Raw genomic sequence first — 144,179 nt, 5'->3', positions numbered from 1 at the left:
TTAGACATACAGAGAGGAGCCTGACTCAAACCGTGACACTTCATCCCGTGGTCAACCAGGACACACGTGCCAACTAGCCATTCACCATGTGCCACATACCATGATACAGCTTACTTCAACCTGACATCCAATGTGCCACACACCATGACCCAGCAAACTCCAACCCAACACCCAAGATGTCACATGCCATAACCCAGCAAACTCCAACCCAACAACCAAGATGTCACACACCATGACCCAGCAAACTCCAAAACAACACAGTTATATGCTACACACCATGACCCAGCAAACTCCAACCCAACAACCAAGATGTCACACACCATGACCCAGCAAACTCCAACCCAACACCCAAGATGCCACATGCCATGACCCAGCAAACTCGAAACCAACAACCAAGATGCCACACACCATGACCCAGCAAACTCCAACCCAACACACTTATATGCTACACACAATGACCCAGCAAACTCCAACCCAACACCCAAGATGCCACATGCCATGACCCAGCAAACTCGAAACCAACAACCAAGATGCCACACACCATGACACAGCAAACTCCAACCCAACACCCAAGATGCTACACGCCATGATTCAGTTCAATGTACCACACACCACGACATGATAAATTCCAACCTAACACCCTTACATGCCGCACATCGTTACACAGCAAACCCTAACCTGACATCACCAATAGGATGTAACATGTTAAGTGTCAAGTTATAGTTCACTGCATTCAAGTCTGACAGATCTTTATACCCTTCAAGTACATTAAAACCTCTACCAAACAAGGGTCCTCCATATGGCTCCTCATGCGTGGGCGCTACATCTATCATGCTTTACATCCTTCCCCATAGCAGAGTCTAGACGTCAAGTGATGACACAACTGCTCCGAGCAATATGACGGAAGCCGGGTTAAAAACAGTCAAATAAACCAGTCAGACATGTCTTTGGGTCTTTGGGAATAGGATTCGGCCACCAAAGAGCCAGCCAAACATGACTTGTGTCATGCCCAGGAGCAGGGACTAGATACGTGTGACACCTCAGAAGACCGGCTGATGTTGACTCACCGAACACACAGGTAATGTTTGGCCGGGGTTACTCATTACCTATTGTCAGCCAGGGGTTGATTCACTCCAATTTATGTAAACAGCCACGAAACGTGATTGACGGCTCAATTGCTATGAAACACCAATGACAGAACAGCGAGGTGATCGTACAGGTAAGTCACAACATCAACAACCAATCACTCCATTAATCATCGGTACAAAAGCTGTCCAGTAAGGGGTTAAATACTTTATAGGATCACCCCCTATAGTAGCATAGAAGATGGAGACCAATGGACACCAATGGAAGCCACTGTACACACAATCTCCATTGCCATGACATCAATGCCCCCCAGGCCTCAGCAGTGGCCCATGGCTGCTGATATCATTGAGGAAGATGGCCGGGCCCCCTGGAGAAGATGTGGTCTTGTAGCCCCATAGAGATACCAGTGTGACCACTACCTTATTACAATGGACTAACTCGAAACATTTAGTGTATTGGTGCACGTTAAGATTCATGATGGACATGGACACAAGTCCCAGGTGTTACAGTCTTCAACATTGGGGTGATGCACCCGCTCTGGCTACAGAGGTCACACAACTAAGCCCAACCTGAAAAACAAGATCAACGTACTACTTAGCTGGCCAATGGAACCTCGGTCGTAACATCAATATGGAAGACCAATGGAGTCAACTGGTAGACAGGGACACCCATCTGGTTCTACTGTAAGATACTAACCCGACTTGGGCCACCCCGAGGACAGCTTGCTGGTTCTGGAGAACATCAACATATGTTGGATGGTTCTGAAGGGAACAAAAACTCCTCGATGCACAGCTGAGTCTTGACCAACACAGAACCTATGTAAAAACCTGGCACTGGAGTAGGGATCTGGATTTGTGGTCAGAGATCAATACAGCTCAAGAGCACCAAGAGGTGCACCTAGTTAGGGTATGTTCAGATAGAAGAACTTAGAGAGGAACTTGAGGCCTCAAAACACTTTCCAAAAACCATCTCTAGTCTGCCACTCACCATTTTCAATGCCGGATGCCTCTGTTTTTGGAGAAGATTTTGAGGCTGAAGGCCACCACAAATTCCTTTCCAAATTCATCTGTCTGAACATACCCTAAGGAAGAACCTTGAGGTGCATAAGAGTAAGAACTTACTTAGGGAACACAGGATACAGAAAAAAAACAAAAAGACTGTGAGACACAAGGCCCGACACGGGCAGAACGTTCTCTAGTGAAGCTATGCTGGAAGTGGACAAGTTCCTGTAGGTTCCTCCTGAAAAGCTGTGCACAGTCCAGGAAAACACAAGATGATTCACTTCCCGGCAAATCCCAAGAGAACCTATTGTTAGCCCTGAACATTATATCACGTGAGTGAGGAAAGGATCTCTGGCCTTGGGTAGGATGTGCCAGGGTCATGGCTTTACAAGGGAGGGGTCAACATCTTCAATGTGCAGAACCGCTATGCTGCAAATTCCCTGTCCGAATTCTCTGTATGGACCAACAAAGAGAACTTCTTTTGTCGTATTCTCAGAAGACTTGTCCCCATTGTAGGACTACGACCTGGGCTGCAAAACTAATGGACAAAAGAGTGAATAAGTCCTAAGGCTGGTGGCAGACAACGGTCATCTGTGAAGATTTATGAAGAACAGCGACCAAGACCAGACCACCATAAGCAGCATGAGAGAAACCAACAACTGTGACCACAGAGCGAGTGAAAGAGGATCGTCCAGGCAATACCAGAGAGATGACATCTTGGTGCCTGGTGAAGACCTCAGCTCTGAGACCTTGATGTTCTTCTATATTTATCCATCCTTCTTCAAAAAGTCTACACCTAGAACATTGCAATGTCCCCAAGTAATAGATGGACAAGGAAACTGCAGACACAGCAAATGTTAGGTGAAGGGAGAAGGGCAGAAGAAGAAGAAGAAGAAGAAGAAGAGAAACAGCTCAGTAGTCTAATAGGAAGTAGGAGAGAAGAAAGAGAACAGCTGCAGCCGCATTCCTGGCAAGTAATACATGTACAAGGCCGCGGTCATACCAAGTAACCATGGAGGCCAATAACAAATATTTAGCAGCGCACTGATGCATAAAACTTAACATTTATTCATTATTATTATAAAAAGTGCTCACAAACAATGGCTTTTAAAAATTCCCCTATTGGAGACAATACATAGAAAAAATACTCATATGTGCTAATGAGTCCACAAAAATAGAGATTTTTTGGCAATGTCACTTTAAGTGATAACCATAAAGCATACTGACCACCAACTGTTCGTTATAGTCTGCCAATTAAGATGACAAAAATGAACGGTCTTACCAGATGTCAGGAGTGGGAGTCTCATTCAGGACCAGGCCCATCACAGGAGGACGTTCAATCCCTGTTGTTTACCTGCCGATGCGTGCTAGCCCCCATTGACTCCCGCCCTGACAAGGGCAGTCCCAAACTAGCCCTCAAGCAAGACCCTAATTGTCCCTACGCGTTTCACAGTGCAGTAACGCACCGCTCATCAGGGGACCTTACTTTAAGCTGCTAACCGCAGACTCCTCTCATCTCAAGCTCATGCCCACAGTGGTAGGACATCTAGATAGTTCAATCTCCTAGCGCTCGCTAAGTGTAGTGACACTGGCAGCACCCCTTACTCCAATCAAGAACTTTAAATACCTTTGTGACGCTCCTCCCCTTACCCGTATTTCCAGGGAGCAAACGGATACCATTCCGATTTTGGCGCCATCTCGCGCATACTCATGACGTCACTCGTATCGACGTACTCCCAGTATTCATGTCCCGCGGGATCGCACTCCCGATCCCGTGCATGCGCAGTAGTTTGCCGCACGGAGCTTGACAACATACTCCGTGCATGCGCAGTAGCGCTTCTCTGTCTATACAGACGTCTGAATGAGGAGAAAAGGGTTTGCACAAATCCAATCAGTGCACTCCAGCAATTATAAACAAACATATAACCCCTAGTTTCAACAATTTTTCTATCCCCATCCCCCATACTTTCCTAGGAACGGTGAGTATATTGTGAAACTAACCTCATCCACCTCATTGCTCATTGAGCATTTACTAAACCAGGTACTGTCCCTCTTTATTGGTTGATAGGCATACCCTAAGAATTATACTTTAAGTATTTTACATAGAAACTAGAACTCAGATGCCAAAAGTTTTTTGCTAGAGAAATTACCCAATAATTTCCTAAATGAAGCAACAATAATTTAGTTGTTCATTCAAGCCTCGTGGAGACTCCGTTTTTAATCTAAATATCCATTTGGCTTCTCGCTGCAACGTCATTTTTGACCAGTCTCCTCCCCTTTGATGTGGCTTAACCAGATCAATACCCATAAATCGTATACAGTTTAAATCACCCCCATGACAGGAATTAACATGTCTCGCCACTGGTGTATCCCTCTGATTCCGTATGTCCCCCAGGTGCTCACCAATCCTTCTTCTAAGCTCCCTATTTGTTTTGCCTACATATTCTAACTTGCATTGACAAGTGATCTTATAGATCACCCCTTTTGATCTACATGATATGAAGTGTCTGATTTCAAAGACCTTCTTCAGAACCTCAGAAAAAAAAAAAAAAAAAAAAAATTGTCTGCCTGTCTCCAGATTTTTGCAGGTAGAGCATCCACTACATTTAAAGCAACCCTTTGGTGGGGACAACCATGTTGGATTCTTTTGTATATTCAGGTGACTATGCACCAGATGATCCTGCAGGGATCTACCCCGGCGAAACGTTATCTGTGGTCTATCTCCAACTGCCGCTTTTATATCTGGGTCAAGGGTTAGAATATCCCAGTGGCGCTGCAATATTTTTCTCACCTCCGATGCTCCATTGTCATATGTTCCAATTACACGGACCACATCGTCCGAGCTCTTGTTTCTCTCTTTAGCTCTTAACAGTTGGGTGCGATCGCTAGCCAAAGAGGATTTGTAAGCCTCTCTTAATATCTCATCTGGATATCCCCGTTTTCGGAAACGGGACCTTAGTTCTGCTGCCTGATCCACAAAGACCTGCCCCCCAGAACAATTTCTCCTCAGTCTCAGGTATTGGCCACGAGGAATCCCCCTCTTTAGTGGGTACGGGTGACTGCTGTCCCATCTCAAGAAGGAATTCGTGGCTGTACTTTTTCTGTACACCTTTGTTTCAAGTGTGCCATTTAGTCCCCTTGAGATTAATACATCCAGAAATGGGAGCGAAGAACCACCTATTTCATATGTGAATGATAGGCCTATTATATTTTCATTCAGATGTTCAACGAATTTCTGGAAAGATTCAGGCGTACCTCTCCACAAAACCAGCACGTCATCAATGTACCGCGCCCACAGCTCAATTCGATTGGTGAATTCCTCGTATTCCTCCCCAAAAACCACTGTCTCCTCCCACCAGCCCAGGAGCAAGTTCGCATAAGTGGGCGCGCATGGATTCCCCATGGCGGTGCCCCTGAGCTGGTGGAAGTGCTGCCCTTTAAAAACAAAGTAGTTATGGGTGAGGGAAAATTCGAGAAGATCGAGGATGAATTGGCTGTGGGCGCGGTACTGATTCCTTCGCGAACGCAAGTAATGGCCAACTGCTCTCATGCCCCATTGATGCGGTATAGATGAATATAAGGCCTCCACATCAATAGAGCACAAGATAACCTCCTCATCCAAGCATACTCCCTCTAGCTTACGTAGTAGGTCAGAGGTATCCTGTATGAATGAGGGAAGAGAAGTCACATACGGTCTAAGCATTTTGTCCAGATATATACCCACATTCTGGCATAAGCTGTTAACACCCGACACTATTGGACGTCCCTTTAGGGGGGACAGGCCTTTGTGGACTTTCGGCAGACAGTAAAAAGTCGCCTCCATTGGATGTAATGGCATCAAAAATTCAAATTCCTTATCAGAAATCAAATTAGACATTTTTGCTTCCACTAGTAAACTACGTAAAGCGCCACTAAATTCCACAGTTGGATTGCTTCGCAGAATCGCATAGTTCTCTTTATTCAGGAGTAAGGACTCACACATCCCAATATATTGGGAGACATTCATAAGCACCACATTGCCCCCCTTATCCGCCGGTTTAATAACCAGCTCCTTGTTGGATTCCAATTTTTTAAGAGCTTCCATTTCTGCTCTATTTAGATTTAGGGGGCAATGCGTGTGCTTAATCTTCTCTAAGTCCGATGTCACCTTACTAAGAAATACATCAATACAGGATATTTCACCTATAGGGGGAAGTTTAGAATTTTTAACCTGAAGATTCGTGAAAGGACCACATCCAGTTGTTTCCCCAACTTCCTCTCCTAAACCAGCTAGCAGTCTTACATCAGGTAACAGATCTACTGAGATACCCAGCTCTGAGCTTAACCTCTCATCCTGTTTGCAGAAAAACTTTTTCCACCTAAGTTTTCGGGTGAAGAGATGTAAATCCTTCACCCAATTAAAGACGTCAAGATCAGAGCTGGGAACAAAGGAAAGGCCTCTACTCAAAACACACATCTCGGTTTCAGTAATAGGGATAGAGGACAAATTAATCACTTGGAGCTCTGTTGAGCTTGAGTTGGATTCCGATTCCTCAGGAGGTATGATTGTTCTAAAAAAAACCCTGTCTGTGTCCTACTGCCTCTATCTCGTCCCCTTCCTCTTCCCCTTGTTCTACCTCTGCTTGTTTTAATACGAGTCTCAGAATCAGATCTTTCTGTATCAGTTGAGGAGATATCTGTTTCTCCTCCTTTGAACGTGGATCTATCCCCTATCGTGCTATAAACTTTATTCTCCCTGAAATCTTGTAAGTCTCGTGCGAATTGTTTGTGTTTCCGTTCTTTCAAATGATATTGAAATTTATCAAGCGTATTCTGTAACTGAATTTCCTTTGACCCAAACTCAGATTCACCCTGAAACTTCTTAATTATTTCTAAGTGTTCTTTTAGTTGATTTTCCAACACCTCCAGATGACTTTTCTCCTCCTCCAAAAGCAGCTGAAGCAATCTCAATGAAAAGCCTGTGGCTTCTTTTTCCCACTTGACTAATAAATTAGCACTCCTAATGCGGTTCGCGGGAAGTAGTCCCACCCTTAGGCCTCTAGGAACTATACCGTTTTTTATATAGTTTTCCAAACTCTGGATCTCCCACCACGAAACTATTTGTTCCTTAAAGGCTGCTGTAAGATCCTTAAATGCCGTATTGAAGGATGGAGTATATCTTTTTTGTACAAAGTTTTTTTCGGAAAATACCTCTTTAGCTTCACTTAGCCATGCCTCTTTGTTCAAACCAACAGACAGCAATCCAGCCATGCTCAGTTATATTGACAAATAAATATTTATTTGCCAATAACAAATACACAGCATAATACACACAGTGATGTCACAGTACAGGATAATACACACAGTGATGTCACAGTACAGAGATAATACACACAGTGATGTCACAGTACAGAGATAATACACACAGTGATGTCACAGTACAGAGATAATACACACAGTGATGTCACAGTACAGGGATAATACACACAGTGATGTCACAGTACAGGGATAATACACACAGTGATGTCACAGTACAGGATAATACACACAGTGATGTCAAAGTACAGGGATAATACACACAGTGATGTCACAGTACAGGATAATACACACAGTGATGTCACAGTACAGGATAATACACACAGTGATGTCACAGTACAGGGATAATACACACAGTGATGTCACAGTACAGGATAATACACACAGTGATGTCACAGTACAGGGATAATACACACAGTGATGTCAAAGTACAGGGATAATACACACAGTGATGTCAAAGTACAGGGATAATACACACAGTGATGTCAAAGTACAGGGATAATACACACAGTGATGTCAAAGTACAGGGATAATACACACAGTGATGTCACAGTACAGAGATAATACACACAGTGATGTCACAGTACAGAGATAATACACACAGTGATGTCACAGTACAGGATAATACACACAGTGATGTCACAGTACAGGATAATACACACAGTGATGTCACAGTACAGGATAATACACACAGTGATGTCACAGTACAGAGATAATACACAGTGATGTCACAGTACAGAGATAATACACACAGTGATGTCACAGTACAGGATAATACACACAGTGATGTCACAGTACAGGATAATACACACAGTGATGTCACAGTACAGAGATAATACACACAGTGATGTCACAGTACAGGATAATACACACAGTGATGTCACAGTACAGGATAATACACACAGTGATGTCACAGTACAGAGATAATACACACAGTGATGTCACAGTACAGAGATAATACACACAGTGATGTCACAGTACAGGGTAATACACACAGTGATGTCACAGTACAGGATAATACACACAGTGATGTCACAGTACAGAGATAATACACACAGTGATGTCACAGTACAGAGATAATACACACAGCGATGTCACAGTACAGGATAATACACACAGCGATGTCACAGTACAGAGATAATACACACAGCGATGTCACAGTACAGGATAATACACACAGCGATGTCACAGTACAGGATAATACACACAGTGATGTCACAGTACAGGGATAATACACACAGTGATGTCACAGTACAGGATAATACACACAGTGATGTCACAGTACAGGATAATACACACAGTGATGTCAAAGTACAGGGATAATACACACAGTGATGTCACAGTACAGGGATAATACACACAGTGATGTCACAGTACAGGGATAATACACACAGTGATGTCACAGTACAGGGATAATACACACAGTGATGTCACAGTACAGGGATAATACACACAGTGATGTCACAGTACAGATATAATACACACAGTGATGTCACAGTACAGGATAATACACACAGTGATGTCACAGTACAGAGATAATACACACAGTGATGTCACAGTACAGAGATAATACACACAGTGATGTCACAGTACAGATAATACACACAGTCATGTCACAGTACAGGATAATACACACAGTGATGTCACAGTACAGAGATAATACACACAGTGATGTCACAGTACAGGATAATACACACAGTGATGTCACAGTACAGAGATAATACACACAGTGATGTCACAGTACAGAGATAATACACACAGTGATGTCACAGTACAGGATAATACACACAGTGATGTCACAGTACAGAGATAATACACACAGTGATGTCACAGTACAGGATAATACACACAGTGATGTCACAGTACAGAGATAATACACACAGTGATGTCACAGTACAGGATAATACACACAGTGATGTCACAGTACAGAGATAATACACACAGTGATGTCATAGCACTTACAAAAATAGTCATTATATACACTGTGACATCACTTTACATACGGCATACTTAATGATGTCACAACATGGAAATAGTATAAATATTACATCCTCGTTACATTGTTCACATTTTTCGCACCTGGTTCCTTATGTCTGAGTTACGAGGGGCCCCTTAGCTGTCGGGCCCTGTGGCAGTTATTATGTCACTATGTTGCTCGTTCTTAGTAGCTTTTGGATAATCAACAAAAGGGTTTTCCAGGGATTTGTAATCAATATCAGGTTGGTGCCCAGTTTCTGGCCCCCCTACTGATCAGCTTTTCTCATCAGTCTCTGGATGGAGCCGGGTGCACTGTAGGGTTCCTGCACTCTGTATCTGCTGATCAGCCTGGGGGCCCCTTATATCTGATACTGATATGTACAATGAGGACCTAGCGGTTGCTGGGACTGAGCAGCTTGGGCCCATTGGGTAAGAGCTAGAATACCTGAGTTGTGAAACTTCTGTGCGGTTATAACTCTGCACTTTATACTTTGTTCATATGGAAATTTCCATCGACTTTTGTTGTTCGTAAATGTTGCAAAAGTTTCAAAAAAACAGAAGGAAATAAGGAGACAAAAGACAGACACAAAAAAGGGGAAGGCTCAAGTTCTTCTCTATCTCAGACTAAGGCCCCACATAGCGAAGCGCAACAACAAAACGCTGCGGAAAAAAACCTGGCGGAAACGCATGGCGTGTTATTCCACATCAATTCTCATTGTAATTTTGCAGAATTTTCATGACATTTCCTCTGCTGTGGCCCTTTTATATGGGCCGATCATCCTGCTAATTTGACTCTATAAAGGTCCCGGCCATCGGCCGACGTTCATCTGTTTGTCAGACTATTGCATCTTTTACGTGGCAGAGCGTCGCTCCGTGTGACGATGACATAATGGAACTTATAGGGAAGTCGATAAAACAAAGAGCAGAGAGATTTACTGTCCTGGAAGACGAAGAACAAGACAGAGATCTGGAGACTGGGGGTAAGGGGAGTCACAGGAGGCCTCGGGAAGACCTTAGTGTTAGAGTGCCACCTACAGGACATGGCAGGCTATTACAGTGCAACAGGGAAGATCTGGTCGTGGTGACACTTGTTGCAATAGGACTCACAGAAGAGCAGATAAGACTCCGCCCCTTTGTCACTAAAGAACCAGAGGCATGATGGGAAATGTAGGCTATTCTAGGAAAACCACGACAGAGAAATAAGAAGGAGTGAAGCTGTGGGGCGCTCACACGGTATATGGCAAATACTGGGACATGTATGATAACCGGTATAAACCCACAGGTATTAATAAGGAGTCGGCGGAATATTACACAGGACCCCGATGCTCTCACTAGTAATGCACGAGGCTCCTTCATCCCAAACAAACATGTTTACAGACCCCAGAGCAGAACCCAAGTACATAGAGACCCCGAAATAAATACAGACCGAAGATCAGACCTGAGAATAATTGCAGGGGACAGATTGCAGAATATAGATAGACCCCAGACCAAATCCCAGAATGCACCCCAAGGTAAGTACAGACCTCAGACCGGACCCCAGACCAGATCCTGGAGTAACTACAGACCTCAGACCGGACCCCAGACCAGATCCTGGAGTAACTACAGACCTCAGACCGGACCCCAGACCAGATCCTGGAGTAACTACAGACCTCAGACCGGACCCCAGACCAGATCCTGGAGTAACTACAGACCTCAGACCGGACCCTAGACCAGATCCTGGAGTAACTACAGACCTCAGACCGGACCCTAGACCAGATCCTGGAGTAACTACAGACCTCAGACCGGACCCTAGACCAGATCCTGGAGTAACTACAGACCTCAGACCGGACCCCAGACCAGATCCTGGAGTAACTACAGACCTCAGACCAGATCCTGGAGTAACTACAGACCTCAGACCGGACCCCAGACCAGATCCTGGAGTAACTACAGACCTCAGACCAGATCCTGGAGTAACTACAGACCTCAGACCGGACCCCAGACCAGATCCTGGAGTAACTACAGACCTCAGACCGGACCCCAGACCAGATCCTGGAGTAACTACAGACCTCAGACCGGACCCTAGACCAGATCCTGGAGTAACTACAGACCTCAGACCGGACCCCAGACCAGATCCTGGAGTAACTACAGACCTCAGACCGGACCCCAGACCAGATCCTGGAGTAACTACAGACCTCAGACCGGACCCTAGACCAGATCCTGGAGTAACTACAGACCTCAGACCGGACCCCAGACCAGATCCTGGAGTAACTACAGACCTCAGACCAGATCCTGGAGTAACTACAGACCTCAGACCGGACCCCAGACCAGATCCTGGAGTAACTACAGACCTCAGACCAGATCCTGGAGTAACTACAGACCTCAGACCGGACCCCAGACCAGATCCTGGAGTAACTACAGACCTCAGACCGGACCCTAGACCAGATCCTGGAGTAACTACAGACCTCAGACCGGACCCCAGACCAGATCCTGGAGTAACTACAGACCTCAGACCGGACCCCAGACCAGATCCTGGAGTAACTACAGACCTCAGACCGGACCCCAGACCAGATCCTGGAGTAACTACAGACCTCAGACCGGACCCCAGACCAGATCCTGGAGTAACTACAGACCTCAGACCGGACCCTAGACCAGATCCTGGAGTAACTACAGACCTCAGACCGGACCCTAGACCAGATCCTGGAGTAACTACAGACCTCAGACCGGACCCCAGACCAGATCCTGGAGTAACTACAGACCTCAGACCGGACCCTAGACCAGATCCTGGAGTAACTACAGACCTCAGACCGGACCCTAGACCAGATCCTGGAGTAACTACAGACCTCAGACCGGACCCCAGACCAGATCCTGGAGTAACTACAGACCTCAGACCGGACCCCAGACCAGATCCTGGAGTAACTACAGACCTCAGACCGGACCCCAGACCAGATCCTGGAGTAACTACAGACCTCAGACCGGACCCTAGACCAGATCCTGGAGTAACTACAGACCTCAGACCGGACCCCAGACCAGATCCTGGAGTAACTACAGACCTCAGACCAGATCCTGGAGTAACTACAGACCTCAGACCGGACCCCAGACCAGATCCTGGAGTAACTACAGACCTCAGACCAGATCCTGGAGTAACTACAGACCTCAGACCGGACCCCAGACCAGATCCTGGAGTAACTACAGACCTCAGACCGGACCCCAGACCAGATCCTGGAGTAACTACAGACCTCAGACCGGACCCCAGACCAGATCCTGGAGTAACTACAGACCTCAGACCGGACCCTAGACCAGATCCTGGAGTAACTACAGACCTCAGACCGGACCCCAGACCAGATCCTGGAGTAACTACAGACCTCAGACCGGACCCCAGACCAGATCCTGGAGTAACTACAGACCTCAGACCGGACCCCAGACCAGATCCTGGAGTAACTACAGACCTCAGACCGGACCCCAGACCAGATCCTGGAGTAACTACAGACCTCAGACCGGACCCCAGACCAGATCCTGGAGTAACTACAGACCTCAGACCGGACCCTAGACCAGATCCTGGAGTAACTACAGACCTCAGACCGGACCCCAGACCAGATCCTGGAGTAACTACAGACCTCAGACCGGACCCCAGACCAGATCCTGGAGTAACTACAGACCTCAGACCAGATCCTGGAGTAACTACAGACCTCAGACCGGACCCCAGACCAGATCCTGGAGTAACTACAGACCTCAGACCGGACCCCAGACCAGATCCTGGAGTAACTACAGACCTCAGACCGGACCCCAGACCAGATCCTGGAGTAACTACAGACCTCAGACCGGACCCCAGACCAGATCCTGGAGTAACTACAGACCTCAGACCGGACCCCAGACCAGATCCTGGAGTAACTACAGACCTCAGACCGGACCCCAGACCAGATCCTGGAGTAACTACAGACCTCAGACCGGACCCCAGACCAGATCCTGGAGTAACTACAGACCTCAGACACAGGGCCAACTCCAGGTTTTTATTGACCCTTGGGTGACAGAGCTTCAGTGGGCCCCCTTGTGGAGGAGGCGGGACACTGCGCGCATGCTGCGGGTGGACAAAGTGAGTGACGTCACACAGGAGCGCAGCGTCACCTACACCATACCTCCCAACTTTTTAAGAGTAGAAAGAGGGACAAAATGTGCGGCGTGCTCTGTGCACAATGGCAAATTTAGCTGTATATTTAGCAGTATAATCCTCCTACAGTCACCTGTAAATTATATGCCCCCCCCCTCCATCTCTCCCCCAGTTTCATATATACCCTTCCTTCCTATACCCATAGGTTGGCTGCACAGTAGTGGAATGGAGAGGTTAAGACCCCCGTGACCTCCCCGACCCACTGAACAAATTCCTCTCCTAATGACAGCCAGCTGCCCCTTTAACTAGTCTGACTGCATCACTGCACTGCTGCCCCTCACATCCCCCGCAGAGCATTCCTCTGTAGCTCATTGCCTCTGCAGAGCATCACTCCATGGTCAGAGCAGGCTGCCGCTTATCAGTGCTCTCATTGCCCATAGACTGATGCTAAGGACCAAGTGCCTTGCAGGATGGCGATATCAAGGGAAGAAGATGGAGACCTCCCCCTACACCACAGATTACCGCTGACCACCGAGTGTTCAATGTTCCATCTTCTTATTGTCAAAGAACCCCTCTGTCAAAAGTAGAGCGCCCCTTTAATAAATTTGCAATGCGACAGGAGTCTCATCAATGTCAACCACATGATCCCCATAGCAATACCAGTCACGGGATCCCCATAATGGTGCCGGTCACAGAATCTGCAGACAAACTACATCTCCCAGGATTCATCTGCCTGCTCTCACTTTCTGTGTTTGCCGCTCACTGGGGGGAGGAGCTTGCAAACGAAACACCACAGCATCATGTGACCTTGGATGTGGGAGGGATTTATTACCTGTGATTCCATTACAGGGGAGAGTGTAGAAGGGAGGGTATACAGAGAGTGACAGCAGGCAGATGAATCCTGGGAAATGTAGTTTGTCCACTGATTCACTGTAAGTAAATAATGGTGATACAAGGCGCAGCAAGTGAAATAAAGGGTGCACAAGGGTACAGTGAGGATTGAGCACCGCTGGAGAACCCCTTTAAGGCTAGAGCTACATGGCAGCATTAGTTGCACAATTAAAAATCAAAATAAAATGTCATGCAATGCAATTCTGCTTTTGTATTGACCTCTCTGCACCTGCACAAATACTTGGAAATATACCAAAAAAATGGATAATAAACAAAGTTTCAGAAAAAAATCTAAAGACAGCACAAGTCATCACTGCCGCATACTCAACTGCAGTCACCAGTATAGGAATACCCTCCATATCCAGAGTAATGCAGCGCACTCCAGACCCGGCCTCTATAGTGAATGCAGGGCAGTGTCTTATATAAAAGCATGGGGGGGGGAAGGGGTAAAGGTTGGTCCTGCGGAGGGGGCAGGGGTGTCGAACATTCATCTTATCAGGATCTATGGCGCAGTACAACATGGCGATCTTCATGTGGCCGTGTAGTCCACAAAAAATGACTGATAACCCAGGTAGGACGTGTAATGTGGCCATATTGGCCAACTTCAGATATCCTGCTTCATACTGACCCAGTTTAGGCTAGGACCACACAACAACTTGTGTCATAAAGCACAAAGTCGCACAGAAACGTGCAATAAAAATGTCAATGTATCTCTATGGTGTTGCATCGTAACATGAGACATCATGAAACTGCAATGCAGCAATCCCTGTTGGAATTTGGTTGCTAATTTTCCTGTTTCTCTGACAGTGTCAGTCTTCACTGCTGCTTTGGAATTGTATTCATACACCAGGAATAGAGCCACAGGTAAATATTTGAAACTATGTTGCAGTGAATGACATATAGAAGAAAGGTCTCAACTGCAAGTGTCAAACATCCTGAGCTGCTGAGGAGGGGGGGAGGAAGTTTTGGGATTTTGTGCAGTGATTATGGATAATGTGGGACCAGTGTGGGTGGGTGGGACTGGCAGAGGAGGACCTATGGGGGGCCCAGCATCTGCCCTGCTTACAAATATATGAGACTTGCTGAAGACAAGGTGGAAGTAGTTTTAGGCACCTCCAGAAGTCCCTTGCAGTCAGGGCTCATCCTCACCATGTCCTTGAACACAACGCCCTTGTCTGAAGTCAGCCCTAACCGGTCCCAGGTAAAACAAGAGCACTTACCTGGGGTTACCTGTATGCTTGCTGGGATAGGTTTGGGGGATCAGCCTTGTTGCACCCTCCTCAGTTCTGGTAATGATCCTCTGTGTTTCCCATGGTACATACAGCTAGACATGATTGGTGCAATGTCATTGGGCCAATCCTATTGAAGACAATGCGTCCAGGAACTTTGCAAATGGTTTTTGTGTGATCTTCTATGAGAGTCTCTTGACTGCTAAAATCTCTGCAATTGGTTGTCCGTGGGCTGTATTAAGTCTTGATGTCCTTGTTTGTCTTTACTAAGGCTATGTTCACACTATGGCTTCTTACAGAAAATGCATGCAGTTTATTGTTGCAGTAATGTCTAGCGCCTGTTGCTCTGCACTTCACCTGTAGGCAATGTGGATACAAAAGATGGCAACCAAGTAGAACTCTACTACTCAAACCTGCAATGAAAAACTGCATGTGGTTCTTAAAGGGACGTTCTGGCCCCGAATTGAATTGACCTATCCACAGCATAGATCAGTATGTGACCTGGGGGGGCCCTGATTCCTGCACAGATCAGCTGCTGTAGCAATCACCAGGTTCTGGAAGCTTCTGACACCTAGAGGATGCTAAAACGGCTGATCTGTGTGGGGTCTGGGTGTCGGACATAATGGTGACCTATTCTCTGGATAGGTTACTGGTAGGAAAACTAGATTTGGGGTCAAAAAAAGCTTTTATGTAAATATCTTGCAATGGATACTGAAACTGTAGTGTGAACACGGCCTAGCATAACCACCCAGGGTAAGTGATGTAGCTACAGAACTGCAATGTCTGGGCTACGGCTTCCTGAATCTGCAAATTCTTATGTAGTGCCCAAGGTGCAGCCCAAAAAAAACAAGGCGTTCAAATTGACCGTTTTAACATCTGAAAATGGAGCCAGTTATGTGAGAACTTATTAGGGTTCGTTCGCTGTGTGAATATACCCTTAGAAACGTTGCTGTCATTTCCCTCTTTGATGGTTGTCCCAGGGTACACTGTGCAATTTAGGTAGGACTGGAGCAAAATTGGATGCTTTCGGTTGCCATATTGGACTAGGTTCACACTCCACACTGGCAGGGTCGTGTTACTTGCAGTTCTTAAGCAACTATCAGAAATCCAAATCTGCGTTCACTTAGTTCCAATCTTGTAGCGGGATGTTGTGACCTTGCGTTGCAGAGCTGCAGCTCGCTTTGTGGCCCTAACCATTTTCTGTGTTTTTCCTCACTTGTAGGAACTTGTGTCCCAGTTGGCCGGCATAATCTTGACTTCCCCTTCCCAGGACTCCGCAAGTGTGCGCAACCCCCGTCCTGTCAACCTCAATAATAACATATGGAACACAGACAGGGAAAAGGAAAACTTACCAGGTTCTGCTGCAGGGTCTGCACGAAGCCCATACAAACGGCATTCCCAGTTTCCCACTTCGCTTGCACCAAGGCATGCTCGTGCGGCTGAGGAAAGCAACAAGTCTAAACCTGTGTCGAAACCTATCTCTCCTGACGCCCGATACAAGACTGAGCTGTGTCGCCCCTTCCTGGAGTCTGGCAATTGCAACTATAGTACAAGATGTCAGTTTGCTCATGGGCAAAGAGAGCTTCGAGGACTGTCCCGTCATCCCAAGTATAAGACAGAGCTGTGCAGGAGTTATCACACAAGTGGCATCTGTCCATACGGATACCGTTGTCACTTTGTCCACCATTTTTCGGAACTGAGAGACGATGGTGAACGTCCTGGCTTGAGACACAGTGTCAGCTGTTCTGAATTACCATCCAACCCAGTCTCATCTGAACGATCATCACGGTCATCGTCTTCTCTATCACTTTATTCTCCTTCACGCACTTCCTCATCCACCTTCTCTCCTGTTAGCCCGATGCGCTCCACTTCCAATCCATTTGACAGTTTTGTTGCTGCTCCAACAACCTCCAATTCTCCCAAACCAAACCTGAGTCGTTTTGTATCAGTGTCTCCTCCGCCTTCCACATCTGTGCTGAGCCCTTTGCGTTATCTTGGTCCTTGGAGACCAGAAAGACAAACCAGTATGGCAGGATCAGTATCTTTATCTTCCCCAGTTGTCATGAGTCCATCGGGTGCCTTTAATCCCTGGGTACCACAGGGAGGAGCAATGATGGCGGAATCTGTGTCTACACCTTCCTCAAATGTGCTGATCCCTCCAAGGACTAATCCTAATCCCTGGGTACCACAGGAAAGAACAATAATGATGGAATCTGTGTCTACACCTTCCTCAAATGTGCTGATCCCTCCAAGGACTAATCCTAATCCCTGGGCACCACAGGAAAGAACAATAATGGTGGAATCTGTGTCTACACCTTCCTCAAATGTGCTGATCCCTCCAAGGACTAATCCTAATCCCTGGGCACCACAGGAAAGAACAATGATGGTGGAATCTGTGTCTACACCTTCCTCAAATGCGCTGATCCCTCCAAGGACTAATCCTAATCCCTGGGCACCACAGGAAAGAACAATGATGGTGGAATCTGTGTCTACACCTTCCTCAAATGTGCTGAACCCACCAAGGACTAATCCTAATCCCTGGGTACCACAGGAAGGAACAATAATGGTGGAATCGTTGTCCACTGCTTCCCCAGTTGTGCTGATCCCTTTGACTAATCTTAATCCCTGGGTACCACAGGAAGGAACAGTGATGGTGGAATCGGTGTCCACAGCTTCCCCAGATGTGCTGAGCCCTCCAAGGACTAATCCTAATCCCTGGGCATCACAGCCTTTCCCGGCTGTGCTGAGCCCTTCAGGGGCTAATGTTATTCCCTGGGCGCCAAAGGGAGAAGCTACAGCAGAAGATAATCGGGATTCCACAGATTCGGGATCTAACTTTAGTGACTCTCTAGAAGTCAAGACTCGTCAAACTCTCAGCTTTCTTTCAGACTAAACGGCTTTCTTGTTGCTCGTGTGGATCCTGACTCCTTTATGGACTGCCTATTGATATTGAGCGCTAAGATGGTGGAGCAGTTCAGAGGTGCTCAAGAATGTCTTGCATGGACTGTTCTTCTAGGACAAGTCTTGGACTGAATGTACTTACTAGAATCTTGATTGGTGTAACTTCTAAGGAGAGCAAGGACTTTGAGCAACAGGTTCTAGGACTGAGGTGCCTACTACTGGATTTTCTTTTATAAAAGGGGTTGGGGAAATTTTGGAGAATGACCAGAGAAGGTTTTTTTTTTTTAAAGTTCTGTAGACCAAAAATATTGGAACTCAACTCTGACCAATGGTCACAGCTTGACCTGTCAGGTTTTACATGTACGTGTTTTTATGGGGATCTTTCTTTTAGCTGTATCTCTGACGTTATGATTATAATTTAACCAACTTGTGTGTCCAATACGAACTTGATCGTTTCAGTAACTTTAATGAATCAATGACCTGGAGATCATGGCTTCTGATCACTGGCTAATGTTTCATTGGATGACCAAAGGAAAGCTTCTGACGTTCTCCTTTGGTCTACTTGGGTGGAGAAATGTATCTGGATGTTTATAGGACTCCATAGCTCCTAAATGTTAATCTTCATGGACCTTTTATGGTGTCCACTTTGGAAATCTAGTTCTGGTTTGAGCAGAACATGGTCAACTAGGATCTCCATGTGTAGGCCTCAATGACTTGAGTAGACTAGGCACAATGTTACTCCTTCATAGACCTAGTCTACTCAAGTCATTGAGGCCTACACTTGGAGGTCCTAGTTGACCATGTTCTACTACAACCAGAGCTAGATTTCCAAAGTGGACACCATAAAAGGTCCTAGTGGTAAACTGTGAAATGCACCCCCTACCACCATAACCACCTCCTGTCTACCCATTGTGATCAGATCCTCGGTATTGAGATGGATTACACACTTGGCTTAGGTTTTATTTACACATTGGCATCAATTTTAATGGGGATATTCACATAACTTAAGTAGAAAAAATTGTATCAGCTCACTCACGTGTCCTTTTATTCCAATGAGGTAATAGGTAAGTAACCTTCGTAGGATGCCTTTAAATGTAAGTCTGGAAGATGCACGGATATCCAGCCTCTCAGCCCGAGGCACAAAGCACAACGTCCAAAATAGAATAATCCAGCATCAACATTCCTTTTAAATAAAACTTGGCTTTTATTTGTGAAAAAACATATCACCTTCCATAAAATTCAATGTAACTCGAATGATGGCAGAGAGAAAAAATATAAAGAACGTCTGGCGACGCGTTTCGGGGCGTTAACGCTGCCCCTTCATCATAGCCTGGCTATGATGAAGGGGCAGCGTTAACGCCCCGAAACGCGTCGCCAGACATTCTTTATATTTTTTCTCTCTGCCATCATTCGAGTTACATTGAATTTTATGGAAGGTGATATGTTTTTTCACAAATAAAAGCTAAGTTTTATTTAAAAGGAATGTTGATGCTGGATTATTCTATTTTGGACGTTGTATTCACATAACTTTCCTGTTTCCACCAATTTCCCTCAATACTAAGGACTGAGGGATCCATGGAAACCATTGCGCCCCCTGATGGAAAATGGCCGTGAAGGAAATATCACTTTCACTGACCAAATCTGAAATGTGATCTCATGGTCTGAACCTTCGCTATTAGAATTTTTGTTTGGACAGATTGTTTTCTATGAGGACACCTTGTGTAGGTTACTTATCCTCTGTAGCATAGTCTCTCTAGGGATCCAGTGGATCCTCTGGGGCAGTCATTGTCCTCTCATGAGATGTACAGCTGAAATTCAGTCGCAAGTTTTTGTGCAATGAACCGAAAGAGAAATTTTTAACCAGTGACTTTAGGTTTCCTGGTGTCCGAGCCTTTTTATTAACTTTCCTTTTAGTATTACGTTAAGTTTTTATCTTGTTTTTAGGCTTTGATCTGTCAAATCCCTCGTGTCTATATTGGGGACCTTCACCGTAGAGCACAGTTGCATGGGAAGGGTTTATTGCTCCCGATAAGTAATCTTTAAGACCTGGCCTGCTCCACCCCATTCCATTGGCCACCACCTCGTAGGTCCCTGATCGTAGATCTCCACCGGTGTCTCCTAAACTTCTGTTCTCAGCGTCAGTCCTCGCGTACCTCAACAGGTCATGGTTTCTGGACTTTGAACATTGGTCCTATTGTGTGGGTCCCTGTGGCCTGCCATTGAGAAGCATTGGTTTCTGTGACCTACGTGGATGATCCTTAGGATTTCCGTACGTCATGGCTTCCATATCAATCTTAGAATATTTGGGAGCGGAGACCGTCCCTGTCGCTAAAACCTTAATTTATTTAGTCTAACTTAAGCTGATCTCCCAGGTTTTCCGTCTGGTGTCGATGTGGGGCATGGCGGCTGGCCTGGGGCTTCTGGGAAGTCTTATGTTCTCCACGTTGTCGCCACAAAAGAAATCGCAAATGAGACCAAACGTTAATCTTATTCTAATTTATTTGTAAAGTTATCTTATTTTTTTTTGGCCTGAAGATGTAACAAAAGAAATGTAACCTAACATCGGGGTAATGTAACATCCGTGTCGTCCTGGCAGCGATGCGACTTGTATTGTCTTTATTCCTCTTTGACTTGGAACATCTCATCCGCCACATAATTTATTTGTTTTAATTGGCATTGTTAATAATTTTGCTCTGACTAAATAAATCAAGTGTTATTACATACGTGGTGTGCTGTATTACATACGTGGTATATTCCATACGTGGTGTGCTATATTACAACATGGACTGGGATAAGATCAATGGGAATTGATGACTTGGACAAGTCTATGGTGTCTGGTGCTAAATGAAGTCAGTGGATGGATGGCCGTGTAGATGATGGGTGTCCATAATCTGCAGACAACATGGACAAGGGGTCTCCATTCTGGCGCAGGACAGGGTCTTGTCACTAGAAGTCCTGCACCTCCTGTGACACTACAAGAAGTCTGGTCTCTGGTAGTGCAGCACTTCTAGCAACAAGATCCTGCCATGAGCCAGAATGGATGATGCATTGTGACGGAACGTGTGTCCACTACATAGAGTAATGTAATGCCACGACTTGCTTGTATAGGAACAGTACTGCCCATACGTTACAGCTGATCTGTGCAGGTCCACCCAACAATCTCTTACCAATGACCTGTCCTGTGGTCATCCATACTGAAAACCTACTTTGGGACTGGACAACCCCTTTTAATGAGTGAGTGAAAGTAGATGGGTTGTGTGGACCTAATACATCCCAATTATCAAAGGACTTCTGTAGGGTCTCCTCTCTGTATACAGGACAGTCATATGGAAATGATGAGGGGTATTGTGGAGGGAGGTAAATGGGGAACTTCCCTAGGACCCCCCCATTTACTAGAGGGACCAGAGACTTAGCTAGGGGCATATCGGAGGGCACCTCAATTCTACCCATATTATCCCTATACAGTCATACCTCCTCGCCAGCTGCAGATAAGGTGACTACAGTAGTGAAGTAGGAGCGGACGGCCCCGATCTCACCGCTGTGCTCCAGTTCTGGGAGCTGTAAGGACAGTGTGATGACATCACTAGCATCGCGCCTGCAGATCCCGGGACCAGAGATTGCAGGGGAGCGAGGAGAGCATCAGTGACTTGTAACAATTGGCAGATGAAGAGGGGCATTAAACTGGTGGCAGATCTGGTTAATGTCCCCTCATATAGACTTGGCCAAGTCCAATCTGAAAAATAAGAACCCGTACACCAGCCCATGTTCCCATATGGCCACAACAGTGAATGATGGTCGCGTGATACGGCTCCCGGAAAAAAGAAGCGAGATGCTCATTCTTCAGGCCCATTCATTGGGCCTAATCCGGAGCGGAGTGCGCGACGATGCAGGTGCAGTGCAACGGCATTCAGTTGCGGCTACCAGTTTTTTTTTTTTTTGGTCTGGAACCTGAGGTGGAGGCCGCCTCAAGTTCCGGACCAAAAAACCCAGTGTGAACTTTCCCTTAGGTGTAAGATGGCTGTGAAGATTGGCTGTTGTGTGACTGTAGGCCGTGTATTCCACCACTAGATGGCAGTACAATATTTAGTGCTGAGAATGTCCACCGTTCCTCGGTAAGTCCTTGTTCACACCACTTTCTCACACTTACATGTCCTACAGACAGAATATGGACACCATTGGGGCACGTCAACAAGCAAAAGCTCCCAAAACTCTATCTATCTATAATCTCTTGTACAGTCTAAGCCGATGTCAGGCCTCAACTTCTACTATGGAGTTCCCCTTTAATCTTCATGGTCCACTCACAAACCAGTACGGGCAGGTGTCAGGTTGCTGAGGTAGGAGGCCCCTTTTATCTCAGATATAATACTAGTCCGTTCTCACCACCATGTGGCGCCGGCGAGGTCGTCCTCATCGCTGGAGCTGAGATGTTCATCAGGGCAGAACAACCATTGTACGGGATAATGGCTAAAATCACTGCCGCGACTCTACTCGGCTTCTTAAAGTAATGGTAGAAGTGAAGACCCAGGGTCCTTTACCTGGGGTAGCCATTGCACCCGGGCCCTGGTGTCTGAGGGGGCCCGAGGCCTACATAACAAAGCATCAGTATTATACATGGCATACAGCCTGAGCTGCAATACCACACACAGCCAGGGGACAGGAGTGGCGCTGTGTTTGCAGCCAGGTCTCTCCAATCCTGTACATACTTTCTCACATCTGAATCGGAGACTCCGGCAAAGTATCTGGTGGAAATAGCGGGCCAAAACGAGGACTGATCATGGCCAGCTGTCAATTCTTCATACATTTCCAGGAGTCACTACAGAGGGTCACACAATGAATGTTTAAAAAAAACCAAAAAATAGTATTTTTTTTTTTCTCTTTCTTTTGAGAGATGATTGGCCCTGGCTCTAAACTGCAGCAACTACATACCCACACAACCTGCACATGTGAATACGTTCTTAAAGGGGTTGTCCAGGGTCTACAATTTTTGCAAAAGGAGGCCAGGGAAGGTGAAAAAACCCCACCAAACATACTCACCTGTCCAAGTTGCTCTGGAGTCCAGACTTCTGGTGGAGGTTCTCACGTCACGTGACCACTGAGGCCAATCAAAAAAATAACGGGCCCCATTACAGTCAGAGGGGCCCCTCGGGGTCCTTTTCTCTCTGTCTCCAGATGGTCTGTTTTTCTTCAGTGCAGATGTGAACATCGCTGTACCGGTCCCGTCTCTTCGCTATCCATATAAACCCCAGTTTATGGGTGACCGCATTCTCCACCGAGCGTCATCCCTCCGTTACTCATCATGGCAGGAGTATATATTATATTGGCATGTTAATTACATACACATTATAATGGGATGTCCAGGTATTTATAGGCGGCAATAATCATGTACAGTTAGCACTCAGCTTGGGCCGTACGTTGCGACAGGTGAGTCAGCTGTCAGATCTAGGCCAGGTTACGCCCCGGGGCTGTTGATCACATCTGAGCAGGGTTTGGTTCTATCTCATGGCTGTGTCAGGTGTTCCCAACAATATATTTACCTCTGGAGAAGAATCTGTGACTCATCGCGAGGAGATTCGGATTCTCCTGACGCCTTCGTTGTACAGACTGGTGGGGGAGGGGGCACCGACACTCACCGACAAAATAATACCGCACACGGGTAGAAGTGCCAGGTAGCTGCAAAGCGAGGCATGTAGTGAAGACAGATAGGTCAATGAGTACAGATGTGGTCGGGTCTAGCCACAAGATGGCGTAGAAGTGCCTTATTAAGGCTCTCAGAAGCTACTTTTGGGTAGTGTACCTCTTGGTGAGACATCATTGACCACTAGACACGCCTCTACAATGCACTCAAAGACATTTTGCCCAGTTGAAAACGGGACATATCTTCCACCAACTAGGACGGTGGAATTCGGGACTGTCCCGCCGAATCCAGGATTGTTGGGAGGTATGCTAAACTAGCTATTAGGGGGTGTTGTAAATTTATCACCGGATACCATACAGAACCTTATACCTCCCCATCCTGCCGTGGGCTAGCCAAACAATGGGATATACCAAGGGGATAATACAAAAAAGGAAGGTGCAAACATACAATAATACACAAACATTACACTATATACAACCAGGGGCACAGAAAACACTAAAATAAAGACATATAAGCAGCGTCCTACTGTTTGTCCCAGAAACAGCGCCACTCAGGTCCATAGGCTGTGTGCGGTATTGCAGATCACTGAAATGGACTGACTGGTAATACCACCACACAACCGGTGCTGTTTATGGAAGAAACCTATCACGTTCTTCTAATCCGAATGGAGTCAGCCTATGACAGCGGAGAGCGGGGAGATTCCTTCAGGCAGGTTAGACAAATACCAATGTTTACTCAGCAGCTGCCAGGACCAGTCATGTGAAATCTAGACAAGGTGCTCGTATTCTCTTCTATCACTGCTTGACGGGTTTGGTTGGAGCCTTGTTTTACTGATACAGAGCTCCAAATCCCCTGCGTAGGCCTGGAGATGAATGAAATATTCTTCTTACCACCACTAGGGGGAGCTTACTGCGTATTGTCTATACCTGGAATGCACTAATACAGCTGTATGCAGTAGCCTCTTGAGCTCCCCCTAATGGTGGCTACAAGTAGTTGTAATTGTATCATTTGCAAGTGTCTTCTAGGTTTTGGGTGAGTCTCAGACAGCCCCAGACTGTGTTGTTCTTGGAGTCTTGAAGAAGCCTTCTCCTCCTTGTGCACTAGGTTATTGACATGGCTACGTCTCGCCCCTCTACAGCCGTGTGGGATGGATAAAAAAGCGCAATGACATTGGCAAAAAAAATACATAATTTATTGAGGTTTTGGTTGAATAAATACAGAAAAAATGTAGAAAATGTCAGGATCTAAGGAAGTCCAGGACGGTCCTTGTGAGCAGTGATGACATCATCACCTGCAGGGTAACATAGACATTGAGGGGAGTTTCTTAAAGGGGTGTTCCCATCTGGAGAAGTTGTCCCTTACCTATCCACAGGGGTAACCTGCAGACCAGTAGGGGTCCAACTGCTCTGGCCCCCAGGAGAATGGGTCCCCTGCTCTGAATGGAGCTGTGGTGGTCACGCGGTGGTCGGGCAGTGCACGCAACGCTCCATTCATTTTAATGGGACTGAAGAGCTGAGATATCTCCAGGGCTCCCATTGAAAGTTGTCCAAACACAACAAGGGACAAAAGTCTCCCACTGTCCTGACTGGTGGGGTCTGAATGGTCCCCAGATGGACACCCCTGTTAACTTTTAGGCTGCGCTGTGTATGGGGCGCTCTCTGATTGGGACACTGGATTAGGAAAACATGGCTAATCCTTTCCAAAAAGAGTGCCACCCTCTCTGACAGGTTGTGTGTGGTATTGCAGCTGAGCTCTTCCACTTCAATGGTGCTGAGCTGTAATACCAGACAAAACCATAGGATAGTTGTGGTGCCCTTTCTGGAAGACAGCAGCCATGTTTTTATAATTCAGTCCAATTTTTTTCAAGATGGGGCCTTAGAGTACACTCCATGCCCGTGGCAGTGCGGGTCCGGGTTATGATAAATCATATATGTAATGGTCTCATGTATAACACATGAGTACACTATATGTGCAGATTCCTATATATATCAGATGATTACATAAACTAGAACAGCGCCACTCTTGTCCATAGGTTGTGCCTGGTATTGCAGCTCCACCTAACTTAATTAAAGAAGCTCTCTCCCCAAAATTTTTATTCTGTGGCCGGTGACAGAGATGTATGGTGTAACATGTAATGAAGGTAATCTTCTTACCAGTTCCTTCTGGTCCTCCGCTGTGTCATGTGACCATCACCACTGTCTTATGTGTGGACAGGGTGCCAGTTCTTGGTTCACTCCAATGACAACCACACCGAGACCTTTACAGGAACAAACAGAGGAACTGACTTCCGGTTCACACATAAGACATTGTGGCCGTCGGAGAGTCTTATTCCTGGTCACATGACACATCTAAGGACCAGAACCAAAATACAACCACTACAATTAAAATCACGCACCCTTGTAACAGGCCAGGGAATTACAATTGTTACTTTAAATAACACTGTAGTTCATCTAAATGAGAATTAGCTGCAATACCGCCTACAGCCTGATGGAAAGAGTGGCGCTGTTTCTCGAAAATATGAAAAAAGCGAAAAAAAAATTTAGTATTCCAAATATTTATAAATTATACTAAATAAAAAGTGCAATTACATAGAGATCACACGCAAATTTCACAGTGTTGGGCTGTTCACCCCTCCACCACCACCACTGCTATGGATAGTGATGGATTGCATTTACTGTATTTGTGCAAGGTCACCATGAATTCTCAAGTCTCACTGAGGTCTTCTGCCTTCTCGTTCCTCTGCCGTGTCCTCAGTTCTTCACATTTGAGGTGCAAAGTCCTCTCCCTTTGACCAAGATGGAGATACAGGTCATCTTCAGGAGATCTACTTCCCAACTTTCTTAAAGTCGCAGCTGTAACGTGTGCCAGATCAGGAATTTCTCAAGAAGAATACAGCTGATAAACCACAAGGGGGCGTACTCCAGGGTCACCAGGCCCTTGTAGTTGTACTTATAGTGACTATAGTCCCACGGACAAGCACCAAAACACCTGAGGATCCATCCGGAGCTGAACTCGCACAGGTAGCACCAGAGGGTGTACACAATGGAACGAACAAGGAGGCCACATTGGAGCCTCAACAACACGTACATATACTCAACCCCCAACATGGCTACTCCATAGATGAAGGGGGCCCAAACACTGGACACCCCCCGAAGCCTCCAGTCTCTGTCACTCGCAAAGAAGTCAAAAACAGCAGTGAAGGGGATTTCACACATATAACCATGGATGGCATAGATGTAGAAGCGATACAGAAGGCACAGAGGCTCTCCGGAGTCCATGATGAGGGGGGTACCTGCGGAAGGAGACAGATGAGTGCCGAAGAAGAACTAGGCCACCAATTAAAAATATAGGTCATCCCACAAAAAATGAGACCTGACATAGCTCTCAGGTCTTCAAAGAGCCCCTGTATTACAAGAGACGGCACTGGTATTACGAATGGTGCATGATAGCACCTACGTTGTAATGTACAGACGCCTATTAGGTCCTGCCAGAAACAGAACTTAATAGGTATCTACTAAAATGTACAATATACCGCAGTGCCCGAACCCCAACAACCTCCAGGACATAGACCCCAGTACCCTTCACATCCAGGTGTCCTTTGCTTGACCACTATTGTGTTAGAGTCTGGGCCTGACTGGAGGATCCTCGTGTACCCTGATGGGCCAGTCCGACACTGGGTTAAAGGGATTGTTGTCCATGAAGACAACCATAGTCCTGATATCCCCTTAGAGAACTTTTTGGCTTCTCCGGGTAATTCACCATGTTGTCAGTGATGCCCGGAGACATCGACCAATCACCTGACTGTCCCGTGGTCGTATATTGAATGGGATTTTTTACATTTTGACACAACAATCCCTTTGACGCTTAGGTGGGCAAGGTCTGCCCTAATAGGGCACATGGTTGGGGTTCCGACAACTCCTATACACCAACGTAGACAGATATCAGCCCGACCATATTCCACTGTTAGGACATCCTATACTACAGTAGAGGGGAGGGTTGTCCTACAGAAATCTATGGAGCCTACAGAGATCTCCCACCTGACTGACAGTCCTCTATGGCATTCATAGACCCCCCTCCGAATACTGAAGACCCCTTAACCCTTGAGTAGCGATATAAAGTCAAGACAAGATCTTCTAAACCTCAGGCATAGTCATGTTCAACCATCTCATCCACCTACTTGACCCTGTCAACTTTTTTATCCAGTTATCCTCTTCTCGAGAGTCTCCTTGATCATAGATACCTCCAGAAACATCCCGTATCTGCTACTATGAGGATACGCTGTATACGCTCCATCCTCCAACAGCTGGAGGAGGAGGAGGAGGATTGTTGTGTTACCTGAGATGTCCCGGAGTCTGGAGGTGACTGTCCTCCTCAGGTATGCCAGATTCACAGTCTGTACTTTCACAGTCAGTGTCTTCTGCTTGCCCGGTCTCAGGTTTTTGTCTTATGTACCCACACCCCTTACCCCTCCCTCCTGTATGTACCCACACCCCTCCCTAAATCTTTTCTATCAGCTGCCAAAATAGGTGGCAGGGCCAGGATGTACAGTATGTACACACAAAACATACAAAGTCAACACGGCTCTGAAAGAATGGGAATAGTCTGCTGGCGCTCAGGTTCTGCATTGTCGCCGAGGCTTCGTTGCCTCTTCATTACCCAAAATTTACATAACAGCATCCTATTCTGCAGTACGCCCCTCATTTACATGAGTCCCGATCCCCGTGGAGCTCCCAACGTCTTTTCCATAGTAAGACCAAATTCTGGGGTTCTCCGGGACTAAAATATTGATGACCGGTCATCTCGATGTGATCGATGGGGTCAGACGTCCGTCATTTCCACCATGTGCTGCAGCCTCTATGTTGTTTACCAAGCACAGCGCCGTACATTGTATAGTGGCTGTCCTTGGTATTGCAGCTCAACCTCATGCACTGGAATAGGATGGAGCTGCCAACAGGCCACGTGAGCACTGGCCTGTGAAATAGGGGCAGCATTTGCTGTCACTTTGAATAGCTGATATGTGGGGGACACAGATATTGGACCCCCATCATGAAATTCGCTGGTATTTGCCCCCATTCCAGAGCTATTGGTGCGGTTAGTTTGGAGGGGACAGCCTTCCATTGTGGAGGCATCTCTGGATACGGGACAACCCCCTGATAGTATACTTTCCTTACGTTCCTTACTGCTACCGACTACTTAGGTTCATGTCCATATCACTTTTATGGTTTCACCATAAAGATTAAAAAGCGGCAGCAATGGATGGGGCACACGATGGGGCCGGGATCCCTTTAAGCTACACTGTGTCAGAAACTGGGATTCTATGGAAACATTGTAGTTCAGTTGTGCTACTCTGTTCCATAGCTCCCATTCACCTCTATGGGGGATACAGAAACAGCGTGGAATAGCTCTCGAATACTCAGGTAAGTTCCAGCCGTAGGGGTCGGGACGGGGAGCAGTTGGGAATAACCCTCTAAGAAATAAATCAGAACAGGATGAACTTATCAATGAGGATAAGGGTTCCCCTTTAAGTAAACCTTACCCACCAGCCCTGGAGACGTTTTCCATCAAAGTAAAAGGTTTGGGGGGTAACTTGTACCCAATGCAGGTGTGGATACCCCCTTTCAATCACTGGGGCAATATTTAGACCCACTCACCCAGTACGTGATCAGTAGGGGGCGTTACTGATCGCACCACAGGGATCGGACATGCCAGTGGGTAGGTGATACCGGGTATTTGTCCCTTTAAGCAGAAACCTGAATACTTTCCTATTCCCACCCATGACTGGTGCCGGGTGTGATTTGTGATGAATATATAATATATGTATGGCCGCTGCCAAGACCGAGGATTAAGAAACGATTACACAATATCATTAATAAGAAAGGTGATGAAAATAAAATCTGATTTACAGGTCTTCTATGTGATTGCTACATTGTGACCACAGACCTCAGGGTGATGTAGGTGGGATGATGTTACACCCTATAGATGGGATTAATTAAAGGGGTCGCTTGTATGACATTACAATAATAGGGCTAGTTTTGTCCAGAAACAGCGCCACTATTGTCTTCAGGCTGTGTCTGGTATTGCAACGATCCAAACATAACCTAATGTGGCCATAGACACAACATAAGGACCCAATATCTCTCCATTTTTTATATTTTCTTCTGCTTTGCACAAAACCATGTGACTTTTTTGCTCTCAATAAATTCTCTATCAGTTATTGATCATCAGCAGGTGCCTAGAAGTTAGGCTTTCTCATATTACCTAAGCTAAGTGACTTTCCACACAGCTACGCTGTTTCTGTAACTCCCATAGAAGTGAATGGAAGTTATGGAAACAGAGTACAACAGTGAGCTAAGCAGAATGCCATAAATGTCTTTTGTGGGACATTAAAGGGTTGACCCATTAAAGTCACTTATCCCCTACCCAATAAGTGTCACACTGCTGGGGGTCTGACCGCTGGGTCCCCCAGTGATGAGAACGGGGGCCATGCCGCCTCCATGTGAATGAAGTGCCAGCTTGTGTGACCAGCGCTCCATTGACTGCTATAGGGCTCCCAGAGATTCCAGGACCACCAACCCCAGAGCAGTGAATGGAGCGCTGGTCACACAAGCACACTGAGCTTCGTTCACTTAGAGGAGGCGCTAGAGGAACTTTTCGTCCTCTGTTCTCCTGATCACTTTAATACGTTGAAGGGTCGCTGTTAGAGATGAGCGAGTACTGTTCGGATCAGCCGATCCGAACAGCACGCTCCATAGAAATGAATGGATGCACCTGGTACTTTCGCTTTGACGTCGGCCGGCCGCTTAACCCCCCCACGTGCCGGCTACGTCCATTCATTCCTATGCGAGCGTGCTGTTCGGATCGGTTGATCCCAACAGTACTCGCTCATCTCTAGTCGCTGTCTCTCCTGCAGTCCTGCCACTTCTCTTCTGGATTTGCAGCAAATTTTATCTCTCCTACAGATTAGTATTTGTGAGACTTGTTCTAGAATATTTCCTTACAGCAATTCAAAGCCAAACAAGTTGCCTGCTGGGTACTCACCTGTATGCCCAGCTGTGAGCCCGTCCTTCTTGTTTCATGTAGGATACAGATCATATTATAAGGCTACAGCACCCCGGGCATACCTACTATAGAGGCAGATGAGACCCGGGAGCCCTGGTTGGTCCAATTCCTTTTCTTTAAAGGGTGGCAAAAATATGTTAACGACTCCGCTCACTTGCAAAACTACATTGACAGTCTTATACCAGAAGGTCCCGTCTACTGTTCGGACCATATTGGATTCCCAATAAGAGGGTTATGGTTTTATTGCTGCTCTGCACTAATTACCTAAGATTACATTTTATGCCTAGAATATGACAAAGCCTTAAATCAATCTGTGAGGTCCCATATAGAAAGCCTGTGAGTCTTGCTCCCCCCCCCACTCATATAGAAAGCCTGTGAGTCTTGCTCCCCCCCCACTCATATAGAAAGCCTGTGAGTCCTGCTCCCCCCACCACTCATATAGAGCCTATGAGTCCTGCTCCCCCCACCACTCATATAGAGCCTGTGAGTCCTGCTCCCCCACCACTCATATAGAGCCTGTGAGTCCTGCTCCCCCCACCACTCATATAGAGCCTGTGAGTCCTGCTCCCCCCACCACTCATATAGAAAGCCTGTGAGTCCTGCTCCCCCCACCACTCATATAGAGCCTGTGAGTCCTGCTCCCCCCACCACTCATATAGAAAGCCTGTGAGTCCTGCTCCCCCACCACTCATATAGAAAGCCTGTGAGTCCTGCTCCCCCCACCACTCATATAGAGCCTGTGAGTCCTGCTCCCCCCACCACTCATATAGAAAGCCTGTGAGTCCTGCTCCCCTCACTCATATAGAAAGCCTGTGAGTCCTTCTCCCCCCACCACTCATATAGAAAGCCTGTGAGTCCTGCTCCCCTCACTCATATAGAAAACCTGTGAGTCCTTCTCCCCCCACCACTCATATAGAAAGCCTGTGAGTCCTGCTCCCCCCACCACTCATATAGAGCTTGTGAGTCCTGCTCCCCCCACCACTCATATAGAGCCTGTGAGTCCTGCTCCCCCCACCACTCATATAGAGCCTGTGAGTCCTGCTCCTCCCACCACTCATATAGAGCCTGTGAGTCCTGCTCCCCCCACCACTCATATAGAGCCTGTGAGTCCTGCTCCCCCCACCACTCATATAGAGCCTGTGAGTCCTGCTCCCCCCACCACTCATATAGAAAGCCTGTGAGTCCTGCTCCCCCCACCACTCATATAGAAAGCCTGTGAGTCCTGCTCCCCCCACCACTCATATAGAGCCTGTGAGTCCTGCTCCCCCCACTCATATAGAAAGCCTGTGAGTCCTGCTCCCCCCACCACTCATATAGAAAGCCTGTGAGTCCTGCTCCCCCACCACTCATATAGAAAGCCTGTGAGTCCTGCTCCCCCCACCACTCATATAGAGCCTGTGAGTCCTGCTCCCCCCACCACTCATATATAGAGCCTGTGAGTCCTGCTCCCCCCACCACTCATATAGAGCCTGAGTCCTGCTCCCCCCACCACTCATATAGAAAGCCTGTGAGTCCTGCTCCCCCCACCACTCATATATAGAGCCTGTGAGTCCTGCTCCCCCCACCACTCATATAGAAAGCCTGTGAGTCCTGCTCCCCCCACTCATATAGAAAGCCTGTGAGTCCTTCTCCCCCCACCACTCATATAGAGCCTGTGAGTCCTGCTCCCCCACCACTCATATAGAGCCTGTGAGTCCTGCTCCCCCCACCACTCATATAGAGCCTGTGAGTCCTGCTCCCCCCCCCCCACTCATATAGAAAGCCTGTGAGTCCTGCTCCCCCCACCACTCATATAGAGCCTGTGAGTCCTGCTCCCCCCACCACTCATATAGAAAGCCTGTGAGTCCTGCTCCCCCCACCACTCATATAGAAAGCCTGTGAGTCCTGCTCCCCCCACCACTCATATAGAAAGCCTGTGAGTCCTGCTCCCCCCACCACTCATATAGAGCCTGTGAGTCCTGCTCCCCCCCCCCCACTCATATAGAAAGCCTGTGAGTCCTGCTCCCCCACCACTCATATAGAAAGCCTGTGAGTCCTGCTCCCCCCACCACTCATATAGAAAGCCTGTGAGTCCTGCTCCCCCCACCACTCATATAGAGCCTGTGAGTCCTGCTCCCCCCACCACTCATATATAGAGCCTGTGAGTCCTGCTCCCCCCACCACTCATATAGAGCCTGTGAGTCCTGCTCCCCCACCACTCATATAGAGCCTGTGAGTCCTGCTCCCCCCACCACTCATATAGAGCCTGTGAGTCCTGCTCCCCCCACCACTCATATAGAGCCTGTGAGTCCTGCTCCCCCCACCACTCATATAGAAAGCCTGTGAGTCCTGCTCCCCCCACTCATATAGAAAGCCTGTGAGTCCTTCTCCCCCCACCACTCATATAGAGCCTGTGAGTCCTGCTCCCCCACCACTCATATAGAGCCTGTGAGTCCTGCTCCCCCCACCACTCATATAGAAAGCCTGTGAGTCCTGCTCCCCCCACCACTCATATAGAGCCTGTGAGTCCTGCTCCCCCCACCACTCATATAGAGCCTGTGAGTCCTGCTCCCCCCACCACTCATATAGAACCTGTGAGTCCTGCTCCCCCCACCACTCATATAGAGCCTGTGAGTCCTGCTCCCCCACCACTCATATAGAAAGCCTGTGAGTCCTGCTCCCCCACCACTCATATAGAGCCTGTGAGTCCTGCTCCCCCACCACTCATATAGAGCCTGTGAGTCCTGCTCCCCCCACCACTCATATAGAAAGCCTGTGAGTCCTGCTCCCCCCACCACTCATATAGAAAGCCTGTGAGTCCTGCTCCCCCCCCCACTCATATAGAGCCTGTGAGTCCTGCTCCCCCCACTCATATAGAAAGCCTGTGAGTCCTGCTCCCCCCACCACTCATATAGAGCCTGTGAGTCCTGCTCCCCCCACCACTCATATAGAGCCTGTGAGTCCTGCTCCCCCACCACTCATATAGAGCCTGTGAGTCCTGCTCCCCCACCACTCATATAGAAAGCCTGTGAGTCCTGCTCCCCCCACCACTCATATAGAAAGCCTGTGAGTCCTGCTCCCCCCACCACTCATATAGAGCCTGTGAGTCCTGCTCCCCCCACCACTCATATAGAAAGCCTGTGAGTCCTGCTCCCCCCACCACTCATATAGAGCCTGTGAGTCCTGCTCCCCCACCACTCATATAGAGCCTGTGAGTCCTGCTCCCCCCACCACTCATATAGAGCCTGTGAGTCCTGCTCCCCCCACCACTTATATAGAGCCTGTGAGTCCTGCTCCCACCACTCATATAGAGCCTGTGAGTCCTGCTCCCCCACCACTCATATAGAAAGCCTGTGAGTCCTGCTCCCCCACCACTCATATAGAGCCTGTGAGTCCTGCTCCCCCCACCACTTATATAGAGCCTGTGAGTCCTGCTCCCACCACTCATATAGAGCCTGTGAGTCCTGCTCCCCCACCACTCATATAGAAAGCCTGTGAGTCCTGCTCCCCCCACCACTCATATAGAACCTGTGAGTCCTGCTCCCCCACCACTCATATATAGAGCCTGTGAGTCCTGCTCCCCCCCACCACTCATATATAGAGCCTGTGAGTCCTGCTCCCTCCACCACTCATATAGAAATCCCTATTGTTGTCCTATAGTTGTCAGTACGTACAGCCATGAAGCCTTTGATGATATTTATGTACGTTTTATCTTCCTTCTCCTGAAATGACCTTTTGTCACTTTTACCTTCTTAAAGGAACCAAAATCAGGTGAATTAAGAAATGTTTCTGCCATATAATGATTATTTACAGCTACAAGGAGCGTCTCACAGAGAAGGAATGCCGTCCGCTCAGGGTGAAGATAGTTCTAAGGAATGAAATAACTATTATATGTAATGACTTGTCTGTCAGCAAATCTCAGTTATACAGGTCACCAGTCAGCGACTACCGCTATGTATAGTGTGATATTGTGCAAGAAAAACACCTCCACGTGAATACAGTTTTACAAGATGAAGCTGTAAATTCCCTGATGTCATATTAATGGAGGGCAGCCAAGATCAGTAGACTACAGCTGTTAAAGATGCTCAAACCAAAAACAGTGCCGCACCTGTCCACTGGTTGTATGTGGTATTGCAATGAAGATAATAAATAATACCGTACCCAACCTGTGGGCGGGGGGACACTTTATTTCTAGCCTTGTACAGCCCCTTTAAGTGTTCACAGACATTTGCTTATGTGCAAATAAGGTCCAGAAAATCTGGACTGTATATTGATCACATTTCCCAGAATTTGGCCCCTGGACCACGACTCCTTGCATCATAGTGATCTACATCTGCTCTCCCATGCTATGGACTCCTAGTATCGTAGCTCACCCTAACAGGCGATCCCATCTACAATCCCCTCCAAACATGAAGCTGTGACCAATTTTTTGCAGAACTTCCTGCTGTTTAAAATCAGCACACGGCTTCCTGCAAACCCGCTGTAAAGAGGACCTCTCACCACCTCCACCAACTCCCACTTTTTGCATCCTTCCATAGACGCCCGTCCACCTGATTCCAGCACAGTTGGAATTTTTTCTGTAGCTCAGACCAATCCAGAGCAATCAATGCTGTTACTTTCTGTACAATTAGTCTCTCTGCTGTCAGGTGGGCGGTCCCTGACTATCTGCTCCTTGCCCTGGACCACCCACCTGACAGTAGAGAACCTAATTATGCTGAAACTGCCAGCACTGACTGCTCGGGAACGTTGGGGGCTAGAGAAAAAGTTCCAACTGTGCTGGAATCAGTGGAGCAGCAGCTATTGAGGGGTGCAAAGAGTGGGAGTTGGTGGAGGTGGTGAAAGGTCCTCTTTAACCCCTTCCATAACAAACTTTTCGTGATAGGGGACAAAGGACTGGGTAAGGGAATTTCACCATGGCTGCTCTCAGGAGACAATTCTGCATCTAAGCCCACAGTATTTGGTGCATTATTTGCCATTGAGGAGCCTTGTTGCTTGTATCAGTCCCATGTGGACAGGCCCTAACACTGTGTGCACCTCTCCTCTCCGATAGCTACATTAGGTCTCCTGATGATGTTGTTTTTGGCTTATTGTGCGCTGTGCGACTGACAAATCCTTCCGCGCTACGTGATGATCTAATATTTGCATAGCTTCAGCTTAGAAAAGGCAACTAGAACAAAGGGATGTTTTCTATGTATTGTAAGTTTGTCAAGTTTGTGTCGACCGTGGTCAGGGTGTTGGTCAAGGGATAGGTCATCAGTATATGATCTGTAGGGGAATTGCATTCAAGTACTAGGACCGGAGCTGCAATTCCCGGGACCACCACTATACAGTGGATGAGGCCACTGGGCCGGACAAAGGAACTGATGTGCAGCTAGTGTACCATAGGCTCTTGTGTATACCTTGTACTGTATATACTTGTTTTAGTTGATTTGCTATCAGTGTGTTGTCTTCCATTATTGTTCCCAGATATTTTTCATAACTTTGGCTCTTCATAGACAGAAGGGAGGAGTCTCATCCTCCTGTACTTGCCCTGAGTCCTGTTTAAGGGCAGGACATGATAGATCAGTGACAGAGCGTCTCCTATGTATTCTATGTGATATAGCGTCAGCCTGTCTCCCCTGCCTCCTGTTTGTCATAGGTTTCTCTCTGTCAGCTTTTACAAGCAGGAGGCAGAAGGAGCAGTGTGAAGCTGCATTTCATAGGAATACACTGGAGATTCTGCACACAGCACACACAGATAGTATGCACAATTAGTATGAGCCAGGGGAAATTAGCTCTATCTAAAAATTACAACTGAATTCAACAAAGCTCTCCAGGTAGAAAGTGGATCCATTATAGCAAGGACTATAGCTCTAAATGAAAAGCAACTAAACCAATGGTGAAAAAAGTGAAATTATCAGGTTTTCAATTAGTAAAGTCCTCCAATAATAAGGTAATGACAGGGGGTCATGTAACTGGAAACCCCAGCGATCAGCAGGATTCAGTGAGAGAACCTGCAGCAAGTGTTTACTTTCCCTGCAGCGCCACCACAGGAGAAATGAGGTATGACACTGTGGACATTCCAATGCATGAGCCGTCCATGTACTATATAGACATGTTCAGTTAGACTCTTTGTGGCCCCCTGTGCCCTGGCTAGATACATAGTTTTCCAAAAGGAAGCCCACCTCCGAAAATTCCCTACTAATTGGTATTGAATGACCCAACCCCCTTAGATATATTCCGTATTACCTGGGATATTTGGACGCCTTCCGGTGCAGTATCTTCCGCAGTCATGAAAATTGCTCTGTACCGACACAGGCTGCTGAGGAAAGTGCCCGTGTGCTCCAAGGACCCCACCCAGAGGACACCGCTTTTATCTAAGACGTTCAGCTTTACTTTTGAGACGTGACCAGAAAGATTACGCTAATGAAGGTTATGAGAAACGACAAGAGCGTCTTCTGTCCGACACCCAAACATAAGGCAGAGTCTGCGAGAACTGCAGAAATAGCCAAGTAATAGCTGGATAAGTCCTGGATGGCGATGGCAGTGTAGGGCGGAATTGCAGTTTCTATAAACCTGCAGAATACAGACTGTCCAGAGAGTCCAGACCGGCAGAGGTATCACGTACAGGGTTATACACCGGATCCTTGGTTTTATACAGTAAGTGGGATTGAGTAAGAGATTAGATACAAGAAGAGTGTAGACATAATGGCGCCACCTACGGTACACATATGCACATTACAATAAATACCTTTATATATATATATATACCTGGGGCTTCTTAGCGACCATGTTGGATATTTTTACAGTGGTGCAAAAAACAGTCTAAAAAAAAGCTAAGAAAATTTTTTAGGCTAAGATCTCGTGTAGCAGGCCGCAGTGAAAAAGGCGGCAGAAATACATTGAATTTTTTCCTGCATATTTTTCATAGATTTATGTTTTGCCTGTAGAGGGCAGTACAGTCCATAGCATTATTGCAGATGACGGTATATACTGTATATACTATTAGCATTTAGATGTACAGTATATAGGAAGGCCGAGAGGTATAAGTTCTGTTTTGCATCTGCAACAGACTAATGCACCGCGACCACCGTCTGGGGCTCCAATGCCTGGTGACCTGACCCCTGGGTCCACTTAACCCTTCTTTATCCTTATTAAAGTCCAAGTAATTGGTGTAGAGTCACCTAAACTGGACTTGCCCATGGTGGCGACCTCTAGTACATGTCCCCTGTGATGCCGGGATCCAAATACTCAATATCTCAATATTGTTCATGCAGGGTAGACAGTGTGGGAGATTATATGGCCGCCATGCAGAAGTTGCCCTGATCCGATTGCAGCCCATGTACCCATCCTCTTGTGGTGGCGGCACTCACCACTGAGCTCCGGCCTGACCCCGCTCTTCCCTCACGCCTTAACCCGTCTGCTCTCTCATTTCCTTTGTCCATTGTCTATTGTATATTATTGTTTTTCTTCCCTTTTTACTGAAAATAATTCCAAAAACCTAAACTAAAAATTTTGAGAAAAAGAAAAATCAGCCCCATATCGTGTCCCGAAGACAAGACCTGTAAGTAAGAAACGCGGCTGTTGTGACCATAAATGTGACGCTACAAACGTGACTCCGGCATTATTCCACTGAAAACGTGGCCAGCAGACAAACTTTGCTTCAATTAGTCTGCTTCTTCTTTCCAGTAACAGCGCCACTTTTGACCATTGGCTATGTCTGGTATTGCAGCTCATCTGCAATGTTGCAGTATCTGACAACGTTTTTGGATAAAATGCTGTTTCCACTTAAAAAAATGTCTTACCTTTTTGGAATCTCACATTCACCCAGTGATGTCTGGTCCTGGGAAAGCTGGGTGAAAACCAAATTTGACGGCCATACCTGCCATTACCTAGAAAAGTTCTGAATGGAGACCTACTGACGAATTCGGCCTCCGTTACAGCGTTTATTACTATTAGCACTAACTGAATGACATATCTTACGACGTCCGCTAGCTACAAGCCACTAGACAAACTCGACACTAATCTGCGTTGGAAAATCTGTTGCATTGTTTGCTTCCATAAAATCCTGCAGGTCCGGGTTTTTTGGCGGTTATAGGTTAAAACAATGGACCCCCAATAGGAGTCCGTCAGGCTCCATTTGTGACCGCTGCTGTATCAATCCGCCTATCTGTTGATCTTGTCCTTCGAAGGATCAGGACAATGGACAGGCCGACACCGGTGTGAACCTCGCGTCAGGAACCTGGGAGTATGGCATGATCAGGCGAACGCAGCCGGCCATTTGCGACTCTGTGCGAGCCACACAAAGTCAACTTTTGCTAAACTGACTCTGTGATTGGCCCGTAAAGTCTGGAGGATGGCTAGAGGGAATGTGGCAGCGATCCCCCAAACAAATGATCGGCCACATTAGGGGTGATCATAATCTAATTGATATGAGCAGCTTAAAGGGGTTGTCCAAGAATTTTAGGAATAGTCATAGCTATCCCGGGTGCTCCATTGTACCGTTCCGGTACCGCTCTGTTCCGGAGAGGAGAGGCTCGATATGACCGCTGAGACCAATCACGATCGCCTCAGCGTTAGCTGGAGATGGACCAATGACGTCATTCAGATATGTCACTGGTGGGGTTGAGCGATAGGGATCGGGAAAGATCGAATCCCGATCGACGATCAAGCAAATTTGCCGATCGCGATCGGCTGGAAAATGATCGAAAATCAGATTTTAAAAACGATCCTGAAATCTCAAGATCGGCTTAAGCCTAGTGACTGGTTTCTTATCGGAGACCATGGAGGCCACCGATTGGTGGGACCAGTCATGTGAGACTTTCCACCACTGGAGAAAAAGAGGACCAAGATATTAGGATGCCAAGGATTGGTAAGAATAACTTCTTTTTTTTTTTTATCTTTTTTCAACCACTGCAACCGCCCCTGAGTTTCCCATAATTCCTGGACAACCCCTTTGTTATTTTAGTGTCAGGCGGCTGCAATACAGCAGCATTTTAATGTCATGTTATAACCCTAAAAGTTGGACCGTACCACCAACTTAGATCAGTAGGTACGTGTAATAATGATGTTAATGCTTTACATTATAGCCCTCGGAAACCAGACACATTGATTGTAGGGGAAACTGGTTGACAACCAACATGGCCTCCAGGGTAGTCCCCATAGGACGTGCTACCTCTGACTGAAATCTACTACATCAATTGTAAACCAAAATCAGGGGTGTAACTATAGGAGTGTCAGACTGGCCCACCAGAGGATCCCCAGTGGGCTCAAGTCCAGTAATGGTCCACTAGAAGACACCCAAATTTGAAGGACACTATGGTCTAATGTCTCGAGGTTGTTGAAGGGAGGCCCGAGAAACATTTTATCTGACACTGGAGGTGTGGAGGTGGACATCTGTATTATAAATAACATAGCAGCTGAGGGCCCCTATTACTGGTTCCATAATGGGGCCCAAATGGTGGTGGTATGAGATGAATAACATAATATGATGCTCCATGTCTTCCCGCAGTACGTAACGCTCACAATTGAGTCATCCTCAGAGCGTTATCTCCAGATGGATGGAGTGAGGAGCCGCTCTGGGACATTTTGCACACACGGGCAGCGGCATGCTGTGCGTCTGATCTGTAGGGTTCCCTTTGCTTTGCTTAGGAAATCTCTGATCTATAGGGGTTTGCGCTAACCGCGGAGATAAACTCTGCTCCGTAGGCTGAGACGTTGTAGCAGGACTGGGATTAACGTAATTAGAAGCAGTTGTACTTCTGGCCGGCGTGGAGGAGGGGATGGAGGTCTTGTCTGACTGAGGATTCCCATGACATTAAGGTCTAGAGTGAGTAATCCAGATCTGTAACAGGCCGAGAGCCTGACTATAAAAGGAAGGGAGAGGGCTGTGTGGTCTTGGGGAGGAACACAGGCCCGTGGCCATAGAGACCAAAAATGGACCATGAGGAGGAAGTAAATTTTTTTGGGGAGGGGAGGGATGTGTGGTCCTAAGAAAAAGAGTGACGTGAAGTTGTGAGGACGACATAAGGCCTGGAAGAAAGAAAGGATCGTATGATCCGAGGTGGAAAATGTAAATCCGAGAGGATGAACATGGCCCAGAGTGAGATAAGGAATGTGCTCCAGGAAAGATGTCATTTGCAAAAGGTCAAGATTCGAGAGAAATCACAAAAGGACATTTGTGTGGTCCTTAGGGACTGTTGGGGGGAGAGTTAGCTCTTGTGGGTCAGGCTAAGACAGAAGTGAGGATAGGACGTGTGTATGTGTGTGGTCCTTGGGGACTATTGGGGGAGGGTTAGTTCTTGTGGGTCAAGCTATGGCAGAAATGAGGATAGGACATGTGTGGTCCTTGGGGACTCCTGGAAAGGTTAGTCTTTGAGGGTTAAGATATTATAGAAATCATAGAAAGATGTGCGGTTGGAGGGAGGGTTACTTCTTATGGGTAAATATATGACAGAAATGAGTATGTGATATGTATGGTCCATGAGGACTGCTGGGAGTTTACTTCTTGTGGGATGAGATATGGCAGAAACCACAAAAAGACATGTGTGGTCCTTGGCGACTGTTGGAGGGTAGGTCTTGTAGGCTAAGATATGACAGAAATGAGAAAAGGACAAATATATGGTCCAAAGGGTCCATTGTGGGTGATAAGTTCTTGCGGGTCAAGATACCTACGACAGGAATGAGGATAGGGCATGCATGTCGTTTTGGGGGACTTGGGGTAGTTCTTATGGAAATGGACAATGATAAGGAATAAAGGATTGATATCTGGTTCTCAAAGAGTAAAGGTGGTCGTATACACTAGATGGACGTCATCCAGATCAGCCAAGGTTGGCTGGAGTCTTCAGGCATCTTGTGAGTTTGGTGGGGTCTGTTGACTCTATGCCGATGGCAGATGTGAGAGAAAGGATTGGGCATGTTGGATTTCATTATGTCTGGTCCTTTGTTCTGACAAGAGATAGACTACCATCTAGTATCTAGCATCAACATACTCTCATCTCACCAATGAACCAAGCACGCATGAAGGTTATCTAAGAAGGTGGATTGGGTATATTGGATTTCAACATGCCTGATCCTTATGTTCTCAGGGCAATGAGTCACCACCGGAGATGGCCCACCTAACCCTGAAAATCCAGCAACTCCACGGTCTCCAGGTTTTCGCCTGTGCTTGGGTTTCCATTCCTAGGACCCACTTAGGGACCCTAAATATGGAAACCCAATCCGCTTACAAAGCAGTTACCCACAAAAACCTGTGGATCCCATAGACTATAATAGGGTCTGCCTAGTTTCCGCCCGAAAACGGGCAGACCCCATTCAAGTGAAGTTGGAGATGGATTGCCCAAATGGAATCCAAGGGTTGGTGTAAGCCCAGTCTTATTTTGTTAAGATCTTTGAAGTGGAGCCCCAAGAATGAGATCAATGAGGGTACCGGAAGCTAAGAAGTCTCTTCCTTTAGGACCTAATCTCTTCTAGGTTGGTCCAAAAAGTTGCTAATATACTTCAGAAGTCCTCAGGAGCTATGAGGATTTTAGTCACACAGTCACCCAGAACTTCTGAAATGCATAGACCCTTCCATCGAATTCAATGCCCTGCTGGATCTATGGTATCGTGATATGGAGATCTGCTCTAAATATTCTACATCGTCCAGATAGAATTCAATGACCTTCATCCCTGCAACGTCTCGGAGATACAAGTGCACTAAGCCGGCTTTGCTTATTGCTGTGTACCGATCGCCGTAGTTTCCTCGGACTGTGGGAACTTTCCTATGGTCGGAATATTTTCATCATGATTTGTTTTTATTTAAGATCTGAGAATAGAAAAAGTGGATAAAAATACACGAGACAGGTTTATTATTGGATGTCGTCTACACAAGCCAACGGCATCCATGTCCCCGAGTATCAAAAGCAAATTTCCCACAATCCACGGCCTCAAAAATGTAGTAACCCTCCAGATAACGGGCATGTTGAGAACGTTTCCCATAATGCAATGCTCTGCCCACGACTCTGCGAGCTTCCCAAAAATGATAACTTCAGTTTCCCACAATTTGCCCCCCTTTGCCTTGGTAGCAATTCCCAAAATCATCTTGTCCCTGGATATTGAGTCAGAGCCCGGCCGTGGCTTTGGGTAACTTTCTCACAGTAAATCTATTGTGTTTGTCCAATAGGGTTGCATCACTATAGACAATGTTACCCATAATTCACAGTACGTTGTGTTTTTACATGCCTTCCCCTTAGTGCACCAGATACTGACGTAGGCCGGGGTCTCACGTTGCGAAATCCCATATGCTGCGGTCTCTACAACCAGTTGATTGATGGGTGGTGATTTGGTGAACCCTCAGTGATCACATGTTGATGACCTATCCTTAAACAGGCTCCGAGGCTTGACGTCATCTTTTTAAGGAAGGAACGTCCACCTTTGGCCACTTCTTACTCCGCTTACAGTATAGCAATTCGCTGTGCGCTCTGTCCATAACAGGACATCATGGACCAGCCATCGTGAATTGGCCTCAGAACTGGTCTTAACATCAATATTCTTGGAGAAACTAGATGGATGGACGGTTCCACCAAATTGTGGCCACTTTAATGTTCACCAGCTTGACCCTATGTGGACCAGTCACCGATCCTCTGACTTACTATATGCATATTCTATAGTCCATGTGGTCTTAGTGAATCCTATGGGCCAAGAGGACCTCTTGGATTGATGTGTAGATGCCACCATCATCCTTAGCACATTGCATTGGATTTGAAGATGTCGTATAGACGTCTTACCATTAAACGTCTATCTCCAGAAAGGTCCTGTGAAATATTAAGTTCTTGCACCGAGTGTACCCACCAAGCTCTGATGTCTATCAGTCTGTAGACATCTGCTGGACCTGCCGTGGTGGCTGAGATCTTTGTGACACCTAGCGCTATCTGTCAGGAAGTTGACATGACCGTAGAATTTCACCACTTCCTAAAACTTAAATAAACTAATTTCTAGCTGTAGATGCCAGCCAGAATTTTTATAGCTTCCCAGTGGAAAATATCTGAGCAGAGACTGTTCCCAGGATTTTTAGTTGACTTGTATGTGGTTTATTATGTCTTCAATTCTTGAAAAATTGATGAAATTTCAGGCACTGGACTGGAAACACTAACAAAAACATGAGGATGTTTGATCAAATAGGCTGCTGGTCTTAAAGGGGTTAACCGTATTTTAAGATAGATAGGTTAGTGTCATCAGATCCAGCATATCACCCCAGCCCTGCAGATAGATAGGTTACTGTCACCAGAACCAGCATATCACCCCAGCCCTGCAGATAGATAGGTTACTGTCACCAGACCCAGCATATCACCCCAGCCCTGCAGATAGATAGGTTACTGTCACCAGAACCAGCATATCACCCAAGCCCTGCAGATAGATAGGTTACTGTCACCAGAACCAGTATATCACCCCAGCCCTGCAGATAGATAGGTTACCGTCACCAGAACCAGCATATAATCACAGCCCTGCAGATAGATAGGTTACTGTCACCAGAACCAGCATATCACCCCAGTACTGCAGATAGATAGGTTACTGTCACCAGAACCAGCATATCACCCCAGCCCTGCAGATAGATAGGTTACTGTCACCAGAACCAGCATATCACCCCAGTCCTGCAGATAGATAGGTTATAGTCACCAGAACCAGCATATCACCCCAGTCCTGCAGATAGATAGGTTACTGTCACCAGAACCAGCATATCACCCCAGTCCTGCAGATAGATAGGTTACTGTCACCAGACCCAGCATATCACCCCAACCCTGCAGATAGATAGGTTACTGTCACCAGACCCAGCATATCACCCCAACCCTGCAGATAGATAGGTTACTGTCACCAGAACCAGCATATCACCCCAGCCCTGCAGATAGATAGGTTACTGTCACCAGAACCAGCATATCACCCCAGCCCTGCAGATAGATAGGTTACTGTCACCAGACCCAGCATATCACCCCAACCCTGCAGATAGATAGGTTACTGTCACCAGAACCAGCATATCACCCCAGCCCTGCAGATAGATAGGTTACTGTCACCAGAACCAGTATATCACCCCAGCCCTGCAGATAGATAGATTACTGTCACCAGAACCAGCATATCACCCCAGCCCTGCAGATAGATAGGTTACTGTCACCAGAACCAGCATATCACCCCAGTCCTGCAGATAGATAGGTTACTGTCACCAGAACCAGCATATCACCCCAGTCCTGCAGATAGATAGGTTACTGTCACCAGAACCAGCATATCACCCCAGCCCTGCAGATAGATAGGTTACTGCCACCAGACCCAGTATATCACCCAAGCCCTGCAAATAGATAGGTTACTGTCACCAGACCCAGCATATCACCCCAGCCCTGCAGATAGATAGGTTACTGTCACCAGAACCAGCATATCACCCCAGTACTGCAGATAGATAGGTTACTGTCACCAGAACCAGCATATCACCCCAGCCCTGCAGATAGATAGGTTACTGTCACCAGAACCAGCATATCACCCCAGTCCTGCAGATAGATAGGTTATAGTCACCAGAACCAGCATATCACCCCAGTCCTGCAGATAGATAGGTTACTGTCACCAGAACCAGCATATCACCCCAGTCCTGCAGATAGATAGGTTACTGTCACCAGACCCAGCATATCACCCCAACCCTGCAGATAGATAGGTTACTGTCACCAGACCCAGCATATCACCCCAACCCTGCAGATAGATAGGTTACTGTCACCAGAACCAGCATATCACCCCAGCCCTGCAGATAGATAGGTTACTGTCACCAGAACCAGCATATCACCCCAGCCCTGCAGATAGATAGGTTACTGTCACCAGACCCAGCATATCACCCCAACCCTGCAGATAGATAGGTTACTGTCACCAGAACCAGCATATCACCCCAGCCCTGCAGATAGATAGGTTACTGTCACCAGAACCAGTATATCACCCCAGCCCTGCAGATAGATAGATTACTGTCACCAGAACCAGCATATCACCCCAGCCCTGCAGATAGATAGGTTACTGTCACCAGAACCAGCATATCACCCCAGTCCTGCAGATAGATAGGTTACTGTCACCAGAACCAGCATATCACCCCAGTCCTGCAGATAGATAGGTTACTGTCACCAGAACCAGCATATCACCCCAGCCCTGCAGATAGATAGGTTACTGCCACCAGACCCAGTATATCACCCAAGCCCTGCAAATAGATAGGTTACTGTCACCAGACCCAGCATATCACCCCAGCCCTGCAGATAGATAGGTTACTGTCACCAGAACCAGCATATCACCCCAGTACTGCAGATAGATAGGTTACTGTCACCAGAACCAGCATATCACCCCAGCCCTGCAGATAGATAGGTTACTGTCACCAGAACCAGCATATCACCCCAGTCCTGCAGATAGATAGGTTATAGTCACCAGAACCAGCATATCACCCCAGTCCTGCAGATAGATAGGTTACTGTCACCAGAACCAGCATATCACCCCAGTCCTGCAGATAGATAGGTTACTGTCACCAGACCCAGCATATCACCCCAACCCTGCAGATAGATAGGTTACTGTCACCAGACCCAGCATATCACCCCAACCCTGCAGATAGATAGGTTACTGTCACCAGAACCAGCATATCACCCCAGCCCTGCAGATAGATAGGTTACTGTCACCAGACCCAGCATATCACCCCAACCCTGCAGATAGATAGGTTACTGTCACCAGAACCAGCATATCACCCCAGCCCTGCAGATAGATAGGTTACTGTCACCAGAACCAGTATATCACCCCAGCCCTGCAGATAGATAGGTTACTGTCACCAGAACCAGCATATCACCCCAGTCCTGCAGATAGATAGGTTACTGTCACCAGAACCAGCATATCACCCCAGCCCTGCAGATAGATAGGTTACTGTCACCAGACCCAGCATATCACCCCAACCCTGCAGATAGATAGGTTACTGTCACCAGAACCAGCATATCACCCCAGCCCTGCAGATAGATAGGTTACTGTCACCAGAACCAGTATATCACCCCAGCCCTGCAGATAGATAGATTACTGTCACCAGAACCAGCATATCACCCCAGCCCTGCAGATAGATAGGTTACTGTCACCAGAACCAGCATATCACCCCAGTCCTGCAGATAGATAGGTTACTGTCACCAGAACCAGCATATCACCCCAGTCCTGCAGATAGATAGGTTACTGTCACCAGAACCAGCATATCACCCCAGCCCTGCAGATAGATAGGTTACTGCCACCAGACCCAGTATATCACCCAAGCCCTGCAGATAGATAGGTTACTGTCACCAGACCCAGCATATCACCCCAGCCCTGCAGATAGATAGGTTACTGTCACCAGAACCAGCATATCACCCAAGCCCTGCAGATAGATAAGTTACTGTCACCAGAACCAGCATATAATCACAGCCCTGCAGATAGATAGGTTACTGTCACCAGAACCAGCATATCACCCCAGTCCTGCAGATAGATAGGTTACTGTCACCAGAACCAGCATATCACCCCAGCCCTGCAGATAGATAGGTTACTGTCACCAGAACCAGCATATCACCCCAGCCCTGCAGATAGATCGGTTACTGTCACCAGACCCAGCATATCACCCCAACCCTGCAGATAGATAGGTTACTGTCACCAGAACCAGCATATCACCCCAGCCCTGCAGATAGATAGGTTACTGTCACCAGAACCAGTATATCACCCCAGCCCTGCAGATAGATAGGTTACTGTCACCAGAACCAGCATATCACCCCAGTCCTGCAGATAGATAGGTTACTGTCACCAGAGCCAGCATATCACCCCAGCCCTGCAGATAGATAGGTTACTGTCACCAGAACCAGCATATCACCCCAGCCCTGCAGATAGATAGGTTACTGTCACCAGATCCAGCATATCACCCCAGCCCTGCAGATAGATAGGTTACTGTCAGCAGAACCAGCATATCACCCCAGCCCTGCAGATAGATAGGTTACTGTCACCAGAACCAGCATATCACCCCAGCCCTGCAGATAGATAGGTTACTGTCACCAGATCCAGCATATCACCCCAGCCCTGCAGATAGATAGGTTACTGTCACCAGAACCAGCATATCACCCCAGCCCTGCAGATAGATAGGTTACTGTCACCAGAACCAGCATATCACCCCAGCCCTGCAGATAGATAGGTTACTGTCACCACCAGAACCAGCATATCACCCCAGTCCTGCAGATAGATAGGTTACTGTCACCAGAACCAGCATATCACCCCAGCCCTGCAGATAGATAGGTTACTGTCACCAGAACCAGCATATCACCCCAGCCCTGCAGATAGATAGGTTACTGTCACCAGATCCAGCATATCACCCCAGCCCTGCAGATAGATAGGTTACTGTCACCAGAACCAGCATATCACCCCAGCCCTGCAGATAGATAGGTTACTGTCACCAGAACCAGCATATCACCCCAGTCCTGCAGATAGATAGGTTACTGTCACCAGAACCAGCATATCACCCCAGTCCTGCAGATAGATAGGTTACTGTCACCAGAACCAGCATATCACCCCAGCCCTGCAGATAGATAGGTTACTGTCACCAGAACCAGCATATCATCCAATTCTGCAGATTACCATGTAGTAATGCCAAGACTGTGATAATACATACACCTCTGCACCCTTCATGTATAGTGTTACAGATATATAGTACATGGGCCTTTGTCCCCCTACAGCACCAGGACTGGGTTCACCTCCAACCTCTGTGGTCCCTACATCTTCACTATGTCAGGCTCGGGGACCGTTGTTCACTATGTGAGTTGCTCGCTCTCCTCTGCCAAGGCTGGAGCCTTCAGATCTTTGAACATCTCCTCATTTGGCTCTAATATTTGATTTATGTGTGACTTTCCTCCGTCATGGACTCTTTCTTTACTACAGTCACTACTATCGCGCCAACTTTTCTTTTCCCATGGTTTTGAGTCTTCGGAGCCATAAAGTCCATTAGGAGACGTCTATAAACAAGACATCGTCATTTCTAATGGGTTAATGTGTCATTCATTATCCAACAACGATACAGAATTATTATTATATCGAGGTCCATATCGTAAACATCACATATACCGCATAGGCAGCTGCAGACAGGCAACCCCTGATCATATGCCCTATTATTATATAGGAGCCACTGGATGGGGCCCCCTTGTGTGAGTCCAAGAGGAGGACTCTGCGGGACGTGAGAGATATTACATCGATGTCTAATCCTCTGAATGGCCGCCATGTCTTACTTCACAGATGAGTAAAGATTATCGTCCGCTATTGATTGCTTTGATACAATAAATAGTGGCCAAATAAAAATGAAACATGCCCCCCCGTTTATTCCATGTATTGCCGCCTAAGGCCATCGCCCTTGCCCCTTACCCACAGCCATAAATCCAGCTTGGTTACACTAAAAGTCACCTGCAGATGCCACAAGGTAACCAACTATTAAAGGGACAACAACCCAAAGGAGCCCAAACATCCATCCAAAGAAAATGAGACCCCAAAGGACTCCCTCTAGTGGCTGCTATGACAAAATAACAGGGACAACATTTTAGAACCACCCAAGTTCAGAAGACCCTATAACAGGCAAAAACTGAATGGACGGGGTAGGCAAATAAACAGGGGAATGAAACTTGAGCACTACCCCTACTGAAGGCTCTTTACCTTCCATATATATATATGTATATCCCAGGGTGTGGCCTTTGGGCTTCCCATCTGTTTGTGTAACTACAACACCCAATATGCCCTGAGTGCCAGGGTCTGTCACTTTTCCCTCTGTAACCTCCCTGACCCAGGACCGGAGCACTTTTTCACATCTTCTCTTTCTCTCCTTGCTTCCCCTCCTCCAGACAAGTTCTTCTGACCCTGGGAACGTAGAGAAGGAGGACAGTCAGCCAAGCATGATGTCACGGTGTCATGTGGTGCGCAACGCATGCAGTCCGTGGCCGCAGACAAGAGAGCAGATGCTTTTATGTTGCTCTCAAGTAGCAGTAAAATAAATATCTTATGTATAAAATACCGTTTATAGGGTCACGTAAAAGGGGTTCAAATAAACTGAAAGGGAAATTTTATCCTATTCTGGACACTAAGTTGGGGCAGAGAGTGTTACTAAGAGTGTCTCATGCTCTGGAGGACCTTACACATCTGTGCGTTACATAGACAGCTCCCTTATTTCAGTAGGAACCATGTAATACTTCATTTCCCCTGCGGGGGTGCTGTAGGGAAATCAAACAGCATTCTTACAACAAAAAGAGAAGGGGGCAAAGTCGACAACCCCGTGCTGGTTTCTGTTCAGTTGTCGGATTCTTCACGCTACACTGCTCTGGGTATGGAGGAGATTTGCTACGGCAGAGGATGTGCCCACGTTGCTACTAGAAATGGGCAAACCGATATTTTTCAGCGCCGAGATCGACTGGGATATTCCAAATTGTCAATTTGTCTCTGATAAACTAAAATGGCAATGCAATGCTGTTAGTATAATCTCCCAGAACGGTAAGGTTGCTCCTCCTGGCAGGGCCTGTAGTCGTCCTGGATGAGATACTTTGTATATAAATCTGACTAACTGTTCTAACTGTAAAATAAATACGGTTTTGGCTGGCGACTCTCACGGCCTCCGTGCACCCTCGCTGTATACTCGTGGCATAGTTACAAGACTGGATCAGAGGCGCTGGCACAGGCTTGAAAGCCGGCGAGATTAATAGAGACCCGAGGAGAGTTTTGTCTATTAGTCTAGTGTAACCGCTCAGGGTAATGGTCGCCCCCCTCCTCAAATACCCTCCAACCCAAATTAGTGTAGCAGGGTGTGTGAATTCAGAAGCTGCCATAACATGGGGCTGGGGATGGTCTGTCTCTGTTGTAGGTGGGAGGGGGGCTGTTGGGACCCCCACAGATCAGCTGTTTTGCAGTGCCAGGGTGAGCGTCAGTGCTCTGTACTATGGGACAACACTGCAGTACCCAACATGGATGCTATTTATAATGTGGTGAGGGCTATATTGCCCAGCTGTGATGTTACGCCCCCTAATGGTAACAACTGTTAATATATTTATGTTTCCTGGAGGAATAACAGAGGAACGACACAGAATTATCAGAAAAGATGCTTTGCGGGGAATAGAAACGTTTACTAAAAAATACATATCAGGGGTACTGAGAGGCCTCCCTCGTTGACATGTGACAGATATAGTCCAGACTTGTTGTATCTGGCCAGTGTGCACACAGCCTTAGTGTCTCTCTGCCCCGGCTGCTGCGTCAGGTTTATAACACATCAGGTCACTGAGAGGAGACAGAAAGTTTTGTCATTTTTGTCCAAAAAAGGGATAATAAACCCCATAAAAGTCCCAGAGATGTATCCGGGCGCCCGTGGAGGGTCGGGGCGTCTGTGCATGTGTTTCTGCTCCACAATCTGCAGGCTGTCTCTGTCAGGGCGCCTGATATCACCCGAGCCCATCTCTGTAGTCGCACCGCGCTCCGCACAGCTGCTTTATACATCATCCATGTCCTTGTATTATTGGGAGCCACGGCCGACCAGTATAAGCCACTTAAAGGTGATGTCCTGATTCAGCATATACACAGTACAATGAAGACTTTAAAGGGATTCTACCACTAAATCGCTATTTTTTCTGCTTTAGACGTAGGAATTGCCTTTAGAAAGCCTATTCGTCTCTTACCTTTAGACGTGGTCTCCGCGCCACCATTCCTTAGAAATACCGGTTTTTACCGGTATGCTAATGAGTTCTCTCGCAGCAATGGGGGCGGGCCCCAGCGCTCAAACGGTGATGGGGCGTCCCCCCTGCTGCCAGAGAACTCTCTCTAGCGACGCCTCCTTCTTCAGCTGGATCCTCCCCTTCTCTGTCGTCTTCCTTCTGTGCCAGCTCTGGCACTTGTACAGTACAGACCTTACTGAGCATGCGCAGTATGCTCTGTTCAGCGAAGACTTCGAGAAGCGTACTGCACGTGCGCACAATTGCGGCCTCGAAAATATGGCTGCCGGGCGGCATGCACAGTCGGCTCTACTAGTGTCTTGCTGGCAGAGCCAACTGCGCAGGCGTTGGAGCTGACACAGAAGGAAGACGACAGAGAAGGGGAGGATGCAGCTGAAAAAGGAGGCGTCGCTGGAGAGAGTTCTCGGGCAGCAAGGGGGACGCCCCATCGCCATTTGAGCGCTGGGGCCCGCCCCCATTGCTGCGAGAGAACTCATTAGCATACCGGTAAAAAACGGGATTTCTAAGGAACGGCGGCGCGGAGACCACGTCTAAAGGTAAGAGACGAATAGACTTTCTAAAGGCTATTCTGACGTCTAAAGCAGAAAAAATAGCTATTTAGTGGTAGAATCCCTTTAACAATTTACCAATAAACCTTGATCATGTGATAGACACATCATCGTCTTTGTTGTCGTCATCATCATCGTCATCATCGTCGTCGTCGTCACCGTCACATGACCAAAATAGATTTTATCCCCTATAGATTCCTATGAAATAAACCATAAGGAACTAGTATAGAAAATATAGAGGAGACTTGTAGAACTTCTCACTACACAACCCCTTAAAGGCATCTTATTACTCGGCACATGGATGGCATAGGTAAATGCGTCTGTTTCCCTTTAATGGTATTTTCTCAGATCCCTTTCATCTGCTAAGAACATGTTCTTAAAGGATATACATAGAGATACATACTGTATACACCAGACTGACCGCACATTCACAACCATGGAAAAAAAAACAAAACAATAAAGACTAATGAATGGTCTTCAGTGCTAAGTACTATAGAATATAAGTCTATGGGAAAACCTTGACCTTGCTGCGACCTTTAGTGGTGACACTTATCTCAGATCTACGGCTTTTTGGAAAATGTAAACATGAAGACGAATACAACAATGTCAAAAAGTTGTAGGTTTAGGTATGTTAATGTACTGATCCTGAATTACATCTTGTATTATACTCCAGAGCTGTGCTCACTATTCTGCTGGTACAGTCACTGTGTACATACATTACATTACATTACTTATCCTGTATTATACTCCAGAGCTGCGCTCACTATTCTGCTGGTGCAGTCACTGTGTACATACATTACATTACTTATCCTGTATTATACTCCAGAGCTGCGCTCACTATTCTGCTGGTACAGTCACTGTGTACATACATTACATTACTTATCCTGTATTATACTCCAGAGCTGCACTCACTATTCTGCTGGTACAGTCACTGTGTACATACATTACATTACTTATCCTGTATTATACTCCAGAGCTGCGCTCACTATTCTGCTGGTACAGTCACTGTGTACATACATTACATTACTTATCCTGTATTATACCCCAGAGCTGCGCTCACTATTCTGCTGGTGCAGTCACTGTGTACATACATTACATTACTTATCCTGTATTATACTCCAGAGCTGCGCTCACTATTCTGCTGGTACAGTCACTGTGTGCATACATTACATTACTTATCCTGTATTATACCCCAGAGCTGCACTCACTATTCTGCTGGTGCAGTCACTGTGTACATACATTACATTACTTATCCTGTATTATACCCCAGAGCTGCGCTCACTATTCTGCTGGTGCAGTCACTGTAGATATTATTACTTATCTGTTACTAATCCTGTGTTACAGTCTGTATTATACTCTAGAGCTGCGCTCACAATTCTGCATGTTGGTTTCTGTTCCTCTGTGTGATCTCTGCCGCCCCTCTATGTACATATGTCCTTACTCTTTGTGCCCCTACCCCCGCCGGTGCAGATTGCACAGAGTTAAGGACAGATCCCGGGTGGAGCTCTTCGCTATAGACTAGGATGAGGCTGGATTTAGTCTGCCGTGTATTTAGTGGTCTCGTATATTTAGCGCGTTGTTACGGGAAACAGAAATAATATTTTCGCTTCTATTCTGCAATCTTATATTTTCAGGATGTTCTGAGATTAACTGTGTACAATCCAGCAGTGCGCTCCTGCCGGAGGTCTGGAGGACGTATAGACCACCAGGAACCCCTACGGCTACATAGGGGCCCCTGGAGATAAGGGACACGGCCACAGTCGGTCTCATGCCCTAGTGATGTGGCTACTTAGGGGAGGACACATTATGTGTAGCCGAAAAAGGGGTGACACACGTTGGCTTACCCATGTCACAAAAAGGGGCACCACCAACACAATGGGCAGATTTATGATGCTTTGTATGCCAGTTTTCTAGCTTACAAGGCATAAAAAGTTGGCAATTTTTGCAAAAAAATTTGCGCTTTCCTGAAAAAGGGGTGTGGAAAAGGTGCGCAGGGGGTGTGGCCATCAGCCCAGGAAGATTTATTATAATTTATGCCACCAACTTGCCGAAAATGGTTCAGGAAATCTCTCTCTTTATATATATCCTTCCAAGTGCTTGGGCCAGTGGAGGACTGGTGGGCTAGTGGAGAATTGGTGGGCTAGTGGAGGACTGGTGGGCTAGTGGAGAACTGGTGGGCTAGTGGAGAACTGGTGGGCTACTGGAGAATTGGTTGGCTAGGGGAGGACTGGTGGGCTAGTGGAGAATTGGTTGGCTAGTGGAGAACTGGTGGGCTAGTGGAGGACTGGTGGGCTAGTGGAGAACTGGTGGGCTAGTGGAGGACTGGTGGGCTAGTGGAGGACTGGTGGGCTAGTGCAGAACTGGTGGGCTAGTGGAGAACTGGTGGGCTAGTGGAGGACTGGTGGGCTAGTGGAGGACCGGTGGGCTAGTGTAATCTGCTACTGACAAACTGCAAACCTTTTAGAGACAGAACTGGCACATACCGTACTCATGTCACATAGGGAATAACAGCCATCTAGGCAGACTAGCCAGGTCTTCTGGGAGTTCAGTAGGCCGCCCCTTATTTCAGGATCCCTCCAGGTTGTCACCCAGCTTTCCCATGAACAGATATAAGTAAGCAGTATATGGTGACTCCTGCTATTTATGGGGCAGGCTCTCTGGTGGAGCGGAGAGTGCAGCTAAGGTAAGGTATAAATAGAATCCATAAACATGAAGTTGTAGTAATTTTGGTGTACGCGCAGATAAATCGAGGTTTGTGGGGCCCCGGCGCGGTGTTATATATAGGTTGGGTTTGATCTGGCTTCTGCTGACAATCGGGGATAACACGTGTTTTATTTCAGGAGAATCTCATCTGTAGCCTCTGACATTCCAAGGCGCTGAGCTCACGGCCAATGGGACCCCTGTCTCTCTCCCCACAGAATGGAGATCCCAGCCAGGAGACGACGCAGGACTTGTATCCTGTTACCATTGTCATAAATAACCAGGAACCTCTCCCCGCAGCCTATATGTTTTATGTATACAATGTCTGCGCCTACGGAACATGCCCGGGCTCTCATCTCATACATTACTATTGTTTGTGTAGTCTGGATGCGCGCTAGACGTAACAGCGTTCTTTCGTGTTGCACCATTAACCCCTCTTCCTATAGGGTATATCGTATTCACCGACTCACTGGATATAAAGGAGGAATGTTCCATTATAGACCACCAAAGAGTTGACCACATATATATAACCACACATGAGACTCCCATCAATCCCTATAACGGGGAGCCAAGGTCAGTGATACAACAATGGAGATACCTTTGACAAGAGCTGAGTGTGTACCGCCCATATCAGAGAACTTGTATCACACACACTGACGGTATTATATCATTGCACCATTATTTGTATTATTCCCACTCCCTGTATCGGCAGTCTCTAGTGTCGGCCCACTCACTGGTGACTTCATGTTTATTATTCCTCCTGTGATTGTCCATTTATAAGTCCAGGTCATTTGTAGGCCTAACATGTTGTGCTGAGTAATCTCTTATATATCTTTATAGTAGGAGAAGCTTCATGTTACTGATACAGAGCTCCAAACCCTCTACAATGACCCAGTCTTAAATGGTAAAGCTTGTTATGTCTAAAACCACCACTAGAGGGAGCTGTGAAGCTTCAGGCATACTGGTGTAGTATTGTGTTCAATGTATGCAGTGTATACAGAAAGTTCCCCCTAGTGGTGGCGGAATGTATTTACAATGTTATCAGAGCAAAAAGGTAACAATGTTGTGACCTTGTGACTAGGCTCCAGATCTCAACATCTACTACAGCTTGGAACATGAGACTCCCATCATTATATAGACAGTCCTCTTGGTGATCTCATACCTAAATGTGACTAGTAACTATTTAGCATATCATCAGTTCTGAAGACTCTTGCCATTGTTACTGTTTTGTTCCTAAAAATCTAAATTTTGATTATTTTGTAAATCCACCTTTGCATTCACCACTGCCTGAACCCTTCAGATCTGATGCATAATCTGACCCCAGGTCTCTTCTACACGTTCCCAATGTTGGTGCATACTGGTTGTCTCACTAGAGTACAGGTTTTCCTTCAACTCTACCGACAAGTGTTGGATTGGGTTGGGCCTGGGGACTGTGGGGGCCAATCCAGCCCGATCTATGTTTCGGGTTGTTGTCCTGCTGGAACACTACGTCGTCCTTTCCATACCCATAGTACTCAAGTGTACAAAGTAACTCATCTTGTAGGATACTCACCTATAGCTCAGCACCAAGACCACCATCCATCCTGGTCAAGTATCCAATGCCGGGGGCTATGAACCAACCCGATATCCTCAGGCTTCTTCCACCAAACTTTAAGAGTTCCATCAGTTTCTCGATCCGTTAGCCACCTTTGCCTTGATTTCTTCTAGACCCATTTCCACCCATCGACTTTCGTCTCATCGCTCCTAATCACCTGTTTCCAATCTTCTATTGTCCTTTTTTTGGATGTTTTTGCAAACTAGAGCCGACACTTCTTATGACGATATTGAAGTCGAGGCGTCTTCACTTTTCGGGCCACCATTCCAGACTTGTGTAACACGCGTCACACGGTGTTGGCATGGACGTTTGTGATCTCACATAGAAGCCTCCTCCACTGGCGTGTTTGTCTTGCCAGAACTGATAGACCTTATGATGGGCCAACTTGTTGACTTCGATATTTTGCCTGGACGTCCAACTCTTGGCTTGTGAATGGATGGACGGACTTCATTTTGTATTCTCCCTACTGTCCTGGCACTCATATGATTGAGTTTGGCAATTTTCTTGGCCCAGAGACCGCTATCGATGAGCCGGATGATGCTGTTTCTCCTTTCTTGGGAATCCTTCTTCATGGCCGATCCTTGATATGAACCAGTCAGTAACCTGTCGCTTGGGAATCTCCTAAAAACACCCTGAGCTATACGGAATGTGAGGATAGGTTGTGGTTTGTAGGATACACAACAAGGAGCAAAACAGTAACAATGACAAGAATCTGCATGTCCACCTGTAGATTAGTTTGGGTCCACCTTGTCCTCAGACCGGGTGGGTTGCTTTGGAAGTCCCATTGAAGTGAATAGAGCATCGGTCATACAAACGTTTCATTCACATGTAGCAGGCATAGCGGATTTGAGGCCTCCTGTGCTCCAGATCCCAGTAGCCTTAACCTCAGTGTCCTGACAAGTGACAAAAAACCCCTTTAGTTACTTTTGGGATCATCCACCGATACTAACCAATCAGATTGCTTGTTGATTGTGCTATACTTATCTGTTGATGGAGTTTCCATATACGCCCCCCTATACGTTGTCTCCGTAACCTATGACAAATACTGTATATGGAAAGAATAAGTCATGTCCCAGCTTCCACTTCAGGAGGTATGTTGTAGACGTAATGAGTACAGTATGAGGAAATGTCCGCCGAGACGAGTCGGAGGAGTCAATACCAGCGGTGTCCTCCACGCTGCATGTGATGGGATCCAGCTGGAGAACAGATCCCTACAAGATAAATATGAGAAAAACCAAGAAATCCCGAAAAGGTCATCTACCTATGGGTAAGATATCTATCTCGGCCCGCTCCCTGGGAGGGACCCCCGCTGCTGCCCTTTGTATATGCGCATCATATTTTACTTGTAAATGGAACACCCCACATAGCGAGCCAAAAAACAATGTGCAAAAGATTACAATGGAAACGTACCACGGATTTTCCCTGGGCGCTTCTCACAGAAAGTCCGCAGAGTTCTCCTCAGTGGGCTTTATGTCCCTATTGTATCTATGGGGAAACAGTCAGAATTTCCGTAGGTATAATTGACATGCTGCGACTTACAAAATCGCAACGGTTTTTGAAATTGCAGAATTTCTGCTACGGATATTTTTAGCCAGAATTCCGTCGACTTCGCACAAATTCTGCAGCATCCTCCTCTCCAAGTCCCTGCTGCAGAAACCACTTAAAATCAGGTGGTTTTTTATTTTAATTTTGCAGTTCCCCTGCAGGTTTCTCCACTGACCCTGTGCAACGTTTAACCCCTAAATTGCAAAGGTTGCAACATGCCAGCAAAACCAGGTTCCTTGGGCTCAGCAGATGATTCTGAGGGTCCATCCTCCAACAAACCCTTGGGAATAGACCACAGTGCCCTTCAAACCAGACCAAAATCCTTGCATATTTTATGTGTTTGGTGCTGGGTGCGGATCTGCCATGGTGTCCAAACACATATATACGGGTAGTAACCTAAATGACCCCTATAGGGGGCACGGTCTGTAGAAATGGGGGCATGGCTGTAAAAAAAGAAAGCACACCCTAGAAGTATGTTTTGGCCCCCGCACGCACCAGAGCCCCAATGCAACTAGTACTCCTGCAGACCTATAGCGCCACCCCTGCATTGTCCATAACAGGGAACTGGTTCTGCTACTACACGACAGTGAATGACCCCCACAGTACAGGGATCACAGCCGCCCTCCAGTCCCCGTCTCAAGGCGTATAGCTGCTACGACTCTGCTATTTACAGGCCTAGAGTCTGGCATTGCAGACAGGAAATTTTATTGGCTACAAGCTTTTTACTGACTTTGTGGGATTTTTGCAGATGACATGTTCGCCTCAGATCACTTCCCTGCCTGGATGTCAGGATTAAATTAGGGCAGAATCTGGATATGTTCTCGCAGATCGTTCACAGGACGCAAAAGTGACGACATCTGGGAGAACATGGAGCTTATTCTGCTGACAAGACAAACAGCTGCGCCCGGAGCGAGACGACTTCAAACAGAACTTGTGTCACCGGCAGACTCTGCGGTCAGCGGCCTCTGCAGCCCAAGCGCCACAAACTGGGTTGCAAAATGCAAAAAGACAGAAAATTCTGCAAAGTTTTCTCTTCTCTTTCTGAAATCTGGAAGGCGCTTCATCCACGGTGGCCGATCCAGGGGCCGCACACGTGATCTGGACCAGATGAGGTGTTTACAAGGCGACATGGCATAAGGTGCAGGATCAAATCCCAATGACAAAATCCTTCATAGAACTCGAGTGCTTGAGGAGATCCAGGGAAGGATTAAAGAAAGTTTCCGGTTTGATGTCAATAAAGCTTAAAGGGGTTGTCAGGTGTAGAAACAGCGCCCGACATAGGTGCTGCTTAGCTTTAATTCAATGCATGGGATTAGCTGCAATACCGCATACAACCTGTAGGCAGGTGTGGCACTGTTTCGAGAAAAAAACAGCTATTGATTTACAAGTAATAAGTGATGCACAAGTGGCAGGATTTTGAATGCAGCTTTGAGTGTGACTAGAGAAGTGGCCGTCACTATCAGATAAGTATTTGCAGATTTACTGCCATGATATATTGATTTCTACGACTACTCCTCCCATCGTGCACTCATGGTTTCTGTGTACAGATGTGGCAGGGACGGTCTGCAGACGCTGGGGTAACAGATCCTGCTGGTCTCAAGATGTACAAAGACTGGAAACTGTCTACTAATAACACATGTCCTCCAGACAGACAACAAAGGAGAGAAAAGAAAGGAACATTACATAACACGCACATTGCATGTAATAGTGAACACGCTAATAATGTGCTAATGATCCGCTTACGGGGGCGGGCTACCATGGTGTGCGAGTGCCCCTTGCTCCAATATATTAGTGCTGACGTGTATTTTAGAAATTTGTATCTTATCAATAAATATGTATCAGTGTGCAAAAATTCCATTTCTACCAGGAAACCACCAACAAGTTGCCGTTGACAGATCTGACTGTGGCTTGATATTGTGAAGCATCAATGAGACTGACTCCAGACCTGAACCCCTCGTGGTTCTTCTGATCTACAGGACATCAGGTATTGATAATTTTATATAAATCAAAACCAGAATAACAATAAGATCCATCAAAAGCAGCAGATTCCCTCCTTGTTGATGGTTTCCAAAAAAGTGAAAATGGGAAAGTTCTCTCCTCTGGAATCACTTATCTGTAGACAGGAACCTCTGGTCCCATGGGGAGATGACAATACGGTGGAAGAGTCGGCTGTGTGAGTCACGGCGATGGGAGGGCATCAGTAGGATGGGCCACGATGACCGGGCTACATAGTCTCAGGAATATATGACCAGATGCCGGCTGTATTGAATGCAGACTTGACAGGATAATGGGAGTATTACTTCTACAACAAATTTTCCGCCTATGTTTTTTATGACACTTTTTATAGGGCCGTCTGGTGGGCATATGCTTCAGAGCCAGGACCAGGCATCACCTGGAAAACCATTCTCATATCACATAAGTTATTATATGTCCTAGCAAGGTCCCTCGTGACTCAAAAATTCAAATGGGGGAAGTCGGGCTGAGGTTCCTTGAGCTCAAGAGATCTGTCTGGGGGTCCATCCTCCAACAAGCTCTTGGGAATATACCACGGTGCCCTTCAAATTTGGTTGTCTTCTACTACACCAGTCTTGTGTTAGAGCCTGGGCCCACCAAAGGATTCACTGGTACTCTGGTGGGTCAGTCCAACACTGAATGGGGGTCCCTTCAATTTTATAACCCCGTTCCCTTGCCTCCGCATTCAGAATTTAGGGCCAAGAGCATTGTGACCTCCAGGGGGAGGTTGGGCTGCAGTTCATTGAGCCCAATAGATTTGTCTGGGCGTCCATCCTCCAATAAGTTCTTGGGAATAAACCACGGTGCCATTCAAATTTGGTTTTCTTCTGCTGGACCAGTCTTGTGTTAGAGCCTGGGCCCACCAAAGGATCCACTGGTACTCTAGTGGGCCAGTCCAACACTGAATGAAGGTCCCTTCAATTTTAAAACCCCATTCCTTGCCTCTCCATTCAGAATTTACGGGCCAAGAGCATTGTGACCTTCCAACCATGTGGAAGTAGTAAGGTGGCCAAACTGAGCTGGGCTTCTCCCTGACCTCTGAGGAACGTCTCCCCTACAATAGACTATCTAGCTCCTTCACGTTTGAGGAGCTACATTAAAGGCACACAGGACACCATGGTTTCCACCACCTTGAGATTTAGGAAATCTCCACCAATCACATTCTTCCATTCTAGATGATCACATCCACTATTTGTGGTTGGCATTGGGACTCAAGTCGGCTCCATGTCCCATTGGTTGGATGGGGACTCTAACAAATTTTTTGCTCGGGCCTGTGTCAACCATCCTGCCTAAGCAAAATAATCGAGTCAGCAAAACAGACCACATCCGTGTAATATGTATACATCCATACCTTAACCAGCTCATGAGTCATCGGTAAATCTACATCCTTGAGTCATCTTCTGCTCTCAACAAGTTGTTTCCAGGAAAACTGGTGCCGACTGTTATAACAGCCTATACAATTCCCAAAGGGGACGGCATCAAACTTTCCCACATTCTCCATAGAGTATGATAGGAACATACATCAATCTGCCATAACATTAGATCTCCTTCGTGCCACCAAAACATCTCTAGCCCATCAAGACATGGACTCCACAAGACCTCTGAAGGTGTCCTGTGGTATCTGGCACCAAGACGTGAGCAGAAGATCTTCTGAATCCTGTAATTTGTGAGGTGCGGCCTTCGTGGCTTGGCCTTGTTTTTTCAGCAGATGTTGGATTGGATTGAGATCTGGAGAATATGGTGGCCAAGTCTCCCACCTTGATGACTTTTTTGTCATGTTCCTCACTCCAGTCTTGACCAATTTTTGCGGTGCGGCAGGAGCATTGTCCTGATGAAATAGGCCACTGCCATTAGGGGGCACCTTTGACATGCCAAGGATATGAGGTATACAACATTTAAGTAGGTTGTACGTGCCACAGTAATATCCACACGAGGACAGGACCCAACCAGGACCCAAGGTTCTCTGAGGAACATTGACTAGAAGATCACTCTAACTCCACCAGCTTGTCTTCTTCCCATAATGCATCTTGGTGACATCTCCGCTCCTGGTAGGTGACGTACATGCAGCCGCCATCCACATGATGTAGGTGTACACGATTCCTCAGACCAGGCCATCGTCTTCCATTGCTCCATGGTCTGATTCTGATACTCATGTACCCATTGAAGGTGCTTTAAGTGGTGGACAGGGTCCAACATTGACTCTCTGGCCGGTCTTTGGCTGCAAACTGTAATGCCCTAGTCTAAGTCTCTCAGATCCTTGTGCTTGCCAATTTTCCTGCTTCCAATATATCTATGTCAAGACGTGTTCAGTTGCCACCTAGTATATCTTCCATTCCTTGACAGGCGCCGTTGTCACAAGGTTATAGAGTTATCCACTTCTGTTGATGTTACATCTGAACAATGTAAATGTGCAGAGTGGTTTCAGTCTTCACTGTGGTCCTGGCATTCTATTCATGAACCAGAAATTTCAGAATGAACAGTGTTATGGGTCCTTTCCAGATAAAACAGCGCTGGACACTGCTGAGATGTATGGACTCGTGGGAGGACAGATAAAAAAAAAAAAGGAAAACTAAATAATCTCTGGGGCCCCTGGGACAGATCCTGACAAGAGGAGGATCCCAGAGAAATGAATGGAAGCAAACTCTCCACTATGTTACTTGTCTGATTATTTTACAAACAATGGACGGTTTACATAGTGTTCATCAAAGAGACAGGAAGAAGGCGGAAGACAAGATGGCAGAGGATGAAGTCGGGCCCGCGGCGGGCCTGAGGAGGGACGTGGGGAGCGCACACTTAGCGGCGGCCGTCCTGCTGTGACCATTGTCATATACAACATGTAGGGAGGAGAAGCTGTCACTGTGTCAGCAAAACCAGCCCGAGGGCAAATGTCATGGCCAGCAGGGTATGATGCTAAAATCAGTTATAGGTAATGGGATATTGATATTGAGTTTTTATATATGACATATCCAAAGTATCAGACCTCATTATATGATCTGAGGGGTCCGACATGCAGACCCTGGACCTATGGACGCTGCCAGTAGATAGGGAGTGAATGCAGCACCATTCCTACTGAGATAATAGGAGTGGTTCAGCTGCCAGGTCCTCTGAATAGTGGTGCAGCAGCCAGGTCCTCTGAATAGTGGTGCAGCAGCCAGGTCCTCTGAATAGTGGTGCAGCAGACAGGTCCTCTGAATAGTGGTGCAGCAGACAGGTCCTCTGAATAGTGGTGCAGCAGACAGGTCCTCTGAATAGTGGTGCAGCAGACAGGTCCTCTGAATGGTGGTGCAGCAGACAGGTCCTCTGAATAGTGGTGCAGCAGCTAGGTCCTCTGAATAGTGGTGCAGCAGACAGGTCCTCTGAATAGTGGTGCAGCAGCCAGGTCCTCTGAATAGTGGTGCAGCAGCCAGGTCCACTGAATAGTTGCGCAGCAGACAGGTCCTCTGAATAGTGGTGCAGCAGACAGGTCCTCTGAATAGTGGCGCAGGAGACAGGTCCTCTGAATAGTGGTGCAGCAGCCAGGTCCTCTGAATAGTGGTGCAGCAGACAGGTCCTCTGAATAGTGGTGCAGCAGACAGGTCCTCTGAATAGTGGTGCAGCAGACAGGTCCTCTGAATAGTGGTGCAGCAGACAGGTCCTCTGAATAGTGGTGCAGCAGACAGGTCCTCTGAATAGTGGTGCAGCAGACAGGTCCTCTGAATGGTGGTGCAGCAGACAGGTCCTCTGAATAGTGGTGCAGCAGCTAGGTCCTCTGAATAGTGGTGCAGCAGACAGGTCCTCTGAATAGTGGTGCAGCAGCCAGGTCCTCTGAATAGTGGTGCAGCAGCCAGGTCCACTGAATAGTTGCGCAGCAGACAGGTCCTCTGAATAGTGGTGCAGCAGACAGGTCCTCTGAATAGTGGCGCAGGAGACAGGTCCTCTGAATAGTGGTGCAGCAGCCAGGTCCTCTGAATAGTGGTGCAGCAGACAGGTCCTCTGAATAGTGGTGCAGCAGCCAGGTCCTCTGAATAGTGGTGAAGCATCCAGGTCCTCTGAATAGTGGTGCAGCAGACAGGTCCTCTAAATAGTGGTGCAGCTGTCAGGTCCTCTGAATAGTGGTGCAGCAGCAAGGTCCTCTGAATAGTGGTGCAGCAGCCAGGTCCTCTGAATAGTGGCGCAGCAGACAGGTCCTCTGAATAGTGGTGCAACAACCAGGTCCTCTGAATAGTGGTGCAGCAGACAGGTCCTCTGAATAGTGGTGCAGCAGACAGGTCCTCTGAATAGTGGTACAGCTGTCAGGTCCTCTGAATAGTGGTGCAGCAGACAGGTCCTCTGAATATTGGTGCAGCTGTCAGGTCCTCTGAATAGTGGTGCAGCAGCCAGATTCTCTGAATAGTGGTGCAGTAGCCAGGTCCTCTGAATAGTGGTGCAGCAGCCAAGTCCTCTGAATAGTGGTGCAGCAGCCAAGTCCTCTGAATAGTGGTGCAGCAGCCAAGTCCTCTGAATAGTGGTGCAGCAGCCAAGTCCTCTGAATAGTGGTGCAGCAGCCAGATCCTCTGAATAGTGGTGCAGCAGACAGGTCCTCTGAATAGTGGTGCAGCTACCAGGTCCTCTGAATAGTGGTGCAGCAGCCAGGTCCTCTGAATTGTGGTGCAGCAGACAGGTCCTCCGAATAGTGGTGCAGCAGCCAAGTCCTCTGAATAGTGGTGCAGCAGCCAGATCCTCTGAATGGTGGTGCAGCAGACAGGTCCTCTGAATTGTGGTGCAGCAGACAGGTCCTCTGAATAGTGGTACAGCTGTCAGGTCCTCTGAATAGTGGTGCAGCAGCCAAGTCCTCTGAATAGTGGTGCAGCAGACAGGTCCTCTGAATAGTGGTGCAGCAGACAGGTCCTCTGAATAGTGGTGGAGCAGCCAGGTCCTCTGAATAGTGGTGCACCAGCCAGGTCCTCTGAATAGTGGTGCAGCATCCAGGTCCTCTGAATAGTGGTGCAGCAGCCAGGTCCTCTGAATAGTGGTGCAGCAGCCAGGTCCTCTGAATAGTGGTGCAGCAGCCAGGTCCTCTGAATAGTGGTGCAGCAGCCAAGTCCTCTGAATAGTGGTGCAGCAGACAGGTCCTCTGAATAGTGGTGCAGCAGACAGGTCCTCTGAATAGTGTTGCACCAGCCAGGTCCTCTGAATAGCGGTGCAACGCAGCTCCTATTACTCCTATCCATCCACTAGCAGCTTCCAGGACCCAGAGGCTGTTGCAACAGATGATCCGTGCAGGGTCCAGGTGTCAAACCCCACAGATTTCATGATCTATCCTGTGGCCCCGACGATCAACTGCTTGAAGAGTCCATAGCCTTTGCATATGGCAGTCTCTTCACAGAAAGCCAAGTAAAGCGTCATACACTGTGTAGTGGTTGTGCTTGGTATTACAGCTCAGCCCCATTCACTTGAATGGGGCTGAACTGCAAACATGGCCATCATTGGCTGCATCATTGTTGTCCCAAATCGCTGTATTGCTCCAGCCTTAACCTGGCAGTAACTGTTCCATTTTCCTACAGCACCTCCAGAGGTAAAACATGGGATTACACAGAAATCAATGGTGTGTCCGTTTTTGGTGTTTTTCTGAATTATTTCTTGAAAACATCTTTTATGGAGACAAAAGTCATGGCAGAGACGATAGAGAGAAAGTCCAAATGTATGAAAAAATAGTTTTATGTGGATTTTTTATGCATGTTCCAACCTGTGGTTCTCCTACTACAACATCCAACATCTCTGATAGCTGTGGATACTGGGAGTTGTAGTTTTGCAACAAGCAAAAAGCGAAGGGGCCCCAATGTAAAAAAAAAATTAGACACGGCTAGAAAAGAGACTGCTGGGACGTCCATGATCTGGAGCATAAGGAGACTTGTCCGTATTCACACACACACGAGAACCCTCTACAAAGAACAGACCTCCATCTCCACGTGACATCTCCAGTGTAAATGATCCTGAAAATTTGGCAAGAAGACTGGAGATCGGAAAAAGTACCTGAAAGTCCTGAGCCCCAACGTTAAAGAAGTTCTCCGGGATGGAAACACAAAGCCTGTTACAAGACAAACAGTAAGTGTCCTCATCCCCCAGTGGATCCTATAGAGATATAGCACCATTAAAGGGGAGTTATGATCCCTTAAAGGGGTATTCTCACCTCTGGGACTCATCTATCTGTCTTGAAGACGGTCAGAACTTACAGTTCTTCAATGGGTGGGTTTCCAGGCTCAAATCAAGTGTTCATACTGATGACCTGACCCATCAGTTTTGGCTGTAGTGGTAATCATTGGATATGGGGACCCCCAATGGTAAAGAAGGATCGGACATGATGAATTTCATTTCCTGATCCTTAATTCTCAGGAACATAATGGTGTCTGGTGGTGGATTACTCCCCTCTCCATTGACAACACATGAACGCTTAGCCGAAACAAGCCATCTTAGATTTGGAGAATTAGGAGGAACAGTTGTTGGTAGAATGAGCCGCCATGTGTATGGGCTACAGACTATGGAAGAGCCATTAACCTGGTTACGAAACAGCGGCTCAAGAAAGTCGCCCATGCACATTACATGAACACAGGCCAAATGGGGTGTCCTGACTCTCCCCCGATATCTGCAGAATTTCAACCTGCTCAATCCTTTATTCACAAGATGGTCCAATTTGAAGGTCTTGGGCCTCAAGGTAAAATAAATAACAGGCCCCCTTACCATGTACTATCTATAATACCAGTGTCTTCTTATGTTGTAGAGAAGCCCCCAGGCCCCCTGAGGCTCCAAGGTCCTCTAGGAATTGCTACCTCTGCACCACCTATTGCTACACGCTTCTTCTCAAGGGACACAAGCCACCATCGGGAGATGTCTGACAGAGGTTTACTCCCCTTTCCCCATTCATCACTCATGTGCATGCTGAACCGAGTGTGCATGTGCACGAGGGAGTCATTTGGAATAACCATTGAGGGTATACGGCCACTTTTTGTTCCCTGCTCTCTATAACAACAGCTAATGAAATACTTCTAAATATTCCCTACATGGGTCAGTGCAAATATTCCAATGTGGTGATTGCTGTGACTTATAGAAGAACCTTTCCCATTATAGCACAACATCTGTGCATGTAAATAATGGTCTGATAGTGATTAAAGGGAGACCCCGGCAAATACCTCTGTAATGGGGAAGGGTTTGTTATAGACCCTCTAATGAATAGACCCTGCTTTAGAATTAATCCCAGAGGTTCTGTGCACTAGTCAGTAGGGGGCAGAGTTGTAGCCAGGTTATACTTCACCAGGGGTAAATATTACATTTGCTGCCCTAAGGTTGGGGCTACACGGCCACCTTGGCTGTGACTCCCATCATGCAATGTGTCGGGAATGTAATGTAAGGGAATAGAGTCTCATTGAGACCCGGAGGTCGCTGCGACTGCGATTTCTAGCTGCAAAAAGATCAAGCGCTGATTTTTTTTGGAAATAGAAGTCATTGTTGCAGCACCCTCGAGACTCCATTCACTCACATTAGTGCACAGCAACACAGCGGGCTTGGTTGCAGGACTAGAATTGTGGTCAAGGTCGCCATGTAGCCCTACCTAGCCTTACCTTCTGTCTAAACACCCTGATCGATTCCAATTGGTTTATTGGCACCGCCTTGGCATGGCATGGCACCCAGGGTATATGCTGTACAAGCAGCAGCCTAGCTAAGTCCATAGAGCGTGCCCCTAATTTTTTGCAAAATTTACAAAATCTATTTGCATTATGGTGTATAGAATAAGCCACCGAATTAGTTATATGGTGCCAGTACCTATACCGGAAAGGTAGCCAGTGCAAAAGGGTTTATAGAGGGGCAGGTAGGTACCTGCGGAGAGGTAGGCAGATACCGGTACCAGCACACAGTGACTTCTCATATGGCAACGGAGGGGTTAAGAGAAGCAGGAAACTTTTGAGAGTTTTGTTACGGCTCCAGCCCAGTCTCCCCCCTCTCAGCTGTGCCTCCCTCCCCCTGCTCTCATTCTCTCTCTCCCTCCCCTCCCTGGCCCATTACACAGCCCCGGCCCCTTATTTCCTCTGGATTGTCCAGCTTCTTTCTCTCTCCATAGACCGCACCAGTCCCCTGTGGTTTGGGGGAGACGGGGCACCCTTGTCAATGAATCTGACTTTGTCTTTACACTTGGATGCAGGAGCCGTTCTCAGGATTTAGTGCCAGATCTCCAACTTGGAAAAGGGACATCTCTTCTTCATCCTCACTCCATGTGGATAAGGATATGATTTTTGGGGGGTACCAGATGGCATCTGTCTGACTGGCGAACCTCAAACTGGGGCACAGAGTGTGGCACAGATAAGGTAAGACCACTCTTACATAGAACAATAGGAATATGGGGGCTGAGCTAGTAAAGAGGGGGGCACGAGACCCTTAATTTGTCTGAGACACAGATCTGCTTCGATCTCCTCTTACAACTGGGGGTGACTACATCACAAAGGATATAGCGTTACATGTCCTTAAGAAAGACACTGTATCCATCCCTGCTGCAATGTTAACATTTGTATCACTTTACGCTACATTGCATACTGCCCTCATTGTGTTCTTCGTGTTCTGAGAACCTATAAAGATACACATTGGGGAATTGTTCTCACTGAGCCAGCTATGTTCAAGTTGGCTTGTCCATCAGTTGTATCTGTTGTGTCTCCTGAGGGTCTTGTCATTCATTTTACTTCTCCAAATATAGTGAGTCGAGACCCCTTGACCATGTTCTCTGAGTCGTAAAACACACCATTGTCCTTCCGACCTATAACTTATGTAAACGATAAGAAAAGAAGGTTCCTCAAGTCTCCAAATAAGTGAATCAGAACCCCTCGAACATGTCCTCTAAGTCATAAGGTCCCCCATTGTCCTTCTAGTCTATAACCCTTGTAAACGACACAACAAAACGGTTCCTCAAGTCTTCAAATATCGTGAGTCAGAACCCCTCGAATATGTCCTCTAAGTCATAAGGTCCCCCATTGTCCTTCCAGTCTATAACCCTTGTAAACGATACAACAAAACGGTTCCACAAGTCTTCAAATATCGTGAGTCAGAACCCCTCGAACATGTTCTCCAAGTCATAAGATGCCGAATTGTCCTTCTGACCCATAACCCTTGGAAACCACACAACAAAGAGGTTCCTTTATAAGGATGTGTGACTCTAGGAAGAAGCAGGTGTAGAGAATGGATAGACAATGGGACAATCGTAGGAGGGGGGACAAGATGCTAGGTATGTCATAGAAGAATGAAGATAAAGTCTAGTTACTGTTCCAGATCTGGATGTTGAGATCCTTTATGACGTGATGCCGTCACTTTCTGTCATCCTTCACGTCTGGACGACTTCCCAGTATGACATTTGTCCATAGAGTCCATTCAATTGCTTTGATGCCATCCCATTGACCAAAAGGGCCCTTTCTTCATTGTTGGGATTGGTCTATCTTGGTCTTCAACTTGAGTCATCAATTGTCCTCTTTTGCTCTTCTGTATATGATGTCTTTGCAAATACAGCTGCTCCTCAGATAGACTCGCGTCTCCCCAAGGCCTAAACTCCTTTGTTAGAACCTGTGTGTAAATATTGTAGTCTCAGCGAACGTGGATGTGATGATTTACGTCTCGTTGTATAAAGGGGGCCTAAATGTGATCCGGCTGATGAGACTTATAGTTGGACATCACCATAACTGTTTTGGCTATGGTCAGCTTTACAGAAGACTCTGACAACCTGTGTCCTGCTAATCCTACCCATACAGGCTTGACTCATCGTCCAAACATCAGTACTCTCATCACTTCTCCTAAAGGTTGACTTATCCCAAGGGCAAATGGTCTCTCCTGACATCTTTCTCCTTCCCTACTGCAATCCCCAGGGTTTATGGCTGTACAGAGCTTCTAGGAACCAGGGCTTGTAGTTCATTCCCATCTAGAAGATGGAAGCATTAAAGATGGCTACTTAAATGGGTGTTTAGTGAGTAAATGTCTGACCCGTGAGTCAGACTGACCCTAACACTATGATAAAAGTGACTGCTTTAGTATGAGTAAGACCAACAGAGCTGCATTATGTGTGATCGAGCTCGAGTGGTGTGGTAGACTTGTATGATGCATCAGGTAAAGAGGACGGCTGCCAATGTCGTGTGTCATGTGGTGCCCAGTATAACCTTACTCATATACATTATAGGTATGGTAATCGTCCTTAGGACACGTAGAGTCTGTCCTGTAGATGGAGGTTGCCCAGTTGACTCAGACCTGGGACAGGAGTCATTGGGGTATCTGTTATCTCACTATGGCCCCACGGCATCAACTTGGGGCAGACCAGGGGCTCCATAATGGCAACATATATATGGGTGTAAGTTGGCACATTCTTGGCGGATCATATGCATCGGCATCGTTGACCCATGTTATCACCTCATAGGGAATATAAGAGTCTGCTGACTGTTACAAGGACCGGGTGCCCACCTAGGCCTGGACCATCTGGTGCAAATATGTACATCCCCATACAGTGCTTGCTGTCTCCAAGACATGCCAAGAATTCACACTGAAAAGTCATGTGTCCCTTTGGTGAGCACAGCTGACATGTATCACATGCCCACAGCAGCCGTCCATTATACATTTCAGTATACATTGTGTATTGTACTGTTGTTGATTTATGGGGCTTGTATTTACATTGTCGGAGCCCATGGGCACGTAACCTTTCGCACACTAGACTCCACCCAAGGAATAGAATACAGTCATGTAACAACATACAATTCCTGTGACATCGATGAGATAAGAAAGGGCTGACAACCAACCTGCGAGTTTTACAGGAGCAACTCCAATCTATATGAACAATCGTAACCCCATCTACCGCTGAAGTCAGGGCTAAAATTTAGACTTCGCCTTTAAATAATGAACCAGCTGACCACTCCTGCTTCCACTAGTTGACTTTGCCGGGGAAAGACGTGGCCAACCTACAAATGTATGGTGGCCTTGAATGGATTGGCACCCGTAAGGTGGGATCATCTTCATGAGACAACCTATAAGTCCACAAGCTGGAGTCCACCAGTTGGACCACCAAAGTGAATAGTTGTGAGGGTCCTCTTTCCAATTATGCAGTCTATTTTAACAACTCTGTTTTCGATGAACCTTCATGGCCCCCAATGGTCCTCCAAGGCCAACAGAGGACAGTCCCAGTTGGAGTTGACCGTAGAACCAACCATTTGCCAGTAGGGCCTTCTTCTTATGTTACCCTTGTTGTAAGTGAGACAAGGTGTCATCTTAGAACCAGGGTCTTCTTGAGGACTTTCTTGTAGGAAGGCCCAGACTTGGACCCCCATTAGATAACATGACCTAATAGGGGATTTTTACATTATTCTGTCTTGGTATTCTTCCAATGTCTTGCCGATACACTTGTGGTTTGTCTCCTGTTTCCCATTGACCGTGTGCGTTTGGTTACAGTGAATGCCGCCACTCTATTACAATGCCCGGCATTCTTCTTTAATTTATGATAATTTTGCCCGGTCACCAGCTCTCTGTTTTTGTGGGTAAAATTGGTTTCACATGTATGAGGAGGGCGCTCTAGTGAATGATGCCGGTGAACGCGATTACTTTATTGTGTATGACAGCGGATTCCAAACAGAGAAATTGCAATGAAGTGAACGATTCACCTTCTGACATCGGGTAAATCTGCTTTCCATTACATGGCGGTGCTGTCCGTTGCGTGACTACACAGTCCAATGCATTCTGATATGTGTTTGGGATGAGGTGAATTCTCAGGCCTTAGGGTAGGACCAGTGATGTCATCAAACCCAACACCCAGAGGTCAAGAGACATCAAGTCATTCAATCATAAGGCAAATGTTCTGCCCGGCCCCTGGTAACTGCTCACTTACCCAACTGCTCAGTCTGCTCCTAGTGGCAGGTAGCGGGTATTACAATTTAGATCATGGGTAGTTATCAATGGTTCTTGCTGTCTTGGTGTTAATATTTGATGAACACTGGCATTGACCAAGTCTGTTAGATCTTGTTAAGACAGCCCCATAGAGTAGATCCCATAGAGTAAATCCCATATAGCAGATTGATCTATAAAATAGATCCAATGGAGTAAACCCATAAAGTAGATGCCATAAATTAAATCCCGTAGTGTAGATCCAGTAGCATAGATCCAATAGTGTAAACCATAGAGTAGATGCCTTAAATTAAATGCCGTAGAGTAGATCCTGTGGAGTAGATCCATAGGGTTCCTATAGATTTAAGCCCATAAAGTAGATCCTGTAGAGTAGATCCCATAGAGTAAACTGTGTAGAGTAGATCCCATAGAGTTAATCCCATAGAATAGGTCCCATAGAGCAGTTCCTATAGATTTGATCCCATAAAGTAGATCCTGTAGAGTAGATCCCATAGAGTAAACAGTGTAGAGGAGATCCCATAGAGTTAATCCCATAGAATAGGTCCCATAGAGCAGTTCCTATAGATTTGATCCCATAAAGTAGATCTTGTAGAGTAGATCCCAAGGGGTGAACCCCGTAGAGTATTTCCCATAGAGTAGTTCCTATAGATTTGATCCCATAAAGTAGATACTTTAGAATGGATCCCATAGAGTAAACCCAGTAGAGTAGATCCCATAGAGTTAATCCCATAGAATAGGTCCCATAGAGTAGTTCCTACAGATTTGATCCCATAAAGTAGACCCCTGTTCTCGTTTATGTTCCGGTTTCGTTGTCTTATAAGGGACATTATCTTCCATGTTTGTGCACCAGTGAGGTCTTACTTTGTGACTCTTGTATCTGAACCTTAGGCTGTCATGTAGCAGAGCTTAAGAACTGAATTCATATCTGTTTTCAGACGCAACACGTATAACATAAATCTTGTCTCGGGGTTTGATATATATTGACGGGTCACGCTTTTTTAAGTAATTTAGTGTAACAGGGCAACGTTCTGGAGATTACTGGGAAGGTCAGTCACCTCCTGAGGGATTAAAGGGGTTGTATATAATTATGTCAGGAGGGGTCATATAACCAAGCACATGTGGTGTAGTCACTTTGTTATACGGTCTCTTTTACAATTCGGTCCCCAAGTGATGGTCTGGATGACCGGAGATGCGGTGGTGGGGGATGGGAGACTTCCCCTATGCATATGGTGTACCTATATTAAAGGGGGCCTTATACTAACTCTTCCAACTCTGTGTATCCTCCTGTAGGCGCCATTCCACAGATTTCGGCACAGTTGGAATTTTTTCTCTGGCCTGCACCATTTCTGAGCTATCATTTCTGTTAGTTTCAACACGCAATATCCTAATTAGGCTCTATATTGTCAAGTAGGCGGTCCTAGGCTTGAGCAGATAGTCTGGGACCTGCCCACCTGAACGTATAGAGAATAATTGGCATAGTGGGTGCTGAAAGTAACTACACCAATTGCTCAGGAACGGTGGGGGCTAGAGAAAAAATCCTATTTGTTTCAGAATCAAAAGAATGGAAAGAGTTGGAGGTGGAGGTCCCCTTTAAGTTTGCAGCTTTGCCTCACAGTTCTGGGTTTGAACAGGGCCAACATGTGTAAGGATTTGGTGTTTATCTGGGGTCCTCCTTGGTTTACTCCGACACTCCAAAAACATCTGGACAGATTGAGATTGTAAGGTATCAATGTAAGAGATCTCATAATAAATGGGTCTTCTGCCAATAATGGTCGCTCCTACGGCCACCAGAATAAATCAAAAACTTAACCCCAAATTTTCCAAAATCCAGACCTCTGTATAAGGATGGATAGACACAGACGGCCAAACTACTGGTCTGTATGGCAGATAAGTTTTTATAATATCTTTAAGCAATCTGTTCATTATAATATTGGAAAAACATGATTGCTTTCTTCCGGTGATAGCGCCACACCTCCCCACAGGCTGTGTCTGGTACTGCAGCTCAGCCCCTTTAAATTGAGTGGATCTGAGCTACAATCCCCTGCACGTCCGCGATAAAAGCAGTCCTATTTTTGTAATCCTCTACAACCCCATTAACATCTGCAGCTCCTAATATGGCTGGGAATGACTTCTCCTAGAGACGGTCAAGGGTCACTTCAACGCAGACTCTGATCTTCTGCTCCAGTCATAGCGATTTAGGTCATCTGAAAAGGGACGACGGCGAAATGATCAAGCAGAAAATGGACAGGCAGCAATTATGGGAAGGCTTTGTGAGAGAGGCCGCCATCATTATGTCCGCCTTGTGATGTGTTTTATCATGTTACTTATTCCGCTAATGATTAAAATGAGCCCAGTAATTAGAGGATTGTAGGAAACAATTACAGCGCCCCCTTCCCGTCCCCATCCCATAAGTAGATGTAGATAAATAGTTCCAGCGCTGAACTTTCACAGACCACATAGTTAATGGACCATTTAACTACAAACTTCTCCGACCCAGAGATGAGGGACCTTCTGGGGAGAAACTTACAACGCAAATATTACCCGTTCACTCGAAAGTTTCATGGCAACATGTGGTCGGAGCCGAACCTTCAAGACTACGGAGGATCATAAGGTCCTGTAAAGGGCAAATACACTTAAGATATGTAATTGCCATAGCCAATGGTGGGGGTAGGAAGGGTCCCAAATTGGACCTCAAAGGCCACATCTGCCCAAACTTCAACGTAGATGACCAGTGGTATGGAAGGAAGAACGTACAAAAGCAGTATGGTTCCGAACAAGGACCGAGAAGGCAAAGTCTGTACCTCAGGGGCGGGGCGGTAAAGGGGGCGCCAACAAATCACTCTGAGTATTTAGATACAAGCCTAGGGTATTAAAAGGAACCTTTGCCCAATAAAGAAAAGCTTAGATATGATGTTGGTATTATATCTTATCTTTTGGAACTTACATCTGGAGGAAGCCAAGGCTTGTACTTGTTGAGGAACCAAAGGATTTAGGATCCTGGATTGCTCCTCAATGTTAGAGGTTGCACACAAGATTCCTCTTCGAGGTTCTCACTAATTTAGTCCTTGGAGGTTCTTGAAGATTCTCCACTCAAGTCCTTCCTTAACTAACCAGGAGTTCCTTTAACACCTACCTTTGTGTTGGAGTTGTGTTGCCTATTCATTTCAGTAGGTATAACGTAGACGTATGGTTGGTTACAGCAAGCCCCGGTGATTCCAGCTCTTCACCATGTTGCCAACAAATATCTAACTGATACAAAACTTTCCAAGCAACAATTTGTTCTTAGACTTATTACGTTGTGTCTTTTAATGAAGGGGAATTTCCACCATATGGCGAATAATTATCTATCCTCTAAGAGAGCAAAATAAGTCAGAGCTCCTCTCATGGACCTACATTTGTGGGTTCTCTCATACATAGGTATCGTTCTTCTTTTGGGACCTCTGCACTTTGGGACCTTTGCACCTCCTATAGTTTTGCCCGTAACTAAATGAGTCAATGATATAATTGTCTCTAGTGCCCTCCTACTAGGAGTCAAATTGTTGGCCAAAACCCAATTGTTACCGGGATCCGTGACAAGATGGTTTGCACAATGTAATGGTAGTGACACTCAAGTGAACGCAATGCAATGTACACACTATTTAGGTCATGCATCTTTATTCATACCGTCCTATATGATTCCCATTATAGTCGAGGTCCAAAAATTGCGCAGGAAACAGCAGTCTTTCATGGAAGTGTATTATAGTCGTATTAAAGGGATCCTATCATTGGATACCTTTTTTTCTGGGTACCACGTAGGAATAGCCTTAAGAAAGGCTATTCTTCTACTACCTTTAGATATCTTCTCCGCGCCGCCGTTCGGTTGAAATCCCACTTTTCTTCGGTATGCAGATGAGTTCTCTTGCAGCACTGGGGGCGATCCCCAGCACTCAAACAGAACTGGGGGTGTCCTCAATGCTGCGTGAGAAATCTCCAGCATTGGGAAATCTCCAGCGCCGCCTCCATCTTCTTCTGGAAAGGCCTCTTCACGTGTCTTCTTCCATCCTAGGTTTCAATCTTCTAGGCCTCAGGCAGAGCCAACTGTGCATGCCTGGGCCACAAGAAAATGGCCGCTTACACCAGCTTACTGTGCACATTTACACATTACCACACAATGGTTCTAGCCATAATTGTCCGTAAAACTCTGACGCCTCTTATGTGTGATCCCCATTCCATAGAATTGGGCAGGAGGAAGGAGATAACCTTCCATTAGATACAACCACAGAATTCTTAGACAAAGGCCCGGCATCCCCTATAGCATTGGGTTATCTTTGGGTCCCATCAATAATGGCAGGGTCCGGAGGTCCCCAATAGTAGAGTGATGTATAATGTGCTCGGTCTGGAAACAATAGACTGTATATCCCGTCTATTGGCCGTGCATGAATAAATTGGAACATTTTGCCTGTGAGAAAACATGTTTTTTTGTGGGAGCTCTGAGGCCTCTCGCACCAGCTCATATTATGCAGAAAGCGCTTTACGATATCTGATCCCAAAAGTATTTTTGGAAACATGTCAGATATTTTGGAAACTGATTGTTTCCATATTTGGAAGGGTCAGAGAGCAAGATTTTAGAGTGAGTGTGTAATGCACACACCGCAGCATGGACCCAGTGTACGGCATCACGTGTGGCGAGGACGCACCGCCCTCTTTGTGTGTTGGCGTAAACATATTTTGTATCGTCATGGGTTTTCTTTTCTCTTTTTCGCCTGGTTGCACAATCTAATGTTACGATACGTGTTATACAATCTGTAACACGGAATGATAACTTATGCGATGTAGAGGATGGAACATCAGACGGACGTAAAACTAGTAACTTACGATCTCTATAGCATGGCCCAAATCCCCCCAAAGGTCTCCAATCCCCCCTCCGACCCTTATGTCAGACCTCCAACTTTACACTTAACCTGTCCACAGCCTTGATGGGGATGGAGAAAAGGAAAGGACTCCATGGGACACGGGATGCTAGGAAGAGGGCCGTGCCACCAGCCCGAGACCTGTTCTAATTTTGACTCTGTTTTTGGGCTCTCCTTCCTCGCTGTATACCCCAGAGCGTTGCTCTGAAACCTGAGCTCAACAGTCTGGAAATTAAAAGGATAAGCACTTTGTACACCAGCGAAAGCCTTTGATTGGGAATTCAGCCCTCGGTGACCTAAACAGACCTTTTAACACTTTCCTTTCTGGGTGACCCAAACACAAAGCCTGATGGTGACTCTGTTATATATCTGGATGTCTCTGTATATCTGAATGCATCCAATGATGGGGTCTGGATTGTAGAATTTATTGGGTGCCAGGCACCCCATTCTGTTAGTGACATGGCAAAAGGGACTACAGATGTGATCCCTATCCCTGATGTGGTGCGGAGTATTGATGATTGATCTATACAGGGGTGATACTGAAGGCTTATGGGCCTTGGTACAATAGCTCGGCTTGAACGCCTCATGCCACTTCTCCTTATCTCCGATCCGTACATTATGTCAAAATTTAGCTTCCCACCCCCTGTCAGTGCCACCCATATAGTAGCCCCCTTGTGTGCCACAGTGTCTCCCCACAGAATCCCTCCTTCCCAACTGTTACTTCTGGCATTAAATGGTTAATACTCTCCTTTCTGACAGTGGAAGGCTGTGTATCCTAAATCCTCTCCCTCCAGTGCACCAGAGGCAGGTGTGACCTCTAAAGTTACACCAGTGCTTGTGGGTCCCCTAAGGCTCCTGGGTTGTAATTGCAACCTCTGCACCCCCTATAGTTACACCCCCGGCTGTATAGTGAGGCGATCACTGTACGCTAATACTAATGGTGTCTATACGGTAGACTCTTTGCAGAAGTCATCCCTTGGATCTATAGTGGTTGGACATTGAGCCCAGCTATAGCCGAAAACTGAACCAAGTCCATCCTAAGGATACGTTTTCTATCCAAATATACCTGCATTGGAGAAGGCCATGACCTTATCTTGGTACTTTTGTTCAGCAGGGTAGTGATGCGATGGCGGGAACCAGCGGGCTTACGAAAACTTTCTTCGGCGGGCACATGTGCCAGGTCTTATTGTGGGCGCAGTGGGTTTTCTCTTCCTAATTTCCTTTGTTAATGAGAGGATGCCGGTGACAGACGTGCGGCTCACAATGGTTCCTTACTCTAAGTGTCGAGTAATCTTCTGGCGATGGGTGTGAGCGTGTTATAAACTTACACTTCCATTACCTATATGAGGAAATGAAATGTAATTGTGTTAATGAATCCCGGGAAGCCGAAGGTTTATTGGCACCAGGCTGCTGCTTTATGTGAGATTCCTGTGCTTGGCGTGGAGGGGGTAGGAGGGCGAGGAGGAGCCCCGCTGATAAGCATATTGAGGGCTGACTACCTCTGGATGTGCCGTGCATGGGTGACCGGCTGGCTGCTTGTATAGAGCCACAATAATGGCGAGGTGCCAGCAGGATGCCAACCATGGGAGCAGAGAGGCCGCAATATGGAAGGCCGGACCCAGCCCCGCTGCATATTACATGTCAACATCTGCTAACAATACTCAGCTTTCCAAGACTACAGACAGTATCGCCCTGTTCATGGTCATAATAGACAGTTTTAGGCAAGCAGAGTGTGAATGCTTCCAGAAATAGAAGGGTTAATAGTTTATTTTTGTAAATATAAATCCCATCAATATTTGGTGTGACTTTTGCCCTTCGGAGGAGGAGTCCTGGAAGTGATGATCCGGCCCCCGCAGATATAGCCCTGATTTCCCCATCATCCAGTCTGTCTGGGAGATATGAAGAGACAGACGGATTGGAACGAACAACAACCACAGACAATTTGGGCTTAGTTCTCCAAAATGGCAGTAGGAACAGCCTCCCTGCCCAGTGCTGCCAAAAACTGTCTGCAAGTAGCGAGAAGAACCAATGGAAGGGGAAGGGCAAAGGTCACACCGAATATTGATGGGATTTACATTTACAAAAATAAACTATTAACCCTTCTATTCCTGAAAGCATTCTTCGTTTGCAGCATTTTTTTCACGCAAGCCTAAAACTTTTGCACAGTACCGTATATGGATATCAAGGGCTATCTTACTGAGTAGATATATACAGTTCCTAGGCAGTCACCAATAACTTTATCATTTAGCTTCACTTCTCATGAACATCTCAGCTTGGAACTGCGAGTACCAAATAACACAAAGAACCCCAAATCCTACCCCCTATCACCCCCCCCTTCCTCCCAAAGTGTGTCCCTGATGGGTATCGTAGGGCAATTCCCCTAATATGTCAGCTATTCTCAGCAGCTGATCTCAGATAATGGAGCAGGAAGCAGACAGCGCTGTTCCTGAGTGGTGGCCAGACCAGGTATTGCAGATCACCTTCTATTCATTTGAATGGGAGTTAAGCTGCAGTGACTTGGTTCAGCCACTACACAGAGAACAGCGCTGTCCGCTTCCTGCTCCGTTCTCTGTGTATTGGATATTGGGACAGCAGGATCGCGGGGTCCCATATGTCAGACTGATATTGATCAATCATATCTTTAGCCCAGAAAACCCCTTTAATATTTTATACATACTACAAGAGGACTGGCGGTAACCCTGCATGACTACTATTCCTAATAAATGACTACTATATATGTCTTCTACATGTTTGTGATATTCTCCTCTAAACCATCTCCTCTTCTTCACCTTTCTTTCAGATTTAGATATTGCTATATAAATAAAATGTATTATTATTATTATTATTGCATATTTGGCTTTTTACTACCAAGCAAATCTGATAATAATAATGATAATAATAATAATGTCTCTGCTACTTATTTTATGCCATGTTTGTCCACAACATATCACTACAATAGTAGAGCACATATAGGCAGGGGTGGGCCTAGGAAGGGCGTGGCCTTGACCTCATGGGTGGAGCTAGTAACATCATTACAACCCAACTTGGCGTAAATTAAATGGGAATCAGCTACTTAGAACTTCAGGAAAGGGTCCGCCAATAAGAACCACGACTTTCAACCTCAAACTCTAGTCTTGTAGTGCTCACACTGTACTCCAATACCACGGAAAGGCCCCCCATAGACATGAGATATAGGGTAAGGAATCCTTGCATACATCCCATCTATAGAGACAAGAAGAGGTAAACCAACAATAGTCTACAACAGTCAGGGTCTCAAAGATCTATGTCTTTGTCATTTTTACTAAATATCACAATAGTAGAGCACATATAGGCAGGGGTGGAGTTAGGAAGGGTGTAGCCTGGACCTCAGGGGTGGAGCTAGTTACATCATCACAACCCAATCTGACCTCACTTAAGTGGGAATCAGCTAATGAGAACCTCAGCTAAGTGTCTGACAACAACCATGCCTATTTAAGGCAGAAGTGAAGCTTGTAGGCCCTTTTTTGCACCCCATGACTTCCCAACCCCAAAATCTGCTCTTGTAGTGCTAACAGTGTATACTAATACCATGGAACGACCACCCATAGACATGAGTTGTAGCCTTAGGAATCCAAGTATATATCCCATTTATAGAGATAAGAAGATGTAAACCAACAACAAGCTACAACAGTTGGGGGTCCCAATATCAGAACTAGGGTTGGGCCGATCTTGAGATTTCAGGATCGATTTTAAAATCCGATTTCCAATCATTTTGCAGCCAATCCCGATCGTGCTATCTGCTCGATCGCCGATTGGGATCCGATCATTCCTGATCCTGATCACTCAACCCTAGCCAATGCTTCTGTACGGGAAAAGTCACTCTTGGGGGTGAGCCGATCTTGAGAATTCAAAGTCCGATTTCCGATCATTTTCCAGCCGATCCCAATCGTGAAATTTGCTCGATCGCCAATCGGGATCCGATCTTTTCCCATCCCGATTGCTCAACCCTATTATGGACCTGTTGCTATTACTACATGTGATCTATTAGTTTATTGTAACACGATGTATCCATGTCCATGTCTTATAAGTTCATCCCTCTTCTCTGACTATGTAATATTTTCCTATCTTTCCAGCCTCTGAGCTACTAGGGTCTTCCTCCTCATCAGAATTTACATCCTCTCACAATGGGATGAAGATATCTGGCAGTGGCTATTTTTGGTGAGTCTCCGATTATTCTTTCCCTTACGTCAAGTGCCAATTTCCTCTCCCATCCTCTATAACGTATATACTATTGGCCATACTAACAATATAGTAATGCGTAAGCCTCGAGTATGAATGGACTGTCGTACAATAAGGTCTCTTATCAGAGAAGTCCTTCTTCTCTGTTGATTTGGCACCGACTAGACTGGGATGTGAAGTTTAAGGAATTGCCCATTCTCGACCCTTAAGTCCCACAAGGAGGTATAGATTATTCCGGTCAGATTCCCAGGTCGTAGTCCCAAAAATAGTACTGGTTGGTAGCAGGAATGCTGTTTGTACTGGAGTGTAGTCAGGAGAGTCTTCCGGAGTGGTCACCGGGCTTCTCAAGGATGTGACAACCCAAAGGATGAAATGTAGACACAGAGGACAGGCCATGGGTAAAAATCAGGGCTAAAACAATGGGTACTAGTGCATAAATTTGAGGGGTGGGCAAGAAGCAAAATTCAGAAACAAGGCCCAGGTCAGGATCAGGGACACAGCCACAGTCAGGAGCAAGAGCCACGCAAAGGGTGGACCTTATCGAAGAAGGGGGAGGCGACACAACAACCCAACAAGACAACTGGTACTGGATCCATGGCTATCAGTTTTGACCCACCACTAACACCCACGTAGCTGATGATCAGTGATGGGCTGAGGTTCCTTGGTCCCTCCAGATAAAATGATTCTGGAAGGGGGGTCACCTTCAACTAGGAAATAGATTATAGCACCTGTCACATTTTGGTGTCTTCTGCTGGAACATTATTGTGTAAGAGTCTAGGTCCACCAGATAAAATGGCGCTGGGGACCCACCCCCCAGGAACCCACAGAAAATAGATTGTAGCACCCTACACATTTGGGTTCCTTTTGGTGGACCATTATTATTCTTGAGCCTGGGCCCACCATGAGATCCCTGATACTCTGGTGAACCAGTCCAACATTGCCGATGATATAAGAAACTTACTTGTGAAGGTTCCTAATGTTTAGGACCCCATAATTATCAGGTCTGATATAGTATATGCACACAGCTGTATTGCTTTAGGAGAGAATACATTGGCCCACGGAGGTGTTATATGGCAGCACACAGATTGTCTACATAACCAGGCAGATTTGCTTCTTAGGATCCGTTCTTGTGGCTTTCCAATGTGCACGGATGGACCCTAACAGGTTAACTCATCTCTTCTGACCCAAATTCTTCTAATCAGACCTGGTCAGGGGTGACTCGGCCCATCCTTGTTTAGATCACTCCCATAACAATTAGTGACTCTTTTTTAATATCTCCTCTCCACAAAGAGCTCATTGTCCTATAAATGTCAGGGATGCCTCTGTGTGCCGGCCGCTCGGTGCGGTGCTCTCTTGTACCACAGATGTACACGTTACTCCTACATTTCTACTATTGTTTATTTACGCTGTTTATGGCGACCACAATCGTATTATTCATTTTCCTACGTGACCTTTGTGCGGAGCGGCCCCCTCGTTTCTATGTTCCATTGCTCAAAATTCTCAAAGGTGAAAAAACAAACAAAATAACTAAATTGTACTAAAGTGTAATATAGAAAAAAACATACGTAAATCACAGCTTAATGGGGAATACGGTACAGGGCTGACTGCAAGGGAATAACTGCAGAGAGGGGCCCCATAGCAAGGATCAGAGCCCCCGCCCCATAGCAAGAATCAGAGCCCCCTCCATAGCAAGAATCAGAGCCCACTCCATAGCAAGGAGCAGAGCACCCCGCCCCATAGCAAGGATCAGAGCCCCCCCCCCCATAGCAAGAATCAGAGCCCCCACTCCATAGCAAGGATCAGAGCCTCCCCCATAGCAAGGATCAGAGCCCCCACCCCATAGCAAGGATCAGAGCCCCCCATAGCAAGGATCAGAGCCCCCACCCCATAGCAAGGATCAGAGCCCCGCCCCATAGCAAGGATCAGAGCCTCCGCCCCATAGCAAGAATCAGAGCACCCCCCATAGCAAGGATCAGAGCCCCCCCATAGCAAAAATCAGAGCACCCCCCATAGCAAGGATCAGAGCCCCCCCATAGCAAGGATCAGAGCCCCGCCCCATAGCAAGGATCAGAGCCTCTGCCCCATAACAAGGATCAGAGCCTCCGCCCCATAGCAAGAATCAGAGCACCCCCCATAGCAAGGATCAGAGCCCCCCCATAGCAAGAATCAGAGCACCCCCCATAGCAAGGATCAGAGCCCCCCCATAGCAAGAATCAGAGCACCCCCCATAGCAAGGATCAGAGCCCCCCTATAGCAAGAATCAGAGCCCCCCATAGCAAGGATCAGAGCCCCCCCATAGCAAGTATCAGAGCCCCCCCCCATATCAAGGATCAGAGCCTCTGCCTCATAACAAGAATCAGAGCCCCCCCATAGCAAGGATCAGAGCCTCCCCCCATAGCAAGGATCAGAGCCCCCCCATAGCAAGGATCATAGCCTCCACCCCATATCAAGGATCAGAGCCTCTGCCCCATAACAAGGATCAGAGCCTCCGCCCCATAGCAAGGATCAGAGCCTCCACCCCATATCAAGGATCAGAGCCTCTGCCCCATAACAAGGATCAGAGCCTCCGCCCCATAGCAAGGATCAGAGCCTCCGCCCCATAGCAAGGATCAGAGCCCCCACCCCATTGCAAGGATCAGAGCCCCCCCATAGCAAGGATCAGAGCCTCTGTCCCATAGCAAGGATCAGAGCCCCGCCCCAGAGCAAGGATCAGAGCCCCCCCATAACAAGGATCAGAGCCACCCCATATCAAGGATCATAGCCTCCACCCCATAACAAGGATCAGAGCCAAGGCAAGTAAAGGCAAGTCATACAGGGGTGATGTCATCACAGAGGAATAGTGATGTCACATAACGAAATTCCTCAACTTAGGAAAGCCATTTTCCAAAAATATACAAAAACATTCTGAGTTAATAGACTGAAATAGCAGATATCAGTCTCAGATAACAGATAGAGAATGGATACAAATCCTCTCCCACCTTGGAGGACCCAACAAGTCCATGCATTGAACTCACAACATACTGATTTCAATGAGTATGGTGTAATACTTTATTTCTCCAGTGGAGGCACTGCAAATAATTGAAATACTTGTTGCATGTTTCCCCTGCAGATGACAGCTGATCACTGTGAGTCTTGGCAGTGGGATAATCTTATTTTAGGGTAATCTTCTAAAAAACAAAGAAGATTCTAAAAGGCAGGCAACCCTTTCAATGTGAGATTCCAAAAACAAGGGTCAATATGGAGCAGAGAGTGACACGGTGACACGGGTGACACGGGTGACACGAGAGCTGTCAGCCAAAATAACGTTGGTTTGGCAGTGGCTTATCATCTCCTGGACAAAAAGATCGGGAAGTTACCATCAGGGTAGAGTCAAGAAGAGCGAATACACATTGCATGGTCAACCGATCCCGCCAAAATCGGTGGGTTTGGCCAACCTATATCTAATGTGTATGGGCTGCACAGGGTAGGGCACCTTCATAGCCCCTTTTTCATGGTCATGGTCATGATCTAAATTCTCCACCATCTACTGGTGCAAATTTTGGTAAGGCAGTGAAAACATCTCCAACCTTGTTATCGACGTTGTTCAGTTGTGCGCTGGTTGTGTCACCTAGAAACCTCGACATTATATAAATCTGATGTAATAAAATGATGAAGACGAGGGTGTGAGGAGGAGATGGGAGATCACGAGAGAGGACTTGACTACAGAAGCAGGAAGTGAGGAAGAAGGAGATTAGGAGAATGTTTACAGAAAACACATGAGAAGAGCTCGGAAAAGATCTGCCTTGTAGGCTCCTCTAATGACCAGATGTTGGGGAGAGAAGGAGCACAAATTACTTCTCTTACTGAACCATGGCTGAGCGATTCCAACCGTGCTACTTTCCCAGGAAAGATTAAGCTTTCCCTTACTATACCCCCCAGTCAGTAGTGGTGAGGTCAAGAGGTATCTGCAAAGCCTTCAGGATGACCACCGTGCACCAAGGTGCCTTCTTGAGTCAATGTTTGACTTGGTTTCATTAGTATCGTTCTAAAGATAATTGTCCCTGGTGGGCCTCCGTCCATCCTACATTCCTCTTCATGCCTGGCCGCCCTCCTGTTCTTTGATATCCATGTCCAATCATTTATTATTATACTAAATATAGCCATTACTTATCCTACTTGTTGGCGTCCTCCACTAGAAGGAAGCTGACGTCTAGGGAATCCGTCTTGGGATGGTATGGGTAGATGGAGTGAGAATAATAAAGAGTCGGGACTCATCGGGATAATGGAGATCTGGGTAACATGTAGGAAGGAGACATGTCAGGCCTCTCCTCTATCCTTCCCTGCCATCCAGTGTCTCGGGCCTTTACTTACTGCCCGGAGGTTGCCGGGTTCACTGGGACACATTTACTGACACGGCTCAGTATGTAATTACAGGGAAGTGTACGGTATGTTTCCCAAGACGTGGCCTCATATAGCTCAAGGAAATGTGATATTGTGATACAAAAATGATATATTATAGGATGATATCAGTGTGAGATATTGTGGGTGATATCAAAATAATATATTGTATGATGCTATTAGTATTATATATATGATATCAGTATACTATATTGCATGGCGGTATTAATACTACCTATATAGTACAGTATATTGTATGGAGGTATCAGTATAACATATGGTGGTATCAGTATAGTATATTGTATGGTGGTATCAGTATAATATATGGTGGTATCAGTATAGTATATTGTATGGTGGTATTAATACTACCTATATAGTATATTGTATGGTGGTATCAGTATAATATATTGCATGACGGTATTAATACTACCTATATAGTACAGTATATTGTATGGTGGTATCAGTATAATATATGGTGGTATCGGTATAGTATATTGTATGGCGGTATCAGTATAGTATATTGTATGGTGGTATCAGTATAATATATGGTGGTATCAGTATAGTATATTGTATGGTGGTATTAATACTACCTATATAGTATATTGTATGGTGGTATCAGTATAGTATATTGTATGGAGGTATTAATACTACCTATATAGTATAATATATGGTGGTATCAGTATAGTATATTGTATGGCAGTATCAGTATAGTATATTGTATGGTGGTATCAGTATAATATATGGTGGTATCAGTATAGTATATTGTATGGTGGTATTAATACTACCTATATAGTATATTGTATGGCAGTATCAGTATAGTATATTGTATGGTGGTATCAGTATAATATATGGTGGTATCAGTATAGTATATTGTATGGTGGTATTAATACTACCTATATAGTATATTGTATGGTGGTATCAGTATAGTATATTGTATGGCGGTATTAATACTACCTATATAGTATAATATATGGTGGTATCAGTATAGTATATTGTATGGCAGTATCAGTATAGTATATTGTATGGTGGTATCAGTATAATATATGGTGGTATCAGCATAGTATACTGTATGGTGGTATTAATACTACCTATATAGTATATTGTATGGTGGTATCAGTATAGTATATTGTATGGAGGTATTAATACTACCTATATAGTATAATATATGGTGGTATCAGTATAGTATATTGTATGGCAGTATCAGTATAGTATATTGTATGGTGGTATCAGTATAGTATATTGTATGGCGGTATTAATACTACCTATATAGTATAATATATGGTGGTATCAGTATAGTATATTGTATGGCAGTATCAGTATAGTATATTGTATGGTGGTATCAGTATAATATATGGTGGTATCAGTATAGTATATTGTATTGAGGTATTTGCATTACATATTATATACAGTATATTGTATAATTCTACTAAGAGAACCTATAGTGTGATATGAATATAGTATGTTATATAAGGATGTAAGTATAATACATAGTGATATCAACATTTTGTATGGTGATACTAGCCTCTGCCCACGACCTCGTCTGCGTGTTGTTGGCGTCGATGATCCGCCTATATTCAGTAAATTACTGCCATCAATGGTTTGCTTGTTCCGGCGTTTCACCAGCTTGCAAGATGTCCTGCCGCTGAACTCGTTCCTCCTGCCGTGCCTGTGATTGTTCCGACATCTCAGCAGCTCGCTGGGACACCATATAATGAGTGTGTTGTTGGCGCTGATGATCTTCGCCAGCTCCGCTTGAGGAGAACTCCGTGACTTCTGGATCCTTCATAGCTCTCATTGTTTTAGAATTTAGTGACAAATTAGATTTTCTTTTCCCGGCATGTTTAAAATTAGCAAACTGACAATTTGGATTAAAGGTGTTTCCCCTCCAGTGTGTCAGCACTACCTGGAGCAGATAAGATAATATGCAAATGCATTTACACAATGGACTCAGTGTTATCTGTGTGTTTACACAGAGAGATAACAGACCTGGGGTCTGAGATAAGCTGCTGCAGGAGCAGTGTAATATAGTATGTGAACATAAATTCATAACAGTTGGGAAGCCATTTACGGGGATAAAAAGTAGCCGATGTGTTAATCGAGGTTACAATCTATCTATGTGCCAAATCTCATTTACATTTGTTCAGCCGGTTTTTGTGTGATTGACTAACAAACACACAAACGTACGGTATAACATACTACATCACGGTATCAGTGTAACCTATCGGAGGGTGATATCAGTACTATATACTTATTATATGGGGATATTGCTATAAAAGCTGCTTTAATGTCCTGACTAGAGCAATAGTGTAAGATATAAGACAATGCCTAGATTTGTGTGTAAATCTTGCGGCGGCCATATCTGTCTTGTAGGATCTTCTTCTGCTCCAGCTGCAGGGACATTGTGAGATGACTCCGGCATTCCTGTACACAGCCCCCTCCTCCCTGCACCAACATCCAAACCCTCCGCGCCTTCCCCTACTGAACCCCATCCAGATGGTTAACCCTTTCCTCATCTGGCTTATCTGGATGGCTAGCACAGGGCTCTGCACAACTCTGTAGGCTTACACCCAAAAAGTTACCTCCCTAACTTATATAACCGCTATATGAGCCTATAGTAGAGGTGTGAGAGGCCGCCCAGTCCTGTGTGCCTTATATACGCTTATACTATATGATTACCCTTCTTCTCCATGACGATATTCCTTAATCCAGTGGCCAATCTGGAGATATCGGAGTCATCAGAGTCACAAACTAGGAGCCTGGTTGGACTAATTGGACTCTGCCACATAAAGAAGGGCTCCGCCGATCACAAGCTCAAGACCTCCAAGTGTTAGGTATCCTTAGGTGTCCTTAACAGTAAATAAATAGTCCACATAATACTGCTATATACTGCTTGAATAAAATAATCATAAAGTATCAAAAGAATACTAACATAGTGTTAAAACAACTCTGCCATACACTGTCCAAATAGCAGTAATATTCAGTGTCTAAAAAATACTGCAATACAGTGCCTAAATAGTATTGTAATACAGTACCTAAATAATACTGCAATACAGTACCCAAATAATACTGCAATACAGTGTCTAAATAATACTGCAATACAGTGCCTAAATAGTATTGTAATACAGTACCTAAATAATACTGCAATACAGTGCCTAAATAGTATTGTAATACAGTACCTAAATAATACTGCAATACAGTGTCTAAATAATACTGCAATACAGTGCCTAAATAGTATTGTAATACAGTACCTAAATAATACTGCAATACAGTGCCTAAATAATACTGCAATACAGTACACTATAATACTGCAATACAATGTCTAAATAATACTGCAATACAGTACCTAAATAATACTGCAATACAGTACCTAAACAATACTGCAATACAGTGCCTAAATAATACTGCAATACGGTGCCTAAATAATACTGCAATACAGTACCCTATAATACTGCAATACAGTGTCTAAATAATACTGCAATACAGTACCTAAATAATACTGCAATAAAGTGCCTAAATAATACTGCAATACAGTACCCAAATAATACTGCAATACAGTACCCAAATAATACTGTAATACAGTGCCTAAATAATACTGCAATACAGTGTCTAAATAATACTATAATACAGTGCCTAAATAATACTGCAAAATAGTACCCATAAAATATCATGCAATCTCCAAATAAGTGTGCTATATATGTTACTTAATACAACCACAATGCTCAAATAATACAAGGATGCCAGCTATATATCAACTAAATAATACAACCAGACCCTTGCCCAAATAATTGTTATACACGATGCCTACATTATACTACCACCCTGTTTCCAAAACATAGTGCCATACAGTGTCTAAATAAAAGTATCATTCAGGTAAATAGTACTGCAATATAGTGTCTAAATAATACCACCGTAGGATGCCCAAATAATACAAAGATTCCAGTTCCAGCTACAAATCACCTAAATAATACAACCACATACCTGCCCAAATAATAGGCAATAAACAAATGCTATATAGTACCTACATAATACTAACACCCAGGTGCCAAAAAGAGTGCATACAGTGTATAAATAAAAGTATCAGAGTCTATCTGGTACTGCAATACAGTGCCTAAATAATACCGCCATATGACGCAGTCGCCAAATAAAATAACAATAACCATGTAACCCATATACTAAAGAGAATTGAATACTATACCTACATAATACCACCATCCAGTGTCCAACATACTGCACCAACTAAACCGCCACACACTTCCCGAATAATAATATGATAATATATACTACCCACTTTAGTAGGCAGTGCCGATATAATACCACCATCTAATGGTCACATAAACAGGGGCTTATGGGGTGTGGGTCACCAAGCGTTCGCCCCTTTTCTCCCCTCTCTATGTATTAAGATGTAGTGGTATTTAGTGTCTAAGCAGACAGTAACCACAATGAACTGGCCCGTGGCCCAGAAGTGCAAGCCACAGACCCGACATTACTGAGTACTCAGCAATGAACTGGTGCAGGATATACATGCGGTATACAGCATGTGAAGGGCTGAGCGGTATAAACTATGGCGATATCACTTACACTGGGGATGGTTGTTCAATGGTTGGCAAGTCCAATGGTTATAAAATGTCAGCAGTTTGTAAAAGTTTTTTTTTTTCCGGAGCTAAACTTTAAGGAAGTAGAGTTTTCCTCCTAGACATGCACAAGGTTTGTGCCAGGACACATTGTAATGCCATAAGGCGGGCATTGGGCCCAAACACAAAGCCCAATAATAGCCCTTTGGGGCAGTATTAAAGGATGAAAGAAGCCTAAAATCTACAATTACGGTTCTGTTTATGGAAAATGTTGAAGGTGCACACCCCAGTAATACGCTATACACATGGCGGGGTACCATAGGAAGCTCCAGGAGATTAAGGTATAATGCTAAGTGGTAATGTCCGTCTAGGGCTCACGTGTATGGCAGCGTTATTGGCTTGGGTCCAGTGCTATAGAACATATAATACTGTCTATGTACAAAAGTATGGTGTGCTGTCAGGTCTGTGTGCTGCCATATAGTGTGTGCTGTCAGGTCTGTGTGCTGCCATATAGTGTGTGCTGTCAGGTCTGTGTGCTGCCATATAGTGTGTGCTGTCAGGTCTGTGTGCTGCCATATAGTGTGTGCTGTCAGGTCTGTGTGCTTCCATATAGTGTGTGCTGTTAGATCTGTGTGCTGCAATATAGTGTGTGCTGTAGGTCTGTGTGCTGCCATATAGTGTGTGCTGTCAGGTCTGTGTGCTGCCATATAGTGTGTGCTGTCAGGTCTGTGTGCTGCCATATAGTGTGTGCTGTCAGGTCTGTGTGCTGCCATATAGTGTGTGCTGTCGGGCCTGTGTGCTGCCATATAGTGTGTGCTGTCGGGCCTGTGTGCTGCCATATAGTGTGTGCTGTCGGATCTGTGTGCTGCCATATAGTGTGTGCTGTTAGATCTGTGTGCTGCCACATAGTGTGTGCTCTTAGATCTGTGTGCTGCCATATAGTGTGTGCTGTCAGGTCTGTGTGCTGCCATATAGTGTGTGCTGTCAGGTCTGTGTGCTGCCATATAGTGTGTGCTGTCGGGTCTGTGTGCTGCCATATAGTGTGTGCTGTCAGGTCTGTGTGCTGCCATATAGTGTGTGCTGTCAGGTCTGTGTGCTGCCATATAGTGTGTGCTGTCAGGTCTGTGTGCTGCCATATAGTGTGTGCTGTAGGTCTGTGTGCTGCCATATAGTGTGTGCTGTCGGGTCTGTGTGCTGCCATATAGTGTGTGCTGTCAGGTCTGTGTGCTGCCATATAGTGTGTGCTGTCAGGTCTGTGTGCTGCCATATAGTGTGTGCTGTCAGGTCTGTGTGCTGCCATATAGTGTGTGCTGTCGGGCCTGTGTGCTGCCATATAGTGTGTGCTGTCGGGTCTGTGTGCTGCCATATAGTGTGTGCTGTTAGATCTGTGTGCTGCCACATAGTGTGTGCTGTCAGGTCTGTGTGCTGCCATATAGTGTGTGCTGTAGGTCTGTGTGCTGCCATATAGTGTGTGCTGTCAGGTCTGTGTGCTGCCATATAGTGTGTGCTGTTAGATCTGTGTGCTGCCACATAGTGTGTGCTGTCAGGTCTGTGTGCTGCCATATAGTGTGTGCTGTCAGGTCTGTGTGCTGCCATATAGTGTGTGCTGTCAGGTCTGTGTGCTGCCATATAGTGTGTGCTGTTAGATCTGTGTGCTGCCACATAGTGTGTGCTGTCAGGTCTGTGTGCTGCCATATAGTGTGTGCTGTCAGGTCTGTGTGCTGCCATATAGTGTGTGCTGTCAGGTCTGTGTGCTGCCATATAGTGTGTGCTGTCAGGTCTGTGTGCTGCCATATAGTGTGTGCTGTCGGGTCTGTGTGCTGCCATATAGTGTGTGCTCTTAGATCTGTGTGCTGCCATATAGTGTGTGCTGTCAGGTCTGTGTGCTGCCATATAGTGTGTGCTCTTAGATCTGTGTGCTGCCATATAGTGTGTGCTGTCAGGTCTGTGTGCTGCCATATAGTGTGTGCTGTAGGTCTGTGTGCTGCCATATAGTGTGTGCTGTCAGGTCTGTGTGCTGCCATATAGTGTGTGCTGTCAGGTCTGTGTGCTGCCATATAGTGTGTGCTCTTAGATCTGTGTGCTGCCATATAGTGTGTGCTGTCAGGTCTGTGTGCTGCCATATAGTGTGTGCTGTAGGTCTGTGTGCTGCCATATAGTGTGTGCTGTCAGGTCTGTGTGCTGCCATATAGTGTGTGCTGTCAGGTCTGTGTGCTGCCATATAGTGTGTGCTGTCAGGTCTGTGTGCTGCCATATAGTGTGTGCTGTAGGTCTGTGTGCTGCCATATAGTGTGTGCTGTCAGGTCTGTGTGCTGCCATATAGTGTGTGCTGTAGGTCTGTGTGCTGCCATATAGTGTGTGCTGTCAGGTCTGTGTGCTGCCATATAGTGTGTGCTGTAGGTCTGTGTGCTGCCATATAGTGTGTGCTGTCAGGTCTGTGTGCTGCCATATAGTGTGTGCTGTAGGTCTGTGTGCTGCCATATAGTGTGTGCTGTCAGGTCTGTGTGCTGCCATACGGTGTTCTGTTAAGTCCATGTGTTGCCATTCAGTACACAGTTAGGTCTATGTACTGCAGTATAGTGTGCTGCCAGATGTGCAAATTACCATATGATGTGCAGTCAGAGTTGCGTGTTGCAGTATGGAGTGCTGTCGGATCTGTGTGCTGCCATATAGTGTGTGCTGTCAGATCTGTGTACTGCCATATAGTGTGTGCTGTCAGGTCTGTAGAGTTCTGTCAGGTATCTGCACTGCAATATGATGTACTATCAGGTTTGTGTGTTGTAGTATGGTACATTGTCATATTTGTGTGATACAATATAGCGTGCTGTAAGGTCTGCATATTGCCCTATGGTTTGCTTTCCTGGTTGCGAACTACCATATGGTGTGCTGTCAGATCCATGCGCTGCGGTATTATATGCTGTAAGGTCCACTTACTGGCATACGGTGCGCTGTCAGGTTCATGCGTTGCAGCATGCATATAGTGCCTTGTTAAGTCTGTTTGTTGACATGCGGTATTATGTCAGGTCCACATACTGCCATATGGTGCAGTCTCAGGCCTATGTGATACTATATGGTGTCTCTTTGAGTCACCGTATATCCACCGAATGCAGGAGGAAGAAACCCTAAATGTGTGTCCATAAATGACATTCTGGTGCTATGGCAAACAATGGGAGCCGTATGATGGATCCCAAGCGCAGTAGTGTGCAGAAGGCCTATGCATGACTCTGGCCTCTTGAGTATGATGGATCCCCAGCACAATAGTGTGCACTAGGCCTACGTCTGACTCTGGTCTCTTAAGTATGACGGATCCCAAGCAAAATAGTGTGGACAAGGCCTATGCCCAATTCTGGCCTCTTGAGTATGTTGGATCCCCAGCACAGTAGTGTGCACTAGGCCTACATCTGATTCTGGCCTCTTGAGTATGACAGATCTCCACCACAACAGTGTGCACTAGGCCTATGTCTGACTCTTTGGCCTCTTGAGTATGTTGGATCCCCACCACAATACTGTGCACTAGGCCTACGTCTGATTCTTTGGCCTCTTGAGTATGTTGGATCCCCACCACAACAGTGTGCACTAGGCCTATGTCTGACTCTTTGGCCTCTTGAGTATGTTGGATCCCCACCACAATACTGTGCACTAGGCCTACGTCTGATTCTGGCCTCTTGAGTATGATGGATCCCAAGCACAATAGTGTGGACAAGGCCTACGTCTGACTCTTTGGCCTCTTGAGTATGTTGGATCCCCAGCACAATACTGTGCACTAGGCCTACGTCTGACTCTTTGGCCTCTTGAGTATACGGTATGAAGTCCCCTTTAATATTCCTAGAGTTCAGCCTGGCGCCGACACGATACGAGACCTTGCCCACATTAGATTACAGAACAGCACAACCAACAGAAGTCGAAAACTGGAGAGTAACGCCAATGGTTGGTCCAGAATCCAAATCTTTGTATGTACAGATTGTTAGTGGAAACACTTCGTATATCAACCGGAGGAACGTGAGGACAGACGCGGCCTTTTCATCAGGGTCGATTATATCAGAATCACATGTGAAGGAAGCAATTAAGATGGTGGAATGCTCCAAGCTGGAAGGGAGCGCAGCACAATGTCAGGCGTCTTCTGTTACACTGCCCAGGACTCAGAGCTGGGATATTTGTTATATGTACTGGGATCTGTCAGCACCAAGAGCTCTGTAGGCTAAAGGGGTTGTCTGGATAACAAAACCCAGCTTCGAATAACAAAGAGTTAAAAAAAACTTGGGTCCCTGATTCGGGATCTATCAGAAAAGGAGGAGAGCAGGCACAAAGAGCGTCCCTCTCAGTGGAGGACCCATCATGTCCAGGCCTCTCATAGACAGTCCTTGAGAACTATGTAATGCCTCTCTTCTCCTGTGGAGGCAGTGCAGAGGAACCGAGCACTTGTTAAGAGATTAACTACCTCATGACTGGGCTACTGTAACTGTGGCTTACTGTATATAACATACTGCAAACCTGATCTGGATCTAGGACCCGTTCCCGGTCCCCAAAGGATCACATGATCACCGTGTTGGAAAGAAAGCTGCATCATGGCGGCTCACAAAGTTGTACATATGGCAATCGAGAAGGCACTCAATAAACCATCCCCACCTCCTTACATGATGCAACAACTTTCTATACTCTCCAATGCAACAGCGCCCCCCCATTGGTGAGGCCAACTCAAGCAGTATTCTAACCATAAGACTGACAAGAGGCATTCCTAGAGATGTATCATCTGTTCTAGGGAGCCATATTTACTCCGGATAAGTAGCAGTGCCACATCTGAGGACGGCAGAGCCGTACCCACATGTTGGGCGCTCGTTTTTTTTCATTGAACTCATTCCCAGACAACTGAAGTGGTATTTGTCTCCGATGCACAAAAATGTCTCATAAAATATGTAACTTGTTTTCTTTTATAAGGGATTACGTTAATGAGAACCATAGTGCGGAGATGGAGAGCGGGGAATTACGGCAGGCAATAATATATGGCTTGTAATATAGTGGAGTATGAGCTTATCCTGGGCGAAGGGGATGGAGGTGGACACGTATATATGGGAATAACCATTAAAAAGACTGTCCCGGTTGGGCAACTTCTCGACAATTAGTGCCAAATGGACTAGAACGGGATTACAAGGGCGTTATAGAGGTAGGGGATTTCTGTTTGGGACCTTTACGGGTGGAGAACTTCGGGAGAAGCTTCTACTTGACCATGGACTACTGCACCATGGACTATCTACAACTTTCTTAACTGGTACTAGGGCATATAGACGTCATAGAGGTCGGGAGATTTCTGTTTGGGTCCCTCTCGGGTGGTGAGCTTTGAGAAACAGAACCTGCTCGACTATTATGCAGCTACTAGCAATTTGACCCATATTGATCATCTAGTCACTTTCTTGACACAGGTCCAACTTTTTATAGTGGCAAATAGCACATGCTCATCAAGAGATGCTCCGTCTTTAGGTTCTGCCCTCAGAAAGGTCCCAAACAGAAACCCACTGACCTCTGTAATATCTATAAATTCAGCTGAGACGGTTGCAGATAGTACAAGTAGGAGGTTCTCTCTTCCAAAGTTCTCTCACCCTTGAAGGTCCCAACAGAAAACCCCCTACAGCGATATGGCCTAGTAGTCCAGTTGGTCAAGTAGAAGCTTCTGTTTCTCAAAGTTCTCCACCCCCGAGGGTCCCAAACAAAAAACTCTGGACTCCTACAATGTCTATATGACCTTGAGGTCCAGTTGAGACAGTTGAGGGTGGCAAATAGTCAAGTTGGAGCATCTTTGTTAGGGTTGAGCGATCGGGATCGGGAAAGATCAGATTCCAATTGGCGACCGAGCAAATTTCATGATCGCCATCGGGATTGGCTAGAAAATGATCGAAAATCAGATTTTAAAAACGATCCTGAAATCTCATGATCGGCTCAACCCCAAAAGTGACTTTTCCCATAGAGAAGCATTGACTAGGGTTGAGCGATTGGGAAAGATCGGATGCCGATCGAGCAAATGTCGCGATTGCGATCGGGATCGGCTGGAAAATGATCAAAAATCGGATTTTCAAGACTATCCTGAAATCTCAAGATCGGCTCAACCCTAATCTTTGTCCCAAATTCTGGAGTGTCCCAAGCACTACCTCCCCACCCAGTTTAGACAACAATAGGTGGACCTATATAGAGAAAAGTTGACCCTGTAATGAGAAGAATCACCTAATGTATCTGGGGGTCTTCGAACTCTTTCCTGATGGACCAGTCTCGGTGACACCTGTAGTGATCACCGGTGAAGAAAGGAGCTGGTATGTCTATGCTTTGGGCAACAGAAGGTCCTCCCCATCCCAGTGACACCCATATGCTCTATTGGGACATATGAGAAGGGTTTGTTTTGATGGTACAACCTTGTAAAAGATTGTTTCACACGAGAACAGACCAAACATAAAAAGTGAATGTTTCAGGAGCCATATTTTTGGTTTGCGGCCTACGATTGGTTCACCACACAGCTATTCTTACTGTCACTATTAATATTAGATCATATTAAATTACAGTAAGGTTTCTTCTGATGTATGCCCACCCCCGTGCAGCTCTATGTGGGGATGGCGGCTTCACTTTAATTGCAGATCTGGTGACTATAAACCAGTAATAATAATAATTTGGGGTTGGAGGATTAGACCACAGGCTGTTCTAGGCAGCCATAACTCCTCATCCGCTAAGTGGAAAGTGATTCCGAAAGCCGAGGACACCATTCATCTTCATAGATCACTTCTGTAGAGGATCTAGAGATCAACGGTGACCCAAGACTGGGGGAAGAGACCGTGACATTTTTGTAATTTTTTTTTTTTGGCAGATACCACATATTATGGAGAAAGGAACATCTAAAGATGACATTAACTCTATGGTTTTCTTTTCATCACAGGACGGGGAGACCCCCATCTTTTCAACATGCCGGAGGGAGCCCTGAAAGGAAGCAGAAAGCGACCAGGTGAACAAGGTAGGTTCTTCAAAAGAGACCAGGAGAAGGTCTAACCTCCCCCCACACCCCATTCTACTTCATCCGAGAAGTCCCGGTGCTAAACGCAGAGAATGTATTTGCCACGGGTGAGCTAGAACATAAATGGTGGCCACACTGGTGCCCAAAGAGCATGGCGATCCAACATGGATACCTTTGGTGTTAATGGTTAGATAGTCAACTAAACATATACAGTCGTATGAAAAAGTTTGGGCACCCCTATTAATCTTAATCATTTTTAGTTCTAAATATTTTGGTGTTTATAACAGCCATTTCAGTTTGATATATCTAATAACTGATGGACACAGTAATATTTCAGGATTGAAATGAGGTTTATTGTACTAACAGAAAATGTGCAATATGCATTAAACCAAAATTTGACCGGTGCAAAAGTATGGGCACCTCAACAGAAAAGTGACATTAATATTTAGTAGATCCTCCTTTTGCAAAGATAACAGCCTCTAGTCGCTTCCTGTAGCTTTTAATCAGTTCCTGGATCCTGGATGAAGGGATTTTGGACCAACAATTCAAGTTCAGTTAAGTTAGATGGTCGCCGAGCATGGACAGCCCGCTTCAAATCATCCCACAGATGTTCAATGATATTCAGGTCTGGGGACTGGGATGGCCCTTCCAGAACATTGTAATTGTTCCTCTGCATGAATGCCTGAGGATTTGGAGCGGTGTTTTGGATAATTGTCTTACTGATATATCCATCCCCGGCGTAACTTCAACTTCGTCACTGATTCTTGAATATTATTCTCAAGAATCTGCTGATACTGAGTGGAATCCATGCGACCCTCAACTTTAAAAAGATTCCCGGTGCCGGCATTGGCCACAGAGCTCCAAAGCATGATGGAACCTCCACCAAATCTTACAGTGGGTAGCAAGTGTTTTTCTTGGAATGCTGTTTTTTTGGACGCCATGCATAAAGCCTTTTTGTATGACCAAACAACTCAACCTTTGTTTCCTCAGTCCACAGGACCTGCTTCCAAAATGAAGCTGGCTTGTCCAAATGTGCTTTTTCATACCTCAGGCGACTCTATTTGTGGCGTACGTGCAGAAACGGCTTCTTTCTCATCACTCTCCCATACAGCTTCTCCTTGTGCAAAGTGCGCCGTATTGTTGACCGATGCACAGTGACACCATCTGCAGCAAGATGATGCTGCAGCTCTTTGGAGGTGTCTGTGGATTGTCCTTGACTCTTCTCACCATTCTTCTTCTCTGCCTTTCTGATATTTTTCTTGGCCTGCCACTTCTGGGCTTAACAAGAACTGTCCCCGTGGTCTTCCATTTCCTTACTATGTTCCTCAGTGGAAACTGACAGGTTAAATCTCTGAGACAACTTTTTGTATCCTTCCCCTGAACAACTATGTTGAACAATCTTTGTTTTCAGATCATTTGAGAGCGGGCTGTCCATGCTCGGCGACCATCAAACTTAACTGAACTTGAATTGTTTTGTAAAGAGGAATGGTCCAAAAATACCTTCATCCAGGATCCAGGAACTGATTAAAAGCTACAGGAAGCGACTAGAGGCTGTTATCTTTGCAAAAGGAGGTTCTACTAAATATTAATGTTACTTTTCTGTTGAGGTGCCCATACTTTTGCACCGGTCAAATTTTGGTTTAGTGCATATTGCACATTTTCTGTTAGTACAATAAACCTCATTTCAATCCTGAAATATTACTGTGTCCATCAGTTATTAGATATATCAAACTGAAATGGCTGCTGCAAACACCAAAATATTTAGAACTAAAAATGATTAAGATTAATAGGGGTGCCCAAACTTTTTCATAGGACTGTATGGGTACTGAGAAGTCCTTTTTGAAAATTGTCCATTCTGAAAACTTAGGCCGGTTTCACACGACCGAGTCCTTGTATTGGCTGGATTCACTGGGCCGAATGCTGCTCAGATCAAATTAACTCATGTCTGTTTACTTCCACTGAGCCGTGATTGATGGCAAATGTGGTTGGACCAATCTCGGACGGGTGCAACCAGCCTTAAAGAGGTTGCCCAGGCTAAAATATTTTTTAATTAGGCGGGAGGAGGTGGAAAAAAAAAATTCTCACCTGTCCTTGGTTTTCCGATGTCTTCCCAGACAGGTATATATGACACCATTGGGCCTCCCTTCCCAAAAAGTTGACCACTTTGGGCATCAGTCAGCTCTCATATAGAGTGGATCATTGGCAGATTCAACCAAAAATGATGGCATTCATCAACACACTACATATGTAGATAGAGATCCGTTGATATGGAGTACAGGTTATGATGAACAGGCCACCAAGGGCCCAAAACAAAAAATAAATTTGTCATGTTTTCCTCTCTTTTAGCTGCCCCCAGGCCTTCATCTGTCAGTTCTCTGAGTGGAATAGCAGCCGGGATGTCTGGCAGCTGTACCTCCGTTAATACCGTGTGTTCGGACAGCGACCGTCCTGTTAGTCTCAGCTCCTCCACCTCTTCGGCCTCCCTTCAGGACAGTCACAGCTCCTTTGGTAGTAGTGGGACCCTGGGATCCTCCCACTACTGCAGTCCGTCTTATCCTCAACAAAATGGCAGTGATATCAGTCTCGACCTTACGCCCGTGGCCCAGTTGGAGATTGAACACAAGGTGCTGTCTAATGAAAGAGCCTTTCTTGGTTGTACGTGGTCTCCGATTTTGCGCAAAGCAAGGGATCCCAAGGCCAAGCTTTCCCATGTGGATAGAGTGGTGCTGGAAATTCTGGAAACTGAACAGGCCTATGTCCGAGATCTAAAGAGCATTGTAGAGGTGAGAGGTCTACTGCTAGCAGTCAGCAGATTACTTTCTTTTTGGTTGATGCCATGTATATTTGACATGTGGTTGGGTTTCAAGAGAGTTCCCCATTCTAGACACACTTTGACTTATCGACCACGCATGCCACTAATGTTTTATAGAAAGAGGTCCCACTTCTAGAACCAAAGATCTCAAAAACGAGGGTTTGGACGAAGAGGTGGCCATGAAGCACGTTTCAATTCACTTCTATGGGAGTTCCAAAAACAGGCCAACATGGTTACTGTTTCAGGATTGCCATTGAGATATGCATGCATGGCCACCTGTCCATTCACAGCGCCTGCAGGGGATGTAGGTCCCTGACCACTGTAGGCATGATAGGTGCAAGCACATTTGGCAAGTGAGGTGGAGAAGAATAGCGTGTGAGCTGCATTGCAAAAGTCCTCAGGTGAGACTTCGCTCCTATTGTTGTGGCACTACTTCTTTGTGAGCTAATATGCCCCCTTTTTGGTGACATGGGCAAGCAATGTGCAGGCAATGCCCCTTATTTGGGATGGCACATAAACTGCCCATGCCACCAAGAGAGAGCCTAGGAGAATGCTCCTGGGAGATCTGCCCTCTCTTCCAAAAGTCTGGAGGTCCCCCCCCTCTTTGGGTTACAAGTATGCGTACAAATACAAGAACTGGTGCCCACATGTATTATACATTATGTCCTGTTGCTATGAAATAAATGTGGATATAATAAACCCCATTAAGATTTTTTCTCGATCACACATAGGAATAACCTTAAGAAAGACTATTCTTCTCCTACCTTTAGATGTCTTCTCCGCGCCGCCGTTCGGTATAAATCCCGGTTTTCATCTGTATGCAAATTAGTTCTCTCGCAGCACTGGGGGCGTGCCCAATGCTGCGAGAGAACTCTCCAGCGCCGCCTCCATCTTCTTCAGGAACGGCCTCTCTGCGCGTCTTCTTCCGGAGCGGAGTTCAAACTTCTAGGCCTCGGTTCTGCGCATGCCCACAGGCTACAAGAAAATGGCCACTTACACAGCTTACTGCGTAAGCGGCCATTTTTCCTGTGGCCGGCGGGCACGCGCAGTCGGCTCTGCCCGAGCCCTAGGAGTTTGAAACCAGCTCCAGAAGAAGATGCGAAGAGAGGCCGTTCCTAAAGAAAATGGAGGCGGCGCTGGAGAGTTCTCTCGCGGCATTGAGGATGCCCCCAGTGCTGTTTGAGTGCTGGGGACCGCCCCCAGTGCTGCAAGAGAACCCATTAGCATACAGACGAAGAACCGGGATTACTACCGAATGGTGGTGCGGAGAACACATTTAAAGGTAGGAGAAGAATGGCCTTTCTTAAGGTTATTCCTACATGTGAGCAAGAAAAAATGTGACTTTAATGATAGAATCCCTTTAAGGCTACGGCCTCACGTTGCGGAAATGCAGTTTTTTTTTCGTTGCAGATTTTCCTGCAGTTTTTGAACCAAAGCCAAGAATGGCTACAAAGGTAATGGGAAATATATGGGGAGTTCTTCAACTTCCATCTTCTGCTCAGTCCACTCATGGCTTTGTCTCAAAAAACTGCAGCAAAATCTGCAACAAAAAAGGGGCGGACCTGCAGCATGGCCATGTGACCAATAATCGTGACATCACTGACCTGAGGGGAGGACCCAGTCCTTGCATGAACACTATGGGGTCTTCAAATATCTGATCAGTACGGGGGCCCGATGTTGGGCCCCAACCAGTCTGATATTTATGATCTGCCCTAAGGATCGGTCATCAGTATCACAGTCCCGGTAAACCCCTTTCAGTCCGCATGTAAGCGGCCATGCATATTGCTAGAATTATTGCAGAGAAACTTCATTAAATCTGGTTGGCTTTCATGCCGCTTATGTAGTGATTTACACCACACTGATCAAAGCAACAATCCGGTGTTAAGCGTGGACAGCGGGTCGGGGAAAGCAACTTTTACATTTCCATCACGGACTTGACATCAAAATGAGGGATGTTGGCCCAGCTGTCCGTGCAGTTGTATTCTTAGCTCAGAGGCAGCTGTGCCGCCATATTCTTCATAACTGGCATTTCTGGCCTACGGAACGGTGCCGGGTTTTCACACTGGGAATTTTGGGATGTTCTGCGTCCAACGATCTGCTAATGTATCACCGAGGGGAGAATTCTTCACCCTCCAGAGGAGCAATAGTAGAAATACTTTAAATGAGGTATTCAGAACCAAGACAGTGAGTTTGGTTATAACTGAGATATTAGTGACCTTGTGTGCAAATGTCTGACTACAGCTCTGAGGATTATCACTGCTGTTATTTCTGACATCATATATTCATTACCCAGCATGTGACATCATTATGTGTCCCGAATTTACTTATGCAAGGATGTCAGAGTTACATGACCTTTTTGTATCTGTGACATCACTGTGTGTATTATCCTGTACTGTGACATCACTGTGTGTATTATCTCTGTACTGTGACATCACTGTGTGTATTATCCTGTACTGTGACATCACTGTGTGTATTATCTCTGTACTGTGACATCACTGTGTATTATCTCTGTACTGTGACATCACTGTGTGTATTATCCTGTACTGTGACATCACTGTGTGTATTATCCTGTACTGTGACATCACTGTGTGTATTATCCTGTACTGTGACATCACTGTGTGTATTATCTCTGTACTGTGACATCACTGTGTGTATTATCTCTGTACTGTGACATCACTGTGTGTATTATCCCTGTACTTTGACATCACTGTGTGTATTATCCCTGTACTTTGACATCACTGTGTGTATTATCCCTGTACTTTGACATCACTGTGTGTATTATCCCTGTACTTTGACATCACTGTGTGTATTATCCCTGTACTGTGACATCACTGTGTGTATTATCCTGTACTGTGACATCACTGTGTGTATTATCCCTGTACTGTGACATCACTGTGTGTATTATCCTGTACTGTGACATCACTGTGTGTATTATCCTGTACTGTGACATCACTGTGTGTATTATCCCTGTACTTTGACATCACTGTGTGTATTATCCCTGTACTGTGACATCACTGTGTGTATTATCTCTGTACTGTGACATCACTGTGTGTATTACCCCTGTACTGTGACATCACTGTGTGTATTATCCTGTACTGTGACATCACTGTGTGTATTATCTCTGTACTGTGACATCACTGTGTGTATTATCCTGTACTGTGACATCACTGTGTGTATTATCTCTGTACTGTGACATCACTGTGTATTATCTCTGTACTGTGACATCACTGTGTGTATTATCCTGTACTGTGACATCACTGTGTGTATTATCCTGTACTGTGACATCACTGTGTGTATTATCCCTGTACTTTGACATCACTGTGTGTATTATCCCTGTACTTTGACATCACTGTGTGTATTATCCCTGTACTTTGACATCACTGTGTGTATTATCCCTGTACTGTGACATCACTGTGTGTATTATCCTGTACTGTGACATCACTGTGTGTATTATCCCTGTACTGTGACATCACTGTGTGTATTATCCTGTACTGTGACATCACTGTGTGTATTATCCCTGTACTGTGACATCACTGTGTGTATTATCCTGTACTGTGACATCACTGTGTGTATTATCCTGTACTGTGACATCACTGTGTGTATTATCCCTGTACTTTGACATCACTGTGTGTATTATCCCTGTACTGTGACATCACTGTGTGTATTATCTCTGTACTGTGACATCACTGTGTGTATTACCCCTGTACTGTGACATCACTGTGTGTATTATCCTGTACTGTGACATCACTGTGTGTATTATCCTGTACTGTGACATCACTGTGTGTATTATCCTGTACTGTGACATCACTGTGTGTATTATCTCTGTACTGTGACATCACTGTGTGTATTATCCCTGTACTGTGACATCACTGTGTGTATTATCCTGTACTGTGACATCACTGTGTGTATTATCTCTGTACTGTGACATCACTGTGTGTATTATCCTGTACTGTGACATCACTGTGTGTATTATCTCTGTACTGTGACATCACTGTGTGTATTATCTCTGTACTGTGACATCACTGTGTGTATTATCTCTGTACTGTGACATCACTGTGTGTATTATCCTGTACTGTGACATCACTGTGTGTATTATCCTGTACTGTGACATCACTGTGTGTATTATCCTGTACTGTGACATCACTGTGTGTATTATCCCTGTACTGTGACATCACTGTGTGTATTATCTCTGTACTGTGACATCACTGTGTGTATTATCCTGTACTGTGACATCACTGTGTGTATTATCCCTGTACTGTGACATCACTGTGTGTATTATCTCTGTACTGTGATATCACTGTGTGTATTATCCTGTACTGTGACATCACTGTGTGTATTATCCTGTACTGTGACATCACTGTGTGTATTATCTCTGTACTGTAACATCACTGTGTGTATTATCCCTGTACTGTGACATCACTGTGTGTATTATCCTGTACTGTGACATCACTGTGTGTATTATCCCTGTACTGTGACATCACTGTGTGTATTATCCTGTACTGTGACATCACTGTGTGTATTATCTCTGTACTGTGACATCACTGTGTGTATTATCCCTGTACTGTGACATCACTGTGTGTATTATCCCTGTACTGTGACATCACTGTGTGTATTATCTCTGTACTGTGACATCACTGTGTGTATTATCCTGTACTGTGACATCACTGTGTGTATTATCCTGTATTGTGATATCAATGTGTGTATTATCTCTGTACTGTGACATCACTGTGTGTATTATCTCTGTACTGTGACATCACTGTGTGTGTTATCTCTGTACTGTGACATCACTGTGTGTATTATCTCTGTACTGTGACATCACTGGGTGTATTATGGTTACGTCCCTGCTTATGGCTTTGCTGAGATACATTGTTAGACGTTCATGTATTATGATGACTTCTCTGCAGTCTCCGCTTTGGCTAACCTGTCCCTCTCCGTCTCTATAACATTCTTCCTTCTGGAGAAGAGCTCAGTTACATACTTTTTTCCCATGATGCTTTGCCTTTCAGTAATTCTCAATACGCCGGCTGATTCTCCTCAGTGAGAGCCAGTAACCTCCTCATGGCTTCTCCAAATCCCTACCAATGACTAGGACACGCGGTCATTCCTGCAATTTTTTGACTAATTCCCTTTCCACAAAAACATAATTCCCCTTGCGTTGTGTATATAGAGTGAAATACATTGCGCAGCTTGGCTGCAGTCTGCCGGTGGGAGCCAGAAGGTTGGCGTCCATGGTTTATGGTCCCACATCTGGCCAATGATGGATGTGCCGTCGTTCCAGCGGTGGCCAATGATATTCCTGGAATTCCAGACCCAGCGTCTCTCTGACACATTCCCACTGGGCCGAGGTCACTGTGTGAGGGAGCGCAGACCACACCAACGTAATATGGAGTCTTTCTTCACCCTCTTCCTGCTTTCTGTAATGTCAGAGTCACATCATAGAGGTTATGAATCCCACCGGGTAATGTTTCGCCGGCCTGTGCTCCTCACACGTATGGGGTCGGCCATATGGACAAGCCGGGCGATGTCGAAAAAACCCAGAAAAAATATATATTTATGTTAGGATAGGAAGCAATCGGACGAGCGGCGGCAGATGCACAGGAAATATCTGTATACAGTAAAGGTTTTCGGACTGGGATTTTTCCCCTCTTGCGGAGGACGGAGTTGTCTACTGGTTCATGTGAACGAGCCATTTACAATAACAATGTTGCTGAATCGGTGCCATAAAGTAGCAGAGAATTCAGAGCATAATATGTGCAGAATCCTATAGTCGAGGTGGGGTGGGGGCTGTAAATCTATGGATGATCTGGATGTTGTTTTTCTTTAGGAAGACGCCCCAGGAGGCCCCAGAGATGACAGCTACACATACTAGCCTCATGCACAAAGCATCTGTCTTCCTCTGGGTCATGAATAGAATGATAGAATGGCAGTTAGAACCGGCGCACACGCAGAGGAGTTACATTGTAGCAATGTAGGAAAGCTGGATGACAAATCATTCGGAACACATGCATGCTCAGCCAAGCCAAGCATGCATGTGTATGAAGGGACAGGACAAGCGTTCAAGGGGTTTTCTAGGACTTATGTCTTGATGATCTGACCTTAGGATAGGACAATATGTGTTCGGGGGTCCGACGTGTTGCAGATTGAAAAACCGTACTTCGTGTCAATTGCTGTAATGGCTTTCCCTGCAACATGTGCAAATCTCATCCACTGGTAGACGACTGCCTGGAAATCTGGACGGAAAACGCATTACAGCATATCCACCATCTACCTTAGGATACGTCACCAATTGAACATTGGCTGGGTCCAACAACCAGGACCTCCACTGATCAGCTGTTTGGATGAGTGCTGCGACCTCTTCACCCAAAACCAAGCACAGCGCCTTACACTGTATAGTGGTTGTGCTTGGTATTGCAGCAGGGCCCTATTGACTTCAATGGGACTGAGCCATGTGGCTGATGAACGTGACATGACACAGGTGAAGCGTAAGTGGGGCCCATGGATCAATACTACAGCCGATGTGTGGGGGTCTTGTGTGTAGCACCTCCGCTGATTTTCAATGGATAACTTTGGTCATCCATTGATAAGCCTGGAAAACCCCTTTAGGCTAAGGCCTCGCGTTGTGAGCCGCAGCAATACAAACGCCGCCCCCTTTCTGCCCCTATTACACCCATACGTTAAACGCCAGCCTTTCCGTAGTATAACTTACATGCTGCGATTTTCAAAAACACAGCTTTTCCGCTGCGGATTTTTTTCTGCAATGTGCAGATGGTATTATCCAGGATCCCATCCACTTTGCAGGGACTGTAAAATGCAGCGGTTTTGGCCGCACCGACCAAACAACCCACAAAATACATTTATGGCATATACTCTGCACCTCAGGGACCAGCACCTGTCCATAAAACAGAGTCCCCCATAATGTATCCCGCAGCTCATCCCCCTTCCCCCGTCTACAAATGATAATTGTCCTCGGCCCCCCCGCCCTCGCCTGCACGGACTGTGTCACCCTTGGTCTCCCTCGTTCTGGAGAGGCCCCCAGCACAGGGTTCCTGACCTCTCATCCGCTTTGGGAGAAATGCCCTCTCTGTAAACAAAGTTTCCGGTGTAAATCCACAGGGATCCGGCTCCTCAATTACCAAACAGCTGAAAACCGAAATCTGGAAATTGTCCGCTGCAGAAGATTGCAAAATCTTATCTGTCTTGTAAGATCTCGGACTTTACTACTTGCTGCAGAACTACGGACATAATTCGGATGAGAGGGGGAGGTGAAACATGTGACCTAGGGGCCCCATAGAAAAACCTGGAACGGGGCTCCACATCACCATGTCCTATAACAGGGATAATGCATGCAATGATGTCACAACATACGTCAGATGGTGATGTCAAGGTGACATCACAGCAGACAATGATGTCACAGTATACACATGATGCACACAGTGATGTCATAGCATAAGTATATGTTACATAGTGGTGCAAGAATCCAAGGATAATGTATAGGATGACATCACAGCAGAGGAGAAACGCAAACGATGATGTCACAGTACAGAAATAATACACACAGCAAATGTAGTCCTTCCATTTTTAGTAGGGGTCCCTTAGATGTTGGGCCCCAGAACAGCTGCTATGTGTGAGAATCTAAGCCTTGCCTTAAATGGGGTTTGGGGGGGGCTTTAATATTGATGAATTATATTTAGAATAGGTAACATGAGATCAGTGTGTGGTCTGACACCCGGGACCCCTACCGATCAGCTGGTGGAAGAGTCTGCAGCATTGGGGTAAACGCTGTAGCCATACTAAGCACAGCGCCATACATATTGTAGTGGTTGTGCTTGGTATTGCAGCTCAGCCCTACCACATGATGCTGCTGCGGTACCATGTGACCGATGAACGTGCCATCAAAGAGGCCTCAGCACCCGAGACTACAGACCGGGGTTCGCGGGTGTCTGACCACCCTGGTCATATATTGATGACCTATCCTAAGAACAGGTTATCGATATATAAGTGCCAGAAAACCCATCTAAATACCCCTATGATGACCCCATATCACTACCAGACCCATAGAAGGAGAAGAGAATATCCGCCATGAGTTCCCCCATAATAAAGCACCATCAGAGTGGCCCCATGCCCGCCGCCAACCAGTGCTGGGAAAGCATCTATATAACCGACAGCAATGGCGGCCATATTGCCCGTCCCAGGGCCTGCTCATGTAATTGCTCTTTCCCACTGACGCACACAATCATTCATTTTGCAGACCCATGTGTCCAGCAGATGTGCTGGGACAGGAGGATCAGGGGTCCAGATGCTTCCATGTTATCCTATCAGGGTCATTGCTGCAAATTGTAAGTGCGAAGCAATGGCCTGTAGGATTTCCTGCACCAAATTGTCTCATGTGTTTGCTAGGCTGGATATCAGGTCCTATCTTTGCCCTAATTTGAAACTCAGTGTCAGGCGGCTGCAGCAAAAGCAAATACAATTCTGGTAAATCCTGTGTGTGCTTTTGCAGCAGCTGCCTGGCATTGAGCACTACTGTATAGCTTACTTACCTGAACCCTTCTCCTTTCCTGCCTATAATATATACACAGCCAAAGGATATGGACTCCCAGGATGCAAAACTAGGGCTAATGCGAAAATAATGAATATATCGCTTATCTGATGGTGATGTCATCGGGACGGACGCGGCTTATCTCGGCCAGCTTATCTGTCTGATGACCATTTATTTCCCATTGGCTGTCTATGCAGAGGAATCCGCCATGATGTCGGGATGTCTGTACTCAGTGTGGTTGGGTAGATAAGTGCGTGAGTCACCGGCCTCTATATACAGGTGCCAGGTCTGCCGTATACCGTACATGGGAGTCATGGTTTGGATTAGACGCCGTTGTGTCCGATGATCCAAACCTGATGGCTACATCATAAAGGATGATATTGTAGATTAGTAGACAGAAGACGCATTTTGGGATCGGCGCAATCCCTAAACCTAAGCCAAGTCTGGGTTTGCTGACTCGGATCTTGACGACTAATACATCAGCTGTCGGCTAGACGACTTCACCGGGCAGGAAAAAACATCTGCGACTGATGAAAAATAATGGAGGGGTCTGCTAAGGGGACTGGGGGAAAGTTCACGAGGGCTGAGTGTTAGGGTTGAGCGATTGGGATTGGAAAAGATCGGATCCTGATCAGCGATCAAGCAAATTTCACGATCGGGGTCGGATGGAAAATGATCAGAAATCGGATTTTGAAATCTCAAGATTGTCTGAACCCTAAAAGTGACTTCCCATAGAGAAGCATTGACTAGGGTTGAGCGATCGGGATCGGCTGGAAAATGATCGGAAATCGGATTTTAGAATCAATCCTGAAATCTCAAGATCGGCTCTGACTGAGATCTGGCCATACAAAACCACCGATGGTGGCCGGACTGGTGGACTATCTGACGTGTGTAGGGGTGTACAGGCTGTGACGGTCGGGCTAGAGCTGGTGGACTAGCTGACGTGTGTAGGGGTGTACAGACTGTCACGGTCGGGGGTGAGCTGCAATTATAAGACGCCACCAGATTATTCCTCTCTTCCTATTGAGGACACTTGTACGCTCAGCTGAGTGTGCATGTCTGGGAGAGTCAGAGGGGAATAGCTGTTGACCAAACAAGTGTTCGGTCAACCAATTATTCTCGAAATCTGAAAATTCAGGCCTGACCTGGCCCCAGTGACAAGCAGGACCATCAGGGACCCCCAAACAGCAGCAGCACTGGAGCAGCGGGGATTTAACAGGGTAACATTGAGCCTAGATGCGGCCACAACCTCTGCACCCCTGTAACTCTGCTACCCTAATTGTTTTCCTCCTCTATTCGCCATGACGGTTGTGCTGACCCTGCGATATACCACTTGTACGTTAACCCTCTGTCTTCCATGTTGTCTTCATACAGGATTATTTAGGCTGCATTATAGATTGTGGTCAGCTGCCCCTCAAACCCGAGCAAGTCAGCACTTTATTCTGCAACATAGAAGATATTTATGAGTTTAACAGGTAAGTGGAGACGCCCCTGAGTCTGGGGTCCTGGACCATATGTGGGGTGAGCGTACCCGTATAAGTAAGCCCTATAGACAGGGCCATGAGTTGTCCAAGCTCACTCCATTACTGCTTTTTTACAGCGAGCTGCTCGAAGAGCTGGAGAATTGTACGTCCGCTCCCATGATCGCCGAGTGTTTTGTCATGAGGGTAAGACGCCCCCTGCTGGTCATACTGAGTTTAGCCACTAGGACAAATAATAAAAGCGTTCCTATACATTACATAAGGTGAAATAAAAAAAAATCCTACCCATGGTATACAGGCTATCGTCTTCTCATGGGGGCAGGGTAGTTTCTTGAGATGCTGTCAGGAATATCATTCACTAATGTAGAAGTCCGCCTCTTCCCTGGCTGATAACAGAGAACAATACGCTGCTTGTAACATATCAAAGGAGGATCAATGGACCTTAGTTTTACTGTGATCTGATCTTTCTTCCATAGAGTGAAGAGTTCGACATCTATACACTGTATTGTATGAACTATCCCAGGTAAGTCTAATATAATATAATATAAAATATAATATAATATAATAATATAATATATATACACTGTACTGTATGAACTATCCCAGGTAAGTCTAATATAATATAATATAATATAATATAATATACACTGTATTGTATGAACTATCCCAGGTAAGTCTAATAAAATGTAATATAATATACCGTAATATAATATAATATACCGTAATATAATATAATATAATATACATACACTGTACTGTATGAACTGTCCCAGGTAAGTCTAATATAATGTAATATAATATAATATAATATACCGTAATATAATATAATATACCGTAATATAATATGATATACATACACTGTACTGTATGAAGTATCCCAGGTAAGTCTAATATAATATAATATAATATAATATAATATAATATAATAATATCTATACACTGTACTGTATGAACTATCCCAATTAAGTTAAATATAATATATATATAATTTAATATAATATATAACACAATACAATTACCTATTATATGAATCCATTGTAACGTAATATACTTTAATACCATTTATAATGTAATATTATATATAATAAAATATCATGCATAATGTAATGTAATATAATACATATTGTAATATCATATCTACTGAGATCCGTGCATGTGATCCTAGTATCGTCCTATATATTATCTACACGAATCTGAGATTCTCTTGCTGTTGTGAAACTACATCTTCCAGAATGCCGTGCAGCCGGATACTATCAGGGTATGCTGGGAGTTGTAGTTTGACAACAGTTTTAGATGTCCAGGTTGGAGAGCCCTGATATTCTTACAATCTATAGATATACAGTATACGCTCATTCGCTAGTCCATGTAGGTAAATGTCCTGTTTGTTATAGTATATTCATGTACAGACAGGACACCCCCAAATACTATTAGGAGGTACGCGGATGTCATTATAGGGGATCCCCTGCTTGTTTCATCCACTTGGGACATTTATTGATCATTTATTAGTTTGTTGCATCTATATAAGGAAGCTTCTATACTGAATATCACATCGTCCTGTCCGTTTTTCTGTCTCCCCAGCTCGGTGTCGGTCCTCCGCGAATGCATGAAAAACGATGAGCTTGTACAGTTCTTCAGAGAGCGCCAGGCGGTCTTATCTCACTCCCTGCCCCTGGAGACGTATCTGCTGAAACCTGTCCAGCGTATTATGAAGTACCACCTTCTCCTACAGGTGAGACACAAGCTGAGGACCTTAAAGGGAACCTGTCACATTGTATATGTATTACTATTGTGTAATAGAGGAGAAAGAGCTGATCGCATTGATATATACTTCTATGGGAAAAGATTCTGCGTCACCTCTCATTTATGGATTGAACACGTTCTATGCTTAGGAGTCCAGTGGGCGGTCCTATCAGTGATCGACGGCCTTCCCCTAAGCACAGAATGAGCAGGAATGAAAATTAAAAAAAGTTATGTTACACTGAATCTTCTCCCACAAAACTATATATCAATCTTCTCAGCTCCTCCTGCTCTATAACATGGCAGGACTGAATGTCCAATGTGACAGGTTCCCTTTAAGCACATCGGATATACTGTCACCTATATACTAATACAGGCTTTTGATAATATTACAGGAGTTGGCCAAACACTTTGATAAAAACGTCCCTGGGTACGAGGTGATGGAGGAAGCCATTATCACGATGACGGCCGTGGCCTGGTACATCAACGACATGAAGCGGAAGCAGGAGCATGCTGTCAGGCTCCAGGTATGCTGCCCACTAGGTTGCCAAAGACCGATATCGGCTCAAGGCTATCCCCTGACTTGCCCATGAATACAATGTTTGCCCAGTGGTTCTCCAGTATCTCTGTAGACATGGGCGTGTTGGTGGGTACCACCGAAATCAACAGAACATGCCAACAAAAGTCTCACACCTTCGTCCTAGACTCCACAAATTGCGTGTACTTGGATATAGCTTCTTCTCATTGACTCCCATTGTACTAAACCTCAGCATTCACGATCACTTTTTTTTATCTCTAGGAAATCCAGAGCAAGCTGGTAAATTGGCAAGGTCCAGACCTGAGCGGGTTTGGGGAGCTCATCTTGGAAGGGACGTTCCGCGTTCAACGTGTCAAGAAAGAACGAGCTTTCTTCCTGTTTAGCAAAATGCTTCTCATCACCAAGAAGAGGATGGACCTGTTCATATACAAGATGCATATCTTCGTAAGTCCTTCTTTCCTGAAGAGCTTACACTCTTACCTGCCTAGAACAGAACATCTCCAAAATGGCGGATCTTGTGGGGTATTCCCAGTCTAAAACTGGACCAAAGATCAGGAGCTGATGAACGTGAGCTCAAGACCCGATCCTGGTCCAGTCCTACCGAGCACAACAGCCACTGTAGTACAAATGGCTCAAAAAGTAGAATCCGGACTCTTTCAGAAATCCTTGGGAGTCCATGCTACGATGGAGTGCAATATTAGGCAGGCAGTTTTCATGTGAAGGTTGACCTCCGTTTGCTTTCTCCTTTAGTGCTGCAATCTGACCTTGACCGAGCATCTTAAGGACAGCCTGAGTTTCCGAGTATCAGACCTCACTATTTCCAAGCATCAGCAGGTTATTCAGGTAAGACCTGGGAATGGCCAGGTTACAAGGGCCATGACCTTCAAGTTGAACCCTACATCGAGTCCAGCACCACATCCATACTAGGCAATGGATTCACCAAAATAAGTGGTGGTGCGCTCATACTGTTTTTATCCTGGATGGTATATGGTATAGGGAGTGTTCATTGACCTTCTTGGAGTTCCGGGAGATTTTGACTTCCCTATGTTGGTTCTGCATAAATCTATATACCCTTCTCTTCTTCAGGCCAGGAATCAGGAGGAAAAGCGTCTCTGGATTTATCACATAAAGCGACTTATTGTGGAAAACCACCCGGCGTCCATTCCTCAAAAGGTAAGATAGCGTTGCTACAAACAGAACTGGCCAACTGTTCTTAAGCAAAGGTGGCCTGTCACGGAACAAAGGTATACGTCTTCCTCCGGATGGTCTTTTGAATCAACACGGACGCAAGAGGTCGGGAGACAACAGCAATTTATTGTAATCCACAAAGTTAGTAGCCGGCGGCGGTCACATCAACCGTAATAACAATAAGTCCACAGAAGTCACAATCCAATGATAACTTTGGTTCCTTGGTCCTGTAACTAAGTCCTGGCTCTCTGCAGAGCTGTGCACAGGCCGGCTAACACATACTAACTGCAAGCTATATACTATATACTAAACTGTTACTTCCTCTATCTGTGGGTGGGAAGGGCTGAGTCACAGATCCTTCCCCCCTCACCTATACCAAGGAGAGCAGACTCCCTGTCTACTATGGACAATGCACCATCCAACATCTTCTTGGAGACACTGATCAGATTATCTCCACCCATTGTCCTCACTGGTCCTCACTAGTTAGAGGTATTTGCATACAATGTGCTAACACACTAGACCCTAATCAGCCAACTACACATTGATGTATATAACAGGTTAGAGAATACATTCCACATGAAATATATATTACACATTGCCTATAGTATAGACTCTAACCATCCCGTGACAACCCCTCCCCCTCTCAAAACATGTGCATGACACAATTGGCCTACACAGGTAAATTGGGGAATGCACATCAGTCTCTATAGCTCATATGTCCTCCTGCCGGGATAACCCATCTGCGTTCTGGTGTTGGTTCCCTCGGCGGTACTGAATGGTAAAGTTGTAGAGTTGAAGGGCTGGCATCTGGCAAAAAATCCGGTCGATCCATGTTGGCGTCTCTCTGAGCTTGGCTTCGGGTCACTGCTCCCACAAAGTGGCACTGTAGATTTCCAACATCGTTGCCTAACAGAACATCGGCCGGCAGCCCGCTCATCACACCAATTGTGCATCGTTTTGGTCCATAACCATAGTCGAGTTCCACGGTAGCTTTAGGAATACGTTTCCGAGTACCTCCTGCCAACTCGATAGAAAGGCCAGGGCCCTCCTCTAGGGCCTCGGGTCGAACCACTCGGGGGTCCGCTACCGTTAGGAAAGCTCCCGAGTCCCGGAATCCAACAACTGTTCGGCCATCCAGTAGGACCTCCTGCAAGTGCTTCCGCTGAAGGTTTGCGGGATGTGTGGCGGAAGGCTGAATCCCATAGACCCCTGGAGGTGGAACAGATGGGTCATTCATGGAGTCATCTGGACATGGGGCCAAACTTTCTGTCCTAGGGGTGGTTCCCAGGTAGTGAATAGGCCGAGATGCCACGGTGGCCCGTGCCCCCATGTTAACAGGGCAACTAGCTTGCAAATGTCCAGGCCGCCCGCAACCAAAACATCTGCGCTCTAGCATTCTTCCAGTAGGTCGTTGTCTAGGGACAGGGTTGTTCATAGCTGGAGGCCGATGGGCTGGGGCAAGGGTAGAGGGGAAATTGTAATCCTGAGGCCGGGCACGAAAGGTGGGTGGCTGGCTGAAGGGTGTCTGGCGGACTGTGGTAGTTTTCCGCTCCTCTGCAAACAACCTCTTCCACTGCGGCTTGATGGTCAGGCCCTCATCTGCAAGAGAAGCAGCTTGCTCAACTGTGGCTGGGTTCCGTTCCAGCACCCACTCACGGATCTCAGCGGGGCACTGGGAAAAGAACTGTTCCTTAAGTATGACTTGGAGGATCTTATCGACTGTGACAGCCTCCTCTCCTTCTAGCCAGCGCTTGCATGCTTGCTTCAACTTGTGGGCGAACATGTGGAAGGAGCTTCCCCCATTGTAAGACAAAGAGCGGAACTGAACTCGGTAGGACTCTGGAGTGACTGCATAATACTTCTGCACCGCTCTTTTAATGGCCTCATAGTCCCGCTGATCACTAGGGTCCATGGCTCTGAGAGCTTCCGCAGCCCCATCTCGTAGGTGCCCCACCAGATACCGGACCCAATCCTTCTCTGGGACTTCCATCAGGTGGCACTGGTGTTCGAAGTCCTGAAAATATCCATCAACATCCCCAGCCGCTTCATCAAAGGTCTTGAAGTGTTTATGGGAGACATATGGTGGTTCTCTCACTGTTGGGCTGGGGGTCGACGTTTGATTATAATTCCGCGCAGTTATCTCAGCCATTCGCATTTCATGCGCCATTCTTTCCTTTTCATGCGCCATTCTCTGTTCCTCCTTCTCCGTTTCCTGAGCCCTCTGTAATGCTCTACTCCTTTGCTCTGCAGTTGCTCCTAGCCCCAGCACTGCCAATTCCTCCTCATACAAAACAACCCATCTGCTCTTTTGGGTCTGTACCTGCCACTCCCGTATCTCTACTGTCTCCTGGGGGCAGCCCTCCTCATGGTCGCTTTGCAGGGTCATCTCCTCCAGTGCCTCGATCAGTTGCTCTTTCGTTCTTCCCTGGTAACTCAGGTTTAGTTCCCGGGCCCTTACTTGTAGACTTGCCATAGTCCAGTTCCTGTATTCTGAGGTTGTGGCTCCATTAATCGCTGAGCTGCTGTAGTCCATCTCGCTGTCCGCTGTTGATCCCACCGCTGCCAACCAGTTGTCACGGAACAAAGGTATACGTCTTCCTCCGGATGGTCTTTTGAATCAACACGGACGCAAGAGGTCGGGAGACAACAGCAATTTATTGTAATCCACAAAGTTAGTAGCCGGCGGCGGTCACATCAACCGTAATAACAATAAGTCCACAGAAGTCACAATCCAATGATAACTTTGGTTCCTTGGTCCTGTAACTAAGTCCTGGCTCTCTGCAGAGCTGTGCACAGGCCGGCTAACACATACTAACTGCAAGCTATATACTATATACTAAACTGTTACTTCCTCTATCTGTGGGTGGGAAGGGCTGAGTCACAGATCCTTCCCCCCTCACCTATACCAAGGAGAGCAGACTCCCTGTCTACTATGGACAATGCACCATCCAACATCTTCTTGGAGACACTGATCAGATTATCTCCACCCATTGTCCTCACTGGTCCTCACTAGTTAGAGGTATTTGCATACAATGTGCTAACACACTAGACCCTAATCAGCCAACTACACATTGATGTATATAACAGGTTAGAGAATACATTCCACATGAAATATATATTACACATTGCCTATAGTATAGACTCTAACCATCCCGTGACATGGCCGTACTCCAAAAGTGGCCATCTGATGTATATGGTGGACCCCAGACTCTCCCTGGATGGTAGACATCGCCGGAGAGAAAGTTTGGGCACGTTGGGTTTCACCATGATGAGAGATAAGATAACATAACTCTCCATATTTCATTTACCAGTTAGAACCTGCAAATTGGGAACATTTTTTAAAATATTTTTTAATATTTTAAGTTCTGTATAAATCATTACTATTAATTTTTTTTTGTTTTTTTTATTTTCCAGGCAAAACAAGTCCTTCTTGAAAACACATTCCAAAGTAAGTTGTCCTCAAGGATAATGACAGAGACCATATACCACCATGACCCTGGGCTATATACTCTTGGTGGCCCCCAATATACAGACATCATACATGACCCAACCAAAAACAATATACCCATATATACTCAAGTATAAGTCGTACTGGATTTCAGAGCCTTTCCTGAATTTTTTTTTTTTTTTTTTGTTTTATTGACTCCTCGCTGGTATAAGCCGAGACCCCTAATTTACCACAAAAAAAACTGGTAAAACTTATTGACTCGAGTATAAGCCGAGGGGGGGGGGGGGGGGAGTCCACCATTGCAGATAAAAAGTCTGGTCATGTGCATTGCAGCTTAGTAACTCCATGGGGATCATAGTAATAGCAGTTAACCCCATCATGTTCCTCACCTTAACCCCCTGTGTGCCTCACATAAGAGTTACTGTAATGTGGGACATATGGAGGTAATAATTAAGTATCTTCATAATTAAGGTCCTTCATTAGTGCCCTCATGTGCCTCACATATTAGTAACCCTTATATGGGGCACACAGGGGTTAATATGAGGGACATGATGGGGTTAACTGTTATTAATGTGAGGCCCATGGAGTTACTAAAACTAAATTAATAACCAAAAATGCCTGACATTAATAGGCAGAGTAACTAAAGGAAGGTCCCTGTGTGTTACTGTCACGTTACTGCAGCTTCCTCTCCTCCATACAACAGACATCTTCCATAAGACACAATGAATATACTCGAGTATATACGGTAATATACAAACAAGTATTAACTATGTGAATGATTTCCATGCTGATAATCACTAAAAGAGACAAAAAGTAGATATATACAATTATCAGTTGTTAAAGTGCAAATTCTTTCAAATCCAAAAACTTCTTGCTGAAAACACAAATGGGGCTAAGGGACGACCCATCCAGCGGTAGAGACATCACAAACAGATAAACCTAATGCAACAACAGCAAATAACAACAAATACGAAACACAACATTGAAAGACCATATAAACAAAATAGGGGTTATGTTATGGGGTCTTTCGAGTGGCAGTGGGCTCTTTGTATTGATTTTGGGTTAAGTTTCGGCAAATAATAATTTTTACACCTATTTTCTTTGCCGCAGACTCTACGGATGTGCCGGTTACTTATGACAGCCCCAAATCTCCATGGATGGAGGATTTGTGGACGTTTCCGCGTAATCGGAGACAATCTGGTGAGGATCTTCTAGTCACAGTTCTGTAGCACTATGGGGGGGGGACTTAAAGAATACAAATAACTATGCAACCAATGTTTTTATTTTTATTACTCCGATACATTTAGAGACATTCTGTGTGTCACTAGGGTTACAGACTACAAATAATCGCTGCGCGTAGTCTGATTCTTCAGCCATGAGTTGCTCCATTTTGCTCCCAGTTTCATATGGGGCTATGGAAGAATGGAAAAGTCAGGGGCGTAACCACCACCATAGTGTCTGCTATGGGGTCTGTGACATTAGGGGGTCTAGATAGCCCAATTTTTTTTTTGATATTCCATTAGCTATTGGTTTATTCCAGCAGTAAGGGGTCCCTTACTGTTTGGGGAGCCTGTAAAAGGAGTACTTATTATATGGGGGCCAACAAAGAGCAATACACCATTTGGGGGTCAAGGAAAGAGTCAAAAGTTTGCTATGGGGTCCCGTCTTTCCTTGTTACGACCCTGGGAACAGTGACTACACGGTATATACACTACAAAGAAACACAAACCAGTTTTAGCTACACTGAAGAAACGCAAAAGAAGTTGCCCGAGTATACAAACCCTTCCATTTCTAAGCTGTTGTTCGTGAGCTATTACCCCCCACAAGTTTCATGTTTGATGCTCTTACATATCGGACACATATTTGTGACGGTGAGGTCTTCCATGATCTTGCAGATGGCTTACATCCCAACAACAATCCTTTTTAGATTGTGATTTTTTAGGATGAGAAACAAAACCACAAAGGACGAGGTCGGGTCAACACCAAGGGAGTGGCATCAGAAAAATGTTCATTTCCAGCCAAGAATTCCTTAATTTAGAAAGATATGTGTGAAAAACCAGATCCAAAAACATGGGCTCATCATCAGCCCCGTTACTGGAATCGGATGGTGTAATGAGTTAGAAAAAATGGTCTACTTTTTAGCTAAACACAGCGACACTCTTGTCATTGGCGGAGTCTGGTACGGCAGCTTATCAGAATTGTCATACACAGTCTATATCTAGATGCGCATCCGGTCATCATCCATACTTTATATGGAATCTGCCCCAAATGAGGTATTCATGGATGAAAAAATCCCATCCACTATAGACCTCATGACCAAATCCCACCCGCTATAGACCTCCTGACCAAATACCACCCGCTATACCTCATGACCAAATGTAGTGTTATCCTGGTCACGTGTGTATGTTTCCTGTATTCACTGACAGCAAACATATCTAGAAACTGATGAACAAATCCAACGTGACCAACCAAGGAAATAACTATATGAAGAAACCTATAGTGTCTCGTTGCTAAAGTTTACAAGTGGTCACGTGCCAACTTTTTCCTTGCAGAACCTCCGCAGTACATGTGCAGCCCGGGAAAGACCAAGAAGTCATTCACTCTCCAGAGTCTTGGCTCCGGCTCTCAGCACCGCCGGGGGCGCCGGTTATCCGGTAAGAAACACTTATAGGTCATACGGTCATCATGGAGGAAATATTCACGTGTTTCAAATTATTCCAAAGATTCCAGAAAATTCTTCTGATTCGTTGTCCTATATTTCTTATCTCCCGCAGAGCCGGCCAAAGAGATCCAAGCAGCATTTGAGCAAAGTGGTGAGTCGGGTCTATTTCACTGAGCAGACTGCACGCTTTTCTTCTATGGTGTGTTCAGCAAGTATTCCTTGGCAGGATTAGGAAAAATATCTGCAATCCATGGGCCAGAAATTCTTTACGGGGTCAGGGCTGTGTTTCCTTACTGCAGCGCTCTGAATTCTCTGCTTGCTTTAGATATAGATCTAATGGCTAAGATTCTTTCATTCTGCAACCACCAATTTGGATATGGTTGACTTATCCTTAGGGTAGGCTTTCAATATCAAATCGGTGGAGGTCTGACACCCACCACAGTGTAAGGAGCCAGACGTACACTGCTCCGTCCAGAAACAGATTTGCTAGAATCTCATCTACTCTGCTGCTTCTGTCCATCAATGCGTTAGGTCTGTGGCGACTAATCTGCTGCATGTATGTTATATGGACATAGCCTATAGGTATATCTTCTAACAGATAATTGGATCTCTGACCCTATAAATGTCCCTTATAAGACGACTCAATTCTACTTAGAGAGTCACTTACAATCTATAACACATTGCTTATTGGTCCCGAAGGATTTGCCAGATCTTTCTAACACTCTTCTATCTATTTGTCCTAGGTCTGGTGCAGATGAAAGTAAGTAGATGTTTCATTACTAATCTATTATCGTATGCGTTATATTGTGCTCTTATTAACTCTGAAATTTTGGCAACAATTGCCGGTGTTATATTCGCACACTTAAAGGGGGTTTCCAGCATTGTAATATTGGTGCTCTGTCCTTAATGTAGGTCATCAATATCAGATCAATAGAAGGTCCGACTCTCGGCACCCCCATGATCAATCATTTGAAGAGACGCTGCGATCGGATGAGCGTTGCGGCCTCTTCATTGAATACCAAGCACCATACACTGCGGCAGATTTACCAATACTGTCTGAAAGTTAGATGCGTAGGCAGAATAAACGTTCGGGAACCCAGTGGATAAGCTGATGAAAGTGACAGTGGCATTCCTTAAACCAGGGGTCCTCAAACTTTTTAAACAGTGGGCCGGAGGCAGAGCAGGTCGCACAGACATCAAGAGCGGTGCCCTCCAATAGGTAAAGTGAAGTGTGCTCCATGGCCTGGCCCGAGCTCCCCAGGAGCTTCATTATAAATGCACGCCTGCCGGCGTTGTCGGCGGGGCCAGACAGAAGTGCTTGGCGGGCCGCATGTGGCCCACGAGCCGCAGTTTGAGGACCCCTGCCTTAAACTCTACTTCTGCTTCGCAGACCTTGTGACGTTACCTTCATCCACCATGTGGCCTGATCACAGCTCCATCCCAATTAAAGGGATTCTACCATTAAAATGCTATTTTTTCTCGATAACACGTAGGAAGAGCCTTAAGAAAGGCTATTCTTCTCCTACCTTTAGATGTCTTCTCCGCGCCGCCGTTTGGTAGAAATCCCGGTTTTCTTCAGTATGCAGATAAGTTCTCTCGCAGCACTGGGGCGCGGTCCCCAGCGCTCAAACAGCACTGTGGGCGTCCCTGATGCTGCGAGAGTACTCTCCAGTGCCCTCTATCTTCGTCTGGAACGGCCTCTCTCCATGTCTTCTTCCAGCGGTGGCTTCAAACTTCTAGGCCTCGGGCAGAGCCAACTGCACATGCCTGGGGCCATTTTTTTGTGGCCGCTTACACAGTAAGCTGGGGTAAGCAGCCACAAGAAAATGGCCACGGGCAAGTGCAGTCGGCTCTGCCCGAGGACCAAAGGCAGAGCTGACTACGCATGCCTACAAGTTTGAAGCCAACGCCAGGAGAAGATGTGGAGACAGGCCGTTCCTGAAGAGGATGGAGGCCGCACTGCAGAGTTCTCTTGCAGCATCGGGGATGCCCCCAGTGCTGTTTGTGCACTGGGGACCGCCCCCAGTGCTGCGGGAGAACTCATTGCATACAAATAGCATTTTAATGATTGAATCCCTTTAAATGAATGGACTGAGCTGTAATACCAAGCACAGCCACTATACAAATGTGTGATGCAATGGTTGGTAAGTAGTAAAGAGTCCACAACACTCATCCTCTTCAGATGACGGACCCCTGCTGATCTTCATTTGATGATCTATCCAAAGGATAGGCTATCAATTATTTAGGTCTGAAAACCCCTTTAATGCTTTATCTCCGAGTGCCGATTGTGGAAGAGCTTAACTCCAACGCTGTCACCTGCTTTTTCATAAACAAGTAAAAAAAACTCTAGCAAAAAGATAAAACTATTCATATAAAAATCTAGTGATTCTTCTTCACCTCTAGCATGCCGGCAGCGAGGGAGAACTTTTTCCATCCAATACCTCTCTTCAGTCTTCGGACAGTATATGTACACTAGAGTCGTGTATCCTGGAGGACACCGGGGAAGGTGAAGGCTGTGAGGACAACGTAGAAGACTCTTCCTTCTGTTTGCCAGAAGATGCTCTGTCTGGTAGTCTTTCCATCACGGATGAGATAATGGAGCTGCTGAACCAGAGGGGTCTCCGGGCCGAGCCATTACATGGAGAGTCCAAGGTTTCAGAGGTGGAACAGGAAAAGCCTGACGAAAAGGTGACCCTCTAGGGCTAAACCCCCACTGTATACCTTATCTAATACAATACCAGGGGTGCTCCACTTGAGGCCCAAACCATCAGACATGCTTGTCTATGCCCCGATAGTTCGGAAAGACACATCGGTCAACAGCCAACAGTGTGATTGGGGCTTAGAGAACAGTGGGCTGCTGTTAGGTGGCAGATCCATTCTACCTTCCCCACATTGTTTGTACATATCAGTGCAGATCTATGAACATGTATGTCAGCTCTCTCTACCATCTGCCCACATATCTTTGACATGTCATACAAAATAGAAGTGCTGAGGAGTAGGGGAAAGTAAGAGTTAATGGCGCAATGTATGACTGCCACCAATAGGAACATTGTGTGGCTGCTACTATTATGGGGGGCACAATTTAGCCAGATAAGTTCTAATGTAAAGACCTGGCCCAATGGATATGTCTAACCATCTAAATAATAGTTTATTGTTGTCTCAAGTAAACCAAAATATTCTAATTTCATTTCTGATAGGAATCTGAAAATTGTGAGCTGAATCAATCCAAATCCACCAAAGACCTTGCCGAGACTGAGAGAACAAGTTCCACCTCACTTGATGAGACATCAGAAGTGTTTTCAAGTGGTGACCTAGCTTTGTCTGACTCAGTAGATAAGCTGAGAAATCTGGAACCTGGTCAAGATGTCTCTGAGGTGCCTTTCTGCATTGGATCTTCAGATGAAGACTTACAGAACAAAGAGAACGGAGAATCCTCTGTAGAGGAGAAGACGCTGTTGGAAGTGCCTCGGCAAGCGGATGATGAAGCCAAGATTTGCACAGATGAGGCTAAACATGAGAAGGCCCAGCTGTCAGTACTACCCGTAGAAGATGAGGATAAATCTTCCAAAGTTAAAGAGAAGATTGAACGAGAGGAAGTTGCTGCTGAACCACAAGACAAGGAAACGCCCATTTCGGAAAAGAAAGACAAAAACACGAAGATCAAAAGAGATTCCACCTTGACCCCAGATGACCGACTGTTAATCGAAAGGATCAAAAATTACTATGACACTGCAGATGCTGGAGCATCTTATCTGAGTAAAGAGGAAAGCATTTCCTACATTCCCACCGGTGTGGTTAAAGACTCCATCTTAAGATTCAATTACATTCTGCAGCAAGAGGTCAAGAAAGATCGGGAAAAAAGCAAATGCAAGATAAACGGTTGCTCTACAGAATCGAAGCAAGCAAATTGCCAAAGGAAAGTTCTGTCCCAGGCTGCTGAGGTGGCCAAAATCAAAGTAGAAATGAACAAAGGTGGATTGGAGCCGGAGTCAGAGTACAAGTCTTGTGCCGAGATACGTAAGGCCTGGAAAGAAAAGGAGAAACCAAGCAATGCTGAAATTGGAAGAGTGCCGAAAAGAGGGAAATCGAGGAGAAAAGACATAGAAGAGTCCGGTGGTGAACTGGTTATCGTTGAAGAGTCGGACTTAGAAGTTGGAGGTCAGATGCCAAAAGAAGGTCCGCTGAAGAAAGAATTGGTAAAGGAACAACAGAAACACACTGTTGAAGAAAATACCAACAAACTGGAATCTCACGGACGTGAGCCTTTGCCTGGTGACACCAATAAAGCCGCCTTCTGTTCTTCCAGCATTGGTCTCTACGAATCTGATGATATTTGTCTAATTGAAAACTCCGAGAAGATCATTAACAAAGTGCAACTTCTGGCAAAGATGTACAGTGAAAAGATTGGCAGGATGAAGATTCAAAAGAAGACCGGGGTCAACAAGACATCGGAAGCTCAGAAGAAAGCCACAGTGAAGACCCTTCCTCTAGTCACAGAGGAAAGTACTGGTGACAGACATATGGCAGGTAAGAACCACTGTGATCCAAGATTCACGTTTTACATACATAGATGAATTGATTCTATAGACAGAAATATCTATGGGGTGGCTTCCCATTGACTTCGGAGCAGGGACACCAGTGGATGCTTCTCCCAAGCCTAATACATATTAAAACAATAGAAAGAGTAAACCAACCATAGTTGCCCTCAGCTAGAGCACCATGACTCTTCTGACGGGTTCCCTGTAGATATTTACACATTCCCATATCAATTTGCTCTTTACTTGAAGTGGCCAACCCCAAATCAATATTTTTGTTTTGATGCATATTTCTTCTCTTTCATGTAGAGCCCCAGGTATATGGACATCTGAAGATTCATGAAACTTTGCTTCACATAAATTGTGTCCAAGAGAATGGTCTCATCCTTACTGCAACTCGCGAGAGTGCTTTGGATCTTCTCAAAAAAGAGTTCTTAATGACTCAATACCCTACAAAGGAACAAATCCCATCACCAAGGCCATCTGAGATAGAAGAAGTAGCATTACTTGTCCAGGAGGGAACGTCTACAGAAATAACACAATGTCAAGAGCTTTCATTCGACGTGTGTAAACAGGAAGAAGAACGCCATGTAAACTATGAGCCTGCTCCTCAACCGGCACCAACCACCAATGACACCAAATTAGACAATTCCCATGCCACTAAACCATGCTTAATAGAAGATAAGGAGAGTCCTATGCCCTCTGATGACAGTGAGGAAATGGAAACTAGTGTTTTGGAGATCAATGTACCTGAAAAAGTCAACTTTTTGGTGGCATCAAATACACTTCACACTGATCCAACACCGGCTATTTCCGAAATCAATGAGTTGGAAGAAAAACAGGTCGATGTAAAGACATTTGAGGATTCCAAGGACCATGTAGATGCTCGGTATACTATAAATAACTCAGAGGAAACTTCTAAAGAAGGTTCAGAGACTGTGATTATTATAAACATGAGGGAGCATGCTGATGTATCACATAAAACTGAGGCCAATAGTCAAGAGCCACAAGCAACTCCCCAGATGGCTCATCCACGAGTAACAAACATCCCTGCTCCCGTAAATGGTCAAGAGAATGAGGACCATTCAAGATCAGACGTTAACTGTGTTGAATTGAGCACACCTCCTTGTAACATCTCTGAATCCCAAAAAGTCCAGAAACCCAGGGGAGTGTCCCCAGCCGTTATGGATGTGATGCAACGCCTGCAGCTCGACTCCTCACTTTCTATTCCATCAACCAAAAATATAAACGGCTCAAAAAAGCTAAATATGGCCACTCGTTCCTCATCCTTCAAGGGTAACACTTCCACTGATAAAGAATTTCAAGGCATAATCAAGCCAAAGTTGCAACTTAAGAAGCAGCAAGCCATTGTGCCTACCCCTGGCCTCTTATCGCCATCCATTTTACAGAGGAAGTTGTCTAGAGCAGTGGCTTTGTCCAAAAATACCCTCGAGTCTCAGCAGGCTCTTCCAAGAAGAAGCCCCATGACAAAGTCTAGAAGTTCTGACAGTGACACACATACCCCAGTCATAAGGTCTCATCCTTCTATTCCTGGCCCATCACCATACAGAAATTCACTTTATTCTGGACTTTTACTAAGTGATCCAAAACCAAGAGTCCATAAGAATAGCGTTTTGGCAGAGAACCGAAAAGATGGCACGGCAAATCAACCAGATTTCAAATTTACACAAACTATTTCAACAAATGAAGGCTCGCACAAGAATTTATCTTCTGCCTACCAAAAGGGAAATAATACAGACAGACCTGTTTGTCTTTCGCCAGGTTCACCAGTCCTCATTGCAATCCCTTGCCCACCAAGCGTTAGACAAATTCCATCGTCAACAGTGTCAGAACCAAATTCACGGGTTCAGTCTCCTCTGACATTACGCTCTAGGATGTTTTCTCCTCCCCCAAGTAAAAATCAAGTATGTCCAAAGTCTCCTCGTGTCCCTTCCTTGGCCCAAACAAGAGCATGTTCATTTACTCCACTCTCTTTTAGTAATCTGGAGCGTTCATCTTCATCCTCTGCAAATTCAACTCCAACCTGCACAAGTCCCCCACCTTGTCCTTGGTCTCCTGGATTCCCTACCTATTCCAGGAGATCCTATGGAAGTAACGTACACAGCACTGGAGACCATCCACTCAGCCCCAGTGCACTGCAGTCACCAGTTGGGTCCTCTATCGAAGAAAATAAGTTCTGGTGTTTAAGCCGATCACCTCCATGTTTGGCTTTGGATTCCAATTCCCATACTGCTGGAATCAGTACTCATGAGTTAACCAGCATCCATTGGCCTGATGTCCGTGAACTGAGAACGAAGTATGGGCCCTTCAAACCACAGAAATCTACAAACTTAGAGAAGACGCATGATTCGAGGCCTTCAACTTCATTCAGGCAATGCAAGTCTCTGGATGATGGACCAAACCTATTTTTCAACGATACGAGTTCCCTGAATTTTGCAGCCTCACATTCCCCAACGGTAGAGACCGGTGAAAGCCCAGAGCAGTACGAAAGTACGGAGAAGTTGGACTCTTCTGACGCAAAGGAAAAAGCCACCTTAAAAGCAAGTTATTCCACCACAGTGAACATACAAATTGGAGGAAGTGGTAGAATTGCTTCTTTTAGTAATGCTCAGGTGAGTTTAACACATCCCCTGCTGCAAGCTCCAGAGACACTCTCGTCAAGGAAGATAAACATTAATGGAAGCACCTTAGAGCATAAAAATGTGAATTACAGGAAAAAATGAGGAGGGTGGGGTGGGCTTCAGGATAAAGAAAATGTCCTCTAGAATAGAGGAAGAACAGAACAATGATACATACCAAAGATGAGACACAATAATATACCAGTCTGCACTTTCTTTCTATGTAAAGCATTGTTATCCTTAGCCAATATGGCGGACCACAAAGCGGTCGGTCAGCAGGACTTAAGAGTAGTAGGTTCATTGACGTTGCACTTACCGATGAACTTTTTTTTGCTGCAAAGATCCATCGTAAGGTCTTTGTATTGCCAAACGTACACCAAAGATATATGTTGATCCTCTGTACATACCCTTCATGGAGCCCAACTAGTAATGGACACGACACAATTTCATGTGACTCATTTTACTGCATTGTATTGTACCTTCTAGTACAGAACACAAGTATAAGGGATAACCTGCAGTTGAATACATATGCCATAAAGTAAAACAGAAATATTCAGAATTGAAAGAAATTTTTCTTGCTTGTGATCCCTTACCTTCTTACTTTACTGGATCAATGTAAGACTGTGATTTCTCAGGTCAAAGATAGGCTCAAATTTGGAGAGTCCGCTGTAAACGGGTTCCTCTGCCGGTAGTCTTAGGTGTTGTGGTTGCACAGACACTTTGCAATGTTAGAGCCCGGGCCATTCAAGGAGACTACCTATCTTCTGGGTGGCAGGTCTGACGCTTGATCTGGATCTGTCCATTCTGTAACATCAGTAGTATCGATTGCACCATAATAAACTCACGGTGCTTTGGTCATGCGGGCAAGATTTGGTGTCTTCTCCTTGAACCAATACTTGGATCTCTGGCCACCTGACCGTGGATGGATTTGCAGGTCTTGTTCACTTAAATTGGGGCCTGCTCCTTTTCTTTGGACAGTATGGCGGCCATGGTGGAGGGAAAATAGTAAAGGGGGTGCAGGACTAAATCAGGACTGCACCATTTTCATTCTCAGGATCAATGGGGGTCCCAGAGGTCCGCCATTGTAATCCCAGTCATATGTCATCACGTCACAAGATGGAAATACCCCATAAGCATAGGATTAGCAAGGGTGGATCCCACCGAGCTCAGCAGGGTCTTTTGGTCAGGTATTGAGGCTTCATTGACAGCAGACAAATGGGAGGAAAGGATCATGTCTATTGGATCTGACATGTCCAATGGGAAACAATCCACCATTACTGTGATGTGTTCCTGTTTATGGGGCAGCCACCACATAATGACTTATGTCTGCCACCAGGTGTAAGATGGACATACACCTCCTGCAGCATTTGCTGACAGTATTTCTCATGAAGTGCATGTGTTTTTAAGACAGACAGAGGAATAAGCTGCCGCCAACTATCTACACAAGTATTAGGCATGTTGAAGTCCAACATGGCTGTCCTTCCTTTTCCCCGACATCTGGGGAACACTTGGGATGCCCCTGCACGCTTTACATGATGATGGTCCCTTGTAATGTAGTTTTACAATAAGTACAGACCAATGTAAGAGGAGAATCGTCTGCGCTAGAGGTATAACATACAGTACCATGAAATCAGAAGTGACATCCTCCATATTGTGTCACAGATTGTTCTAGTATCAGACCTTACAGACGCTCACAGCAGCACTTTACAGAGAAGTCATATTCCTACAAGTTGCTCCATGTAAGAAAAATACCAGACATCCGACAGACCCCATTATAGTCCATCGGTTCTGTTCACGTCCGCCATTTTTGTAGCCTGTTTTTCAGGTCCTCCAATCAACCAGAAGAACAGAAACCTGGCGCAGAGGTGAACCAGGTCTTATAAGTCACAACTCAAGATTTACATGGCCTGGGGAAGGATATCCAGTCTTATGATTTTATTTTTACCACTCATGAAAACTTTGCAAAGAGAAAATGTACGATAAGGATGATGTATGTCTGGTGTTCTTAAAGGGGATGTTTGGTCTACAAAACTCACGTTCAATGACCGTATTAGGACTTCCATGTTCATTTAGGGAGATCCTTATTCAGGATCCTTATTTATTAAAGGGGCTTTTCAGGACTATGTTACTCGATGTCCGGCACCCTCACCGATCAGCTAGTTGAAGAGGCTACAGCATTGAGACCAGTGCTGCAGGTTCTTCAAAGCTTAGTAAGCATTACATAGTGGCTGTGCTTGGTTTCACAGCTTGGCTGCATTCACTTGAATGGGACTGAGCACCAAATAGGTCATGTGACTGATGGATGTGAAATCAGCAGCCTATAAGGCAGAAGTTTCACTCACCCGAGCATACAGGTGATCAATGGGGGTGCCAAGTATCAGACGCTCAAAAATCTGATATCTAAAGGATATGTCTTCAATAATAAAGTCATGGAAACCCCCTTTAACCAATGCAGTGGAGGGCCCAGCATGTCACTACACAGACAACCCAATTATTCCAGTACAAACTATGAGCACCATTGTCAGGTTTCCCACAGTTCATTGTAGGGGTTAAGCTTAAAGGGGCTGTCCAGGAATTAGTGCAACCTGTCAGGAGGTCCAGGGAGGTGTAAGATAAAAAATAAAGCATACTCAGCAGTCGCCAGTGTTTTCTTATCCTCCGCCGGGGTCTGATTGGTCTAGTCCTCAGCATCACATGACTGCTGAGACCAATCAGTGGTCTCGGAAATCACTAGAGAGGGACTGACGACAAAACTCACATGTCATTGGTTCCTTGCCAGTGACCACTCACTGGTCCCAGCGTTCTTGTGATGCTGAGGATTTCCAACGTCCAGCCACCAGACCGGACAGACCCTGGCAGCAGACAACGGAGCACTAGGGATATGTTAGTGTGCTCCCCCCCAATGGGTTGTTTTAATTCCTGGACAACCCCTTTCAAAATAGATGAGCCTTCTAACGAAAAAGCTGACAATCCCTTTAAGGATGTTTTTTTGTGAGGTGAAACAGTAGGTTGGTATCTTAGAGAAAGTAGAGACATTAGATGTCATGTATGTGAGCGGTATTGTGATTCGGCTACAGAATGTGATCCGTCCTAGGAAGAGTTAATATTAAGATGGCTGCGGATAAGCAGGAGTCTCCCCAGGACCTGCTGAGACGTCTTCCCATCCTTGGACCCCCATCCCCTTTTCTTAGCAGTATCTTATACACACCTAACCCTTCATGTGACTGCTCTCTGCTGCAGGACCCTAACCCCTGCACGTCTGGTCCTGATGACATTTCTGTCTTTTTAGTTTACCCCAGCCCCCTGAGTATTTTTTAATTTATCTCCAACATCCCCTTTAATGGTACTTACTGCATATTCTGCACTGCTGTCATAGCCCACAAAATGCGTCCCTTCCTGGTGAAGTTCAGTACAAGAAACCGGGACTCTATTAAGAGAAAAGTGCCTTGTAATAACCACAAAACTATAACAAGGGGACAAGAACAGGTTTTCCTTTTTTTGTGACTTACTGTTGTTTCGCTTGGTAGCCAATGTAGAATTAAGCAGCTCCTCCTGCCTCGCTCAGTGTGCAAAATCCCAGCAATTTCTGAATCACCAATCAGTGGCTGAGTTAGCGGCGGCCAATCACATCGCAGCACTGAGTGTAGGTGGTAAAGAAAAGTATTAGGGGACTCAGGTACAAATGGTTGTCATCCTGACAGTCTATTCTGTTACACCCCTCTAATGTGATTTTAGAAACACACGGCAGCGCCATGATCTCAGGACCACGCCATTGTGATGCTGGGGTCCCATTCATCAAGAACATGCCCGTGGCTAGGGGACAAGTAAAGTAAGAGGGAAAACCCCTTTAACTCAGGCTCATCTACTCTATGTGCAGGTTCTCAGCCACGGCAGTAACACAACTGGGTCTTAAAAGTCAGAGACTGTTATGAACTATTCCTTTAAATACCCCAAGACCAACTCAACCAATCCTAGCTTACCTTTAGCCTTACCTAACAAGTGCCCACCCTATAGACTGCCATACAATAGGGCTGCATTGAGGGACCCCCATAAGCCACTATGGTGCTGTACAGAATAATACATGCGGACCAATTCTACTCCAATTCCAAATGGTACGTAGCAATAGTTTATCATGGATTCCCATATGTACTAAGAACTGAACCCCATGGGGCGGTGTAATATAAAGTCACCTGTGTAAATAGATATGAGCAGTTATTAACCCTCATTACCTGCCGCTCATTTTCTATACCTGTACATGACATTGTGTAATCATTTTGTATTGTCAATAAAGAAGCTCTTATCATTACTGCGACTCCTTCCTATTCATTTAAAAAATCATTGACCTCTTATAATGTCGACCCGGGGGTACGGGGAGGGTCTCGTCATTCTGTAAAGGAGTTCTGAGAGTGACTCTTGGCCCTAATATGAATCCCTACGAAGACACAAAGAAGTAGACTTAGGTTTTAGGGGCGTTTGAAGAGTTAAAGAATTATGACCGGTCATTAGGAGAGCTTAACAACATTAACCCTTTCCCGCCGATGGCATTTTTTGATTTTCGTTTTTCGTTTTTGACTCCCCTCCTTCTAAACCCCATAACTTTTTTAATTCTCCGCTCCCAGAGGCATATGAGGTCTTAATTTTTGCGGGACAAATTTTTCTGCATGATGCCGCCATTATTTATTCTATATAATGTACTGGGAAGCAGGAAAAAAATTCAGAATGGGGTAGATTTGAAGAAAAAATGCATTTCTGCGACTTTCTTACGGGCTTTGGTTTTACGGCGTTCACTGTGCAGCCAAAATGACATGTCCCCTGTATTCTGTGTTTCGGTACGGTTCCAGGGATACCAAATTTATACGGTTTTATTTACATTTTGACCCCTTAAAAAAAATCCAAAACTGTGTTAAAAAATTTTTTTTGTAAAAGTCGCCATATTCCGATGGCCGTAACTTTTTTATACGTGCGTGTACGGGGATGCGTAGGGCGTCTTTTTTTGCGGGACCGGGTGTACTTTGTAGTTCTACCATTTTCGGGAAATGTTATTGATTTTATCACTTTTTATTCAAATTTTTATCAGAATCAAAACAGTGAAAAAACGGCGGTTTGGCACTTTTGACTATTTTTCCCGCTACGGCGTTTACTGAACAGGAAAAATGTTTTTATAGATTTGTAGAGCGGGCGATTTCGGACGCGGGGAGACCTAACATGTATGTGTTTCACAGTTTTTAACTACTTTTATATGTGTTCTAGGGAAAGGGGGGTGATTTGAACTTTTAATACTTTTTATTTTTTTTTATATTTTTTTTTTACTTTTTTTTAAAAAAATTTTTTGCATTTATTAGACCCCCTAGGGGTGTTGAACCCCAGGGGGTCTGATCACTAATGCAATGCATTACAATGCATTGCAAAAAATCATCCTCTCTTTTGCAGGCTGCATAGACCAGCCTGCAAAAGAGACTTTGCAGACAAGTCTGGGAGCCTTGTACAGGCTCCCGGCTGTCATGGCAACATGACGTCAGCCCTGGAGCATGCTCCAGGAGCCGGCGATCTGGCGCCTTTGACCGCAGCGCCGGAGGGGTTAATGCCTCCAATCGGTCCGGGGACCGATCGGAGGCATTAGAGCCAGTTGTCTACTGCTTAAAGCAGTAGACACCCGGCGGCTATGGTGGCCGCCCGGCTCCCGGGCGGTCGCCATAGTTACAGACCCGACATGCGCCGTACTATTACGGCGCATGTCGGGAAGGGGTTAAAGGGGTATTCCCATAACCCTTGTTCTGCAGCCTACAGGGCTCTGTGCTCTGTTCACTTTTTGCTGAAATGTGTCAAAGTTCGCTCAGCCTGCTCCCATGTCTCGGCTCTGCTACATCGCTGCATATGTGTAGGATACCCAGCTGTATGCACATGAGCTTACCTAGCTATGCTACAGCGCTGCCTAAGCTCTGCTACATCGGGCAATTATGATTACAGGGGTTTGGTTATGTGACTCTCTGAGCAGCTTCTGTGTTACAAAGGGCTGAATGTATGTTACTGAAATGTGCCAAAGTTCTCCCCCCTCCCCCATCAGAGGCAGAACAACACATTCCCCGTCGTACTCACTGAAACTCTACACCCGTTATACTCCTCTTGCCCACACACATTCTGCATGTTCTGTAGTCTCCTGATCTTCCATGAGACTCCATTTTCATCAGCTTTCACACTGTCTTTATTTATTATGCTTACTTATATAGCACCATCATATTCCGCAGCGCTTTACCGACATTGACAGTCACTGTCCCATATAGGGCTCACAATCTACATTCCCTATCAGTATGTCTTTGGTTTGTGGGAGGAAACCGGAGTACCCGGAGGAAACCCGAGTACCCAGAGGAAACCCACGCAAACACGGGGAGAACATACAAACTCCTTGCAGATGTTGTCCTCGGCAGGATTTGAACCTAGGACTCCTGTGCTGCAAGGCTGCAGTGCTAACCACTGAGCCACCATGCTGCCCACACTGTCCAGCTTTATCCTATATAGCTCCGCCCACAAAATAGTGTATGTATCCTATCCTAGAATGGCTCAAGGACCTGTGATGATGTCATCAAAGGTCCTTTAGTGTTGTGTGAACCTAAATTCCTTCACTGCAGTTGTGTAGTGATGTCATTTACCGGGATAAAATGTAGCCTATGTTTTAATCGGGGTTCCTATCTATGTATGTGGCAAATTTCATACAAATCCATTCAACCATTTTTGTGTGATTGAGGAACAAACATCCTTACACACAAACTATCACAGGATAGGATAATATTAGTAGGATAGGATTAGTAGGATTTATAATATTAGTAGGAAGTAGGATAGGATAGTAGGATAGGATGTATCACTACACACTGACCCATTAACTTACAGGTCCTGTTTCTCCTTATGCTTAGAGGGTCCTAGCCTGGATAGGGGATAGGTGTGGGAAAAATCCTTTAGGCAGAATACAGATGTTACGGAAAAGCTGAATTTTTTGCAGTTTGCTGCAGCTTTTTCAGCCAAAGTCAGGAGTGGATGTAGCAGAGGGGTAGCTTGTACAGCAGCCCTTGTAGGGAGTTAATCACTAGGATATCGATGGTCTATCCTTAGGGTGAGCCACCATTTTCAAAGTCCTGGAAAACCCCTTGGTAGACAAAATCAGCTGCATGTTTAAAGGATTTAAATCAGATGGCCTGTCATTAAGACAGATGATCAATTTTAGATTGTCAGGACCCCTGCAGATCAGCTGTTTTTCCTGAGCACATAAGTTCCAGCATTGCTTACATGCCATCCCGTATTCTTGATAGCGGCAGGTGTGCACTGCACCAATGTCCTATATAATTGGATAGGCCACCACCGCCGCACCTACAGCCACAGCTATCAAGAATATGGCAACCCCAAGGTCTGCACTCACAGGGAAACGGCTGATCTTTGGGGGCTACTGATTTGGTGATATACATACAGTGTTGGCCAAAAGTATTGGCCCCCTTGTGAAGAGGTAAACTATTTTGTGTTATGTTTCCATGTGATTTCTTCTTTGTAACCTTAGTGGTGGTACATAAGTCCCCAGATCTGGTAATATCTCTGTGTGAATGTTCTATTACTGCTTCTTATTTCTTTCTTTCCTCAGTAGGCTGGCCACCTAATGCTCTATTTTCCAACTATTTCTTGTCTTACCATCTGGGAACCATATACTAACACTAAGGAACTGTTCACATTAACATGGATTTATAAAGTGTTTTTTGTATATTTACCTGCAGTAGTGGAGTTGCACTGGGTGTGTCTCCCCTGATCTTATAAGAGGCAAGTCTGCAGCAACTCCAGGGTTTTATAGGGAAAACTGCAGAGTATTATGGGAAATGTCTAAGGTATAAAATGATTCCAATTCCCAGAAAGCTGGGTGTGTGTTGGTGAAGTTCACATGATGAATTGTTTGTGAGACTACAGCAGCCTGAGGTACAAGGTGTTTGTTGTATGCATTATGGAAATTTTCTGAAGAATTATTTTTTTTGTTAAAACTGGACTTCCTGAAATAAACTCCTTGGATTCTTTTCATCAATCAAGGTCCGATTGTTTTTTTGAAAAAATCCCATGCTTCACATATGGTGTCAGAAGTGGGATGATTTTTGGAGTATTGCTGTAAGTACTCAAGCCTAAAGAAACAAGGGAGTTATGTACAAGACACGTTCCTGGCGTATTAATGCAAAGCCGCCAACTAAGTCTGCAAAGCGAACTGTTGCAAGGAAACTAGTGAATATGGAAAGTCAAGGTGTCAGACAGAGAGCACTGCTAGAGGAGGATGCAGAAGTGCAAGGAGCCACAGCTGCTCCATTAACTCCAAGTGTTGCTGAGCCTTCTGAAAAGACTTTACCAGAGAGCATTGCTGAGCTTATGAAATGGTTAACTGTGCAGCAGATCAATGCAGAAAAAAGGCAAATGGAGGAAGCCAGGAGAAATTGCGAGGAATTGCGACGTCAGGATGAACGCTGGAGGGAGCTGTTTCAAACCCTGAGACCGCCTGTTGCTTGGAAAGACCCTCGCATGACTAAACTTTCTCCAGAAGATGATATTGAAGCCTATTTATCCACATTTGAAAGAATTGCACATACCTGTCAGTGGCCTAAGGAACAGTGGGTGGTAAGACTGGCGCCATATCTTACTGGACAAGCCCAACTGGCATATAGCCACATGAACATGAATGATGCAAATAACTATGACTTGGTTAAAGAGACTATTCTAAGGCGATATGACATCAGTGAGGAAACCTATAGACAGAGGTTCAGAGAACTCAAGTACAGCTACACTGATGGTCCAAGGGAAGTCTTTACTCGCCTGCAAGACTTATACATGAAATGGATGAAACCAGACAACAAGACGACTGAGCAGATTAGTGAAGCGATCATACTTGAACAGTTTCTACAAATTCTTCCAGCTGATGTTCTTGCTTGGGTTAAAAAACATCGGCCCAAAAATGCTGACAAAGCTATTTCTTTGGCAGAGGACTTTATCCTAGCAAAAAGAGACCTAAGCAGGTCTGCAACTGGCCCAGCCAAATCATTCAGAACTTTCTCTGGAGGGAGAGGTCAAGAAGCCAGAAGTCCATTACAAACTGTCACCAGTGAAAAAATGTGCTATATTTGCCAAGAAAAGGGACACATAGCTAAATTTTGCCCCAGGAAAAGCACTAAAGGCACAAAGTCTGGATTGTTTTTTGCTAGCAGTGACTTCATGCTGCCAATCCAAGTTAATGGACAGAACGTGGATGCTTTGCTTGATTCTGGCAGTAAACTAAGCTTGGTAAAGGAGAACCTAATAACTCAGAAGATGGACTCTCCCAAAGTGCCAATTACTTGTGTTCATGGAGATACAAAAAAATACTCCACATCAAATATTGACCTGCAGTTGGATGAAAAATGTTTTACTATGCCAGTAGTTGTTGTTCCAGAACTACAAGTCCCAGTGATCCTTGGAAGAACCACACCCGGATTCAAAGATTTGCTAATGGGGAAAAGCCAGCTGTCTGCTGTGACTACCAGAGCTAAAGCAAAGGCACACAAGAGAGGTGAGACTTTGGAGGACATTTTCCCATTCCATGAGGACATCATGGAGCCGCCATCATCAAAGCCTCTGAGAGTTCCAGGACAGCAGGATGTCTCTAGGAGAAGAGTTTCCCTGGATGGCAAGTATAAAAATGCTGACTTGTGGGACACTGATATTGCATTTGAACAAAAACAGGACATTGACTTATATGCATTGTATGAACACGGTTTAACTAACAGTAAAGTGGTTGCAGAAAGTGGTAAGCAGCTTGTTACACCCTATTATCTGGTGGAAAACAATATTTTATATAGAGTGTGTAGTCACCCAAAAACAGGAGAACAAGTGCAACAGTTAGTTGTGCCAAAAATGTTTAGACCAGAAATTTTGAAATTAGCGCATGATATTCCTGTTGCTGGACATTTGGGTTATAAAAGAACTTTGGCCAGAGTACTCTATCGGTTCTATTGGCCTGGAGTTTATGATGAGATCACTACTTACTGTCGTAGTTGCCCAATATGTCAGTACACTGCTTCAGCTCCTCCCAAAGCAGAGCTTATACCCTTACCAATAATTGATGAACCATTTAATACTGTGGATATGGATATTATCGGTCCACTAGAAAGAAGTTCCAAAGGTAACCGTTTCATTCTTACAATTGTTGATTACTGTACCAAGTATCCTGAAGCCATACCTATGCGCACAGTTACTGCTAAAAGAGTTGCAGAGGAAATTTTGAAGGTGTTTAGCAGGGTTGGATTACCTAAGCAAATCCTTACTGATCAGGGGAGTAACTTTACATCTTCCTTTCTGTTAGAAGTTTATAAGCTTCTTGGTATACAGCCTCTCAGGACTACCCCTTATCATCCACAAACTGATGGGTTGACTGAACGGTATAACCAAACCTTGAAAAACATGCTTAGGAAATTTGCACATAACGATCCAAAACTGTGGGACAAATGGTTGCCCTTTCTATTATTTGCCTATCGTGAGGTTCCACAAGAGTCTACAGGGTTTAGTCCTTTTGAATTGTTATATGGGAGACGACCCAGGGGACTCTTGGATGTTATTAAAGAGGTATGGGAAGGTAAAGATGGTCATCAGAAGAATGTGGTGGAACATGTATTGGAAATGAGAGAAAGATTAATGAAATTGATTAAGGTATCTCATGATAATGTCCACAAGGCAAAAGTTTACCAAAAGAAATGGTATGATCAACATGCCAAAAATAAATCGATTAAAGTTGGGGATAAGGTTCTTCTCTTACTTCCCAGCAGTGAGAATAAGTTGTTGGCCAGATGGCAAGGGCCATATAAAGTGGTTAGACAAACAGGTCCTGTTGACTTTGAAATTGAAACCCCAGATAAAAAACAAAAAAATAAGGTTTACCATGTAAATTTATTGAAACGTTGGATTGAACCAGAGGTTGGTCCTAAAGATAACACTACCTGTAATATTGTCTCAGAGTCTTCACAGGATATGTCTGAAGAAATCTATGATTTGTTGAAAAATTGTGCTCACTGGTCAGAGGTAACATTGAATCCAAAGTTATCTAAAGAGCAACATTGTGATCTGAGGAAGATTATAGGGTCTAGTTCACATATTTTTGGAAGTAAGCCTGGCCGTGTATCATTAGTTTCTCATACAATAAATACTGGAGATCATCCACCTATTAGACAGAGACCTTATCGTATACCTGAAAAATTAAAGGGTAAGGCTGAAAATGAGGTTCAAGAAATGCTTAAATTGGGAGTTATTGAACCCTCTAAAAGTCCTTGGTCATCACCTGTAGTGATGGTTGGGAAAAAAGATGGGACAATAAGATTTTGCATAGATTTTCGTAAAATTAATGCTATATCTAGTTTTGACAATTACCCAATGCCGCGTATTGATGAGCTCATAGATAGATTGGGGTGTGCAGAATATATTTCTACCCTAGATTTATGTAAGGGGTACTGGCAAATTCCACTTGATGAGAAATCAAAAGAAAAAACTGCTTTTGTGATGCCTAATGGTCTGTATCAGTTCAGAAACATGCCATTTGGTCTTCATGGTGCTCCAGCCACGTTTCAAAGAGCCATGGACTTACTCTTGAAGAATCATACGGAGTACAGTGCTGCTTATTTAGATGATGTGGTAATCTTTAGCAAATCATGGGAAGAGCACTTGTATCACTTGGAAAAGGTGATAACTGAAATTGGGAAAGCAGGATTTACAATTAATCCACGTAAATGTGCTTTGGGATTCCAAGAAACAAAGTACCTTGGGTTTATTGTGGGTAGTGGTAAAGTAAGGCCAGAGATATCCAAAGTACAAGCCATTCAATCTGCGACTATTCCAGCCACAAAGAAAGAGGTCAGATCCTTTTTAGGTCTTGTTGGCTATTATAGACGTTTTATTCCAAACTTTGCTACTATCGTTGCTCCCTTAACCGACCTAACTAAAAAAAACAGTAGAGAGGACGTGATATGGACAAGAGAATGTGATTTAGCTTTTGAACAAATAAAAGAAATTTTGTGTAAAGAACCAGTCTTACAAAGCCCAAACTTTGACAAACCATTTATTGTACAGACGGATGCATCTGAGGTGGGACTTGGGGCAGTCCTGAGTCAAGAGATTAATGGTGAGGAACACCCTATTCTTTATCTAAGTAGGAAACTTTTTCCCCGTGAACAAAAGTATTCTACAATCGAGAAGGAAGGGCTGGCGATAAAGTGGGCATTGGAGGCATTACGCTATTATTTATTAGGAAGAGAGTTTACTTTAGTGACGGATCATCATCCCCTCACTTGGATTCATACCATGAAGGACAAAAATGCCAGAATAACTAGATGGTATTTAGCATTACAGCCATTTAAATTTGAGATACAACATCGGTCAGGGTCCAAGCACCAAAATGCCGATCATTTGTCTAGGTATGGTGCTGAAGTGAAAGCTGTCTGAAGAAGGACAAGCTTCTTCTTAAGGGGGGAGGAATGTGAAGAGGTAAACTATTTTGTGTTATGTTTCCATGTGATTTCTTCTTTGTAACCTTAGTGGTGGTACATAAGTCCCCAGATCTGGTAATATCTCTGTGTGAATGTTCTATTACTGCTTCTTATTTCTTTCTTTCCTCATTAGGCTGGCCACCTAATGCTCTATTTTCCAACTATTTCTTGTCTTACCATCTGGGAACCATATACTAACACTAAGGAACTGTTCACATTAACATGGATTTATAAAGTGTTTTTTGTATATTTACCTGCAGTAGTGGAGTTGCACTGGGTGTGTCTCCCCTGATCTTATAAGAGGCAAGTCTGCAGCAACTCCAGGGTTTTATAGGGAAAACTGCAGAGTATTATGGGAAATGTCTAAGGTATAAAATGATTCCAATTCCCAGAAAGCTGGGTGTGTGTTGGTGAAGTTCACATGATGAATTGTTTGTGAGACTACAGCAGCCTGAGGTACAAGGTGTTTGTTGTATGCATTATGGAAATTTTCTGAAGAATTATTTTTTTTGTTAAAACTGGACTTCCTGAAATAAACTCCTTGGATTCTTTTCATCAATCAAGGTCCGATTGTTTTTTTGAAAAAATCCCATGCTTCACACCCCTGCAATTCTGTCAGACAATACTCGTTGTCCCCCAGATAATGATTACACAGCACAGACTCTTATATAGTATATAAGTGACACCGGGTATATACAGTATAAGTATCGCCCCCTGCAGTCCTGTCAGATAATCCTCGGTGTCCCCCAGATAATGATTACAAGCACAAACTCTTATATAGTATATAAGTGACACAGGGTATATACAGTATAAGTATCGCCCCCTGCAGTCCTGTCAGATAATCCTCGCTGTCCCCCAGATAATGATTACACAGCACAGACTCTTATATAGTATATAAGTGACACAGGGTATATACAGTATAAGTATCGCCCCCTGCAGTTCTGTCAGATAATCCTCGCTGTCCCCCAGATAATGATTACACAGCACAAACTCTTTGGTAATATCTTCATTTATTTTGCTTGCAATGAAAAAACACAAAAGAGAATGAAAAAAAAAGTCACATCATTGATCATTTTACTCAAAACTCCATAACTGGTGCGGACAGAAGTATTGGCGCCCTCAGCCTAATACTTGGTAGCACAACCTTTAGACACAATAACTGCGCACAACCGCTTCCGCTAACCAGCAATGAGTTTCTTACAAGGCTCTGCTGGAATCTTAGACCCTTCTTCTTTGGCTCCCGCTCCAGGTCCCCCCTGAGATGTGAAGGGGGCCTTCTCCAAACTGCCACCAAGAGACCTCTCCCCCTCCCCCACAGGTGTTCTATGGGATTCAGGGCTGGACTCATTGCTGCCACTTTACAAGTCTCCAGGGCTTTCTCTCACCACCATTCTCTAGTGCTGACCTGAAGTGTGTTTTGGGTCCTTGTCCTGCTGGAAGAGCCCTGACCTCTGAGGGAGACCCAGCTTTCTCACACTGGGCCCTACATGATGCTGCACAATGTGTTGGTCGTCTTCAGACTTCATAATGCCATGCACACGGTCAAGCAGTCCAGTGCCAGAGGCAGCAAAGCAACCCCAAACCATCAGGGTCTGACTGACAGGGTCATGTCTGACTGTAGGGGGCGTCTTCTTCTTTTTTCCTGTAATCTCTATGTTGAGGCCTTTTCCTACTTTTGTCTCCTCTGACCAGAGAACATTCTTCCAGAACGGTTTTGGCTTTCTCAGGTAAGTTTTGGCAAACTCCAGCCTGGCTTCTGTCTGTGGGTAAGAAGTGGGGTCTTCCTGGGTCTCCTACCATACAGTCCCTTCTCATTCAGACGCTGACGCTGGATAGTACGGGGTGACACTGTTGTACCCTCGGACTGCAGGGCGGCTTGGACTTGTTTGGATGTTAGTCGCGGTTCTTTATCCGCCATCCGCACAATCTTGCGGTGAAATCTCTGGTCAATGTTTCTTTTGCGTCCACATCTAGGGAGGTTAGCCACAGTGCCATGGGCTTTACACTTCTTGAAGACTCTGCGCACGGTAGACACAGGAACATTCAGGGCTTTGGAGATGGACTTGTAGCCTTCAGATTGCTCAGGCTTCCTCACAATTTTGCTTCTCAAGTCCTCAGACAGTTCTTTGGTCTTCTTTCTTTTCTCCATGCTCAATGTGGCCACACAAGGACACAGGACAGAGGTGGAGTCAACTTTAATCCATTTCAACGGGCTGCAAGTGTGATTTAGTTATTGCCACCACCTGTTAGGTGCCTCAGGTAAGTAACAGGTGCTGTTAAATACACAAATTATTGAAGCATCACATGATTTTTTAAACAGTGCCAATACTTTTATCCACCCCCTTTTTTTATGATCGCTGTGGAATTATATCCAATTTGGCTTTTTGACAATTCTTTTTGTGGTTTTCCATTGAAGACAAATTTAATGAAGAAAATATCAAAGAATTTGTGACTGCAATCATTATCTGGAAGAAAACGAGTATTATCTGACAGAACTGCAGGGGGGCCAATACTTTTGGCCAACACTATATAATGGTTGGGGTTAGACCCCTTCTCATTCGCTGGTCACAGTGGTTGTGTCTTTCCTACCAAAACCTCTCAAACATTCTAGAATAGGACAGTGTTGAGGGGGGTGAAGAGATGATGACGTCTTCCCTAGGACACCCCCTACTTGCAGTCTCCAGTCAGGTGGGGGACCTTCAGTGTTTGAGGTTGCACGAGCACTGTGGCCCCTTCACACAGCTGATCAGCAGGGGTCCTGGGTATTACAACCCCACTGTCTCTTATTGATGGCCTATACAAAAAGGACTGGACAACCCCTTTAAGAACTTCAATATAGGGTTTTGTTACATGTGTTGAGCGGTGACCTCTGTACTGCGCTGTGGAATATGTTGGCGCCATATAAGCGCTATTATAAATACATGGTTCGTGCCCATCTCCCACCTGCAGGTCTTACAGACGGACACACAATCTATCATTGTGCAACGACCTAAATTTTCCAATGGTTGACGGGTAAAACGATCCAACGATAGCAACACTAAAAATGTATGGACATGGCCCCCCCAATATGTACCCCAATATAAATGTACAACCCGGCTAGTCAAAGGCCTCACCAACTGCGCCCCCAACCCATCTCCAGCCAGAATAAATCCTGTCAGTAAGTGACACCATTGCCCAGGCCCGTCACTACCTGAGAGACTACCTGAGAGACTACCAGGCTAAGGGATGTATTTCCCGCTCTCTGATTGGCCGTCTCGCCCCACGTGGTACAGAAAGCGGTTCTTTCAGAGTTTGACCACTGTTTCGACGTCACATCCGGCGCGCTCGCGCTGCCCTCTGGGAGTCGCTTCATTCGGTGCGGCGCCCGGTGACGTCACTTCCGCTCTGCTCAGCGCTTCGCCGGATGTAGTTGCCGCTGGTCGGATTGCTACTGCGCGGGTGATCTAGCTGGTCGGAGAGGTGAGTTATCGGTCGGGGGATTATTATGGGGCCGCGTATACCGGGGTGTGACGCACTATAGTGGTGTATAGTGCCCACAGGAGCCGGAGGTGTGCTGCTCTATGGTGCTGTGTGCCTATAGCACCTGTGCTGGGTGCTGCTGCTGCCTATAGGGCCTCACTGGTCATATACAGCAGTGCAGCTAGGCCTACAGGTGTATACTGCGCCCTGGTCACGTGTCCTCACTTCTGTATACTGTGCTGGGGCCAGTGATCTCTCCCAGTCACTGGGTGTGCCCTGTAATAGCCTGGCAGCCATGGTCAGACCCCCCATCCCCCTCACTGCTTGCTATGGCCGTGGTGTTGTTGTCCTGCCCGCCGGTGTCAATGACCATCAGCCCCGATCACTGGAGAAAGCTGCAGGTGCAATGTGGCGTTACACTGTGTCAGTCGCTGACTATTGCTTGGTGATCTGCACCCTGTGTCAGTAAATTTACTTGTAGTTACAGCTGGAGAACACGGCCGTATTCACACCATGGTGAGAGGTGACCCCGTGCAGACATTTTATAGAGGAATGACGGGTTATGGGATTATTCTCTTGACTGTTTTTTTCCTCTATGGACATTGTAAACATTTCATCACAAAATAGACTCACGAGTCCTGCACTGAGATCTGTGATTGTGGAAGTGTGAATATAGGCGTAGAGACTCTAATGCACCCAGAGGTTATCTGCAGATTGTGAGGTGTGGGCTAATAATGGGATCTGAAGAAATAGAAAAATCCTGTACCATGTGTCACCGGTGACATATACTGTATTACTACCCTCTACCACTGTGCCGCCATGTCCTGAACCTTTGGTGTCACACTATTGTCATGTTCTGTACCTTGGGGTGTCTGTGCTGTCAGGTATTGTTCTGCATCTTTAGTGTCTCTGTGCTGGCAAGTCTTTGTGCCCACCACGTATTGCTCTGCATTTTTGGTGTCTCTGTGCCCTCCAGGTGTTGCCCTGCACCTGCCATAGATTGCCCTGCACCCTTGGTGTCTCTGTGCCTGCCATACATTACCCTACACCCTTGGTGTCTCTGTGCCTGCCATACATTGCCCTGCACCCTTGGTGTGCCTCTGTGCCTGCCATACATTGCCCTGCACCCTTGGTGTCTCTGTGCCTGCCATACATTGCCCTGCACCCTTGGTGTCTCTGTGCCTGCCATACATTGCCCTGCACCCTTGGTGTGCCTCTGTGTCTGCCATACATTGCCCTGCACCCTTGGTGTGTCTCTGTGTCTGTCATACATTGCCCTGCACCCTTGGTGTGCCTCTGTGTCTGTCATACATTGCCCTGCACCCTTGGTGTGCCTCTGTGCCTGCCATACATTGCCCTGCACCCTTGGTGTGTCTCTGTGTCTGTCATACATTGCCCTGCACCCTTGGTGTGCCTCTGTGCCTGCCATACATTGCCCTGCACCCTTGGTGTGCCTATGTGTCTGTC

General features: G+C 45.7%; 3 protein-coding genes across 5 annotated transcripts in view; 2 read left to right on the top strand and 1 right to left on the bottom strand.

The window, feature by feature from the left end:
• Positions 1 to 26,939: 26,939 nt before the first annotated feature.
• Positions 26,940 to 37,908, bottom strand: LOC142185601 (transmembrane protein 229B-like). The gene is made up of 3 exons (XM_075261027.1): positions 37,888 to 37,908; positions 37,431 to 37,539; positions 26,940 to 27,391 (listed from the first exon to the last, which is right to left on the bottom strand). The coding sequence occupies exons 1-3, from the start codon at positions 37,906 to 37,908 to the stop codon at positions 26,940 to 26,942; spliced, it is 582 nt and encodes a 193-aa protein (XP_075117128.1).
• A 30,389-nt stretch (positions 37,909 to 68,297) lies between these two features.
• Positions 68,298 to 131,093, top strand: PLEKHG2 (pleckstrin homology and RhoGEF domain containing G2). The gene is made up of 20 exons (XM_075259874.1): positions 68,298 to 68,560; positions 81,115 to 81,199; positions 97,082 to 97,156; positions 99,503 to 99,939; positions 109,882 to 109,982; positions 110,108 to 110,174; positions 110,465 to 110,511; positions 111,567 to 111,717; positions 112,121 to 112,252; positions 112,525 to 112,707; positions 113,014 to 113,106; positions 113,350 to 113,436; positions 116,866 to 116,899; positions 118,010 to 118,099; positions 119,452 to 119,553; positions 119,674 to 119,712; positions 120,305 to 120,321; positions 121,965 to 122,249; positions 122,759 to 124,088; positions 124,406 to 131,093. Exons 3-20 carry the CDS (start codon positions 97,108 to 97,110, stop codon positions 126,838 to 126,840), a joined length of 5,679 nt encoding a protein of 1,892 aa, XP_075115975.1. The 5' UTR covers positions 68,298 to 68,560; positions 81,115 to 81,199; positions 97,082 to 97,107; the 3' UTR covers positions 126,841 to 131,093.
• Positions 131,094 to 142,623: 11,530 nt separating this feature from the next.
• SUPT5H (SPT5 homolog, DSIF elongation factor subunit) overlaps positions 142,624 to 144,179 on the top strand; it is a 19,401-nt gene continuing 17,845 nt past the window's right edge. For all 3 annotated transcript variants that reach the window (XM_075259784.1, XM_075259783.1, XM_075259782.1), the window contains exon 1: positions 142,624 to 142,712. The gene's annotated coding sequence lies outside the window, so the exon portion shown is untranslated. The remainder of the gene's footprint in view (positions 142,713 to 144,179) is intronic.

This window comes from Leptodactylus fuscus, chromosome 11, assembly GCF_031893055.1.
Source record: "Leptodactylus fuscus isolate aLepFus1 chromosome 11, aLepFus1.hap2, whole genome shotgun sequence".
Lineage (NCBI taxonomy): Eukaryota > Metazoa > Chordata > Amphibia > Anura > Leptodactylidae > Leptodactylus > Leptodactylus fuscus.
Note: the sequence above shows the minus strand (reverse complement) of the source record. Positions and strands in the feature narration are given on the sequence as shown.

What these genes read in the sequence shown, in the direction of transcription:
- LOC142185601 (XM_075261027.1), bottom strand. Translation starts at nt 37,908, where the DNA reads ATGGTCGCTAAGAAGCCCCAG. An exon ending in TGGTCGCTAAGAAGCCCCAG is followed by an intron (nt 37,540 to 37,887) that starts GTATATATATAT and finishes AACCTTCATTAG; the next exon opens with CGTAATCTTTCTGGTCACGT. An exon ending in CACTTTCCTCAGCAGCCTGT is followed by an intron (nt 27,392 to 37,430) that starts GTCGGTACAGAG and finishes CTCCTTCCGCAG; the next exon opens with GTACCCCCCTCATCATGGAC.
- PLEKHG2 (XM_075259874.1), top strand. Translation starts at nt 97,108, where the DNA reads ATGCCGGAGGGAGCCCTGAAAGGAAGCAGAAAGCGACCAGGTGAACAA. An exon ending in AGTACCACCTTCTCCTACAG is followed by an intron (nt 111,718 to 112,120) that starts GTGAGACACAAG and finishes ATAATATTACAG; the next exon opens with GAGTTGGCCAAACACTTTGA. An exon ending in GCGTAATCGGAGACAATCTG is followed by an intron (nt 118,100 to 119,451) that starts GTGAGGATCTTC and finishes TTTTCCTTGCAG; the next exon opens with AACCTCCGCAGTACATGTGC.